The 144,179-nt window shown below is 39.5% G+C and overlaps 2 protein-coding genes across 8 annotated transcripts in view; one reads left to right on the top strand and one right to left on the bottom strand.

Moving 5' to 3' along the window:
- The window catches only part of SRPX (sushi repeat containing protein X-linked), a 46,496-nt gene extending 832 nt beyond the window's left edge, over window positions 1-45,664 (top strand). The window contains exons 2-10 of one of the 3 annotated variants that reach the window (XM_061988601.1): window positions 23,175-23,234; window positions 29,579-29,770; window positions 30,317-30,493; window positions 36,421-36,547; window positions 39,534-39,655; window positions 40,251-40,430; window positions 40,867-41,000; window positions 42,309-42,430; window positions 45,179-45,664. In XM_061988601.1, coding sequence (XP_061844585.1) covers window positions 23,175-23,234; window positions 29,579-29,770; window positions 30,317-30,493; window positions 36,421-36,547; window positions 39,534-39,655; window positions 40,251-40,430; window positions 40,867-41,000; window positions 42,309-42,430; window positions 45,179-45,359 — 1,295 coding nt within the window. In that variant the 3' untranslated portion in view covers window positions 45,360-45,664. The remainder of the gene's footprint in view (window positions 1-23,174; window positions 23,235-29,578; window positions 29,771-30,316; window positions 30,494-36,420; window positions 36,548-39,533; window positions 39,656-40,250; window positions 40,431-40,866; window positions 41,001-42,308; window positions 42,431-45,178) is intronic. The other 2 variants (XM_061988602.1, XM_061988603.1) reach the window with 2 other exon arrangements.
- Window positions 45,665-50,275: 4,611 nt separating this feature from the next.
- Window positions 50,276-133,004, bottom strand: SYTL5 (synaptotagmin like 5). 5 transcript variants are annotated; one of them, XM_061999990.1, is made up of 18 exons: window positions 132,689-133,004; window positions 107,262-107,766; window positions 98,803-99,018; window positions 88,619-88,734; window positions 87,552-87,687; window positions 84,431-84,550; window positions 79,953-80,109; window positions 77,969-78,101; window positions 76,125-76,231; window positions 71,561-71,653; window positions 67,445-67,510; window positions 66,310-66,488; window positions 65,359-65,461; window positions 63,048-63,209; window positions 59,205-59,313; window positions 57,683-57,818; window positions 56,846-57,054; window positions 50,276-56,247 (listed from the first exon to the last, which is right to left on the bottom strand). In XM_061999990.1, the coding sequence occupies exons 2-18, from the start codon at window positions 107,378-107,380 to the stop codon at window positions 56,105-56,107; spliced, it is 2,304 nt and encodes a 767-aa protein (XP_061855974.1). In that variant the 5' UTR covers window positions 107,381-107,766; window positions 132,689-133,004; the 3' UTR covers window positions 50,276-56,104. The 5 variants fall into 5 exon arrangements, with proteins under 5 accessions (XP_061855974.1, XP_061855993.1, XP_061855983.1 ...); XM_062000009.1 differs by having other exon boundaries at window positions 77,969-78,098; XM_061999999.1 differs by lacking the exon at window positions 132,689-133,004 and adding an exon at window positions 117,041-117,142.
- Between the last annotated feature and the right edge of the window lie 11,175 nt (window positions 133,005-144,179).

Raw genomic sequence — 144,179 nt, 5'->3', positions numbered from 1 at the left:
TGAGTACTCAAAAAAAAAAAGTTTCCTCATGCTATTTTATGTCGAATTATTTGCATTTGCTTTAGCAAACTTTGAAATTTGCTCATTTTTAGGCCTATTTCCATGGCAAACGGAAATCAGCATCTATGTCTGCCTGTTCTTTTCAAGCAACTGCATCTTGTCAGGTTAAATATTGCTGACTTTGTGGAAGCTGTAAGTAGTGCTGGTGTAAACTGACGTGCTGTGGTGGTTTAACAGGTGTAGTCAATGAAAATACCTACAAATGGTCAGAACAGAGCCTTCAAAGACAATGGGTATTGCTTCAAACTGAGGTGTCTTACAGTGGGTTGACTGTGAAGAGAGGCAATGAGCGGGTGAGAAAGATGGCTGATAGAATTCACAGCTCTGCATGCAGAGAACCTCTGTTGGTGATACATACTTTTTGTATCCAGGAGCTATCCCTACATAAGCTATAGTTCTGCCTACTGTCATAAAATGGCATAATGATGGTATTTGTAAGTTGAAGTTAGCTTTTCATGTTTTTGTTGGCCTGCTTTAAGTGGCTTCTTTCCAACACAAAAGATGCCGGAACACACGTTTATTCTTCTTCTTTACAAAACACTAAGGTATTGGACACATCAGTGGCTAAATCAACAAAAACAACAGAAGTTTCTGTCCTGGCATTTCTCTAAGGACTATTGTACTGCCAAATTCTCTGTATTTACTTAGAAAGATGACTGACCACTGTACTTTGAGGTTCATGCGAATGTTACTCTTCAGTTAGTTTGCAGAGGATGCTAATATCCTGTCCTTCTCTTCCTTCCTAAAAGGCCAAATTTAACTTCTGCAATCTGAAAAATACAATTTTTGCACATAATCTTCAAGTTGGCTGCACAATAGCCTGCTTGTTGCTGCTTTCACTTATTTGAAAGTACATTTTTTCTTTTGTTTGGTTGATTTTTAATAGAGAAAATGTGGTATCTTTTAAAATCTCAGCATGAAGTCTGTTGAAACTGTAAATTGATATCTTCTTTGGTGGTATTGTGTTGGTATGTAACTGTGCACATTAGGTACAGAATGCCATTAAGTAAACGAAAATAGACTTTTTATGTACTTTAGTGAACTGTTGTCAGGAAGTTGACACAACTATTTTGTAGACAAAGCAGAACAGTCTATTTTGGATTCATACAAAATGCTTATTTTCAGTAGTGAGTTGTTATCTAGATAACAGAAATAGTGTAAGTAGGTCTTTCGTTCATAATTTAATAACTCTGAACTTTTTAGTGTAGAACATTTGTGCTCCATAACCCAAAGACTATGGTGAACACCACTCTAAACAGAACTAATTTACATGCCGTAAAAATTCTGTGATCAATATTTGATGATGGGCAGTAAAAATCAAGACAATATTATCTCTGTGAAAACGTCATTGAATTTACTGTCTCCTTGGCATTTGGAAGGTGACTGAAAAATACTTGAATACTTGTTAAAATACTTGAAAGCATTTGAAGCAGGTGCTATATTACCTGTAACTGCAGTTTAAAAGCTTGAAAGGATGCCCATGGTCTTTTTACGTTGTTCTATTCAAAGCCCATGGTGTACTGCTGAAATCTCTCTGATGGCACTACTCAGAGAAAAGTCAGTTTGCTCTTCAAGAATATTTTAGAGATGCACCTTTTGGAAGTTAAAACAATATTGAAACATTTCTTTTTAGCTGTGAAAAAACACTCCAGTATACTGGGTGAGGGTACAGCTGTACACACACATATAAACATACAAAATTAACTTTTTTTGCGTTTTGGGTACATGGGAGCTGAAATCAAGTGGCACTACATGGTATAAGACTGTTGTACTCTTGCCTTTATACTTTTAGTAGATAGTGGAAAGGAAAGCTAGGCTGTGACAGAATTAATGGAAACTGGTTATACTGCATAAAAAAAGAAACTGTGTTGGAACCATGGTATTGGTGTGAAGGAACTGTGAACCTTGAGAGACATGCCATTACAATCACTTAAGGACTATGTAATACTGTACATAGTGTAGTAGTATGTAATAGTAAGGACTAAGTAATACTATAGAACTATTTTCAAAACCAGTATGAAAATTCATTAAATGAAAAACGATCTGTATGTTTAGTGTGCTTGGAAACATAGCCGTATGTTTGGATTAAATGTGAGTAGATGGAAGTGTGGCTGGTTGTGGAGAGGATAACCCTTGTCAAAGTTGCACTGTAGAGCAAGGAGTGCCTCTGCGGGTGAGACTTCTCAGTGCTCCAGCTGTTCAGAGAGAGGCAGTCCTTGCCTGATTGAGTTTATTGGGTAAATAGACAAAGGAGAGGGGGGCAAAACTGAAGGAAGTAAATATTTAAATAGAATTGCTTAGAGTCATGTGGTAGGCTTTAAGAAAATCTGGCCTTGCAACTGATAACTTCTTTTCCCTCTTAGTTCCTATCCATCAGACCAAGCTGCAACAGTCAAGAAACAGTCTCCAAGCCCCTAATCAGCTGGTGTTCCACACTGCCAAGGGTGGGGCCCCTTGTGTGAGCTCAGGACTTTTTGTTATTATTGTTAATTTGTTGTGGCTTTTTTTTTTTTTTGTAATACAGCTTGCTGTCTGTGTATTAATCTTGGGTGACAGTTTGTGCAAATGTACATATAGGATACATTTGTGTGCTTAGTTCTCTGTGCACTGATCCCCTAAAGCTGAGGGTGCTGACAAGGAGCTCATGGTGGACACAGACCTAGGTGCTGTGAATGCTGGCTAGGCACAGAACAGAAAGGCAATGGCTACCCTCAAATTGCTTGCAGTCTAAGTACAAGTGGAGCATATAACTTGGAATATCAAAAACATCAGTTCTTAAAACAATTTGGTAATGTTAACGTGTGTTTTACTGTAGTCTCCTCATTTCTCAGACAGTTGAGCCCAGACGTTGTAAATAAACAGGAGCATTACTGAGATACATTTGGTTTTGGTTTTCTCCCATTGTGGATAGGAGTGGGATGAGTATCAATGGGGTCAAATTTATTCCTGATGAAGATACAGGTAAGGAGATGGCTTGCTGTTGTATCAGCAGTCAGCTGAATAAGCCCCTGGGTTGAAAATTCAAACTCCTTACATGTATGATATGTATAACTGTAGGAGAGTTGCATGGACTTACATGCTCTTCGTTGCTTTTCTCCATTGGAGATGCCTCTGTAGAAAGTGTGCTGCCTAGATACTGCTGCCCACTGATTTACAGGATGAATGGATTTTGGAGGTAGGCACGGAGTTCAAACCACAGTGTCATTTGTCTTAATGCACTGTGAATAAACCATAATTGATGAAGACCAGAGTGTGTATGAAGAACACCATTTGCAAGAAATAAGAAATTATAATGTGTACTGTGTGATAATACAGACTGTAATTAAATATTGTCATTCTATGTGTCCTTCATGATACGTCTGTGAAGCTTCTGAAAGTTCAAATATTTTTTTACACAACTGGGGTAACAAAATACTTATTTCTCTAATAATTTTTCTGCTTCTGAAATGGCTGTGTTTGTTGGTTGGGAGTTTTTTGTTTGTTTTTATTTTAGTGATGTGAGGTTTTTTTTAATTTGCTGTTTCAAGTTATATGTTAAAATTATGGTGTACAGTTTTCACAAGGCATTCACTTGCATTTTTTTAGCACAGTAAACGAACAGTTCAGGACATGACTAGCTGGCTGACACTTCTCTGCCACTGTTTCTAAGTATTTATTATATTTAAAGGAGCACTGTTAAGGTTGTTCAAACTAAAAATTTATGCTGCAGTACCTTGAAAGTGGCTCCAAATTACAGGTTTTAAATATAACAATTCTGATCTTTCCTCTAACTTGAAATAGCCACTTGAGAGCTGTGCCAAAGTTTGAAACCACTTCAACTTGTCATTTGATGTATCTTTACATGAAGAGAGAAAGGATTTTTATATTTCTTGGGAGACATATGGAAAGAAATTAAATTTCCCCTAGTTAATACATATCCAATATCTTCCTTAGGTTTGCCTGAGCAATTTTGACAAGATTTTGTTGTGCTTGAGGAAATAAATGGTGATTTTGCCACGTACAGAATGTATAAAAATGTGGTAGTAGTAGTTACATGAACTGTAAATTTCCATCAAGTGCAACATCAAGATGATAAGAAATCCTTCCCCAGCCACCATTATCTCAATAACTAGTGTTTCTTGGCAACTGCAGGGATTTTCCCTAAGAGAAATATCTAAAACTACATCCCCCTTTTCAGCTCTGTGAAGATGGATGCAGAATGGGTTTAGCATGGGAGCATATTAAGAGTCTGCTACTGTCATCCCAAGGTAAATTTGTCAAAATACCTCAGTGTTGCACTACTGCTAAAATGAAACTTTTCTATTAAAAAGCTTGTTTGAGAAGAAAGTGTTGCTCATGGATTTTTACTTGTTTCCTATATAGAAGTTACTGGACCAGCTGTGTGACAGTTGCCTCGTTTGGCTGTCTGGCCTTCATCATCAACTCCTGATTTTTATTTTTAGTGCTATGTTTGTGCTTTCTTCTCTAGTGCTTAGCAGATTCAATGCTGCCTTGCAAAAGCAGCTACTTCATGTTCCTTCATATCCTTCCCAACAACATCTTTTCTTTGTTGTTGCTAGTTTTGGGAGTTGTGCTTTCCCCCCAGGAAACATTAGACAAATGTGGCCTCTTTTTGCCGATGGGATTGGACTCCCTAGCTGTCCTGGGCTTCCTTCTATCCATCCCTGCTGCCTGACTCTTGGCGTGTAAGACCTTGGGCAGGATCCCTTGCCTCTGTCCCTGTTTGTTCAGGTGCTAGCGCAGTAGGGCCCAGGTCTGAGGCCTGGCTGGGATTCCCAAGCGTTTCTGCAGTACAGGAGAGATTTCCAAAATGGCGTTCTCCCAAACCTACTCTCGTTCATGTTTTGCATTGCTGGAAACACCCTCTTCTCTCACCCAGGCAGCAGTTTTCAACTCTTTTCTACTCTCCTGCTTGAATTTTTTAACTTGTCTCTTGCCTTTCAGGCAAGGTGCCCATGTTTCCTGACTGCCCCTGGGTGCAAATAATATGGTGGCTTCTCGTGTGATCTCACAGCAAGCCGCTGCAAGCCTCTGGGGAGAGCGAAGCCTTCTGGCAAGGCCAAACCAGGGCATGGCTCACAGAAATGTATCTAGGATGTCTTCCTTCATCCTCTTGTGCCATTTGGTGTGAAATAAGCAATGAGGGTGGGACCCATTTTATTGCTATGTATGGTCCTGTCTCTTTTAGATGGCCTTCTGTAGGTCCGTACTGCCCTGGTTTCAGCTCTCTTAATATCAGCTCAGTAGTTGGGAGAGCTTCTGTCGCCTCATGGGAGCACGCAGGGCAAATTACAGGCTGAGAGAGGGAAACAGCCCCAGCTGTGCAGAAGCACTGAGCCTCTGCCAGTCCGTACAACTCAAGCTTAGGCATTTTTGGCAAGGGTTTTTGCCATTTGGGCAGATAACATTTTTATAACTTCACGTTTTTTGCTTACTCAATGAAACCACGTCTTTATCTGAGAAAAAATGACATCAGTGGAGTTTAGCTGCTGAGAGAAACCAAGTTTTGCACAGTATCTAGAGCTCAAAAAGAAATGAAAATGCTTGAAATGATGCCTGTTCTGGGTTTTTCTTGTGAAATGGGTCATTCTGAGCTATTTTAAAGGGACACCCCCCACCAAAGTATGCAAGATGTGTATCATAAAGATGCTTGATTGCATTTGGTTGACACTGGTGAATAAAAAATCTACATATTAAAATATAAAATACCTATATGTCTTTGATTTGTATGGTCTTTGAATTGTGCCATGCAACTGTGCCTTTCAGGGAGGCACAGAAGAAACTTCTGCAGCTTTGCAGGAAAATACATAACAATAGGTTTTATATTACTGCTATCTTTTGCTGCAGATCTTGCAGTGAGTAAAAACAGACATGTTTGAGAACAGTCCACATAAGCAATTTGGATGATTTAGAAGTTTGTGTTATAAGGAAAGTTGGTCTTGAAGATTGTGAAATTACTGTGGTGGTGTTAAAGAAGGAAGCCCTTTTTTTACCAGTTGTGTAAAATTTAAAACTTGTCATGACTCTAGATTGAGGTTTTCTTACAATTTGAGCAGTGTGATTGAAGATACCTGGTTTTGGTCTTCCCTACTTTTTGCCGCCGCCTTCTTCTTTTCAGGAAACGCCATTGCCATTTAGGGTATTGGATTTAGACATGTTGTATGTATATCTACTAAGAATAGCCTTGCAGTTTGAAAGCAGTCATGTATTCAGGCTTTTCCAGCATTGCCTTGTCATGCTGCATGGTTTACTCGAAGCCTACACTTAACCAGTGTGGGCTGGCAATGAGTCACTTAGCAAAGTCTGACTACTTTTAGGCTGTACCGTGAGAGTTTTAACCTGCTGGAGTCTGTGCTCCATCTTGCGCTCCTCAGAGGTCTTTTGTCAGGCTTCCTGATGCTGACTGGCCAGATGTGAGGAGATGCTGCTTCCAACTCCTGCCTCATAGATTCTAAGCCCGTGCCAATTACACTTTTCTTTAGAGCTGTCAACTTGAGGGCAATGCGCTTTTAAATAATGACTTGAAGTTGCCTGTCTTGAGTCCCATCCATTGTGGCTTTCTAGTTACGCTATATCACTGGTAAGTAAAATATGCCAAAATTAACATGCCTCTAACCAGCTATTCTTGAAGATTAAAAACATATTGGCTCATAGACATTCACTGTTCTAAGCTGGCCAGAGGCAGATACCAGAAACAATATGCCTGGTGCTGAGTTAGTGCTAGTGAAATGTTTAAATAAAAAGAACACCCCAACAAATAATAAAAAGGTCTTTCCCATACTTTTCTGGGAAAGGAATGGATGTGAGTGCCGCAGAAGGCTACTTGAAGCTCAAAGGAGGATCTTTCTCATTACTGTAGTAAGAAAAAGAGAGGGCTGACTTAATGCAGATGTTTGTTTGTGAAGGCATCCAACAGGTAATTTGCTTCTGCTCTGTACTGCTCATTTCTTTTAATGACATTAAAGCAGCTAGTTAGCCTGTGCCTGCATCCCCTTGGTAAAATGGTTTGTCTGGAGAGCCTTGACCAAAAACATTGATCTAAGGAGCAAGTACTATTATTGCCATTGCATCTATAATGCGTCATATTAAGGAAAACCTGTGTGGGTGTGGTTAGATGTGGCACTGCTGCAGGTTGTTCTTGGGTCTGTCTAAAGCTGAAAAAGGGGTGACATGTACCTGGTTGTGGTTCTGAGCGTACCCGTGTGCACTTTTCTGGCTAGTCTTTCTGTTGTCCTCGTTACTGCTTTAGTTAGAGCTGCTGGCTGTGTTTCCATTTCTGTAGGTATCAGGAGTTTGTCATTGCTTCTTGGCATTTGTAATAGTGAGATAGAAAATACGTTTCCAGGAGAAGCAGGAGATAACTGTAACTAAACTTGTTTTGACTTTAAGGAAATTTCCAGTTAAATGCATCAGATCCTGAGTAGTTCTGTAATAATGGAAGGCAACTTTTGTATAAATGCCAGCAGTGCTGTTGGTGTCTCTTGTTACCTTTTGTCCTTTCCACCAGCACACTAGATACTCACAGTGGATGACAACTTCTTATCTTTTCAGAAAATACAAACACCTAAATTGCTTTTTTGGCTCTGTTTTTCAGAGAAGTACTTCCAGTTGAGGATTCTATGCCTCTCTCCAGCTGAATGTCAAACCCAAGAATGTTAAACTGTAGCTTTAGATGGCTCCAAGGCATTTTGGACCTCTTAGATACCAGTAACAGCACAGGACATGCACTGCAGTCCTGGAAGTTCTTTTGTTTTATTCTCATCCAAAATTAGCCTTTAGCAATATTTTTATCTGCCAGTTTGTAGGGAAATCTCTAGTATGTGGCATGCTTATAAAATGCTTCAGACATTTTAGGTGTAACATACACTAAAAACCACATACATTGTGTAGGCAATAAAAGACAACTTATAACTCATCAAAAAGACAATATGGTTAATTTATAGATTATTTCCCTGCTGGAAGAGTAAACTGGTTTGCTAAAACAGATCTGTACAAAAGAATTGAAAATAAGTCCACCATCTGAGTTATAAAGTATTTCCCTGTTTGTAAGGCCCTCACAGGGAGAATGGGTTTTGTTTTATTTGCAGTGGATGAATGTCATTTCTCAAACACGACCCTGGTCTCTCTTTACTCTTCTGCCTTTAACAAAGCTGTTCTTTATCGCACAAAGACAATGAGAAAGTGGGAGGGGGGACTGAAAAAAAAATAATATTGTAGTACATGACACATAAGAATAAATTGGTGTATTTTTGTGGTGTAGAGCCTGATGATTCTCAGGGTTCCAGTTCATGGGAAGCTGTGCTTTCCAAAATGTTCTTGGTCCTTCTTGGATAAAGACACTGTGGTAAGTGAGACTAACAAATGGCAACAGAAACACTAAAAGGGAAGACATAAATCATGGCTGCATAGATTAGTTATTGCACAATTTACATAAACTTTAACTGGAAAGCCCTGTGCAGCAGTGCTGTTCAGCAAACTTTAAGCTCTTCTCCTCATCACCTTCCTCTCAAGTCCGTATGAGAGCTGGTACAGTAACTTATGTTTCGGTGAAACTGTTCTTTTAAAACTATCCTGTTTTCTTAGTCACTTCTAGTTTCCACTGCAGAAGGAGCTGTGAGGAATTCCTGCCATCGCAGTGAGATACTTGTGTGTGTGTGTGTGTGTGTGTGTGTGTGTGAGGAGGGAAGAGGAAGGCTCAGCAGGCTCCACGGTATACAGCAGCTGACAAGTTCACACAGAACTGCATTTCTCTTGGGCTTTTAGTAGTCAGTCACCTGTGATGACAGTGCTGTAGCAAGCTCCTGAAGATTTCTGAAGGCTGGAGTGAGCTTTACATTGGGGAACTGGCTGATGGACTGGTCCTGTTGACAGCTTCTTGCCCAGATGGCAGGTTGTTGAGGGACGGTTGGAACGACCTGTAATACAGTTGCTTTTTCCCAGAAAACTATTTCTGTTCTTGGAGAGAGAGCTGAGTGAGGGAACTGGAACCAGGGAGCTTATTGTGAGGCCTTGGAGGTTGCCCTTGGCCTAATTTCTTACTGGCAAATGCTGACTTGTCTCAGACTGCTGTTGAAGTGATGGTGCCTCTGCAAATAAGAGATGCCAAAGAGCCTGTCTGCTGCAGAAGGGCAGAGTGGTGAGAGGAAAGTGACTGGATAGCTACTGCATACAGCCTGTGTCACCTCTTGCCTTCTGCTTGGAGTTCATGCTAAATGTAGCATCAATTTTTCTTTGATGTACCAGGTCTATATATAAACAGTGGGAAAGTAGAGCTGGTTCTCTTTTGCACACAAGACGTAATACACTCTGGACCTGACCGTACAGTTGGTCTTGAATTTTGCATATCATAGGAAAACTTCAAAAGAAGGGAAACTTTAAATCATGAGAAAAAAATCTACAAAACTCAAAAGCACGTTAGTAGATAAGCAAGTGTGTGGATCCTTTGGTTGTTATTTGGTCTCTACACTGGAAAACCATGTAAAATCTGTCACCATTTTTAATGACAAGGGATTAGATTTGCAAATGGAAGGTTAGAACACTGAATCAGGGAACTTTATCTTTGATTTTATTTGTGTCTGGGTGGTCTAGATCATTAAGGTTTTCCAAACAACTCTGCATTTTCCCCAGATGAGGAGATTATTTTTTTTCAGTCAAACGTGCCTGGTTGAGAAACATAGAAAAATGTGGCATTGGTATTTTCCCATTATTAAAAATAAATAAATAAAAGGTGGAGGGTGAGGCTTTCAGATGTCTCATTTGTACACTGAAGACTTCAGGCTTAGGGCTGTCTCGTTGCCATGAGGGCTGGCAGAGAGACATGGACCTTCCCTTGCAGCCTGGAGACAGCAGGGGCCTGGCTGGTGAGTGAGAGGCTGGCAGTGTTAAAGTTGGTGTGAGCATTACATGTCTTACATGTTGGACCTGCAGCTGGGTTTGGGTTAAATTCCACATTATTTACAGTGTATTAATTCTTAGTAAAGATTTAGGCAATGGTTTCATTTTTCTGTGAGAAATATTGCTAGCTTAATACTGCTTGTGTGGATTATTTTTTTTCACAGTGTTTGACATGTTCCCTTTTTACATCTATGTCTCCAGTCCATATAACAGACTTGCGGGTTGTCAGTCTGCTTTTAATAGCAAAGCCCTGAAATCTCATGAGTCAGGATTTTCAGACTTCGCTTCTGTGAGGAGGAAATGATGAGAAATACAATGGCATCCCTATCCTGTCTTTATGAGATAAAACCAGCTTATCTTTGCTGTATCTCCACAGCATAGTATTTTGATACTTGCAAGAAACTTGATGTGACAAAATACAAATTCATAAACTTGTTATTTAAAAATGTCTGTTCTGTTGGGAATTTAGCTTGTTCTTGCTGAGAGCCTCTAGTTACCATCGTCAGGATGTTTCTGAAATGAGCAGTTTTTCAACACTGACCTGTCTATGTGGACAAGTAAAACTCATAGAACTGGCTATTAAAGGATTATATCCTCATTATGTTAAGTGAACCCTGACCTCAGAAATTTGCAGCTGTCTGCCAGCTTGCTTGCTGGAGCTGCTCTTTCCTGCCAGATGTTGTTCATCAAGGCAAGGCATCAGCCTTCCCCTAAGGAAAGGGACCCAGAGCACGGCTGTCTTATGTCCCTGCTTAGGCCTGAAACTTCCCAGCACGCTCTTTCCTGATGTCAGGAGGCTGAAGCTGGACCTGCTGCTGCATTTTCAGGAGCTGAAGGGGAACGGGGCATCATCCTTCTTGCTGAGGGCCATGGTGCTGGCCACAGCCTCTTGGTATCTGCTCTTGGCCTTGCAGGATGAGATGGGGAGAAGGAAAAGGGTGCTGCTGGATATTTGGTAATGACATGGTGCAGGTGGGAGAAGGAGAGACATAGGCACATGTAGTCACTGTCTGTGGTGCCCTGCACTAGCTTGGGATGCAATTCTGGTTTCTGCTCTCCTGAGTTGCTTGTTGCATGGCTGAGTGTTGCAGAGTCTCTATTGAAGCTGGGACCAGGTTACCAGGGCAGAAGCCCACAGTATTTACTACAAGGACTAGGAAAAAACATGTTTCCATCCTGTCTTCAAGCTCATACGTTTTGAAAAACCTACCGGTTGGCCACATACATGTTTCTCTTCTCTCCAAAAAGATTTCTTTTAGGGTCCCATTTTAGGTTGCTCCAGTCACCTCTGCAGGTTCTGGTAGTGGCAGTGGATTTTCACTGCTGTTTCCACCTCCTTAAGGAGCAGAGTATAATCCTGGAAACATGGCTTTTGTGCAGTGGGGTCATTAATTTTGTTGAAGTTGTTACAGTAGTATTGCTAGATTTCTCTTTGCCTTAAAACAACAATTAGGGTTGGAAGACTGAAGAAATTTAATTTTATGTTGACCTTTTTTTATTTACTTGCTAGTTAAGGACATTTGAAGTTTCTGAGCATTGTCTTTAGCAGTATAGCTGTATATAGAATTTTTTTTGAATGCAAAGCTAATGCTCCTCATGGATTGTGTAATTTCAGTAGCTGTAATTTAGAACAGTCACCAAAGGATCGAAGTCTGTTGTATCAGAAGCCATCAATACAGCATATGGGTTTTTATTGCTTTTGTGATAGGCACGTATCATTAGTGAAACCGAAACCTCTAAGGCAATATCCGTACAAATGACCTTGGTAACCATTCTTTCAAAAGGAAATTTGTTTGTCCTCTTTTTTCCAATGCAAGTGAGAACTTGGAGTTGCCACTGTCAATCAAGAATAGTAATGAAAAATGAGCAAGGATTTGGAGGGAGTATCTCAAATGTTCCTTTAAATTCTAATTGGCATTATTTTATGCTGGCTGTAAGCAAAAGAAATTTTGAATCTACCTTAGGATATGATTAACATTTATTATTTTAAACAAAATGAATAAGCCAGTTCTTATCAGTTGGTTTATACAACTGCTATGCCTTTGGCTGTGAACTTGTTATATACTGTTTGTTTTGAGGCTGTTTTTAATACTATTTTTCAGAAATGCATTAAATTCCTACCTCCTGAGGCTTCATAGCAGTTGTTTGCTTTTCCCTTGAGTTGATTATTTTGCTATTAAATTTTTAAGTTTCTCTGACCTCTTTTTTTTTTTTTTCTTTAAGTTCTAGCTGTTCTTCTGTTGTCCTTGCTGGTTTTGACCTGCTGACTGCCTTACATGGCAGTTGAGTTGTCTGAGTTGTTTCTTCAGCTCTTTCTGCCGAGTATAATGCCTGCTGCTTCTTTGTGCTACCCTTTCAAAGTGCTAGTGAAGTATGAGCAGTCCTTTGAAGTCTGTCTTCCAAGAAGAGCCTCCAATATTAATACCAACAGCTCTTAATGTTTTTGTCTGTTTGCAGGGTGTTTCTATTTGTCATGGATAAAATATCAAATTTTCTAGATCCAGGACTTTGTAAACCAGTTTTTGGGCTTCTAGTTTTTATAAAAGGAAGCTGCTCACATGGAAGTCAGACTTAAAGTGTGCTGTGACAGACATCTCCTGCACTGTAGTCACATTTATTCATTGAAAAATAACTACTGAAAAAATGCAAGCTTGAGGCTAAATGGGGAGAAGTCCTTCATGAGCCAGTTGAGGATAATGAGCCACAACAGAAGATTTTCTGTATTTATTTAAGTAGTGACTTAGAGAAGGTAAAGGAAAGTTGCACAGGTGAGAAGACCTCGATGGAGCTCACTGGAAGCATGTAGTGTTTACAGTAGTTGTGTATTGCTTCTGATACTCTGTGACTCCACTTACTGAAGAGCAAGGGGAGAGCACAGTTAGTAACTTTACATTTTTCCACTCTCCTTCTGTTTTCTAGGAACTTGTTGGAGAGTTTCCTATGGATTACAAACAGCCCTTGATGCAAGTTTTCAACTGTTGGTGTAGTGTCTGAAGCTTAAAGCTGAGTTTTTCCAAGGGAGCCTTCCTTTTAGTTTCCTCATAAAATCTGAAAAATATTTTGTAGATGGCAGAGCTTCAGAAATAACACATGACTCAAGGATAAAGAGAGGAAAGCAGTGTATCTGGTTCTGTACTATTAAAAGTTAGTTACTGGGATGTGCTAGTTTCCAGTGTCAGTGTTTAAAAAACGAAACAAAACCAAAACATTTCTTCTATTTGTCAGCAATTCAGAATAGCTTGGGATTAGTTTTCAGTCTCTTCATTTGGAAAGTTATCCCAAAGCCAACTGGAACCTGTAATTAAGGAGACTTTCAGCTTAAATGTGCTTTACTTAATTAATGAGTGGTTCTACCTTTTTTAGTTACCAGTAGTAATACCTCATTTTAGTCTCTTATTAGTCTTCTGTAGGTGGCCTCCCATTTTTCTGCTTTTTCAATCTGTTCCTAAAATGTAGGCCTGCATTAAAGGGCCTAAAATGTCATAATGTAAGGGAAAAAAACGCATATTGAAGTGTGCTCATAGGATTTATTACTCTGGATCTTAAATAATGTGGTAGCATTTGTTTACATCTTCAGAGTTCTAGTTTCCTTTTCATTCTGCAGCCTTCTAGTGCATCTAATGGTGCTCCTGCTGACAATTATAATCTGTCCTCCCACCCTTTCCCCATTGAAGAAGCTGCTGAAGCATCTTGTTTGTGTGAGTCGTCATGTGTAATTCAGGTTTGATTTATTATAAACTTAGTTTGATACATTTCATGTGAGGAGTCTTAAAAAAACCCCTCCAATTGCTTCTGTTTGCCTAGAAGGTAGGAATGGCTGTGAGAGCAATTTGTGCCACAAGAGTTTGTGCCACAGGTGGGACTGGCTCTCAGGATCTACTGTCCTGATGGAGGTACGCCGTGCCATCAGGGATGGAAACCACTGTGGCATCTGAGGGTGTCTGAACAGGAATTTATCCCAATGCCTGAGGTAGTCTTTCACCCTTTCAGATAGACTGGAGGCAGACTGCCTGGAACAGTCCATGTGTCTGTTGACTTCACCGGTACACAGCTTATCCAGTTTTATGGAGGGTTTCATCCATCCCAGCTCTTAGGGTACTCTAATGAGACCGAGTGTGCACAGCCAAACAATGCCATCCACAGACCTGTTGTTGCTTTCAGTGAGGTGAAAGCTCTCGAGGTCCCTACCAGCCCATTGTTTCCTCATGACTCCAAATGCATGTGTCAATTTGATTTTTAGGGTGTGTAAGATCGATCCATCAGCAAAGCAGCTTTGGAAATTCCTAACTGGGCTCAGGTCACACATATCTGTAGGTGGCCATGCAGTCTCCAGAGTCCTGGAGAGAATGGGCTTGCTAGCAGGATGCAGGTGAGCAGTTCTCAGCTCAGGCTGGAAGATCACTGCTGGAGAAGAGGGCCAAATATACATCCCTGTTAGAACTGTTGTGAGAAATTAGCCTACAAAACAGAGGGCAGGCAGAGATGTGCTGCAAGACAGTAAAACAGCTGGAATTTCTTTAGTTGCCTGGAACTTCATGCTTAGGTAGATTAGGCTATTGTAGTCCATTTGACTAGTGACAAAGCCATGAATAATTGAGATGAGCTGATGTCTGGTGGGTTGGAACACAGTTTGGGTTTTGCTGTAAACAAATATTACCTGTGGATGGTGGCTGTGTGAGAGCAGCAAAGAAACCAGTAACGCTTACAGGTGTCAAAACCACAGGCAACATGTGGACATCCTTTGCAGATCTGCTTGTAGTTTGTCAGGCACAGAGTGCAATTTGTTCTGTGTCAAGAGCTGTCTGTATTTCCATGCTGCTGTAAGTGAAGGCTTTGCTTTCCTGATATGGTTAACCTCAGGCTTAGACCATATATATGCTCAGAATAACAAATATAATAGTATGCAGCCTGCAGTGATGGCAACTGTGTTTTATGTACATGTAATGCGGTGTGTTTACCCTCCTCAAACCTATTGATTAAAGAATGTACATTTTTCTCAGCTGAATTGATTTACATTTTAGTGTTCATTACGCTTTCTTTTGTTACAGCCTGGTACTGCTGACCATGATCATAGAGAGATGCTGCTGTTAGGTTTTTTAGCATTGTTTATTGAAGAGTTCTTTAAACAAAAATGAAACTTGGAGTTCATCAAGGCCTGAGCAAGGAAAACATTTTTTTCAGCCTCCTCCTAGTAGGTCTTCTGCTGGCTTAACTAGCTGCCATTCCAAATATTCAAGGACTTAGTTTGTTAGCCTGTTTTTTAATCTTATTTTGCTGGATTTCAGTTCATTGCAAGATCCTTATCAGGTGGAGCCATTTAAAAGGGAGGGCAGGTGCTTCTGGACTTTCTCTTGCCAGCCTGAAAAATTACTGAAGCTAATTTCTTCCTTTTCCTCTGCACCTAGTTATTTAAATGTTCTATTTGTCAATGAGTCCAAACAAACAAAAAAACCCTCTCACTGGTCATGCTGAAAATCAGTATTTCATTAAGAGCACTGTTCATGTACATAATGTCTGGATTTCTCCCTCTGAGTCAAGCTTCCAGCTTGACCCGTGAAGCCCATCTACTTGATGAATCATTGTGGTGTCTGGTGGGTTCTACTGTTTGGAATGTGGCCTGTGCGGGAAATAAGGAACAACACAGGAGATAACTGATACTTTTCTTGAAGATGTACCAATGCCAGCTCCCAAGTATGTCTTTTTAGTCTCTGTTGAGACGCTTTGGGGTTTTTTTTTCCATTTTGATAGCAGAGGACTTTCATCCATATGCTTTACCTTTTTGTCTAGATTTTCTTTAAACTAATTTTCTGTTGGAAACCAGCAACATATGTGCATTTACAACTCTGAAACTGCATTTTAAGCAAAATTTGATGAAATCTTTACTTCCTGTTGAATCACACAAAATATCACATGACAAGCAAACCAGAACAAACCAGAATTCTCAGCATTAGGAATTTGGAAATGCATCATGTTTTTTTTGTTGTTGTTGAATATAAGGACACAATTTTCCTGGAGGATATTATTTTATTACAGCGTCAAGTGAATAGTATTTAAAAAAAATATTTTCCCAGGGCCTTTAGTTATTTTATGTGTGTATACATTTTATGTGTGTATACTTGAAGCAGTGTTTGACTATGCTGCTCATCCTAACACGAAACTCACAGTTTTAGTAAAAGCTAATAGATTTGCTGTGGAGCAAGATATCTGAGAGCAATGTAAAACTGCACTAAAATTCCTGGACTGTATGCATGTGTTGGCAAAGGTGTTTGTAGCTTCTTGTTAAGTCTGCCAGCTTTTCCCTTGACTGCTGCTGTATTACAGGACTTCTGCCTGAGTTGAGTCAGAGCCACTTGAACAACTTCCACGTTTACTGCCAGTCAAGAGAGGGAAAAATAAACCAAAATTGGTGGTGGAAAGTGCTTTGCTTTGGATTTGCTGTGTCTAAGATGTGTACATTGTGTACATAAAAGGAAGCAGAGTTGAATTGTACTTTATAGAGCATTTCTGGACTGACAGTAACTTTTGTGTCCCTGTGGTTTCCATCCCACCACTGATTTTCGGGACAGTAAACTACATGGGCATAGCTGCTTACTTGTCAGTATGTGACTTCATTGAAATGAAGGAGACACCTTATACCAGGAGTAGTGTTTTCTTTGCCAGCGCATGAAGTGAGTTTTGTTACCTGACTTCTGTGTAAAGCAACAGCTTTCTTAGCATGTATAATTAGTCTGTTTTGAAACACCTTCATGGCTTGGTGTCAGCTATAGAGTTTCTCCATAGTCACATTGGTCCAACAGATGGCAAGGAAGGAGGGAAGAGATTATATTTTGGGAAAACAACCTGTGTCTGTGTTTTCCTGATTTCTTTCTAATTGGACAGTTTTATTCTACAAAGCATAAGCTGCTGCTGGCATGCAAACTGCAGATATCTCTGACCTCTTTTGAACTTGCTAATAATTAGGCTTTCTGTACTGTGTTTCAGTTATGCTTTGATTATGACAACTTTGAAAGAACTGTTCTTTGATGGAGCCTTGCATGAGGCATCTCTCTTGAAGCAAGTTAAAACCTGTGCTTTAAAACATGGTGTTTGCATCTTAATCAATACTGAGACACAGTGCATTAACCTGTGTATAGCCCTGAGAGGATTTTCTTGGTGTGGAATTACTTTCTGTGCTTGAAAGACTTTATACTTGCAAGGAAGAGAAGCACAACAGTGGTGTGGAGCTTGCTGGGTGCTCATAGAAACTCAAATCTCTGCTATCAGCATTTGTAATTTCCATGAATACAGGCAGGGAAATTTCCAAACATTCCTGGAATTAATCATCTGGGCTACTAAACTCCACATGGTGTTATTAACTTGGTCTGGATAAGTGAGCTACATTTGGATTCAGGATCATGCTGTTACTATCTTCGTATCTTCCGTTTCTCAGTTCAGCATAGCTCTTGCTGAATACAAGATTGTCAGGTTTCTGTGCTTTAACTTGCTTTCCTGTGCATTGCAAAGACAGCTGAGACTACTGATTGAGTCAGTCAGGAGACTTAAGAGTGGTGTGGCCAGTGGGAACATCCTTTGAGTAGTAAGGGCAGATGATATCTTTTGAGTTACTAAGTGTGTTGAAAATTGCTTAATATGAACAGTTGCTATTAGATTCTCTACATTTAAACATCTTCATTAATAACAGTTGCATTTCTCTGTCAGCCCATCTGTAGGAAGGTTCAAGGCAAATCAGTATCTCTGGCTAGTTATTGATTTTGCTGACTTTTCCTCTGCTATTTGTTCTTTGATTTCTGTAACAAAATAAATGTTATATTTGGTGTGAGGTTTAAGCCTTTCAGACCAGATGAGTGAGCAGACAGTTTTTAAACAAATACTGAAATCCAGCCAAACCAAATGGCATCTAAGCATGAGCTTTGTAGGACTGGGGCATAATGTCCAATCAGTAAAGAATGAGATTAAAAACCTGGGTTTACATTTTCACTGCTGTCATAAAATGAGTGCAAGCATTTTTACACACATCTGTCTAATGTAAAAGATCATGACCATTTTTAATGCCTTTTCTGCCTCCTCATGTGCGTCTTGCAGACTTTTGAGGTCTTAGGGTGACCCAGCCATGCTGTATTGCAAGAAGCGCTACAGTCTGCACATGAAGATAAATTTAAAGATCTTTTATTTGATGTGGCCTCAGGTACTGTGGAATGTAAAACTCTGAGGCAAAACATTGGAGGAACTAAATTCAGATGTTAGACTCGCTGATGGAAACTGGTCATCCTCTTATTACACATGCTTAAACAGATCATCTATTTGAGCATGGAAGGAATTCCCAAGTGCTCTCTGTTTTGAAGGATAGATGGCGTCTGGAAGGAGCCTTTTCTCTCCTCCCAGTGTCAAAGAGTAGCCAGTGCCAGCAGACCAGAGATGATGCCATCAAAGCTCATTTAACTCATGTTGTTGCCCTGTGCATAACACACGGTATCTTTGCACACTTTTTTCCCCCCACTTTGTTTTCCTTTTGGTTATTTTGTGAAAGTTGCCATGCAGATGAGATTGGAAATTAGCACGGTATTATAAGGATTGTTTTTTTCTGTTGTCTATTTCCCATGATAAAAAATAGAAATGCAGTAATCTTTTCTGAAATATATATTCAGTTCCTGGATGATCCCTAAAGGTCCCTTTCAACCCCTACCATTCTATTCTAAGACTTACGTGTGGTAGCAGGCTTTAATGTTTTGGGTTTTTTTTAAAGAAACCTTTAAATCTTCTACCAGTACTGATTTTTCTTTTGTGTATTTCTGTTGTTGTTTTAAACCTTTCCTTGCTGCTGCCTGTCAGAATGAAGCGCTCTATTGAGAAAATGCCTGGTTTCAGGTCAGAGAAGGTGCAAAATTTTGTGTTGTTGTTTGTTAGGATCAAGATGGCTAAGCAACTATTGATAGCTCTGGACTTCTTTGAGTTCTGGAGACCTTTGAGGTGGTAAAGCAGAATGGAAAGATTGTTTTCCAAGTAAAGGTTAATACCATGTAATATCTAAAAGGTTGTACTGTGGAGGTGACCTATCCATTAGAGAAGTTTTGCCTGTAATGGTCTGAATTGCTATGCCCAGCAAATGTGGTGAAGTTTGAGATTTTCATGTCTGCAATAGTGTCTTTCTGTCTGCTCGGGGATCTGCAATGCACAAATGAGTAATGTAGTTAAGTCGGGTTTTGAATAGAACTGAGGGACAGCAGAAGTCCTCTTAAAACTTCCTCTGCAATCTGATAGCATTTGTCTCCTTCTCTGGCTCTGCAAACACTGGCAAATCAATTGCTGCAATCAAAGTACTCTCAAAGATTTTGCAGACTTTGCCAAAGGGCAGGACAATCAGATACTAGAAATATAGAAAGTATCTTTCTTAATGCCTGTCTGGCTTTGTGTATTTATCTATCTTGTATTGTGTGCAAACGTGAACTCGTAATTGCAATTTGTGCTTGTTCATGAATGCAGCTATGTTCTCCATTTCCTTCCCTTTCTTTTTCAGCTGACCAAGGCCCCTGGCCAGGAGAGCAAATGCTGGACTCTAAGTGTGGAAATGGAGCTGTAATGAGAAACTGAGAATAGCAGCCTCCACTGGGTATAGATTGTGTTACTAGAGCAGCAGAGTGCTTCACCAGATGCTTGAAGTTGAAAGTATACATCTGTAATCAATTTTGCTTGAGTTTAGGGTCAAACAAGTGGTCTTCTCGAGGCTGGTAAGATCACTTCAGGAGATAGTGAAGTGTTTTGCTGAACGAGAATTGGCTTGAAGGCTGGCATTGGGACACTTGGAGTGGATTTTTCAACCACAAAACAAAACTGATCCTGAAATGATCTGATTTAGGCTTTGCTCAAATGGGTAACTGTTGCATGTCTTAGTGTCCTATTAGCTTGCCAATTTGAACACTGAAAGTAAATGTGTCCTCTTAATGAATTCTTGTACAAGGATTTTTACTTTGTCAGAAGGCTTACTGACTTACTTTCATAGCTCCTACAGCCTTGTTGTATCCCTAGATTTATTCATTTTGCAGAGACTATTTGATTTGACAGACACAGCTATGTGTTTTCTACTAGATTGCCTGTAGTTTAATTAAAATGCTATGTCCCAATAAAATGGATGTAAAGAGAAAGCTTTCCTATGCATCCCTGGGTTATAAAAATGTAGTGGTTATTTTGTGAATAAGGATTTTTTTTTTTTCCTAACAAACAGAATTGTCTAAGTTCATAATTAATCTTAAAATGAAAGTGTTATTTCTTGCATTTTGCTTGTTGTCTGCCAGAACAAAATCCACGCTGGTTTTGGCAGGAATCTGCTATATACCCTGAACTGTGATGAGGGACATCTGTAAAGCAGCTTGTTGTTCTTGTCATTCTTTTCAAATACTCAGTTTTTGTATTGTGGTAATTTTAGCACCTCAGATGCAGGACAGGCCTTTGTCCTTATGTGGCTTGGTAGCTAATTTTGAATATGTGTGATGTAGAAATAGTTTGCTTTGTGGCTGAGAAAATGAAGATGAAACGGAAATTTGCTCAGAGTTGCTCACAGGGTGGTACCAGGGGAGACTTTGTGGCTCTCAGGACAGAAGCCATCTACCAAAGCTGAATTGCTTTGCTGATGGGCTGCTGTATAACACATATTTCTGTATGGCCCTGGGGCAGTAAGGATAGGTCTGCAGAGCAGAGTGGGTGGGTGAATGTGGTAGTGAGGCAGGGCCCAGGCACATGTGCGTGTGGAGGCCAGAAAAAATCCAGCACCTCTGGCTGAAGTGGTGCTGCAGTGCCCAGGGCAGTGACATGGTGGTGTAGATACATCCTTGCAGAGCCAGCCCAATTCTTCAGGGACAGCCCTCTGGAATGGGTCCATTGTCCATGGTGTGGCCCGAGGCCGGTGGGGGATGCCCAAACTGCCTTTGGTGCCTCCAGCTTGTGTAGGCTCTTCCAATCTTGCTGAGGCCTGGTGTTGGATGGTGGAATTGCTAGGAGATGAAGCCATGGAAAATTAAGGAACAAGAAACTCCTCCCTGGGTAGGGTCAGGATGACCTCTCCGGTGGTTCCCCAAGCCAGGCCTGTTGTGGTTAACAATTATAATGAAACGTTGCTTCTTAAGAGAGAAACATGACTTGCTTCTCCTATTGAGATAGAAAATGAGTGGGAAATGGGAGATTTCAAACCCCATGAGCAGAGCCTCGTTTCAGGGCAAGAGTACCAAATAACTCTTTAAGGCTAGTTTTTGTTAGAAGCCTTTCAAAAGTAGGTAACTGTTTATTGTCTAAGGAAAGATAAATATGTTAAGAGCTCGGGTAGCTCTAACATTTGCTGATTTTAAATGCTAAAGTCGCTGCACACTAAAATTTGCACAATTAGGAGTGATAATACTGAGATAATAGTTTTGCAACTCTCAAAATGAGTATTTCATTAAGAGGATCTTAATTTCTGACAGAATAATTGATGCTTTGAAAAGTGCTCATTTACATATCAAGGTCTTCACAAAGCCCTCAGGCATCCTAGCTTTTGCTTTATGTTACACAGTTAGACATCAGGTGAAACCAAGCTTAAGGTTTTTATGTTGAGAAGTTTCCCAGATGTCAGTGTTTACCCATCAAAAATTCAACCACAACAATAAATGTAAAGAACATAGAGATATGGATCCTAAGTGACAAGAAGCCTGTGCCAATTATCAAGCCCTCGATTTCAGGGGAGAAGTGAACTTCTGTTTGGAAGTTCACTTTGTCAGGTCCCAGCTCGAAACCTGAAAAATGATGGAAGGATTCCCAGTGATAACAGCAAGCTTTGAATTGGGCCCAAGGTGAATTGTGGGGTTTTGCTACTTTTATGGTACACATGAGCACACCTCTTGATTTTTCACGTGGAGGATTCTAAATGGCTCACATAGCTGCAGTATTGGTGCAAGATTTTGATCTGACGTGGAGCACATGCATCTACCACTTTTCTGTGGTTCCGAGAATGAACTGCTGAGCAGACCAGGCAAGTCACAGGTCCTGAGCACTAGCACCCAGTGCACAAGTACCACAGTGAGAGTCTCTTTTCTGTAGTGCCCAGTGTCAGAACAAGGGATAACTGACAAAGCTGGAACATGGGAAGTTCCACTGGAACATGAGGAAAAACGTTACTGTGAGGGTGCCCTGGCACAGGCTGCCCAGGGAGGGTGTCTAGTGTCCATCTCTGGAGGTTTTCAAAACCCGCCTGGATGTGTTCCTGTGTGACCTGATCAAGGGGAACCTGCTAATGCAGGGGGTTGGACAAAGGGATCTCTGGAGGTCCCTTCCAACCGCTACCATTCTGTGATTCTTTTTGATGCAGAGAGTTTCATCTGCAGGCAGTTTGAACATTGTGAGCAGTGCTGTGGCTAATGCTGTGGAGGGCACTGCCCTTCTGCAGACAGACTCTATGTACTCTCGTGGAGCAGCTGCAGATGTGTGAGCTGCATTTCTCCCCTGGATTTTCCTGAGTCTGGTAGAGTACAAAGTAAATTTTCACTGGTTTCTGATTAGTTGCTTGAACGGTGATACTTCAAATGGTTTCTGGTTTTTATAAAGCAGTTTTGACTTTCATTTTAAACGTTTTAGCTGTTGCACAGGTTCTTAAAAGTACAGAACCCTACCATCACTTTATTTTGAAAAGCCCAGAAGACTACTTCATACAAAACTGGTTTTGATTTGGGTGTAACTTGGATTTGCAGGTAATGCATCTCAGTGTTTTGTTCTTGGTACATAGGTCGTACAGGTTGTGAAAGAGAATCACTCCTATTTTATGCACATTTTACTTCTGCTGTTTGGCCTGACGGCTGTTAACAGCCACTGACACAATGGAATCACTTTATAGTGAAACCTTTGATGTTCCCCTTCACCTGTACCTCCTCTGTTCTCACTGCTCAATAGATCAACTTCAAGATAGGTGGACATTCTGTAACAGAGGAGCTGTAACTTGACATGTGCAACATGGCATTGCACAACATTGCTTTAGGAGCAGTGAGAGGGATTTACTGTTTTACTTGATAATCAAATTGATTTGGTCCTTTCAAATTCACTATAAAGTGAGTCTGCTATGAATATGAGCTTTAGAGAAGCCTGTGCTGATGGCATTGCGTAAATTATTGCATCCTAATCTTGCATGTCTTTTTGCAAAGCTTTCTTTTATTCTTAATTTATACTTCTTTTCTTGCTGCATTTTTTTCTCTTTTGTATTGTAGGATCCGGATATTCACCCCTTGAAGATGACGAAGATGTGTATGCACGCAGTAGATATAAAGGTGAATGCTTTGCTTGTGTGCTAAAGAGGATCAGCTAATTGTTGAGAGGAAGCTCTGTTCTTTTTCTTTTCATGGATTGTAATGTCTTGGAGATCCGGCTCCATGATTTTTCTCATGGATTTTTAGATCGAGATTTAATTTCTACCTTTTAACAGTGGAAATTAGACCAAGTACCGATCAGCGCTATTGTATGCATCTGAGTAAGTAACTTTGCACTGCCTCTGCTCTTGGAAGATCAGATTGTTGAATCATGAAAATCCAGGAAGAGCTTTTCTTTCTTCTGCTTACATGCTAACAAAACCATCAATGATAAGCTAACTCAAAACCTGGGCCTATTGATGGTAATGTATAGAAGTACATGCAAAAAAGAACTTGATTTTCATGACTTTTTTTTCTGCAAAAAATGTTTGCATTTGGAGTTAACCTGCTACCTGCAAAGTGTGTTTAACAAATGAACATGTTCAAAAACAAATTCTGTAGCTAAATGAATAAGTGAACTGACTTGGGTGTTTATAAAGCAAATTCAGGTTTTCTTCCCGATTCTAGAAGATTTTGCCATTCAGCAAGACTGAGAAGGTTTTTGACACTGTTGATAAGTCTTCTGTTTACTGTGTTTGTTTCCTTAAAGAGTTGGCTTCTGTCTCAGTATTTCTCTCCTCTGCCAAAATCCCTCAGAAGCCCAGACAGGAAAGGAATTTAGCATTTAATCCGTCTCTTTAAATGGTAACTGTGTTTCTTTTTAGCCAACTAATCTATGGACATGCTAGGATTGTAATTGTTTTGATTACTTGGAAGTACTGGCCACTGGTGGTGTGTTGTATGTTATTGATTCTCTGCAAAGAGTCAATGGGCCTTATAAAAGGTAAGCCATAAAGTAAATCAGACGTTTCTGAAAAACAAAGGGGAATGAACAGATGCTATCGGTATGTTGCTGTTTTCATGTGTTCCTCCCAGGAAAGTATTCAAGCACAAATTTTTTTCTTCAAACACATGCAGAAACATTTCTCTGAATTTTTATTTGGGTAAACTCATTTTTATTTGCCTTTTGACATGTAACCCTCTGTAAAAAGAATTCCAGAGGTCATGAAGAGAAATCAATACCAATTCCTGCCAGGGAGGGCAAGTAGTTAAAATGCAAATTCTGTATAAATTCCTTTTATATGGTGATGCAGCGTGGACTATACTCATGTCAGCCAAAATGTCACCAGGATAAGTGAAACATAATGACTCATTCACACAGATATTAAAAACTGCCCTGAGTTTGCAAGCACTACTGCCAAATGTTGAAGATCGGACAATGTGAATCTAAGAGTATAAAGTGCTGAGTAGAAAAGGCTCACTCTTCATTAGCATACTTATTTAAGTTGGTATTGGGGGGAAGGGGGTGGAGAAAGACAAAGCAAGGGAAAATGGACTGAGTAGCTATATTCAGAGGTTCTTCTATGTACAGTCCAGTATTTTGGGTATAGACCACTGCTCTGTAAATAAAACTTCCCAGTAACAAATAACTAAATGAATTTTCTTAACTGATGTTAACATACGTAAGCAGCACTAAACAGTGCAAGCGAGCACACAAATGCATCGTCTTTGCCATCTGCAAACACAGCTTTGCAGTTTATTGGGGAGGAGGAGAGTCAGCCTCCTACCAAACCCTTTTGTCTTCATCTGGATGTTTTTCAGCTTGCTTGGTTTTCCAGAGAAACGTTGCTGAGACTTTCAAAGAGTTTTTCCTTCTCTCCATGGTGAACCCTCAGCTCTGTTGGTTGGTGTACCAACAAGCAAGAGTACAGCCAGTCACTCTGTGTGCTGCTTGTGAAGGCTGACACTGGTATTTAAGCAGGGCTGAGGAGTTGGGGGAAATGGTGCTCTAGAAAATACTTTCCCTCCTGCCACTTGGCATGGCCATCTTGGATCATATTTGATGAGAAAGGGCTTTCCACGTACAGTAGTTCCTGTGCTTGTCAGAGCTCTACTGCCACTGCTTTGAGGATCCTCATTCCAAACACATTTTCTCAAACAGTAGGCCCTAGCCCATTAGAGGCAACATTGTGGCTTCAACTGTTTCTGTTTGCTGCCTGTTTTCCAGTGGTTTCAAACACAGGACTGAGTAGTAAAACATTGCAGAGGCCAAGTGATAATGCAGGGTGTTGTATTTCTGAGGAATAGTGTAAGCTTTCTATTAAACAAAAAAACAGTATATAAGTCCTCATACCTGAAAACTCCAGTTTCAGATGGGTGAACAAAACCCAGGACAGATGGTCAAGCTCCAAAACAGGTGCCTGGTAAACCTGTAGCTTTGCTTATTTCCAAAGACTTCAAAAAACATGACTGATCTTGTCTTGAGGCAGGTAACAGTTTGTGGGACCTGTCAAGGTCTCACACAGCCTTAATATTCCATTAAATACTCCATGTAGCTACTTAGCCTTTGAAAACAAGTATGCACCTTCACTTAAAAATAAACAAACTTTGATCTGAAACTTTGTTATGCCCTTTGATGTGCTTTCAGGCAGAGAAGCTTTTCAGGTTAGCTGTTTGGGTTTTTTTTTCAGTGATATCAGTTGGTCTAAACCCAGATATTTGCCCTTGTAAACCCTGCCTCGCCCACTTTCTTCTAATTGCATTCAGTTCTCGACTAAGCATAATAATGTTTTATATCAAACAGATGTTCCTCCGAAGCTCTTCAAGCTATCAGCATCCAAAAGCATGTCTGTTTTTGTTTTTCATTCTGATGGTATCATTTGGTCCAGTAAAAGATGTATTACCCCTCCCTTGCTTTGTTTCTCTCTGCAGACCACTGTGGCAGCAGTGACACTTACAGGAAGGGCTTTTTCGTTTTCAGTATTCTGTTTATGCATTAAAATGCTTTTATTAGCTGTTAGCCACTTTCAGATATGTATATCTATATCTATCTATCTATCTATATATATATATATGTGCAGCTGTTTGCACAAGGCAAGCATGCTTGTAAAGCCACAAAAAATTTCCAGAAAAATTCAGGCAGTTTGCAACACCTGAAACAGCTGCTTTGTCTGTCTGCATTTATTTATTTATTTTATCAGCTTCTTGTTCATGTTGCAAAGTGTGTTTGTCTTAACACCCTCTACAAAGTAAATCAGCCATATGTGTTTGCACCTTATGTATTTGGAAAGCCCAAGGCATAAATATCTTGAACTGATTTGCTGAAGGATTACGCAGCTGGCTGGGGCAAAAGCTCAGCCTACTGGAGTCTTCCTCTGCTCTGTTGTGCCTCTTCAGTCAGTGTTTTCCCAGTAACTTCAGGCTTAAAGCCTTCTGCAGAAAATCAGGGGCCTTCTCCTTAGTTGAGGACATCCTACAGCAGATGTGAAAAGCCTTTTTTTTTTTAATTTAAAAAATTAATAAGTTGAAATTTAGGGTGTCAGGGCAGGAGAAGAGTAAGTGGGACAAGAAAGTTGGAAGTTTTGGGGATGTGACCACTGAAGGGGAAATTAGGGCAAAGCTGTTGTTAGATCAGGAAGATGGGGATTTCTCAAGGAGGTGAATGAGATAGGGGCTGCCTCTGTGAATCCAACATGTGTGGCTTCTCTCAGAGTGGCTGGAGGTGGTGCTTGAGACTGCACTAGTGTCAGTGGGGTAGGCAGCTAAGGAAGCTGCAAAGATGGGATGCTGTCATCACTCATTACTTCAGTAGCAGCTGATTGACTTCTGTTTCTGTTAGCTCATACTCCTCACCTGCTCTCCCAATTTTAATTTGATTCACAGCAAGCCACTGTGATACAATCCCTCAACAAAGGGACCCAAGTCAGTTGATGTAGGGGATGGTTTTTAATGTCTTTTGCTAACTCTAAGATATGGATTAGGGTGATGGACAGGAAATAGTCCTAAAAACGAGAAACCACTCTCCAACAAACTGTTTTCTCGTAACTGGAAGGTAAGTAATGGATGATTTTTTTGACAGCACTTGCAAAACAGGAGCATTGGCAGAAGAAAACAAGAGATGGGATGATTGTGCGGCTAAGCCAAAAAAGCTCACCTGCACTCTGCCCCTGACCTGCTGCATGCTTTTAAACTGCTCTGCTCATTTCCCATGCCTTAGTTACTGACTAGTTGGTGGTGCTGAGAACAATGCCACTTACACATCTTTGTGTAGGGTTTCCACATGCACTGGTGAAATACAAAACCAAGCACGTCACAGTACAATAGGACTGCTTTCAGAAACAGACTAGTCTAAAGAAACATGCTCTTGGTCTAGTTGAAGGCTTGACAATTAGTGTCTGAGTTTCGTCTTTGGGTGCTATTTGTGTTGATTCAGGACCAGCAGAGCAAAATGTAGGTGTACAATGCAGTTTCTATTGGGAAAGTGTAAATATGTCCTAGAGACGTTACATGCTGCATATAAACATCCCATGTCTGAGAAGTAGAACAGACTATATCGGATTTTGTTTGTTTATGTGTGGGCATGGTCCACATCATGTAAAAAAAATGTACATAGTAACTTCAGAAATTAAGAGCTAGACTTGAACATCTGCCAAAAACGATCAATTTTTAAGTGTCTCTATTTTTAAATGTGACTTTGTAAGGATGAAGGCTGAAACTCTTTGTGTTTTGTTTGGGGTATTTTTTTTCCCTTATGTTTCTTGCGGACTTAAAAAGTTTTGTCGTGTACCTCCCACATGTCACAGTGTCGCACAGGATTTCAGGACCTGTCATCTTCCTCTTTTTGCCTTGCATTCCCTCCCTACTTTCCCTCTCTGTTGATAGGTCCTTTTCAAATCTCAGAGCTGAGAAGGAGCAGGCTTAGTCACTCTTTGCGTAGGAAACTCCTACTGAGAAGCTGCTGGCTGCGGTAAAAGCATGACTTTCTTGGTGCACCCTGTTGTCACAGCTAAACAAAGGTTTTGAAGGTTTGGCTGGAAAAGGGAAGTCTTGTGTCAGATCCTTAGAAAAAGATGGTACCCATATTCTGAGTTCTTTTAACGTGTAGCCCTGACCAATTATTAAAGATTTGGTTTTACATAGATAGGTTTTTATTTTTCCCCCGGGTTCAGTAGGAGCATTAGCCATAAAGTCTCAGCCAAATTCCAGCTTTCCTCTGACTTGACAGATCCATGCATGTCGCTGTCCTGCATCCAGGAGCAAAGAAGGTGGTTCTTGTACTTCAGAAGACTTCATTTTGACGATATTGAGGAAAAGTAGTTCTCCACCCATCTTCTGAGGTGAAGAGTGTAACACATTAAGTCATGGCCTTTGAATACATTTAGAACTGGATTTCAATTTCTGCAGCTTGGGTTCCTGTTTCTGAATATGTCGTGAAGTGACATCAGTGCCCTCTGAAGGATTTGACAGTAGGAAGTGCAGGGGTTAGAGCTGTCAAATAAATACATTGTGCCTGAAAACTTGTTGCACTTGAAAGCTACACGTTGCCATCAAAAGACAGGAATAAAGTCAGTTCTTTCTCAAAAGATCTTATCTCAGTCTGTTGCATTAGCCACTTGCCTTCAGATAGAATCATGGCAATGGTACCATGCCTGTTGGTTACTAGAGAGGCTATTGTTTTGGTGATATAAAGAGCATTTGATAAGTTCAGTGTAGCACTGCAGAACTGCCTGAGAACAGCAAAGGAGCTGCTGTTATCCATACTTCACAAAATCCGGTTCAGCCTTAATCCGGGTGCTAACTTGGAAAGTGACTTTGCAAAACTGGAGTCATACTTAAACCCTGAATGCTTGTTCTGAGACGTGGATCATGTGTACAGACAAGCTGGATGTGTTGGCAAGATGATTTATGTAAGTCACATCCTTTCGAACTGTGGAGGAGGATGAACTATCACAGAGTTCAGCCAAGGCAATAGCCTTTACTGAACAAACGGTTATGGAATGGTTTTGTATTTTAAATGGGCAGCGAGAGAGCTAAATGTTGTAGAGATTACAACTACAGCTAGACCAAAGGTGATCCTAATGCAAACTTTTGTTACCAAAGAGAAGTTAGACGTATCCATTTAAAAAGGAAGAAGGTGGGGGAGGAAGGTCCAGTTGTCATCAAACTGTCCACGTGGTGGCACACTCATTCCATGGACAAATAAAACACAGAACAAATCCCCCCTTCCCAGACAATCTAATGGCTGCAGTCTTTAGTGTTTGTACTGTAAAAGAGCTGCCAGTCTTTTGAAGGGCAGACCTTCTGCTGTGTAAGACTTTGTGCACCTTGCCGCAGTGCTGCATTTCCACTTTGAGGATTGGTGGCTTTTAAAACTCTTTTTTCCCCATTTCTTCCCTGTGACCTTGAATAAAGACAGTGATTTTATGTTCATGTCTGACCCTTTACATTTTGCAAAGTACTATGTATGGTTCTTCGTTCTCTGCCAGAAACGCCGTGGTGCTCCCCCATTAAGGTGAAACATGGTTATGCAAACTGCAGGACGCCTCAAGGGGAATATTACAAGAACGTATTGGGAACGAGATGTGATATTCGCTGTCAAAAAGGCTACGAGCTGCATGGCCCTCAGCAGCTAGTTTGTCAGTTAAGCAAACGCTGGTCTGGGAAAGTGCTGTGCAAACGTAAGTAGCTATGAAATCTGTGCATGTGGCTTGTGCCTCACATTCCGCAGACAATTCATTTTACTTGCCTTTGAAATGGTGATCTTGGAATTGTTCCTTGGATTTTAAACATTGATGGTTCACTTGGACATATATATTGGCTTGTTGCTGATGATCTTACAGCTGCACATGGTGTGGTGTCATGAGTGGTACGGATACTCTTAGCAAAGGATAAAGATAGGGAATGCTTAATGAGTGTGGGATTTTGATGGCCCTGCGCTGGGCTCTCTCCAGAACTTCCCTGTCCCTCTTGAGCTGAGGAGCCCAGAACTGGACACAGGACTCCAGACGAGGCCTCACCAGGGCAGAGTAGAGGGGAAGGAGAACTTCCCTCAAAGCCTTAATGAAATGCAGCTAATAAGAACTGTATGAAAAGCATAATGTGGAACATGACTTTCTCTCACTTGTCAGTTCCTAACTGCATCCTTATTTCTGTGTAAAGCCCCACGTTCACATTGCTTTAAAGGAGAGCAACAGGTTTCCAGAAATCCTTGTTTTCTCTTCCAGAAAAACGCTGCCCCACCCTGTCCATGCCAACCAATGGAGGCTTCAAGTGTTTAGATGGTGCCTACTTTGGCTCACGGTGTGAGTACTACTGCTCACCAGGCTACCAGCTGAAAGGTGACCGGATAGTAACATGCATGGACAACAAAGTCTGGAGCGGCCGGCCAGCATCCTGTATTGGTAAGTAGGATGGTTAAGTCTGCATCTTCGGAAGCCTACATTTTGAGGTACCTGCTGCTGCCTGAATCTTCAAAATGAATTCCAAAATACTCTTTTATCCGATTCTTGGGGGGCAAAAAAGCAACTGTCCCTCTAGAGGAAGCAGAGTAACAGTTTTCCAACAGATAACAGTGCTGTCACTTTGTGCTTTCAGTCTGGAGCCTTCCTTATGGGCTGTCAGGCCCAAGTGTTGTCACTTTAAAAAAGATGAGGCTGGTGTAAATGGTCCCTGCTTTACAGTGCTTTTAAAAGCCTTTGCTGATCTCCTGGGTGACTCAATAGTAATCTGTAATTACTGTGCTGATTTTCTAGCATGTTCTCTGTGCTGGAATCTGTCCTGTTCTCTGCAACTTAATGATAAAACGGGTTTGAAACAAATCCCTTTATCTGATCCACCTGTTGCTTTTGTTTCTTGGGATCATGGTTTCCAAATATAGCCAAGGAATAGAAATGGATTGGAGTTACCAGCATGGTTGCAGTGAGCTAAATTAAATTTCAGCCCAGTTCACATTAGTTATGCCAGCAATTTTCAATACATGGTCAGGTCCCAGGAACATTGGCTGGAATAATTGTTTTTCTATAAATAAATTGGAAGAGAGAGAAACAAATACTGAGATTTAACTTTCCTTCCTTCTAATGAGATTTCAACAGATAGTGAAGTCTCAGCTACTACTTTTGTTTCTGGGAAGTCTCTGATAAAAGGTTCAGTTCACCCACAAAGCAAAGTATATTTTGGCCATCTGAATTGTCTACCAGTAATTTAAGTTTGTGGGTGGTGGCATATTTGTGCTCAGTGTTTTCTGTGTATTTTCCTCGGAATTCCTGTGGCTCAGTCTAGTTAACAAATGGCTTTGGAGTCTCTCCACTGTGGCCTGATGTTTGTAGAATTTTGTTCAGGTTTCCTGTTACTTGGTGTTCTACAAATGTAGAAGTAAGCTTGCTGCTTAGGTTGTGACTGTGGTGTCCCTTGTCATTTCTTAAAGATACAGATGTTGTCCTGGTCAGTGTGGGCAGAGGAAGGAAAACAAGCCCTTTTAAGTTTGGGAATGATAAAACATCCTCTGTTTTCCCTGGCACTTTCAGAACCTCATCTGTTTGCAGTGATGAGGTGCTTACTACAGAGGATGTAATCTTGCAGAGTACATTAAGCAAGTATGTCTTAAGTAAAAAAAGAAACCAAACAAGCAGCTAAGTTAGTGCTAATGCTTCCTTTTTATTCCAGAAATGCAGGATAGTTGTTGCATAGGGTATGATTTCAAGTCCTAAGTAACCTAGTAAAAGTAATCCTATTATTTCAGTTTTGGTCATACCATCTAGTATGGAGAAGACCTTCAAACCTTGTGTGCACAATGTTCCTATACACAAATAGAGAGTTATGCAGCTAGCAAACAGTTTGATATGGTTATCTTCTGACCCTTTGACAGGTAGGATAGGGTCATGTCTGGTCATTAAATCCTCTTGATAGTATAATGCAGTTTGCAATTGAACATGTATCACTTACTGCAGTTCAGTAGTTAGGGAAAAGTCTGCAGTGAACTACAGCCTACAAAAGCTTACCAATGGCCAGGAGAGAACTGGCTAAAAAGCTCACTTTAAGCTGAAGAGTAAAATTAAGGTAAGGGGAGCAATGAAATACAAAGGCAAAGAGGCTAGTTTATTGCTTACTTTAGCATCAAAGCAATCAGTTGCACTGTGCACAGCTGGGTTGTTACAGGTGAGAATAGGCACGGGCTGATAAAGGTCATGGCCAGTGGGTAGGGAACCTACCTGGGGACACCACAGCTGCAGGCATCAGATATGGCAAAATTACTGCAGACCTAAATTTATAATCCTCTTGAAAAGAAGTGGCATTCCTCTACCCTTCTGTACTGCAGTTGCACAGCTTGGCATTTTTGGACAAAGCTACATGGGGTTCACAGTGCAATAGTGAAGAACCATGTAAGAAAGGCATAAGGCTAACGTCATTGCTGAAATGGGTATTCATTAAAAGGGGAGGGGGAGAAAGATGATTATTTTTTTATAAACAAAGAGAATTAGGTATGTTTTAGCAGTCACTGACAGAAGCCCTTACAGACAGCGAGTATTCTATCCTAATAAAGGAGATTGTTCCCTGTCCCCCTCCTATAAGAGGAAAGATACCTTTCATGATCCTGAAATAACTTTTGATTTTAAAAGGTTAACATACAGCTGCTTTTGGTTATCAGCTAGCTAAAAACACCAATACTCACTTGAGTAATATTTCCATTATGGCCTTAATGCACTGTAATATAGATTGAAATACGGATTTTTCCTGTAGAAGATTGAAAAATGTCACCATCCTCTATAAAGGTTTCATTTCCTGTGGATTGGTGTAACAGAGATTGTGGTAAATGCCTGTCACCATGCTAAGTCATCCTTTTGTCACATCCTAAGACTGTATTGATAAGTAGCTAGCTAACACCTTTCAACTAGGGATGTCTGAAACAAGCTCTGCACTCTGAGTCATTAATTATACAGGCCCTGATAATGGATGTTTTGAAATACAGAACAATGCCTTGTGGAGGGGGCTGGGGAGAGCAGGACAGTGTTTTTCATTCCCTCTTTTACAGTTAGCAGTCTCTTCATCTCTTTATGCTTTTGACATTAATGTTTTGAATTAACTTCCAGCCATCATTTAATGTCATCAGCCATTAGTAATAGCAGTGTGTTTGTGTAGCAGCAGACAGTTTACCTGTCCCATACAGACTCTTAAATAAACAAGTAGTGGGTATTCAGTACCGTCCCTCTGTTTATTTCCTCTTGTCATCCCAAATTCACCAGCAAATAAATACGAACCTTTAACAAACCACGAGGAAGGTAGTTAACAAGCTCTTCTGATTTTGTTGAAATTGTTAACATGGTCAGTCACAGAAGTATGTTGAAAAAAACCTCCAACAAATCTAAATCTTGTTGACAAACTTAGTAGTTTTTCTCTGCAAAGTTCAGAAGGATGCTTTAAAATTTGGTATCTCCTGACCTCCCAATGCCATGTCTGCAATGCCTGTTCTCACTGTGAAGCCAGAGCACCAGTTACTGCTGCCAAGTAGCCAAGAAAAGCGACAGCTTACAAGAATGTGGCTGAACAGGGCCAGTTTTTTAATGGAAACTCAGTTTCCCTGCCCATGCTCTAAACCTCGCAGGTGAGATTCACCCATTTACTGCGTAACCCTGCTAAACAGCTTAAAGAGATCTGCTTGGTCTTTCGGCTGTGATGCTGTAGTAAAAGCGTGAGACTAGTCGTATGGAGTCAGGCACCTTGCAGCGGGGCCTGGCTCCAATTCCAGCCAGGAATGCTCAGGAAGCAAGAGAGTCTGACATTCTGATGCTTCCAGGATGATTTTTCCCTCTAATAAAACCTTCCCAGCAGTCATCAGTCTTGTGGGTTCCTCCACCAGGCTTTGTTTTGGTACTAGATCAGTTTTCCGACCCGCAGATGGGCTCCTCGCTCATGTCAGGAGTTTTATTGAGGGCTTTTGCTGCAAGATGCGGGCGGGCAGTGTGTGTGTGTTTCAGTTTTATCATCTGTATGTTTGCCTGGATGTTCTCTGGTCACCTTCTCTACATTTTAATGGGCTGTGGGTTTTTTTTAGACCCATCTTTCTTCTGCCAGGCAGTCACCAAGGCGCTTAATATGCTGTGGACTTGTTACAGCTTTGTACAAGGGCATGACGAAAAAGACCCAAACATTGTTTGGTTTAACATGTCCCAGTGGCCACTGCAGTTAAAGAGTCTCTTTGGTAGACTGCTTTCTCTTGGTCCGTTTCAACGCTGAGTTATTCTGGTGAGGTTCACTGAGTGCCTGTTGAATGCAAACAGGCAGCTGAAATGACCAAAGAAAATATCTTTTCCAGGAATTTTTAAGTCAAGCTAAAAAGGCTGCTTGGCCACTGAGTGCTTGGTGAGTTGGTTCCCAAAGTAACAGTGTTATTTACCTTCACAATGAGAAAGTCCAAACCAGTTCATACCAACCATTCTTCTCCGTGCTAAGTAGCGTTCTGATTAATTAAGTGCTTAAAACACTGTGTCTTTAAATGCTCTTCTGTTTTTAAATGAATGTAAGGCTGGAATAAATGTACACTCTCCATAGCACAGTCGGTGATGAGCTGTTGCCACAGTAAACTAACCAGAGCCAGAAGCAGCCTTGGTGAGACTGGGTTATTTCCTACCCTAATTCTGTTACTGAGAGCTATGAGAGTTTTATAGAGGACAGAGCTTTCGCTGCCTGTGATGTGAGCACAATTCCACACCTAATGGGAAGGTACTCTAAAAATAAAGGAGTGAATAAGAAACATGAGGAAAGGAGACAAAGTGCTTCCTACACAGAGTGAATGCTTGAAAATTCTGCTTGCCTTGTACTGACAGCAGAAGGAAGTAGGAGTGAAAGAACTCAAAAAGTGAAAAAGTTAAACAAGCTTTAGAGAAGAACTAGGTGGCTTATGTATCTTCAGTGAAGGGAGCAAAGGGTTGTAAAGTACAGGAAGCTTCAAAAGCTGTGTAGAGGATTCTGCTGTTGGTGACTGTTCCTACTCTGTGCAGTGGGAACCCACTCTTGCTATCTTCACCATCTAGCAGACTCTACAATGAAATCAACAGTTATCCTCACAATACTGTAGGAAGTATTTATTTGTTTACAAAAAACCTCACACATTGCATTTTGCGATATTCCTTATGTTTTCTGAATAACTTTGGTACAATACGTGCCTGTTCCTTCCCCACTCCTGTGCAAACTTAAAGTCAGAAGCTCGTCCTGTGTAAGTGCCTCACAAGGCTGTGGCGTTAAGGATTGGAGGAAAACTCTTACAGAAGAATTTAGGAGAAGCCAGTTTCTGGGAGTCCCAGGTTCTGGGCATACCACTAGAAGTTTGAAGGGGCTACAGCAGGGCTGCAGCCCTGCTTAAACTGATAGAAAATATTGTGTGTTGCTTGTAGAATATGAGGGTCTATGAAATTATTTTGTGTGTTTGATAATTTATAGAGACCTAAACTACTTCCCATTGCTATTTTTTGAAAGAAATTCAGGTTATACTTTTTGTGTCTGCCCTGCAAAGACAAAATTTAAATTTAAACAGCGTTTTAGGGATTGTTTTCCATTTGCAGGCAAAGAGCAATCCTGTCTCTGTGTTCATTTTTAAAGCTGATATATAAGTCCATGGATTAGACTTCATTTTGGGTGTAACCCAAGTGATGGTAAATAAACCCTGAGACTAAGATCTTAAAGACAGTTTGGTTTTAATTCATTATTGTGATGGTGTTTACACTTGGTGTGTACATGTATTTTTGCTATGCTGGCAGGATTGGCAACAGAAGCGACTGAAGATGAGTAGCTGTACATTGTCCTTGTCCTCCGTCACGGTCTTTTATCATTGTCACTCTTTCTTTACTCCTGATTAATAGTCACAGTGTTCTGGTAGCGGTTAAGCAAGCTTTCAAAACTTACCCAGTCTACTTTTTGTTTGATATAACCTATAAGGCATTATTATAAGAATTACTTGAAAAAAAAAAATCAAGGGCAGCAGCAATTCCCTGCAAAATGTCAACTGCATCAGTCTTCCATTGTTTCTCTTTTTGCAGTGACTACAGGAAAAAATAACCATTTGACAGTAACGTGAAAAGTTGTCATATGGAAAGAGGTTTACGTTCAGTCTGCTTTACAAATGTTCTTAGTCCCAATACCCATCACACAGATGAAAGAAAGAGGCAGAGCAGATAAACAGAAAGGTCAGGCTCCTTGGGTGCAACCTTGGGTGCCCCTTTTTAAAAGTTCAAAGCTAAATACACTCATTTGCACTGACGAGGGCAAGAGCTGTGAAGAAAATGCATATCTATCAGACATGCCCACAAGCCCATTTCTGTGACATTTATTTTGACAGATACTGAACCTCCAAGAATCCAGTGCCCGAGCGTGAAGGAGAAAACCGCGGAGCCCAACAAGTTGACGGCCAGAGTGTTCTGGGACACTCCTGAGGGACGGGACACTGCTGATGGGATCCTGACAGAGTAGGTGCAAATCTGTAAATGTTTGCCTTCTCTCTTTTTTATTCGTAGGGGAGTCTTTAGGTAGTAATTCAGCTGGTGAGAATGGCCAGGTAATTAATCCAAGATGCATATTTATAATTGTCACATGATTAATTGAAAAATTAAAAGTTGAACACTTGAATCATTCAGGATCTGGCATGCAGAAGAGTAGCAGATCACTGTCGTTATTTTAGAGCTGATGAAATAAATGACAGTAGCATTTTGACTGCACCTGTGATACTTTGGAAAGCTGCTTTGTGGGTCTCTTCTCATAGATAACAAATTTTCTTAGAGTGAGTTAAATTTTGTACATAACAAGAGATAGTCACAGACTAGTAGGAGTTGGAAGGGACCTCTAAAGATCATCTAGTCCAACCCTCCTGCTCAAGCAGGTCTACCTAGATCAGGTCACACAGGAACGTGTCCAGGTGGCTCTTGAAAATCTCCAGAGAAGGAGACTCCACATCCTCCCTGGGCAGCCTGTGCCAGGGCTCCCTCACTCTCACAGCAAAGAAGTTTTTTCCTTAAGTGGAACTTTTTGTGTTCCAGCTTTTGTTCATTACCCCTAGTCCTATCACTGGACAGTACAGAAAAAAAAAGTGTTGTCCCGTCACCTTGACACACACCTTTCAAATACTTGTAGATATTTATGAGATTCCCCCGTCAGCCTACTCTTCTCCAGGTTGAACAGCCCCAGTTTCTGCAGCCTTTCCTCATAAGAAGATGTTCCAGTCCCTTGACCATCTTAGTGGCCTGTGCTGGACTTTCTCTAGAACTTCCCTGTATAATAGTGCACTGAAGGTAGCAGCAGAGGCAATTTTGGCTATCTTAAAAAAAAAAAAAAACAACAAAACCAAACAAGATGAATTGTGTCACAAAACAATATCTGCAGTCATCTTTAGACTTTTTCATGAAGTAGTGCTGAGTACTGATGTCACAGCATTCTGCAGAGGCTTTCCAAGTACAGTAATGCCTCTCATTTGGAACTCAGGGAGCTTTAAACTTGCTGCTTTCTTCAAAATTTCCTTGTCATTTTTTATGGTTTCGCAGTCACATTTTCCAGAAGAGCAAGGTGCACTTGTGATGATACCACTGTCTCTGATTTTCCCATTTTTATCATGCAGGATTTATGACAGTCTATCTACATGATAGTAATGGAAAGAGTATTGAAATTCTGCTTTTTTCATTAAGCAAGTTACATCTTTTAACTCTGTATTAGTGGAGTGGTTAAGTTTAAAATCTGAAAGTTGTAAGCTTTGATGGGTATGACCCCGTTCTAAGAAGCTGGAAGTTTTCTTGCACTCCACCAGCTCTGGGTTACGCAGCAGTTCTGACAGTGGATTGTTCATGGTAAAAAAGATCGTTGTGGTTTAGTCTTGGCTGGGTGCCTGACGCCCACCAAGTTGTAATATCACTTCCCCTCCTAAACTGGGCAGGGGAGAGAGAAATATAATGAGAGGTTTTTGAGTCAAAATAAGGACAGGGAGATCACTCAGCAATTAGTGTCACAGGCAAAACAGACTCAACTTGGGGAGAACAGGGTTTGATTTATTAATGAACCATCAGAAGAGAGCAGGGAGATGAAAAATAAAACTGAATCTTCCTAACACCTCCCCCCACCCTTCCTTCTTCTCAGGACTCTCCTTCCTTTCCCCCCAGCAATGCAGGGAATGGGTGTTGTGGTCAGTTCATTACAAATGGAGTTTGCTGCTGCTTCTTCTCAGGGGAAGGCCTCCTCATACTTCCCACTGTTACAGTGTGGAGTCCCTCCCATGGCAGACAGTCCTGCATGAACTTCTCTAATGTGGGTCCTTCCCATAGGCTACAGTTCTTCAGGAACTGCTCCAGCATGAGGCCTCTCATGGGGTCATCCATCCCAAGAACAGTCCTTCAGGTACCAAACTGCTCCAGCCTGAGTCCCTCATGGGATCACAAGTCCTGACAGCAAACCTGCTCGGGCTTGGGCTCCTCTCTCCCCACAGGCTCCCAGGTCCTGCCAGGAACTTGCTTCAGGGTGGACTTCCCACAGAGTCACAGCCTCCTTCAGACATCCACCCAATCCTGCCTGGGTCCTCCACAGGCTGTGAGTGGATTTTTGCTCCTTGGTGGACTCCATGGAGTGCAGGGGCACAGCTGCCTCACCATGGTCTTCACCACAAGTCACAGGGGAGTCTTTCTTCCAGTGCCTAGACAACTTCTCCACTGACCTTGGTGTCATAGAATCATAGAATGGTAGGGGTTGGAAGGGACCTTTAGAGATCATCTAGTCCAACCCCCTCTGCTGCAGGGGGGGATGTCTGCAGAGGTGTTCTCACAATCTCCTTTCTGCTGCTGCTGCAGTTTAGCAACTGCACAGTAACTTCTTCTCCTTCTCCAATACATTAATCACAAAGACATTACCTCAATCACTAATTGGCCAGGCCTGGGTCAGCTGTGGAGTCCATCTTAGAATTGACTGGCATTAGCCCTATCAGCTACAGGGGAAGCTTTTGGCAGCTCTTTGTTTAAAGAAACCATCTCTAAAGTTCCCTTCCAACCCCTACCATTCTATGATTCTGTGATCCCTGCAGCCTCCTCCACCACCCCAGCTACCAAAACCTGGTCCGGGCAAAACCGCTACAAGGGAGTATCTCCTTATGTAAGGAAAAGGAAGCTTGAGTTCCTTTGAGCACGGTGTGATGCTTGCCTACACTATGGATTGTCTTATAGGAAGCAAGTGGGCCCTGGCTACTCTGCCTCCCTTCTCTAAGCAGGTTTGGGGGACCCTTTTGCACAGCTCCAGGGTGAGCTGTTGGTAGCAAATCTAAAGATTCTGGTTGCTGCTGCACAGCTTCCTTTGCTTACTTTCAGTCTTTAGCCGTGCAGTGCAGCCAGATGGTCTTAGTATGCCACAAACATCACTCTTCAGGCTTTTACAGCAGTCAGTAGAAAAATACTGGTGAATTTATGGATGTCTGTCCTGTTGTAGTGTTATTTTGAAAGGCCTGCCACCAGGGTCACATTTTCCAGAAGGCGACCACAAAATCCAATACACTGTGTACGACAGAGCTGAAAACAAAGGCACTTGCAAATTTCTTGTTAAAGTCAGAGGTAAGAACAATGTTTTGCTCTGTACATACAGTTACTGTTTTGTATCTCTTAGTAGGCAATATGAGAAATGTCCTTATTTTCCACGTTTGGCTGCATATGTGTATTTAAACTGTATGTGGATGCTGAAAGGGAGAACACTGTCTTGCTCAAAACCCCTGGGGCCAGGCCTGCAGCAAGTTGCACACATTAGGGAAGAGCTGCACGCATCTGCCCTGCTTCCAGCTCTGTCCAGCTCTGCACCTCTTCCCTCCTGCTGCCTTCTCCCCAATACTTGGCATCTGAGCTGCTGAAACAAGTATACAGAGGAGTATTTTCAGCTGACTCACATATGTCAAGCACGGCTGGCCTTTCACAAATCCATATCTTGAAATCTGGAGTTGAATATACAGAGATGAAACCTGTAGGTGTAAGCTTCAGCTCTCTTTGTGCTCCATGATCTTTTACCACCATGCATTAACCTGGACATCTGTATCATTTTTGTTTATGTATGAGTTAAGAGGGGGTTTGTTTCTTAGCTGGTTGGAGTTATTAAGTACATGACCATAACAATAATGTCCCATCTCTCTTGGGGGTTTTTTTTGCCTCTTGCTTCCAGTCAGGCGCTGTGTGAAACTGAATGCCCCAGATAACGGCTACATCAAGTGTTCGGGTGATGGCAACAACTATGGTGCTACATGTGAATTTTCCTGCATTGGTGGCTATGAACTGCAGGGAAGCCCAGCTAGAGTATGCCAGTACAATTTGGGGTGGTCAGGAGTGGAGCCAACCTGTGCACGTGAGTATTGCACCACTTTTCCAGAAGGGCTGCCAGAACCATGGTTCTCACAGCAGTGAGAATTTGGGAAGGGTATGGGGAGTGGAATACAGCACCAAACTTTAATGCCCTAGAGGTAAGAAACTTAACAGGTTTGTCTCCTCTACCAATTTGCACTTATAGCTGAAGCTTGTCACTACTGGCTGCTCTTTCCTAGGATACCTCACAACTGATAGTCTGTTATAGCTCAAAGCTCTCTACAAAACTTCCCATGCTGGAGTCGGTCCATCTAGCAAGCCAGAACAGCTTAAGATAAAATTGTTGGCTTCGATGAGACCCATATTTCACTCGTTACCTTATTATTATTTCTTCTTCTTGTGCTTCTAACAGTTTGTTCTTTTAGAAGTAGATGTGTTTCCAGTGTGCTCTAAAACTTTTGTCTTCAATTTCATTCTAGCCATGAATATTAATGTGAATGTGAGGACTGCAGCTGCACTTCTGGATCAATTCTATGAGAAGCGGAGACTGCTCATTATTTCAACTCCTACTGCAGCCAACTTCTTCTACAGGATGCAGCTGGGAATGCTGCAGGTAAAGCACATTGCAAGTTTGTTTTGTTTTGTTTTTGTTTTTTTTTTAAAGAAAGATACAAGACAAGCTCCACTATTTGGTATAAATCTGCAAACTTAGCTGTTGCCTTGCAAGTGCATGACTTGACTGAAGCAGTAGTGCTTCTGGATTAATCCTTTTTACATGAGTTTTGAGTCGAAACATCTCCCCCAGTCCCTAATTCAGCTCCATTCTGGATTTTGCTGCCTCTGACCAGTCACTGAATCCCAGGCAGTTCTGAGCTTCTTCCATCCTCCCTAAATTAATTTAATATTACCTTCTGCTCAATAATCATTCCCTAACTCAGCTCCTACAGAAGCTGAAAAAAACCCAATCTATCCCACACTTCTGTGGTCACAGTTCACACAGACCAGGTTTACAGGCTTTGTAACTACAATGCAAGGAAGTGTGAGTGAGTAGCTTCAGAAACAACCATTGCACCAGCAACTAAGGGACTTGAAACTTGGGAAAGAAATCATCCAGAGTGCTGGAGACAGCACTGAAGTATTTTGTTCCAAAAAAACCTCCACAACTTCTGGTAATTGTCCTTCTGAAGTATTGTAAATGTAACGCTCTTGTTGGGTTCTTGCTAGACTTAGGGATGTATCTCAAAAATGTACTACCTGTATCCTCAGGGAAAGGAGCTAGTCCTGTATTCTTTCACAGTAGCAAGTGCTTCTATCTTCTTTCTTTTCGCACAACTGTAACAAAATTCAGTATAAAGTCTTTGGGCTATGAACATGATGAAGTTGTTAGATGCTGCCATAAGTTACAGTTGTATTAAGAAAAAATAAGTTTTTCTTTCCCCCCATTAGATTCACTTGGCAAGAAAATTCAATATATTGATCAAGCTGAAATAGTTTAAAATACTTGAAATTATTTGACTATAGTACTTTTAGTACTATGGTACTTGCCAGTGGTCAAACAAGTTGGCATAAAAGAAAGCTTTCTGCGGTCAACTTCTGTTCCACACACCTTTAGTTTGACTGCCAAATTAGTGGCACACTGCTTAAGACCCTGGCATCTTTTCATGGCACTACGAAGACAAGCTTTTATTTCCCCTAGGTGGTCCCTGACTGTTGTTTTTCTCGGAGTAGTTAAGAATCCATCATTTAACGTCCCATGGAGTGAGTTCTTTGTCATGAGAACTGGAGACTTTTCCAAGTATGCTCCCTCATTTCAGTTTAAGCCATCTCTCACTACTATAAGAAGGCTGTCTGCACACTCAGAGCAACCTGCTGTTCTGTCACTGATAACTAACACACCTCTTTCTTCTTCTAACCCTTCCAGCCAGCACAGTGTGGCTTGGACCTCCGACATGTTACCGTAGTGGAATTGGTCGGTGTCTTCCCAGCACAGATAGGAAGAATAGGTGTGAAGCTGCTGCCCCCATCTCTTGCCCTGCAACTCAGGTAAAGTAGGCTCTAGCTGCTCTTGTGTTTGTAGCTTAGCACACATGATGCATTGCTTTTGATTCCCTGCATCTTAGGGCTACAAAGATAATCAGAGGACTGGAACATCTTTTTTTTATGAGGAAAGGCTATGAGACTTGGGGCTCTTTAGCCTGGAAAAGAGATGACTGATGAGGGAACTCCTCAACACTTTTAAATACCTTGAGGATGGGGCAACACTTTTTTCTGTAGTTCATCATGACAGGACTAGGGGTAAGGTTCAAAAGCTGGAACACAGGAAGTTCTACTTAACCACAAGGACAATCTTCTTTCCTATGGGGGTGAGGGAGGCCTGGCACGGGCTGCCCAAGGAGGGTGTGGAGTCTCCTCCTCTGGAAGTTTCAAAACCCACCTGGACGCATTCCTGTGTGACCTGATGGAGGTGAACCTGCTTTAGCAAGGGTTTGGACTAGATGATCAAGAGGTCTCTTCCAACCCTTACCATTCTGTGACTCCTTAAAGACACATACTCTAAGGTACAATAGCTAGACACTGGAAGGTGGGTGATGATGAGTTAGTTTTAGGATGAATACGCTCACTGTCTGCGTAATAGCTCCTACAAATTCATGGACATTTGGTGTTTATAAAATCAAGAGCCCCTTTAAATGTGAAACAAGCCAAAGTCTATGCTGCTCTTTCAAGTGCCATGTCTTCCTTGTCCCTTTGCTCAAACTGAGTGAATGTCAGTTCATCTGAACTCTTTGCTTATCCCTCCAATCATGTTATAGGTTTGCATCTTCCTTTGATGCAGCCACTAGAACCACTCCATGCATGTGTGTGTTTGTGCTGGAGTGGGTCAGGTGCAGTTGGCCAGGCTACATTCACTTGTTCAAGGGCAGCCCTGGAGCAGCTGCCAGCACAGCGCCAGGTGACAGCGAGAGCTCCTCCTGTGTGTAGTGCTGCTGGTGGCTGTGGCCAGGCCAGAAGGAACCAGCAGCTGCTCTTTCAAGTCCCACATGGAGAAATTACACGGCCAGTATTTCAAAGGGGAAATTATCTCAGCCTCCCCAGGCTGATGACAGCACTCAGCAGTTTTGCTAAGGTGCCTAAACTGTTTTGACTTGGTTTTAGACTGACAGGGGGTTGGTTTTCACTTGAAAGAGAGACTTCAAGTGCCAGCATTCCCTAAGGACAGGAGGACAACAGGAGCCAAAAGCGAAGGCCTCTTTGGCAGGGAAAGCACTAGTTATTTAGGAAAAATTCAGGCAACATCTGTGATGTGCCTGAGGAAATGGAGCAAGTTTTAATGGGGGACCATAAAAAATGCTGACAAATCAGAGAGGGGGTTTTTTGATTGTAAAAAATAAAAAAACCCTGTCCTCTATAAAAGGAAGAAGACAGCACAAAGAGTTTCTCTTTTATAAAAAATGAAAGTACTTTTACTAAAGTTGAAATGGTTTTCTTGTGGCTCTGCAGAAAATAAAGAGCTCTGGTAACATCTCATTCCCTGCCCACCCCACACTCCCCCCACAACCTTTACTGGAGCTACATTTTGGAAAAGGGTATGGGGTATGATCTGCTCTGCTCTCAATGAAAGTTAATTTTATGTTTTATTAAAACTAACATTTCAGGATTTTTCTTTCTTTTTACTGCAGTGTATGAGTGACAGTATTCCAGTTCTGGAAGGCACTTAAATCAAGATGAAACATACCCTTAGATGTCTTGAATAAAGATGCTGTCTAGAACTGGCACTCAGAAAAATAATGAGCACAAGTACTCTAGTTAAAACTTTGGAAAGTTAGCATTTGAATTTGTAGAAGACATTTCTCCTGGGTAAGATGAGGCAGGAGTAGTGAGGACTGTAGATTAGCTTCAAACTTTGTTTTAGTTTGAATTTAATAGCCAAGCTCCCTAAATTTCAACAAGACACTCAGAGCACTCATACTTGTTAGAAAGCTGAAGAAGGTGAATTTCAGTGCTTCATACCTTACAAACGCCCCCCTGGGACCCATCTCTTCATGGCAGCTTTCCTGTCCTGACACCATTCTGGCACAGATGCCTGAATTTATTTCCTCACACGAATGATGTTGACTGACTGCATGTGTAAGGATCTTCTTCTGGTTCATTAACTCCTTCAAGCAAAAGATAAAAAGAACACCAAAGATGTACATTTGTTACTGCCACACTTCCCCAGGAGCTCAAATAACCTTTTTTATCACTTGTAAGGAAAGGACTCCACCATGATTAGCAGGGGCTTCGTTCTCCTGAATTTGAGTTAGCAGCAGGTAAATGGTTATTATTAGGAACCATGGAAAGCCACCTCTAATGATTTTGTCTCACTTGTCCATTTTCTCATGGTGAGTTTATTCCACGTGGCAGCCAAGAAAGGGAATAGTCTACTTTTAACTCTGGCTCCATCACAATGGTTTTGTTTAGGTGATTTATATAGTACTTCACCATTTTTTTTCCCCTCTTGCTATTGCAATAGGTAATGACATGTGCTGTATTAACAGTCAGAGCTCTGAGAAGAAAAGAGAGCTGAGTGCAGTTACCTTGATGCTTCCCTGATGCAGAGGCACAGCGTGCAGCATAGGCAGAAGTCCACTCCTGGTTCTTACAGCTGAAACAAAGCACACTCTGTAGAGCCCTATTCACTGTCCCCCTCTTCCTCTGCTTTTAGACCCAAGAGGCTGGTTCTGCCATTTACCAGTTGGAAGTGCCCAGGCAGTAGGTGACAGGCTTTAATAAAATGAGTCCCTTACTTTGCAGGTTGCTGCTGAGGATCCCTCACTACAATTTCAACATCGTGGTGATGGACAAGCATGGAATGGACAAGGAGCGCTATCCTTTCCCAGCCACACCAGCTGAGCTCTTCGCACTTATTGACAATTTTCCCTTGAGAAAAGAAGAGATGAAACTACAAGCAGAAATTGGCCAGTCATGTCCCTAGTTCAGGATTGCAGGGCTCGCAGTTGTCCACGTACTTCTCCCTTTGGTGCTACACAAAGCATGGCTTTTTTAATCACTGATGTACAGATTTTTTTTGTATTGTTAAGTCTGTCCAGGTGTGTAGCTACTCTGCACAGAAGTATGCATGATGCTTTTTCTTGTACTTCCAGCCATCTTTAGATGAGTACGTAGGATTACTACCTGAGGGAGTTTCTTGTACAGAGAATGAAGAACTGAGGCACGTTTTGGGAGTTTATTTTGGATTTTTCATTCAGTGTAAAATTTGAGGTTTCTTTCTTACTGTTTATAGACCTTTTTATTAATAAAATATTGTTTTGCAAACAGGTAATTGTCAAAAATTCCTCTTGGAGATGAAAGTTGTTTGGCTAATTTGAAAGTTGAACCAAAATAGCTCCCTGCAAACCATTTTAACAGAACCATTAGCCTCAGATCAAAGGCATAGAAACAACTGTGTTTCGGTTCCACTAACACTATGGTCAATCAGAGAGACACAAAGCATAAGCCAAAGGCAACTCAAGTACCTGTTTTCAGCAGCAGCAAAGAGAAAACAGCTCATAGTGGGAGTATGGAAGCCATTACCAGAAAGAATACCATAAAGGAACAGTGAACAGTGTAGAAGATGGGCAGTAATTACTGAAGACCACATACTAAAATGCTTGGTAGAAAAATATGCTCTTCCCTTGAGTGCTTCTCACTTTTTATGCCCATTAGAGTTGGACGAGCAGGTTTCTTTCCTCTCTTTGTCTTTGAGACAGACCAGGCTTTTGATTTGGTGGCTGGGAAATGTTACCCCCCAAGGGAAACTTTATCAAGGATTTGTCCTTTCCAGATCTGCAAAAATATTTGTTTGCAAGTTATCACTTAGTAACAAAAAAGTTCCCTGCTTAATAAAAAATGTTAGGAGGCAATTTAAAAAAGAGTTCTCTATTGTTTTATTACAGCCCACAGTCTTGCCAATCTACTGCAAAGAATATACATTGTTGAGTCTCCTTCCTTGGAGGTCTTCAAGACCCACCTGGACATGTTCCTATGGGACCTGATCTAGGTGAACCTGCTTCTGCAGGGGGGTTGGACTAGATCTCTAAAGGTCCCTTCCAATCCCTATCCTTCTATGATTCTATGATTATGCATGAAGAATGTAAGTGGCACTCCCATGTCTGTGCCATTCGAGAGCACAGCCTGGTTGTTTTTAGCCAAATACTTGTCTCCTTTTAAAAAGTTGCTCCTGCAAGTGAATTAATGAGGGAATGAATGTGAGGAGTGGGAAGTCAGCCCTGACCCTAGCTAACAAAAGCTCATTTGTGGACTGAAGTGCAAAAGCACCAAGGAAGGAGTGGGTGGCGGTAGGCCCTGTCTTTTGAACGGGGTAGATGCAGACGTCTGAGAGTGTTAGAAGACCATTACTAAGGACCCAAGGATAGTTGGGAAAGTCTAGCATGGCCCCAGTGAAGGCTCACAGTGTTAATGCCAAAGGCAAAGATCTGGATACACCCTGAACTCTGCAAATGGTTGTGGCACCGTTGCAAGGAAGCATGACCGGAGGGCCAGGAAGCTCTGACTAAGCATTGTGTCTTGCCATTAGCAATAAGATGCCGGGACAGGATTGGTGACAAAACTCACAGAAATAACATTTCTGTTTCACATCTGACCAAACCATTAAGTCCTGGAGCCATTATAAAGGAGTGAGGATAGGAGTTGGCGTGCTGATGGGCACAGCTGCACCCTAAGTTGCCTTTCCTCTGCTGCCTGACGCTAGTGGTTAAGAAAACTAGACATGACCAGGCACAACAAATCTCTCCATGCCTTTAGTTGTCACGTGTGGAAAAGAGACAGCCTGAGGACACATCCGTACACATCCTACCGTGGCCACAGTTCCCCAGCTCAGGTTCTTCATCATGCATATGCTTAGAGCCTGAATGCAGAGGTGGATGGGCGTTGTGTCCCCCTCTACTTCTGACTTTCCTCATTGAAAAAAAAGCACGTTGAAAAAATCAACCGATTTCCACTGATTTATTTGATTTTTTTTTAAAAGGTCTGCTTTTTTAACTGCATTGCTGCAATTCCAATCTTCTGCTGCTCCATTTTGATCTAGGTACAGAATCAATTCATCCAGTCATCTTTTGTGATTACTACAATCAGGAAAGTGATGGCAATCACTGGGCTGTTACAGGAAATTGAATTAAGTGGAGGAGAGTGCATGACTGATTGGATTACTAGATACAGTTCTGCACAGAACATCTATTAAAATCTTATGATTAAGAAAAGCTGTTCTTGATTAGTAATATAAGGTTTCTGGCATTTTCTGATGTACGTTTTTGTGGGGAGGAATGGAACAGTGAAAAACATCATGTGCCATCTCTCTGTTTTGGAGTCAAATCAGCATTGCGTGTACGTTATGCAGGGATGTGGCAGATTGGCCTTTTGGGAAAGGAGAGTTTGAACAAGGGACTTAGTATTCCTGTCTGTAAACCAGCATTTATCTATTCAAATATATTCCAGTAATTCATCCTGTAGACTTTCTGTCCCAGAAGAATAACCCTGCATAAACAAGGTGCAGTATCTACACTAGTGCACACTTTTATTTTAAACTTTAGCAGAAAATTCAGCTCCCTCAAAATCATCCAGAAGGGAGTCATACTACAACCTGCCTCTTCTTGCTATAGCTCTAATCCTACCACTGTTGTCAAAATGCAAATCCTGTTTAAAACATGAATTTTAGTTGGGATTAAAGGCTGTTTCCAGGATGAAAGACTTGCCGTGACTCCTCCCCTTTCCGTTCCCACCTGGAGGTTCCTACATCTGAAGATACTTTCGTGAACCAAACTACTTCAATCATTTTAGACCAGAAAAGAATTTGCATTTCTGTCATGCAGCATCTTTTGCAAACAGAACTGCTCGGATGAATTGTGGGAGGCAACCATTTCTCACGAGCACAAAACAATTTTGTAAATATCCTGATTTTCCCCAGATCCTACCCAAGAATCCACCTAATGTGATGAGAACAACCCCTGCCGTCACATACTTCCTTCTTGGCACGCAAAGGAAAATTTGAAGTTTGAACCATTCTCAATGGGACCGAGAGCATTGTGTTTTAATGAAAACATCAGTGACCCTCCCAGCTCTGCACCAAATGACTGCAACATGCAGTTTTGTTGCAGCTCAGTACTTACATAAGGGCGCATGAGTCAAATCTCATCACATAATTAATGAAAATACAGAGGCTAAAAAGTAATCTGAAGTACATTTAAATACTCTCATGATTGCAACTTGGTTTTTAAACTGAGGTGATGAAGGTGGTGAAATAATGGAGCTTGGACTGTGCAATCTCAGGTGCCAGATCACTTCCAGCCACTCACCTCTGTTAGTGCTGCACATCCACAGAAAGGTAAAAGCAAGTGTGTGCTTCACACCACTGGGATGTGGAATGGCTCTTCTCAGACATGTAGCTGCTGCCCATTTCTCTCTTCTGTGGCTGAAGGATGTTCTTGTGGCAGTTTGGTGAAGGGAAGAGTAGAAAAGCATTGACAGGCACTGGAAGGCAGAGAGCTGCCAGGCTGCCTGGGCTAAATGAGCCAGTGGCTCATTTAGGACACTGGCAGTTGTGCTCAGCACGTGCATTTCTCTGGCCTCTTTCAAATGGTGATCCAGCTGCTGCATGCTCTGTAAAATGCAAGGGAAACAGATGGGAAAGCCAATCTTGAAGTACAAATCTCTAAGTACAGTCCCAAGCAAAGGTACAAGGAACAGAGAAATGTCAGAAGGGTTCTTCCCCACCTGCAGCTGCCTTCCAGTTTAAGCTAGACAGGAGGGGTGTGAAGGCAAAGGAGCCAGCTGCTTGTGCCCAAATCACATCAGGAGAGCAGTGAACCCTGCTGAGGAGGTCTCCCCTTAACCTGGGCACAGGAACCCAACATACTTTCACATTACTGCAAAGCGAGTAGAGGCAAGCACGGGCCCAGGGCCATTAGTTGCCTCCTAGTTACTCAGTTGGGAAGGGACAGCAAAGCACAGAAACATGGGAAACTGGAGAACCAAAAGAAGATGCAAGAGAGCCCTCAACTCTGAGAACCAAGTTGAAGTGAACATGTCTCAGTGGAAAGTGTAAATCAAGTGATTGGTGAACCTTCTTCTGCAGGGGAGTTGGACTAGATGATCTCTAAAGGTCCCTTCCAACCCCTACCATTCTGTGGTTGCTTTTTGTTTCTTTTTCTTTAAAAAAAAAACAGTAATTACAGAAAAGCTGCATTTGGAACATACCTGGATTTTCAGGTGGGCAGGACCTTGAGCTGTGGAGAGGCAGCCGATTCATTGATAGAGGGAAGGACCTGCTGAATATGCAGGGTTAAGGCACATGTAAAATAATTCTCTATCAAGTGGGATGAGAACGCTGCATCTCTCTGAGGCTTAGAATGGCATGTTAAAACAGGTTTAATGCTTATGAAATTAAAAAGGAGCTTAAAAACTACTTTAAGTGTAAAAACTAAGACCAGAGGATGTTTAGATTAGCTATTAGCATAAAACTTCTTCACAGAGAGGGTTGTTAAGACACTGGCACAGGCTGCCCAGAGAGGTGGTGGAGTCACCATCCCTGGAGATATTCAAAAGATGTGCAGCTGAGGTGCTGAGGAACATGGTTTAGTGGTGGGCTTGGCAGTGTGAGGTTAGTGGTTGGACTTGATGTTCTTAAAGGTCTTTTAAAACCAAAATGATTCTATGATTCTATAAGAAAAAGAGAGATGCTGTCAATGCAATCCCACCTCCGAAGATGTGACATGCCTCTTGAATTATTTATTGTACGTGAGTGATGTCTTTACCTCGATGAAATGATATGGGATATCCCTGGGAGATGTGCTTATAGCTTGCTGTTACACATTTTAGGAGAGACAAAGACACAGCAAAGTTTCAATATTTTAATTTAAAAGAGGGAACAGTAATCTTGACAACAGCTGCAAAAGTATTACCAGCCACTTTTGTCCACAAAACTGAACAGCACGGTTTACAGCACAGAAACGTTCTGGGCAGGAATCGCTTTATCTAAATCTGAGCATAAGTTACATACTGCATTGCCATTTGCTGCTACTACTATTCATGTCCAGCAGAATAATTAAACAAATAGCTAGCAACAGATTTCAAGCAGAACAAAGGCAGAATGATGGATACATGATGTTCTCCAATTGCTGTAACAAATTACTACACTTGGCTTTAGGCAAACCTCGACAATTAGAACTATGCTCAAAGATATACACCGAGGTGTCAGGAGCAGCATCACACAGCCACACAGACATTATTGTCATAGAGCAGAATTGCTGAAAGAACTAATATAAATAAAGGGTCAACCTGCAGCACGGAAGAGTTTCAAAAGCAACCTAAAAAACACTGGAAAAGGAAGTAGAGATTCACTTTCCAGTGTCAGTGTCAATATACACAGTATAATTAACACTGCATTATTACCACCTATCAAACAGCATTTGCAAACACAAAATGGCTGGGCAGGAAATTCATGGGACACAGTGGTAAGGTTCTGCTATAGTGTGCTTCTCAGCATCCCCTGCCGAGTTATGGTAAAAGACATCATGCAAATAAAAGTCTGCATCCTATTTTGCAATTCAGCATATGTTCTACCACCATTCCTGTGGGATTCTCAGATGCCAACACTGTGTGGAAAAATAAATAATAATAATATTCTCTTAAAACTTTAAAAAAAAAAAAAGGAGTTTACAAAGTGCATGGACCAGCTCTCAGGAGATGGTTATTTCTGTCACTGTTGCAAAGTGCTAAAAATCAATACTGTATGTTAGGGAAGTAAAATTTGGGGTTTTACCTTGTATAGATGAAAAGAAGTGAGGCTATCACTTAACTGCAGCTTGCTGCAGAGTAATGTTCAGGTAGAATGTCTGGTAAGGGTGGCTGAACCAAAAGTAAGGACAAAGGGAAGAGAGAGCCCTGCAAAGATGTGGGTACAATCCTTACTGTCTTGCATGGATCCACCAACTAGACAGCTGTGGAAACAGGACTCATCTGTTTTTCGAAGGTGTAGGAGATCTGATCAGCCTTTCTCTTCATCAACTCTACAGAGCAGACCACAAACTTTACATACCTGAAGCTGGGCAATGTGCATACCCCTCAAGATGTCAAAATTATACCAGTCTAAATGCAACCCTCCTCTTACCTCTCCTTGTCAATTAGTACCAGTGGAAGCTCAATGACTGCTCTGCTGTTACAGTGTAGTTGGTATTTTGCAAATATAGCTTAGAATAATTGCACTTGGCAGGGCCTAACCAGGCAGGAAAAAGAAAAAATGTTTTAAAAAGCATAAAAATGCTTTTTTTCATGCTACCTGAGCATCATCTGCATTGGAAGAGGCACAGAAGAATAAGCTTACAGTCCAATGCACCATGATCAAAATATACTCAGCATCCCAGTGCCTTCTCTCTTAACCCGTCTGCTAAAGCATCCAGGTAGGAAAGGAAGATCAAAATGTGGCACCTAAAAGGCATTCAAGGAATGGAATGGCACTTGGATTAGTTCAGGAAGATGGCAACACAGTGTCTCTTCAGAATCTTTGCAGCTTTCCTCCTGTCCTCACTCAAATGTAATTATAGTGGAGGTGTGGGAGAGGCCACTTCAAATGTATTTTAGCCTGCTTTTGGCATCTAAACATGCAAGCAAGTACATTTAGAGCACTAAAGTCCTGGTAGAGCTGATAAACTGAGCAGAGAAACTTCCAGAGAACAGGTCAGGGTACCAATGTCTGATGGAAGAGCCTGAATGGCCCTCAGCCTCAGCTCTTTTTTTGATAGATACTGGCAATAACCACACTGCCTAAAGATGTATTTACTGGCCTCACTTGATGTTTTACAGCAGAAGCTGCACTTCTGTTCTTCTTTAAAAGGACAAACCCACAAAATCTAATCTAGAAGGGGGAAAAGATAGTGATGAAAACCCTACAGTTACCTTGCTAGAAAAACACAGAGTAAAATGCACCATGCAACATATTTTTTAAGAAGCACTGTAGAGAAGGTTTCTTCTCCACTGATGCATCTTCAGGTAAGGAAAGGAATACTTAAGATACATCAGCTCTGCTATGTCTATGCACTCATGGCAGGAGCTTATCAATCACTGTTAAAATTGTGGCTATTTTCTGCTAAGAACTAGGCCTGCATAAGCCATCATTCACCTGCAATACCACAAGCGTACATACAAAAGGAAAACTTTAGACTAATTTCTGGTTTTCTGTCTTTTTGCTCAGCCTGGTTAACACATAGTACATGATGACGCACAATTATAGGCAATTAATTCAAGTATCTGGGAAGAAAGAAACCACATCTGCAGTTAATCATCTTGTGCTTTTTCCAAACCATAAATCATTTTTGTAAAGGAAGAGAAAGAAGATACAAGAGATATAATTAAAAGTGACATTTTTCCACAAATCAAACGCTTCCTACAAATGTGCTGACTGCATCGTAGAACAGCAAAAGCTCTTCAAATTGCTTGATAGGATCTCACTCCCAGGCTCATGTGAGGCAGAGCGTGGTGCCTATTACATGCTACCACAATGCAGAATTGTCACTGCTAACCTAGGACGTGGTTTCACTGTACTACTTCAAATCCCATCAGTGGCAAACACCACTGCCTTAGCTGGAAGCTACTTCCCAGGTTACATTGTTCCTTTCATAGGCTGAACTGCAGTTGACACCTACAGCCTCTTCATAGACCTGTCAATAATTTCAGGTGCAGGCTCAGAGTGAAATTTTGGCCCTTTGGAAAGCAAAAGCAGAACTTAAGCCTGCATATGAGCTGAGTGACACGTCCTAAACAAGACCATTCACCACAAACTCTACCACAGTTCTGAAATGGGCAGGAGCTGAAGTAGTACAGCACAGACTTTTCTTCCTTTCAAAGCAAAACTTGATTTAGTTAAAAAATTCACGCTTAGAAGGTTAGAGAATATCATTCAAAGACAAAGTCTTGTACTCCACTTAAGAGAAAAAGGTTTAGTTCAGTACAAAATTATTCCAAAGTTTTTCAATTTGGCAAGAGAAAAAAAGCATCCATTTGGGGGTCCAACTTGGAGGATGTTTTGCGTTCCTCTTATTTTTCTCACTTTCATCATGAAACCAAACCAAAACTGCCCAATGTTCCTCTACAACTCTAGCTGGAATTTTACCCTGAAGAACCATTTTCTTTGGATTTAACAAGCTTTATCTTTTTGAATCAATTTTCAGCAAGAGAAAAATCAAGCTTGTGCCTCCATGTCAATATTCCCCAAATAAGCACAGGTTTGCAGTACAAAAAAAGCAAGACAACTCGGGCTGATCCTGTTAGAGATAGCTTAGGTGCCAAAAGTTAGGATTGGTTTCACTTTGGGGGATGCTGACATGAAAAAAACTCAATCCATCTAATACTTAAAGAAAGACCATCATGATAACAAAAAGGTCATAAAATGTGCTTGATATTTGTGCTCTAATTTATCAGCTCACAGCATCTGAGGCATAAAATGAAAAGCCAGCTAAAATTGGACTAGACTTGCTTCACTGCCAAATTTGAGCAGGACTTCAGGCTGAAGAACAGATGAAGAAGGAACATGAAGCCAGTTTTCTTGAGCAACTACTGATTTTTTGTTCCCAAACTGAGATTCTCTAAAGGAATTCTCTTTTCAAAGATGAAATGGTAGTTTCTGGAAATTGTGGTGCTCAAACTATGCAAGCAGTACCTGCAACAACTCTTTAAAATCATATCAGAATACTAACGGAAACTATTCATAATGAAACAAATTATTTTATAAAACTAAGATGCTATTCTTAACTTTTTGTTTGTTTTTTATCTAATAAGATTAGGATCTTAAAAGACTGTCAACTTCCCTGCAGCTTCAAGCAACATAAACCAAACCAGTGTAAAATATCTTTAAAAAAAGAAAGAAAGAAGCAATGGACATTAAATTTTAAGGTTTTGGATTCAGCTCTAAATACATGTACGTAATTTGACACTAGGACAGCTACAGATGTCAAAGTCTCCACTTGTAGTTAATGAAGTTATCAGTTCACCATCTGTTGTTAAATCTATATTTCCTGCAGTTTCTGGATTGTGAAGAACAACATTTGTGTAGATTTTATGGTCTTTATACTTCACAGAAATCTGTGAATATTGCTGTTTTGGTCTACATTCTTTGAAAGTTTGGGCTTTTTTCCAGTAACTCATGTAAGGATTATGTTTCCATATATTTAAATTTGTTTTCTTAGTATTAATACAACGTTGCTTCCAAAAATAAAAGACTGGGGTGGGGAGGGGAAGCTAAAAAATAGCTATAGGTGATTGTACCAGTTCAAAAAGGAAGCTGTGTTCTAATTCTGAAAAACTCAGAAGGAATGGATCTTCCTTTGTCTTATATCCCGAGCAATCACATCCCATACATAAATACTAATATCCAATCTTGCAAGAAGACATGTGCTATCCTTGACAAAAAGATAATAATCCTATCTCATTATGTTGAAGACAGCATGCTCTTCACATATGACCTGCCTAAGTCCCTAAAGGATCAGGGATCTAAGCAGGTGTAAAATCCCTTTGGGAAACCAAATGACAAAATTACTGTTGAGCAGTTGTCATGGTTAATAAGATTACCGATTGAGTTGGCTAAAACACAATCTTATCACTAAATCCACTGTTAACTCACAGGGGGATATTCAGGAGGAAAAAATCCTACCCTGGTTAATAATTAACATGTATGGGCATGCCTGAATGGGATTCCAGCCCACTCACAGAAAATTCTACAGTTGTGCAAATCATTCTGGCATGTGCTTTAATCACGATACTTTACTACACAATCTGCTGAATCAAGGTGCAACTATGATATATAATCAACTATGTGCAAACCCAGTATGTGTGTCATCTCAGCATCTCATCGAATGGTGTCAGGCATCTGAACATATTCCCTGTTCTATGACATCAGAAGATCTTGGCTAGAGCTGTCAACTGAGTGAAAAACACATCAAAATCATGTAGTTCTGGAAACTGGGGATTTGTTACAATTTATTTTCATTAGAGGCTCTCTGATTTTGTTGAACCAAGTCTGCCTTTTATACAGTGCATTAAAATAACCCAGAGAATGCCAGAACACCCACACTGTATATCAGCTCACCTGCTCCCTGCTTCAGGTGTGCAACATAGTGCATTGGCCTTCCTTGGTGGGCTGGTTGTTCCCAAGCCTGCCATCCTGCACATTGCACGTGATAAAAACCATGATAAAGCAAACATGATAAAGAAACTATGTCTGTTATCCTTCACAGCATTATGGCTTTTTAATCTTTCAAATACCAAAGCTCAGACTCTGAATCTGGTGGCACTGTATCACTGCAGTCTCCTAGGCCTTCTTTGACCCAGGAGGAGATACATAAAGCGAGCATTGTGTACTAAATGGCTAACTAGAGAATTTGCTCACTTCATGCCCCTCACGGGAGGTATTGGCCTGCCATCCACCACTCACCAGAAGGGACAGAGAAAGCCACTCCCATCTCTGTACAAGGCCAAATTTTCACTGGCTTCAGGGGAAACAACCCATAAAGAAGCTTGGGTTAAAAACGTGCGCATGAAAGTGCAGAATGCATTAAAATCCCACTCAGAGCCTTAATATCCAAGGCAGAGTATAATCCTTCCCCACGTTCAAATGGGCAAAGTGACGAGAGTCTGAACATCACTGAAGTCAGGAATCCCTCAGCAGTTAGTCTTTCAGAGTCTGCGTTTTCCCATGCTGGATCTCAGCATTAGTATACCCTCCACAGGAGCTCCCGGACTGTCAATCATCTTCTGCCAAAGGTGCTGCTCTTCCCCTTGAGAATCCATCCAGTCAACCTCTTTGCCATTACTGACACCTGGCAGTTACAAAAACATGAGGCATGTTGGCATGTTAGTAAGCAGTTACTTATATCCTTGCTCATTTGGTCCAACAGCATATAACAAAGATGATACTTTATCACCTGTACAGGGAGTTATACTGGAAAAAGGTAGCTCCTATAAAGCACTAGTTTGCCATTAAACTCCTTCATGGCACACAGATAGACACACATAAACCACCCCCAACTCTGCAGCACAAGCAACTTTCTCCTCACAGAGAAGGAACGTGAACTTCTTCCAGATAATACCATTGTCAGTAGAAAGGCTACTGCTGGACAAAAGTAGTCTCTTCCTATTCAGTGGATGCTAAAAACAGGTTCCAAGATATTAGCAGTCATTCCAGCCTGTGCAGAAGTACAATTGGGCACCAAAATGTTGTGTCTTGCTCAGTGAATGAAAGAACTAAAATGTCTACGAATGACCTGCTATTTTACCTCCCTTCTCAATTTCCTTGAGTTCCCAGTTAATTTTCATACACTTGGTGACATTCCTATCTCTCATATACATGAATCACATGGGGTGAGGGGAAAGGAGAGCAGAAGAAGAAAAGCAATCATGAGTCACATAGGACATTACCATTTCCAGTGCTCAAACGGACACCTCCCAAAAAAATATTACTGGAGAGAGACTCCTTGTCCCACACAGTCAGTTCTAGGCAGACATTGCGTATATCCCTTGAATTCAAGCCACTGAAAGCAAAAGTATGATTCCACTGGGGGTTCACACTCTTTTTTATGATGGGAGTTTTGTGTTTTGTAGCTTTGCTGTCATCTGGGAGCAGGTATCTGGGAGATACAGAAAAGGAAAACTGAATATGTGCATGGGTTGTCACATAATATTAACAATTTCAACCATGCAGAGGCTCAAATGGGATCCCATCTCCCCACTCTTACTAAGTTTTGCATATCTCTAAAGTGCATATTTTGCATTTGTGCTCCAATTGTTCTTATGGTAACAATGTCAGTTATCACCAGCAGAAACTGGAATTAGGTCTTCTTGCCCCAAGTCTTGGGTCTTAACCACAAACTTTTTCTTTCAGTGAGGCTAAATCTAGATAGAACCATAAAAATGTTGACTAGAAGAGGCCTCTAGAGCCACCTCGTCCACAGTGTTTTCTTTTACCAAACGTATTCTATAACAGCATCCACATTCATACACTGGACACTAATGTACAAACGCTTCTGTTTCTTGACCGAGTGGTATTTGAATAGGATTGTATTTAACCACTGAGACGAGTTGTACCTCTCTGCCCTTATTCCACAGCATGCTTCCCTTTAGCATCCCATTCTGAGGTATCAGTTGCTTTTCATGACTGACACTCTGTGCACATAGATATACTGAAATAACGTGAGCCAGGCAAAATATGATTCAATGCAGCCATTAAAAAAAACGGGAAGGAAAACAAACACAGACCCTTTCACAAAAGTATCAGATGTGCCTCCTGATTTCACTGCTGTTAAATTCTTTGCTTCTTTGATGAGGACTTCTAATATACCTCCAGATGGCATGTGAGAGTTTTCCTTTTTTCCTTTTTTAAAGCTCTTCTTCCCTATACATAGAACAGAGTTGTAACATCATCGACAGAAATTACATCTGCAGTGCAAGACTTTAAAGGTCTTGGCTAGGTATTTTTTTTAAAGTCATTTACTGCAATGGGATTAAAGTATTCCTTGTGAGGAGACTGATTCTCTATGGCTAGAGAAACTAATAAGGCAGCAACAGGCAGAAAAATCACTCTATATTTCATAAAGAACTTGGCCATGTAAATAGCTAGTCCTTGCTGTACATAACACAGTGCCCTATCTGAAGTCCTGTCCAAATAAAAGCATTGGTGGATTACCATGCTGAACACGAAGAACTCTAAGTCCTACTCTCTCTCAGAATCCATTTCCACCACTGACGCCAAAGCAGTCCTACATCACAAGCAAGGTATGAACGCAAAGCTGAAAATGCAGAAATAGACTGTATGTATTCCACGTGTCCTCAGAGACCGTGACAAAGGATGTGGTGCTCGCTGATGTGCTTTTGAAGAGCAGCATGAGGACATGTATACTTGCTGCTGCCAAAAGGCTTATCAGCAGGGATAATAGACACTGTTTCAGGCTGAAAACACCAGGAAAAAAGATCAAGAGTGATTTTTAAAATGTACTATTAAAAAAAAAAATGTAAGTAGCAAATATCTGGACTTTTCAGACAACTACTAGATTTTAAGAGAGAAAACCTTAGAATTACTGCTAGCAGAGGGAGCGTAATCTGTCAACAACAAAAAAGAAATAAAAATTTAGAGGCTAATACATCTATCAAATCCTAATGCTAACAAGCAATATTGTCAGTGATATACCTGTGTCAAGTGCTACCCAGAGATTGCTTTCATTTCAGGTGATTGCTGATCCTCATGCTGCTACAATCCAAAAGTAACTATTTTCCCCTGTTTATTGCTGATGAAAATAATGTCCTACCCTAAAGAATTCAAACAGTGTTTTACAGGACTGAATTACAGCATCATACAGTAAAACTGTGCAGAGGTAAAGCAGTGTGGACGGGAGAAAATAGGTAAGCTTAAGGATAAGCATGAAGAATTAAGTGGTCTATTACTTTGAACAGCTGTGTATAACTAGCTGAACAAAGAACCCACAGACTATGATGCAGACAATTTATTTATGTGTGGCTGTCCTTGATCCTGTTATCTAATGTCTGAATTATTTTTAATTAGGTCACAGCTATACATCAGCACTTGACTGCACACTCCTGTTCCCTCTCCTTCAGTTCAACGTAAAAGAACGGGATGGAGCAGGAGAAACATGGTTCATAATTTGCACTAATCAAGACAGCTAGTATATTTAATTACTATTTTAATCTTCACTTAATACCATTATTTCACTCCCTACGTAAAGATTTTTAATACATCATATGCTGACGTTAATGTTTCCTTTACCTTGAAATTGCCCCAGAGGAAGCATTAGGTTTCTGTCTGGGGGAATGTAACGTAAAACAACTGTCAGTTCTCCTTTATATTGAAGTCCCACATCTGTCACAACCTCCACCTGAAAAGAAGAAAATAAACAAACAAAGAAACTGACCAGAAGTACCTCTGAAGTTAATCACTCACCCTGCTTTTTATTTTAATGTTGTTGTATCAATATCGCTATTGAAACACTTCTTAAACATATCAAGACATACCAGCCCACTTTCAGATAATTAGACATTCCAGAACAAAAGCAACCATGTTTCAGAAAACTTTATGAGCTAGGAAACACAAGTTCTCAGAAGAATAAAGTCATGTGGCATTAGGCACTGTTCAGTGAACATACAGAGGAGAGGGACATCTTGCATGAATAAGTGAAGCAAACAAATGGAAAAAAAATCCTCAACCTTATTTCTGGACATTTAAACTGTAGCTAAATTAAAATGACATTCAGTCCTCATTTTCCCTAATCAGGACTCTAAACCACAATTGGTTTCATGTACTTTAGAGCAGTCAGCCCTGAGTCATGCTTGGAATGGATGTGTGGGGAACCAAGGAAAAGGAAGAAAGCATAGTCCAGCTCCGAAACAGAAAATCTTCTTGAAAACTGTTATTCCCAGTGTCCTCCTCCTTTTCCACACAGCTACTATTTCTGCACCTTCTTATTTTATAAATATTTGAACCGTGTTCAGAAAGAATGCTTTCAGTGCTCCTCAGAGCATCTGTGTTAAAATGACATCAGGCTTCACTGGCACATGCAGAGCTTCATTTGATTTGTAAGAAGTCAGAAACTACATTTTAAAAACAAGAGATGCAACACAGAGGGAACATGTTATGCCAGTTCAAATGGACTTCTAGAAAAATTAGTGCCAAAAGAAGTTTTATACATTTATGTTAGAGATCAGGTTGGTAAAAAAATGAGGAAACTGCAAACTTTAGTGATGTCCACTAATGGAGATGGGTCTACTCTGATGCCCTCATGTCTGTGAATGTTGCAGGGTTTAACTTTGGGTACAAATCAAACAAATCTTCTTGATCTCTCAACAGGGATAAAGCACATATATAAGGAGAGAGGAGTCTTGAGTGCCAAGAGGCACACATCAAGCCTTCAAAGAACTGCTTATAGACGAATGTCTGGTCAGTGGCAGTATTTCTCTGAAGTGCATTCAGCTTGTTTCCTGACTCCCTAGAAAGCTCATAATTCTATCATCAAGAGAAAACAGAAGGAAAGAAGACCCCACAAAAAACACATACAGTGGCACGCACGGAGTCAGCAATGCCTTCATATCATAGACTCCAGGCTAAGGCATTAACCACATTTTAACGGGGCTAAGTCTGTACCCAAGGCTGGGGACAGGGAACAAAGCAATTTTTTTGTTGACTAGATGGCCCTTTTTAGCTTTTGAATCACTTTTACAGCAACACAGGCATCTCTGCACTGACACTAAGAAAAATAGTTCCATCTCCACCACTGTCTAGTGCCAGTTGCTAAGACAGAAGACAAAAGAAAACCTGTACCAAATAGTTGTGGAATAATCTGCACATCTAAATCTTGCCAATCAGGCAGCTCACTTACAGTTCACATCATGCAAATTTAGGATCAAGTTTCCCATACAGGCAGCAAGGATTATTTTTTCTGTTCTACTGGTGGACAAGTAATGGTATGAGTTCTTACGTCAGGAACAATTTGTCAATCTTCCCCTCAAAACCATGTATAACATGGCTCTAGACTCTAGCCCCTCTTTAACCACACAACTATTTTCTCTTTCTGATTTAACCACACTCTTCTTGAACAGAGACATTCAATGCTTGCAGAAGAAACAAGCTCTTAAAGACGTCAACCTTTTTAACTGAAGCAGATAAATGTTTCATGATAGAACAAATAAAGCACTGTAACAAAATCTGGGAAATATTTTATTGTCATTCCTATCTCCATCAGGCAGATTATATGGGAGAACAGCGTGTAATTCACGTGCATATTAACCTGTGCTCTGTTTAAAATTCAAAATGCGGTAATTAATATTAAAAAAATATATATCTTTGCTGATCCTAGTAGTGTTTTAAGTTTAGAAACATCACTTACCACAACTTTGGAGGCAGACAAGACCAACTCTGTGTTTGCTTTCTTTGGTCAAAAAGAACTCCTTTAAATATTCTTTTAATGGGTTTGGAAATAAACAGATACTTTCCAGCTAGAATGGTTGAAATGCTTAGTACCTCATTACTTTATTTCCTGAGCAGAGCTTCATAGCTGTCTTTTTTATTCACCGCCACACCCCCCCCCCATTGGAGTTACAAGAAGCCACCCCTACAAACACAAATCCTCAAAGACTGAAATGATACAACAAAGAGACTACTACACAACAAGAAGCTCAATTTCAGATCAATATTGCATACAAACTGCAAGCAAAACAAATACCAGATGTGTGTCTTCTTGCAGACCAGTGGGTACTAAATAAGAGCAACATTTAACACCTGCCTGAGGTATGACAGAGAGGTAGTATAAATTTCTTCAAGAGCAGACTCAACTAAAATAACTTACATGAAGCAAGCTTGCAAGGAGGACAGTATAAAGTTGACCTGGACAAAGTGCTGACTGAAACATGTTTGCCATCATTAGCCACTTTCTTGCCCTGATCTCAACTTGTCTGGATGATGAAGGAAGAGCTGCCGGTCACCCTTATTATAGGAAACTGGGAATGATCTTCCTTGCCACTTAGAAAGCGTGAGGTGTGTAAGTGTTTAAAGAAGAGACAAATTTCCTTACCTATCTTGCAGCAAATTATTTAATAAAGTATGAATTTATGACAGTTTAAGCCTCACAAGGGGATATACCTAGAAATTAATTACACAGCAATCAACTCCATCTTCCACCTGAAAGGCACAAATCAAACACTTCCGCCTAAAACCATGAATGTAAAACTATTTCCTTAAAAATAATGGACACAGGACAAACAAGTCATCTACCTTCACATCACTTGCAGTAAAACATTCAATTTTACTGCAGCAAGAAAACACTTTCTGAAATGACCATCTAAACCACTGGAATTTCTGTGGATTCTGGTTGCTGAAGGAGCAAGCAAGGCAGAAGCCTTTAATCCTCTAGTTTACAATAGACCTTTGAATCTCTTCCAAAGATAAACACCTTTGCCAAAGCAAGGGGCGCTCTAGAGACAGAAGTCATCCTGACTCAGTCAAGTACAATGCAAATTCTGTTTCACAGACCTAGGTGGACCTGCTTTAGCTAGGGGGTTGGACTACATGATCTTTAAAGGTCCCTTCCAACCCTACCATTCCGTGAGTCTGTGTGACCAATAGAGTTGCCTGCTGAGAAGCCTTATCTTGTACCTTCCTATTTACTGAGAATAAGAGAATAAAAAGTTATTTTGTCCCAGCTGAAAAGTTTGAAGCACTTTGAACTGATACAAGAGATCTATTTCTTTAATAAACTGTTAAGGGTTGAGTAGAGAGGAGTGGTAAAAAAGTCTTTTGGTTCACGTGCTGTTTTTCAAAAGTAATAAATTTTTTTCCTAGGGAATTTCTGCACTGCTGTTTATTACAAGATGAACTTATATCTTATTCAAAAGGTGAGGAGTTCTTTTTTTGTCTGTTTTTAAGTAGCCAATCACATATACAGTTTTCATAAAGACTTTCAAACCAGTATGTTTTGACCGAATAAAGAACAAATTTATTATTTTTAATGCTAATTTAGACACTCAAAGTCATCATTTTACAAAGATGTTTGAAAGGAAAAATAACTAAGCCTTGCTAACTTGTTCCTCAAGACTTTCACCAGCCCCTGGAAACCCTTACCTTGGGCTGGAGCACAAACCACTCATCATCCTGATTTTCAAAGTTCCAGGAATCAAATGGAATTTCCACCTCCCCAAGAAAGCTGTTGTGTCCAAATCTGTCATAGTGCCAGACAGAAAGCTGCAGGGTCCTGGTTTCTAGCTGTGTGTGACTGATGACATACTACCAACAGAAAAAGAGAAAAAGAAACTCTCAGAATAAGCATAAATAATAGTTTCGATGGAGCCTTTTACAGCTCTAACTCAATTTCACAAAGCTCATAGCAGTTAACAAATGAAGCACGAGAGATCTGTTTCCTTTGCAAACAAGACTGATCTAGCTAGAAAGCTCATAATGTTAATCTAACTCTTTTCTCTGCAGTATGCATACAATGGCAATTAATTTTACTATTGTGATTGTGTTTTTTCTGTATTATTTACTGGGCATTTATGACAACAAGTAAATGATGATGCTTAAAACTATGATCCTGTTAATTCCTTATAAGTTTATGTAAAAGTGGCACATCAACATCAATGTTTAGTTTGTAAGAAGAAACCCTACGGGTTCTTTCATCATTAAAGAGAGTCTGCTGTACACTTACTTTCTAGAAATAGTGTCCTCCTCTCCTTTTCAGTTATGTCTTTGTAACTTATGAAAAACTGTTCTGAACACAAGTAAAACTACATCTGCAAAGCATTCACCAAGTATTTCAGTTTTAGCAGGCATTGTTGGTTTTGAAAGCTATTAATAAACTCCTTTGAAGAAGCACCATATTCTAGCAAATACACATAAAATTATAAACATCTGGGATTCTAGTTCTGCACACTCTGCTTTTAGCAAAAGGCTCATTAATTCCCTGAAATTCACCCTTTTCCTAGTGTTAGTTGAGGAGACTCAGACGTCTTCTTTTTTTTTTTGCATCAAGAAAAATGTCTGGTCACAGACACATTCTCCAAAAGCTGAAACAGTCAAGTTGGTTGGCGAGCCACACAAGCAGGCTGTACACGTGTGGATATGTCTACAGTGCTGAATCTTAGATGCCAACAGTTCCACTGAGATGTCATATTTAGCAACAATGGAACAAAAGTCAAAGAGGGAAGATATAGATAGATTTAATCATTTATCTCTTCTAACAGTACAAGCAGTTGGGATGAACAGATTTAGCTCTTGCTTACTTTCCCACAATTTGAGTACGCTTTCTTTGTAATAATTCACATTTTGAGCAAGTTGCTAGGTCCTATCCTCACAGAAATCCCTAGCAAACATGGTTAGTGGTATGTTCCTTGCTAGAGTCTAATGTCTTCTTTTTCCCCAATTCAGGCAAGTCTTAACTTCACTATAAACCATTAAAAAATGAGGCCATAAAAGAGATTCTCCTTTGGCAAGCAGTCTGGCAAGACCAAATGTGTGTTAAGTCTGCAAAACAGTTTTGTAGCCAGATTAAGCCAAGTATACTGTCCAGGGAACATCTATTAGCTTCTATTATAAGAAACTTACATAAAACATGACTGAAATTACAAAAACACACAAAAAAAGAGAATAAAAATTAGGAGAAATTAAAAGAGTTTCTGGCCTCATGACATCTGCCTGGGATAACTCTCATGAGTCGACAAGGAAAGGGAATCATCAGGAGCCTTGTGGTTCAGGTGCCAGCTGGGAAGAAACTTCTATTCCCACCTGCACAAGGAGGTTAATAAGCAGCTTGTGAGGAGCTCAAAAGAATTCAGCCTCTGTTGTGGATGTGAGTAAAAGGCAAGGAAGGAAGAGCCTGGTTGCTCTGCTCCACCAGCCTACAGGGTAGTAATCTCTCACTGTCTTGTAACAAAAAATGAACTTCACTCCAGCTTTTTTTAGGAAGGCAGGTGGTGAAGTCTTTGTCAGCATTTTCTTATCAAAGCCAGTTCTGCTTTAAAAATAAATTAAAGCCTCTAGAGAAATTCAGGTTTTAACAGGAAAAAGGTTATTTTATATTCAAAATCACTTAGATGGGAAGTTTTAATCGAGCTCTATTCCAGCATCAGTTGCTAAGTTAGGGCTTAGAAAATCTTTAAGCTGCTTTTGATATCTCTGAGCTCAGCTTAGACAGGAACATCAGTAGTTTTCAAAGAGATCTATGAAAGATCTCTACAAAAGCAAGAATCAAATAAACACAGTTCTCCAATGCTGAACGACAAAAATCACAACATACGATTACTAGACAATTTTGCTTAAATACATTCCTTTTAAAGCACCTCTTCCAAATTCTACACCCCATGCTGGAACACTTAAAGAAAACGCCTGTGAGCACAAGCAGAACATTCATCAAAGCCTGAGAGAGAGACAGTGTCCTCACCTTCAGTGTTTCATTAAATTCTGGATTGGTGCTATTACTTTTAATTTTGGTCTTGCGTTTACTTTGGCGGGATTTGTCAGGCAGAAGGTATGCTTTGACGTATCTGCAGATCAAGTAGTAAATTATTAGAAAGCAATACAAATGACCAGTTTGAGCCAGGATCTGACATTGCTGCACCAGAAACATGAAGAAACGAATTTTTGCAGTCTAAACAACATAAACACATAACAGAGACAATATGAAACATGGAAAAGCATGGTCCTTATCTACAGATATAGCAATGCTATCCAGATAGTTATCAGGAAAACAAAAAGCAGAGCTAAAAAGATTTACTTGCAGAAAGCTTTTCTAACACTTTCCCTTTTGTAACATACAATTACTTTTACATATGAAAACACATACACTGAAAATACAATAGAATGAAAAACTTCATACCTAACATAGAGAAGGATTATACATGATTAGGGACACTAATTGTACTTCCTGGTGAGAGAACTTACGCATCCTGAAAACTGTAATGAGAAAGCTCAGAAAACATGGTCCTTCCAAAGTGAATCTGGATGTGTGAAGTGAAAGTTATCTCTGTCCCTCCCTCCCTCCAAATATCAGTCCCCTCATATACTTTAGTTTTGAATCTGGAAGTAAAAATTCAATTCATCCTCCCTATTTGTTCATATTTTTCGCCCTTATGTAGAGACTGCTGTCAAACTAGTTGACACTTCAACTAATCTTATTGCTACCGCAGAAAAGGCACATGTTGCCCTGAGAGACATATTGAAAACCCGATTCCCACATGGAATCCAAAACCAACCACCACGAAAACACTGGCTTGTAGCAGCTGGATCCTATGAGTTCTCAGGGTCATATCACAACCCCAGGCTACATCGCTGTGTGTGATGTAGGTGAGGACACCCCAGCAGAGCCTAACAGGAAATTCTTCACTGTGCTTACGGATCGGTCCTTTGCTTCCTCTCATCCGCAACGGCCAGGTTTCTGCAACTTTTTACCAAGATGTTGAGGGCACCTGTTTTGTAGCTGTAGTTGATGCTGAGAAGGATTTCACCACTGACCTTCACGTTGCCATAGTCACCGGTTTCACTGTATACACTCAGCATGCTGTTAATGCTAGTCTGGAGGGGGAGAGAAACAAATTGAGAGGCTTCAACAAATCACTCATTTCCAGAATCTGCTTTTTTTCATACAGTCACAGCCTTGCAATATTGTCACACTTGTTAGGACTTGCTATGAAAACAGATATATCATAGAACAGAAATCTCACTTGCTTCTGTTTGATGTAAAAGGGAATAAGAGCTTATGATTAATAATAACTTAAATGTCTAGACAGTTGATGTTTTTCCATGCAGGACTCAAACCTTTTTATAAACATGACTAAATCTAAATTACCATTATTTAATTCATGCATGAACTGAAGAGCAGACAGGCTACATAAATTGCAATCTCGGGTAAGTTCCAAGAGGAGGGGGGAGATTTTTTTTTTAATTTAAATCACCTTTCTGGCCCAGCTGTCCACTTGATTTTTATTGAGTCTCACAAAAAAAACTGTTGATAGAACTATTAGAAAAAGTTATAAGCCTGCTTCCCATAATGGAGATGATATAAAAGCATGTTTATTTAAAATGCCATCCATCTCTCATTAGTAATTCTAAAATGAGCCAAATTCCATGCCCACCATTCCAGCAGTTTTCCTAAAGCCAAAACAGTTTAGCAGAAATCCAACAAAATTTTCCTCTGCAGTGTAATATATGACCCCGATCTCTTTTTTCTTTTCACTCATACCATACAAAGCATTGCTATGAGGATTTCCTCTTCCAAAAGATCAAAATTGGGAAAGAACTAAATATATTTATAGAAAACCGAGACAACAAACAAGCTGCCAGAACCAAAAGAATTTGAGAATTTGAGGGGTTTTTTTTGGAGTCATTGAGCAAGAGTGTTCAAAAACATACGTAACCATCTAAATCCTAACACAAAGGAACTTTGCAAGACACAAAGGTACAGTCAATAGGAAGGGAGAAAAGAGAGAAACCTTAAAAGTAAACTAAGCAAAGGATTCAAGAGAACTCACAGTATCACCATCTCTTTCAGGCACATTTAAATATGTCCATTTTCTGTCAGGGATTTCTGGGGAGTTCTTTAGAGAAGGCAGTGCAAAAGATCAGAGAAAAGAACATTAGATAGCTGCAGTAAGAAAGAATAAGGACAACGATAATTGTTTTTATCTATATAGGCAGATAAAGAAAGTTTGTATTGCAAAGGTATAGCAAGCAAGAAAGAAAAGGGTATCACCAAACTAAGAAAAGCTACGTGGCTTCCATATACTTCAAATATTGAAGGACACATGCTTCAAGGTAAATAAACAGAAATGAAGTATCTGCTGCATCAAAATAAACAAACTACATTTTAGAAAACCAACTTGGCAGATTTGGATTTGTATTAAATTGTATTTGTCCTCATGTACGTCTGCACCAAGCCAATTCTCATTTAAGCTAGTCAAAAGCTAATCATCTGTGGCTATTTGAAGGATTGGCACTGAACAGGCAAAAATGCACACAAATGTTTAAACATATCACTCTTTTGGGAAAAAAAAGTACAGTAATAGAAAACTGGGGCAAAAATTCCCCCCCCTCTGCTTGCTGGAGCAGTATCTGGAAATCTCACCAATGAGTTGAAGGGAAATTACGCCTTGATCTACCTTTTTCCTTAGCTTCAGGGAGGAAGGAATAACACAGTTAAGGGGAAGAACCACACAAAAATAATCAGTCTAGGGCAAAAACTCAACTCTCCAAGCATGTTTCTTAAAGGCTCTGCAGCAAAGAAAGCTGGAGGGATAAGCAGGCCTGTGTCACTACAGTAAATAACAACAGAACGTGAAAAACCAGAACTAGCAATCATCATCTGTAAAGGTAATTTTATATGTCATGTAGGCATAATAAATGGGAAGAAAGAGTGGTTTGTGGTTTTTTTCTTTTAATTTCTGCTGACTTTTTTTTTTTTTAAAAAAAAAGAAGAATAAAGAAGAATGCTTTTCCTTTTATTCCTTTGTACAATTCCATGAATAGGACTGGTTAGAATTACTGGAGAATTAGCAACACACATCAACAGATGTGTCATATTCCTTCCTATTTCTAACATACCTTGAGCTAAATTCCAGCCTCTACTATTTATGCACTTCCAGCTCTAGCATTCAGGAAAACAGGTATCCTTAAGACACTATTAGCATAAATTATCCCTGTAACAGGAAGGTAACAATTTACATGCCCACTTCAAAAACCAAACAAGGTTACAACAACACAAGAAGGTAGATGAGTTGTTCTCTATGATGTTAAAGGTCTTTTCCAGCCATAATCAAACAAGCTTAAGGAAGGGACCTCAAAAGATCATCTAGTCCAATCCCCCTCTACCAGAGCAGGACCTCCTAGAGTAGGTCACACAGGAACTCATCCAGGTTAGTTTTGAATGTCTCCAGAGAGGAGACTCAGCAACCCATCTGGGCAGCCTGTTCCAGTGCTCCCTCATCCTCACAGTGAAGAAGTTTTTCCTTATGTTTCTTTGGAAACTCTTGTGTTCCAGCTTGTACCCATTGCCCCTTGTCCTACCATTGGACATCACTGAGAAGACCCTGGCCCCATCCTCCTGACACCCATCCTTTACATATTTGCAAACATTAATGAGGTCACCCCCCTCAGTCTCCTCTACTTTTTCTTCATCTTTAGGTAAGTGGGAAGTTAAGGACAAATGACGGGGGGGGGGGGGGGGGGAACCTAAACAAATAGATGACCTCTGACCTTAGAATTTATGCAAACACAATTTCTGAATTCCTTACAAACCACAAGCAAAATAACAGAAATTTATTGTATTTGATATACTTGACTTTTCTCCTACAGACTGCCATGGCATTTATACTGGATACTACATATGCTAAATGTCCTTAAGAAATCTACAAATTTTCCAGTTTTACAAGCATCAAGCAACCAGCCCCTATGGAGGATGTAGAGCCTCATTTTAGTACCTCAGTAAGAACTCTAACTTTTTGCATCGTATCTTATCATTTCAGGAAGGCAATGGGACAATTTAGTCTTACTGGTGTGATGAATCTTAACAACATATTAATATGTTTAGGTGGTGAGTCAATGAAGGAGGCAGGGAAAAACTAAATACACAGTTCATATATTAGACTTGGGAAAACACAAAGAAAACTGCTTTAAGGCTGAGATACAGTTCCTGTTCAATGTCACTTTCCATTTTTGCTCACTCATGTAACAGGTAAGTTTCAAGTACATTTACCACTTAAGATATTTCTTCATTTAGCTCCAAAGATCATTGTCAAGAGTACTCATATCATACTTTAAATTCTCATATTCAAAAAAAGAAATGGGGGAAAAAAAGCATTTAGACTCTACTGTTCATTAACAACATTGTTTCAAAAGGACTTGAGTACAAAGTAATTTGACAGGTAACAAACATGGAAAAAAAATCCATATGGAGCAGAAGGCTCACAACGACCAGAATAAAAGCAAAAATAAGAGAGAGTGGGAATATCAGTAATCAGTAAGACACAAAAGAGGAATAAAGAAAAAAAAAGAACCTGCAAAATCCATCTGTTTTTTCCAGGGAGATGCAGCTTGCCATTCTCAATTCTGCCATTAACATAGCATGCAGTGACATTCGAAATCATGTCATTGTGAATACAGAGAAACAAGAGCATTGAGATGTGAGATTATCTCAGACCTACAGAGCTGGAAAAGTTGTGCTTTACCTAGGAAAAAGGTCAAATGGAAATCTACAGTGAAGGACAAAACACAAGGCACAGGCAGAATGCTGCCTACAGCACACAGAGAGAAGGCTTCCCAAATGCAGTTCCTCTATTAGTGGCCTAAACTTCGAAAGCACTTAAGCACCATAAGCCCTCATATCAATACATTCAGAGGACATAAAAAAATCATGCTGTGTATAAAATCAATGGGATCAGAAAACGTTAGAGACAATGAGTCACAGTCAACCTCAGGTAAGTGGGTCTAATTACACCAGTCTCAACAGCTTACATTTGCCCAAGTCTGATTTGGTGTGAAGTGCCACATATCTCTTTTAGCATAGAGACTTCTCATCTCTCTTCATCCCCTTCAACTCTCTCATCTCCTGACTGGAGCTTGTTGCAGCTTTCTGATACACTATATGCTGATCAGAGATATTCTTAGGCCCGAGTCACGAAGAACGGTGGCCAGAGAAGGCTCCATGACTTTTCTCAAGATGCTTTTCAGTTGTCCACGTCCTAAGTGTCAGATCCTCAGAATGAGGTACACTGGAGATAGTCATAAGCCAGACACATTAAAGGCTACTTTTATAATCCTTTTTCTTTCCCAGTGAGTAACGGGCTGCATAATGAATTGCTTAAGATTTGTTATACCAGTTTTGTTGCATTTCAAGCACCTGTTACAACCTGAAAATGCAGCTATCCTTTTAAAATCATCAAAGTTGGAACAGTTAGACATCTGCAAGACTCAGGCAGTTGATTTGCAGAATATGGTTTGTGGGTATGGCAAGAAACAGAAAGAGAAAACAGGGAAATACTACTATTAGTGCAGAAGGTAGATAAGCTGTCACCAACCAAAAATCTCCAACTATCTCCCTCTTAACTGCAAAGAGAAGTACTTTTTAGATGTGAACGGCACAGCTATCCTGTCATGAATAACAGAGATACTGAGCTGGGAGACGGAAAAGGATGCCACAGAAATGGTATGTATGCAAACACACAGCTGAGTATTTGTGTCCCAAGAACCTGAACAATCAGAAGGTGATTTGAGAGAAAAGATCCCACCACAACTTCATTCTCTTCATTTTAAGTAAATTAAGTGCTCTTCTGCAAAGCTGAGCATTCACATACTGCAAACACTTATGTTTTGCCTTTGCTGTATGTCAGCTTGGTAGAAAACTGAGCCATGGGAGGAAATCTGCTGATGAGTATGTAAAATGGTCTGCTCCTCCCATATGCTCCAGAGAACAGTATTTTAGCTTTAAGCAGCATTAAAAATATAATAGAAAAAAAAAAAGTAAATATTAAAGGATGTTTCTCAAGTACAGGATGAAAGATGACATGCTGTTAAAGTAGTATGAATTTAAACTTTCTGGAGGAAAAGTGGTCTTCTGTGGAAGGAAAACATATGTTTTCTACTCAAGATCTTACTGTTGATAATCCACTTGTCAAATGTCCATGTTTCCTTGAATAACGAGAGGCCACTATGTCATCAATATCTTCTTCTGTTTCATCCAGATAATCCTAAATGACAAACAGGCATTTTAGTCCTCATGTTCTGCTTTGTTTTGGTCAGTCTCTGTTGCTTAGTTTTGGTTCATCTATTTTCCATATTAAGAAGATGATGCAGGATGCATTTGAAATTCTAATCTCTACAGGAATTTTGATTTAGATTTTCCACAGAGCATAAAGGGAAAAGATGCTGTTACAGTTTCAGACATGCTTCTTGTCTTATTCTGGAGGTGCATACCTTAGCCAGCCAACAAATGTGCATGTAAACAACTTCCATGCCTAATAACAATCTCATGTAAATTAATTTGACTTACTACTATTTGCATGCAGGAGTTCAGGTTTTGAAACCTTAGAGGGACACAGTGAGAATTTTTTAGATCTTAACAAGACAAGAAAAAAATTAATTCAAGTCCAACACCAGGATAGCAGGAGATCATTGGTACTGGTTTACCTGAGGACATTTGCAGCCAAAAGCCTGATGACTGGTTTCTTGGTTACAATTCAAGTTCCATGTCTTTATAGGATGTGTATTTTACAATGCAGCAATACAGTTTTCCAATTATTATCCACATTTATATCAGTCACACATACATAAATGGATGAGCACACAGTTTGGTTTACACTCACACCCTTTCACCCTGTCCTTGGTGGGAGGTGACAATTTCTTGAACAAGGACATTAATACAGGCATATTTTCCAACAGGCAGTGCTGAAAGCCTCAAGTTATTGACAAACCACAGGGGAAGAAACTTGTCCTACCATGATACATACTGAATATATTTGAGGGGTAAACAAAAAACCCACTTGACGTGCATGTGTTCAAAATAAATTCCTGTATTGTTTTGATTTTTATTTTAAAGGGAAGAAAAAAAATCAGTAATGGCTTCATATATATGCTTCAGTTTAATAAGCAAGAATGAACTGTAACATCTTCAGTTCATATAAAGAAAAAGAAATATTTTTTTAATCACAGTATTAAATTAAGTCTAAAAATAAGCTTCAAATCTGGTTGACGGTCCTAATACAACTGTTATCTCTTATAAGTCACTGGAAAAAAACCCCAACAGACAGCTATCATCCTATTAACTGTACCTTGGACATTTCAAGTGTTTCCCTAAACCTTATGGCAGGTATTTTGAAACACTCTGCTTTTAGTTTTAATGGAAATTTTATGTTCGACTTCCTTACAGCTGCTTTGCAGCAATAAAAATCTCATGTGGTAACCCACCTCACTCCCAGTTGCTTAGTTGATCTCGTTCTCTTAAACAGAGAACTCAGGAGTATCAAAGACTTCTGTGCTAATCAGAAAAGTAGAGCAGGGAAGCAATGCTGATGGAGCACTATCTGTCGCAGTTTATGTAAAGATCTGCAGAGCATTTGTCATTAGCATGCATAAAACTATTACATCTCTTCTCCTTTGTTCCAGTGACTGAACTGAAATAAAATCAGCTGAAAGCAATGCAGAATTTTCCATTACTGCTTTCCAATTGTGACTACATATTTAATACTGTGCAGAAGGAAATCAGGACAAGCCATCACTCCATTTAGGACCACAATTTACATACTGAAGCAAACATTCCTTTTAGCTTCATGTTCTTACAATAAGCTTCCTCTGCTGGTCTCTTATTTCTAACCTATTCAGGGCACTCTTATTTTTCCCCGTGGGATGGTAAAAGAAGAAAAAAGAAGCCATAGATATTTTATACTTTAAGGAAAAAGTCTATGGGGACCTAGGTACCACGGAGCAAGCTATTTCAAGCTATTTACTTCTGAATCCTTCAAAAGTAAAAACAAACAAACAAAAACCCTAAAAGAAAAACAAAAACCTCCAGTCTTCACTTATACTCTTCTTATGGATTTCAGGATTAAGTTTAAAGCCTGTCAGAAGAATGCACAATTTTCTTTTTTGCCCATAGGAACAAGCCTAGTAACATGTGCAAAACTTTCCTTTGCACTGTTGTATACATATGGGTGAACTTTAAAATAAACAATGCTACATTTTTAATGCTGAATAATTAAATAAAAGACAAAAAAAGGGGTCTAGGGTGTTTCAGGTCTAGACATTCAAATATTAAAAATGCTTCACAAAGAATCCTAACAACAGCTAGCTAGTTACCACTTTTTGTCTGCAAGCAGATAACTAAAACTAAGAAACGAACAAACAAAAAAAGGTTAACGTTTAACTTATGTTCTTAATTCATTTTGCACCACAATGATTATGTTCCTCAGGAGGTGATACAGAACTGCAACTACATAATTGGTTAGTGTTATTAGCTTATTACAGTTAGACCTAGGAAATTACAGTTACAGTTAGGAAATTAAACTCATGGTCTCCAGTGTGGGTTATAAAATGCAAATTATCAAATTGCTTCTAATAAAGCAGATGAGCATGTAATGAACACTACTTCATCAGGAATGCAACACACAGCACTCTAGGTAAGGTTGAACACAACACTACATTTAACTGGTTCCCCATACTCGTTGATACTACTTGTACTACAGTGTGCAGGTTTCTGGGGGTTGTCCCTTTCCGCTATCAAGAGCACTGTTAAGATAGAGAAGCAAAAGACTCATCCATCCTTCCTACCAATCTCTCTGGATATGTAACAGGTTTTCCTGCTAAAGCTCAGAGCAAAGCAGCTAAAAGCCTTTTCGCACCCCTTCAGCTGATAAAATTCCTGCAATCTGCGTATGCTGTTGACATGTGGCATCTCCCACGCCACTGCTGTCAGCTCCCATTACCGAGGAACGAGACTGGATGACCTCAGCAGGTTCGACCAGCCAGCCAGGAGAAAAGGAAGTATAACTTTTGTCATGCTGTCATTATCTTCATCATATCTCTGTCTTTTTGCCTCTTATACTGAACACCAAATAAACTCAACGGCAGGAATATAACTTTCATAACTGCATCATAATGAATACAAGACAAGACTCTGAAGGGCTCCTGTGAGTCAAACTGCCTAAAAAATTATGGTAACTCGTATTGATCAATGCAATCAAATGATTCTGTAGAGCAAGCAACAACATGGGTAGAATCAGAGAAATCTATGAACACCATTATGAATGAAATCCAAAGGAGAATCAGTACTCTCACAGACCCCAGCACAATTAAATCAACGGTACAAGAGAGGTCTCCTATGTTAGCAAAGAAGCTAGAGAATTGCTGAGATGGAATCTGAAATTTCATTCAGTCAGCTTAAAAGGAAAAAAAAAAAAAAAAACCACACCACAAAACCAAAATGAAACTATCTGAATAAGAGGAAAACAAAAATCAAAGAACAGAAAGCCACTCTGGATTTGGCATCTCTGCTACCTGTCTCAGAGAAATCCTTAGCGTTAAGTACTGCACTCTGTACAATTAGAGCAGAAACTGATACAAAGATATTTGAATTTTTCTTTTCTTATTTTATGCTTTTATTCTGTAATATTTTCCAGCTTCTTCCTCGGGAATGCATGATTTTTCTTTACTACAATTTAAAAATTCTTATTTTTCAAGTTTTTCTTCCATGGAAATATGACACAAGGGAGGGGCTTTTTGTATATCCCTAAAGACTAACCCAAACAAAGCAATGCTTCAGGCAAATCCTCTGAGTGTTTATAATCCAAGAAACAGATGGGAATCCCACCAAGCCACAAATATCAAATGCTATCAGAAATGGAAACATTTCCCATGGCAAATGCTCTTCTGAGAATAGCAGATGGTAGGGAAAGACTATGAATACAGACAAAACGTATAAACCATAATTCAGAGGGTTATAGGTTTGGGGATTTTTAAGCTGCAAATGCACATTTGGAAACTTCAGGATACACTATGATTAGATGAAGACCTCTTTGAATATCGCTTCCTTTCCCCCTCCCCCCTCCACCATTTTTAACAAGCTTGGGAATTCTTTTATAGCACCGATGCCCTCTGCAACTTGTATGTCTTGGATATGTGTATAAGAGGAGAGGAAAGTTGTAAGTCACGTCAGGAAAAGCAGCCCACAGAATATATAGAAAAAGGCATGGAGATGTTTGGGAAAACATAGTGAATAAGGAACAAGAAGAGGAGGTAAACAACAGTGACAGAATAGAAAGTTGGGGCCTCATTTGCTCAAAATATATAGTAGAGGAAAACTGTAATCAGATAAGGATTAAAGCCCTTCCAGTGTTTCTCAGTATCAAAATTAAAATCTACGAAAGTATGAAGTAACAGAACTTTAGAGCATGGGTAATATAATGGCTGAAATTTATCTTCAGGACAGATTTCTTCCACCTATAAACCTGAAAAAAAAGCAAATCAATAACAAATTGTATCTGCGACTATTTGTTGAAATCATTCTGTAGCAAACATACTTGGAAGATGACACTGTTTAAAAACTCACTAAATATCCCTGAAATACTGCTCTACATTACTTCTGTTTTACATAGATATAGTGTTGATTTCACAAGTCTGAAGAAACATGTTTTCCACTAGATAAACATTTACGTATTTATAACTCACCAGCTCCTGATCTAAGGCACTAGGTACAGATTTGCTTCTTATGCTCAGAGTATCCTCATTTTCTTCAGAGAAAGATTCACTCAAATCTATCTCAGATCGACTACGATCTAGAAAATAAAGACAATTGAAATGTTTGCTATAATTTGTACAAAACCATTCCATTTTATCTTTATCTCATATCCAATTAGTTTTATATCTGTCACAAAATCTTTAACAACTGAAAATCAATATGGTAAGTGAAAAAATACGCATTCTGATGCTGTTCAGTCTTCAGGACGATATTTTTTCCCCCTGCACTATTTATCTGCTGTACTTTCCTCTTGTGGATGATACTACACATCAAGCTCTTGAATTCCTCTGGTAGGCCTTTCAGCCTGGAATATTGCAAAACTTGCTGTTCAGATGTTCAGAGTGAACCACATCTCCCACTTCCAGCAAACACTCCCCAGCACCTGCTTCAGAATTAAGCAACTAGTGATACAGGTGGGCATAGAAAGCATTACTAGTGTTCCCTGTGCAGAAAGGAGGAAGTGAACAAGTCTCAAGACCTGCACAAGCTTCTTTCAGTCCTACAGGTCTCTCATCCACTCTCATAAGATGCCTAGATGGTTAGATGTTAGATGTCTTGGAGAAAGGTTTTCTTAGTTCTCCCTATATAAATCTTTTGTGTGACTGCTCTACACAAAGAAAGAAAGAGGGCGATGAGAACACTTTAAGAACCTGCAGGTAGCAATTTGGAAATTCTTTAACTGTTCATTTTTTACGTGGGCTGTAGCTGATGTGACATGAAAGGTCACTCCCCTGAGCTTTATGTCCCTTCAGATCCTCCAAAAAGGAGGCAATGAAGAGTCTGATGCCCATTCCCAGGTTGCCTGCAATTTTGCTCAGCATCCATCTGCTTTGGTAACATGAGGCCAGTTCTTTTCTACTAGGAAAATTTTTATTATATAAGGTAGCAAAAACAGGAAAATTTTCACTTCATAAAGTAGTAGAGTGCAACATCTCTTCCTGGAGTTGCACTGTGCAATATTCTCAAAGCTCTGATGAAAAATCAAAGGTGAGGTATGTTATCTCCTTTGATTAGCTCTGTGGGATATGCCACTAGGCTTCTGCTCTGGGCTAAATTCATAGCTGCCATAGAGTGAGCCTCTGATACATTTCAGAGAGAAACATGTAAATCTCAACCCAGTCTGTTAGCCCTGTAGGAAGCTGACTGAGTGTCTGAGAGGAGAAGAATAGTTCAGGGCGCTCCAGTCTTCTACTTTGGATGGAAAAAGGGAGGATCTCCATCCACTGTTACATAGTGACTCTGACAGCTCCTATGCAAGCCTCATTTACCTAACAGCCTCCACTGAAATGAGGTAATTTAGAGATTAATCAACTGGTTCAGTGCATCATGTACAAAAATGAAATGACGCGAAGTCTGTAAGGGACTTGTTCTCACTGCCCATTCATTGTTTCCCAAATATGTTTCTGGGCAAAGTGAGTGCGAAATCTAACAGCAGTAGCAGAGTAGTATTTTATACAGACTGCAGAGAGGTAGCACTCTATACAGTTTACCACACAGAATGATTTAACAATGTGTGATCATGAAAGAAATCTTGTAACAATCCTATGAGCATGTGATTTACCTAATGCTAATGTTATACAAACATTACTGAAACTTGTGAAGTGATATAAACTTTTTTAGTAAAAGGGAAGAAACTTCAGCATGAATATGACGAAATTTATGAGACATTTGGTCTTTCAGTGTGCTTTAAAAACAAAAGGAGTAGAGTCAAAAGAATAGAATAATCCTCTGATAAAAAAGGCTGGCAGAAAGAAGGATAGAACTTAATACTTGCCTGATGACAAAGATACCCTAGAAACTGCAATGGAAGGTGTTCCAGATGCTTTCCTACAGTGCTTCTTTACTAAATCTTCAGGAACGCTTTCACTTGCTGGAATAGCCATGCCGTTTTGAAAGCCAGTGTCCTGCTGAAAAATGCACATCCCATAAATACAAAAAGTGAGTTTATTCACTATCAGTCTCCAAAAGCATCATTTCAACTAGCTCTCAGAACTCCAAAGCTCCTTTAGCATGCAGTCTATTACTGAATACATTTAGATTACCATCTAACCTGATTTGCTTAGTATATACATAATGCATAAAATTCGTACAAAGATGCATACATTCTGGGTTTGCAACTGAAGGATCAGAGCAATGAATCAAGAGGGAGAAGAGGGAAGTGAAACACTCAAATCTCTTAAAGTTCACTTAGCTTGGGAATTTAAGGAAAAAAAAGAGAAAAAAAGAAAGGCTAAACTCTATTGTTTTTATACCAGCATAATCGTTTCAATCAGGGTAAAACCAAATGGAATTGAACTAATTAAATTATGCCAGTAAAATCCCTTAAATAATGTCAATGTATTTGATATCATTGTGTCTTCCTGTAAAGGAATAGCTAATGACACAACTTCATAGAATCTTAAGGGTTAGAAAGGGTTAGTCCAATCTCCCTACTAGAGCAGGACCTCCTAGAGTAGGTCACACAGGAACTCATCCAGGTTGTTTTTGAATGTCCCCGAAAGGAGACTCCACAAGTAATCTGGGCAGCCTGTGCCAGTGCTCCCTCACTCTCACAGTGTATAAGTTTTTCCTTATGTTTCTTTGGAACCTCTTATGCTCCTGCTTGCCCCTTGTCCTATCATTGGATATCACTGAGAACAGCCTGGTTCCATTCTCCTGACACCCACTTCTACGTATTTGCAAACATTAATGAGATCACCCCTCAGTGTCCTCCAAGCTGAAGAGCCCCAGCTCCCTCAGCCTTTCATCATAAGGGAGATGCTCTACTCCACCATCTTTGTGGCCCTACGCTGAACTCTCTCTAGCAGCTCCCTGTCCTTCTTGAACTGAGGGGTCCAGAACTGGACACTATTCCAGATGCAGTCTCTCATAAATTTGTCTTTTTAAATAAAATCTAATGAACTTGAAATCAATTCAGTCTGTGTGCCAACAACAAATAAAACGATTATTAATTTAATTTACAGCTCCTGAAACTGTCCTTCATAGAAACTATCTTGCTTTCTATTAGGAAAGATATTGTATTAGACCAAATATTTGGTGATTTGATGGTGAGGACTCTGTTCTCAAATGCTCATCTACTTTTTTCCAAACATTAATTAAGAGGCATTATCTCTGACTATAAATTTTACTTTCCTAGTATATTCAAGTCGTGACAACTTAGAATAACTTGGAAGTACAATCCTGAGTTTATAAAAAGGGTTAGTGAAACAAATTCAGGATGGGCATCTTAGTGCACGGCCAGGAAGAACTGGTTAACAAACAGGCAGCCTGTCTGGGAACAAAGACGGTGCCTGTTTCTAGCTAGATGAGCCATATCCTTTTACTTATTGCAGAAGAGACAAAGTGGCTAACTCAGCCATAGCCACTTACATCCCAACAGGCCTAACAGCAGCTAAGAAGAATACGACCTTTCATTTTGATAAAGTAGCACACATTTTGTGTTGTGCCCTAATTTATGTAGACCCCAAGAGCCCAAATCCAGAAAAAATCCCTAAAATCAATAGGGCCTGGTATTCTGTAAAAGCGTGGAGCTTGCAAATTTTCCCTTAGAAGTCAGCGGGAACATGCTGGACCCTGCACGCTTCAAAACCCACCTGGACATGTTCCTATGCAACCTGATCTAGATGAACCGGCTTCTGCAGGAGGGTTGGACTAGATGATCTCTAAAGGTCCCTTCCAACCCCTACCATTCTATGATTCTGTGATAGATACTGTCCAAGTCATCTTGTTTGGTGTCAGCTCTGCATCACTGTACTTACCCTGCCATAGTCTGCAGTCATGCTGCGGGTGCTGAGTGCTGGAGACCTAGGGAGGGAAGGTGTGGAAACATTGCTTCTGTTCACAGGACCCACAGCCCCCTTCAGATAGCCTGCAGCATGCTCTGCTTCACTGCTGTTCAGAGAAAGAGTACTCCCTCTAGGAAGAAGAGTATTAAAGTGTTATTGCTTTAAGCAAACCAAAGTAACCCATTTAGCAAGCCGTTGCAATAAAACAACCATGGTAACAGCTTAATGGAACAACACTGTCCTTGAACAAGCTGTGGGATCCACTGCGAGGAAATGGTCACCCAGAAAGAAAAATACTGGCAAAGGTGAATTACAGCAACTTTACACGTGTAAGTAACACAAGTATTTTGCTTCACATACAAGTAACACAAGCATTCCTATCAGAACTGTGAATAGCCCAAGTGGGCAGTTCTTGTCTAGGTTGCAGAAGTCACATTCATTCATCTTCATCTCACACAACATTCACATCCCAACAGTAGGAGGGGACAACTCGTGTAAGACTTCCTATCAGGTTGTTTCTTGGTTTGAAGGAAAACTATGGTGACAAGGCAATTCCAGCCACCTCTGCAGCCAATGTTAATGTCAGTACTATCTCCAGAAAGTCTAAGGTCCTCACCTATCTGCTCTTCAGCTTCTACAGAAAAGTAACAGTAACTTGTTTACAGTCCTATTTATATTGCAGTAATGACTCTTGACCCAAACCGGTTGATTCTTTCAACTAGTACGGAAAGCTGGACGAGCTTTTCTGCCAAATTTCATGTTAGGAAAAGTGACAAAAAAGCATCTGTGATTGGCATTGTAGAATCCTATGTCTATCTAGTACTACAACAGGTAGAAGGTTTTCCATCAGGCAATTCGTATTAGAAAATATTGAGTAGCCTGAGTGAATACTAGGGTTTAGAAAGGGTAATCTGTTCCAGTTTTCTGACCTTTTGAAACAATGCCAACTATTTTAAAATGTATTACCAAGAAAAGTTTTATTTTCCTTTGCAATTTCATTTGCAGTAAGAATAAAATCTAATCTGTTCTTCTTTCTCCACAACTATCTGTTCAAGCTCTTTACTTCACAATTCGGAGAAATCTCAAGATGCCTTGCAGGACAGTAGCAGTTCTGCATACATTCCTACTTACTATTTAAAAAAAAGTTACTGGTGAATAGGAGTTGATGAAGAATTGCCCCCTTTTCATATGGAAAATACAGCGTTAATGAAATGATACAATTCTTGTATCTTATAGCATATTTTCAGCCAAAAGAGACTTATTTTAATAAATATTTCAGATTCACAGGCATCTTAATTGTGCTGGACAACAGCTGAATTTTAACCTTCACTTGGTTTAGGCTGTCATATTATGTTTAGAGTAACTGCAGTAAAAATCTTCTGCACCAGGTTGGAAAATTTTATCAGAACTATGGCTGAACTGAGAAAAAACATCCTCTGGAACATAACAGCTCCTGTCTCATCACTAGATTAAGCAGTAAGAGCACAGGCTCACATGAATCCACATCAGGGGAGCTGTTGAAAACAAGGAATACAAAGGAAATCCTGAAACACCAGGGTTGTGCAAATGGGTCCACAAATGTTGTGCAACCATGTTTTTGTCTTTTAGTGAGCATATGGTAACCTTTTAAACACTTACTATCCAATTTCATATATTGACATCAGTAGATAATACGTATTAAACACGCTCTTATGCATGTGCACTTCACATACACTCACTGCTACTTTTTTATTTGGTGAGCTAGTGATCAACAAATCCTGTTACATGTGCTATGGTTGAATTCTAGTCCTATCTGTTCACATAAAGATGCATCTTCGGTGCTGCAAAGTCAGAAAGGTCAAGGTTTCTGTCTGTCAACTGTACTTTATCAAAGCTGTTGGACTTCGAGTCACACACCTTAATTTCCAAACCAGCCACTGTGTAAAAAAATAACTAAAATGCTGAAAATATGAGTTTTATTGCATGTCACACTAGTTAATGGACTATTGTGACCTCATTACAAAAATTATTGTTACAGATGGTTTTTTTCTTCACTGTGTAAACTAACATAAATCAAGAGTAGTGTTTAGAAGAAATAGTGAGTTGGGAGAAAAGATTTAAAAACACATTGCAAGGGGTTCTGCAAGAGCCATCAGTCAAACTGAGCACTTGGCATATCCGACCTGTTGAACAGACCTCTTCCGTACTTTGCTATTATTTTAGTCTGCTATTAGAGAGAAGTTCTGCACATTTTATACACTTATTAAGTAGACAACAAAATAAAAATGTTGACTATGCCAGACACTTCCATGAGGTAGACAAGACCTCAGTACAATAAAGCAGTGTGCCTGTGTAGATGAGTCTGAAATTCCTAAACTATTTCTCCTAGATGCATCCCACTGCAGCCTCCCAGTTCATTCAGTTGCAAAAAAAATCAGTAAACATTTTTTTCTGGAGTAAAAATAAAACAATGGAAGCAATTAACTCATGGCCTGCACCCCCTGCTCCCAGCTCAGTATATCTGCTCTTAAACAGAAATGTTTATGAAGAATAAAAATTCTCTCTGTTTCCCTGCTGGTAGGTGAAATATTACCCATATTAGCAATGCAGCTAAAGAGATGAGGGCAATTACAAAAATCAGAAATATGCAGGAAAATCTAGGGCAACTACAGTGTCACAAGATGTTGTTATATTCTTTTAATTTAAAACTCAAACTGGTTATGGAGGGTAGCCTGAGAAGCTCTGCTATTATTTTTTATAATTATTACACAGTTCTATAGATTAACAATACATGAACTAAAGCAAAGCATCCTCAGATATCTAATTAAGTATTTAATTTATAAGAAATAAGTTGCTTCTCAATCCATCCACAAACTAATATTTAGAAAGTGCCATATCTTCCACAGACAATAAAATAATTCACCCCTCCTACCAAAAGCATATTCTGGCAGCACAGCTGGGTTACTTTGATACCGGACACTGGTTTGGCCAGATGGAGATGATAGAGAAGGAAGTTGCCATAATGACTCAATATCTCTATAATTTAATAAATCCTGCACCCTGGCTCTGGGCAAAAGCTACAAATTGATTCTTTATGTGACAGGCAAGGCAATAAAATCCAAAAGCTATTTTGAAAAACAACATCACTCTATTTATCCTTCTAAGTCTGAACACAAAGCTCGTTAGGTGCTGAATACTACAACCTCAAAAAGAAAAGGTTTTGCTTCATTTATGGTTAACTGCATGGTAACTTTCTTGCAGTATGGCATATTAAAACAACTGTACAGATTTCTCTCATAAGTATCCCTTTGTCTTTTGCTCAATTCTTAGAGAAAGACAATATTGCATAATCTCACTTTTAAACAGCACAGACACCAGATTCCTGTAGGGTTTTTTTTCCCCTTAGATCCTTCACTTGTGTCTATTCAATGAAATGCAAAATAAATCCAGAAAAACGACAAAAATGCTAACACTGGTCTCATAAAAGTCAGGTGTAAATTTGGTTAAATACAGAAGGCGTGCTTGGTAAACTCCATATGGATTAAAGAAGAAAACTAACTTAAATGCTGATTTTGCAAGTAAGCGCTGCAGCATCCAATGGGAGGGGAAAAAAAATTATCAACTTTCAAGAAGACTGTCATCATCAACTTAAGGCATGTTGCAGAATATTCAGGAATTAGTCTTTTGAATTGTGGGTAACACAGGGAAGCAACTCTTGCTTAAACAAGAAGGCTCATCTGTGGGTGACTTAAACTTCCTTATATTTCTTTTACCCGATATCTTGTGTTTCTGTCTACCTGTTTGGAGTCTCTCAGGAACACTGTTTTAGCACTAAACAAATCTATTGAATTTTACAGCAAATTATTATTATTCTTCAATCCAGATTGTAAAATTTCTAGATGTGTGCACCTGAGTAAAGAATTTGGATGCTACATCCAATATACACTACCCAACTGCACAAGAAAAGTAAGCCATTTTTTAGCTTCATTTCAGAGATGAGACATGAGAGGAATGTTGCATCTCGCACTTTATAATGCTATCAGAGGCCATTAATACAGATCTCTTAAGCTCAGAAGAATGATAAATTGAATTCTATGACAAATATCTGGGACAGTAATCTTGGAAAGAGAAGGGCAAATAGAGTCTTTGAAGAAGAAAATATAATCAATTAATATGTCATTACTGAAGAAAAATTTTGGATCAAAGGGTCCAATTTCTGTAATATGAACATAGCTCATCAACTTAAAGGCAGAAAACAAAAAACAACGTACTGACAGCAATCACCAGTCGAACACAAGAAGAGAAAAGGAAGATGTACTAACATAATTTTTATTTTCTTTTTTCTTTTCATAAGCTCTGCCTCTCAGATAGTATTATATGTTGAACATCCAAGGTCACAATGCAACACAGAGGACTAGCACACATCCATAGGACAATCCTAGCATGAGCTGTATTCGATTTTTGCTGCTCACCTCTCAGAGCAAGGTGTTGACTTGCCACTGCGTAGACTTTGAGTTTCAGCTTCTGTGATCCTTTCATCTTCATCTTTTGCCTTGGTAATTTCTCCTTTGGTAACTGACCTAATTACTTTCCTGATGAAAAAGGAGATTAAGTGTTCAAAAGTTGTAAGCTTTTTCCCAGGAAACAGCAGCATGATTAAAATACCATGATGTGCACATTCTATTAATTTCATCTGTCTAACTATGGACAACTCCGGTTTTATGGGTCAATAGAGCACCAAACCTGGTTATCAAACTGAATTCCATTAATAAAAACAAAAAAAAAGCATTATATTTTCTATAATTGCTTTTTAAGAGATAAAACATTAAGACATCCCTCCTACTCAACAAGGCTATCTCAAGTTTTGACTCACAAGTGCCCTCTATGAAAATTCCTCTCAAGTTTTTTTTTTTCAGTTTATACACTACAAAGTATTTTTGACTAAACATGTGTATTTTCCTCTTGCAAATTCCACTACACATATTTTCTCTTAAAGTTTTCTTTGCAATTTCTACGATTATATGCATGAAATCCCCAAACATGTTATTTTCTGAAAACATAACATCACCCTCTTACCCTGCAGCATGTAACCTAATAAGACAGAAACTAAAGAAATGAAGTTTTGAAAAGCAACAGCATTCTTCATAGACTTACAAACAACAAAGTCAGTCATCTCACAACACTAACTGTCAGTACAGGGTGTCCCTGAAATGGCTTTGCTATAACAAACCCACTCATGACATATATGAAGATGGAACCTGAGAGAGAAAGAAGGAGCAAAGAAAGAAGACGAGGAATCATGAAATGCTTCTAAGAGAGGCTGCAATATATACTAGAGAAAGTAAGCCTAATTCTTGCAGATTAAATTTCCTTTATGGGGGATGTCACCACCAGAAAACATTTCAGGCCACAAACTGAAAAAGGCTGAAAATCAACCACTAAAAAAAAAAAATCTACAGACAATTATAAAAATCAAATTGTTTCTCATAAGGGAATATGGCTGATGAATTTCCACAAAGAACGAAAACAGGATTACGAAAGTAAACTTTAATGGCCTCTTACAATAGCTACCGATTAGAATGGTTTAGAGTAACATGTAGGTCATACTGTAACAGATTCCCTAAGCTGGTTCTCTCTTCACCAAGAGAACGCAGAGGCGTGCTGATGCTCTTTACCTCCAATATTAAGAGAGAGATAAATCACTCATGTTAATTTCTGGAGTCACTGGAACAAGTAATTCCATATTCAGCTCTCCTCAGGAGTAAAAAACTGTAGAAAGCTACCTACCTACCTACTCACCCTATATTTAGGATCCATAACAAAATGTGTTTTTTCTTCCAAGAGAAACAAAGCTTCCCAACTACCAGTCCACAGATCTCCAGACAAGATACAAATGATCATCAAATCTTTCTTTCCATTCACACAACAGCCTCAAGTTACATCCAGACACTACTCATACAACCTTATATTCAATGCATCTGTCCACATCCCCTGAGAGCTCCTCTAAGAACATAGTCAAACTGGGATTACACACATCACTCAGACTGCAAGACGGTCAATCATATATCTGTTATTCACTGTTACATGTGCAAAAAACAGACGCTGCTAGACTGCATTTAGACATTTGGAAGCTGTCATGGTTTGACAGTAAGGGGGAAGGGGCTGTAAAGATGGCTCCTGTAAGAAGTCGCTGGAAAATCTGCCCAGGGCTGAGCCAATTAGATGCCTCCGTGATCACTTTTTAAGAAGAAGCCAGAAGACGAGGCTTCTTCCTATTTCTTCTTTCTCCTGTCCCTTCTTCTTCTCTGGCTGGTGGTGGTGCATGGAGCGGGAAGAGTGAGAAAAACAACCATGTGGACTCCAGGGTCAGTGAGGAAAGAGAGAAGGTGGTGTGCTGGAGCAGAGACTCACCTGCATTCTACAGAGAGGACTGGTGAGGCAGTGATTTCTTTGCATTTTGCTAAAGACCCCGCATCAGGGGCAGTGATTCACTTCATTAAAGACCCCAAGCCAGGGGCAGTGACTATGGCCAGAGGAGGCTGTCCCCCGTGTGAGGGATCCCATATTCACAGAAGCTGTAACTGTGGGGAAGAACCCACGCCAAAGAAGCTCATTAAAATGATGCCCAGAAGAGGCCGTGTCCTGTGTGAGGGACTTCGTATCTGCACAAGCTGCAACTGTGGAGAAGATCCCACATCAGAGTTCATTAAGGACTGTGTCCTGGGGTAGGGATCCCATATCAGAGCAGGGGAAGAATGCCAGGAGTCATCCTCATCAGAGCAGAGAGGCGCAGCAGGGCCCATCTGTGAGAGACTGACCACATCCCCCATTCCCTGCTCCCCTGAACCATTGAGGGGGGAGGAGGTAGAGATATCGGGAGCAGTGAGCTGGGCCTGGGAAGAAAGGAGGGATGGGGGAGGGAGACCTTAAAGTGCTGGTTGTAATTTTCTCATCATCCTGTTCTCTTTTTGCTTTTTGTTCAGTTCTGTTCCTTGTAGGTAGTAGAATAAACCTTCCTACTTTCCTCTACTGCAGTCTGTTTTGCCCAGAACCATAATTGGCAACGAGCCCTCCCTGCCCTTGTCTCAATCCACAACAACCTTGCTTATCTTTTTACTCCCATTTTGCTGGAGCCTCTGCCATCCTAATGAAGGTGGGGGTGGAATAGGGGTCACCAAGTGAGAGACTGTCATGGTGCTTCTGTGCGAGCTGGGCCAAACAACGACAAAAGCTAAAGGAAAACTTGTGGGCAGAATCAAGCAATTAACATAAAAAATAGGGCTATTTTTTGCATTTGCTTCTTCAGCAAACACACCTCCAGGGAGGCTCTGCTACTTCTGAGTATAAACACAGAAACCAACAGGAGATAAATTGCCCTTTTTTTCTGATACCTTTATAGCTGAAGAGTAATTACTGCTGCATTTCCTAGGAAACAGCTGTCTAATTATAGTAAGTATGCTTTTAAACGAAGGCTGTTTCTAGCACTGGGTAGTTTGAGGTTGATATGGAACGCTGGAGAAAGTCAAAACAAAATCCATCCAACCATACACAGCTGTTATCCAGTTTACCAGTTTCTGAAAGAAAATGCTTTACCCTATCTTTCTAGGTCCGCTGAAGAATGATTTATGCCCGTTTGTGGAGGAGACTGACACATCTGGCCTCTTTTCTTCATTCTCTTGGGGCTGATCTTTAACTGTCCTTCCTTCATCCTTGCTCAAAATGGTATCTTCTGTAAAGAGGAAAAAACCCAGAGTGAGTGTTCGTAGAGAAGAGGCATGTACTAAAAAACAGATTTTCCCTTTTTCAATATTAACTAAAACCACACGATAAAATATCATTTAAAAAAACCCTTGGAGTCTGGTTTTTTATCTATTTTTCTTTTAATTAAAGAAAATAAAACTTCAAGTTACTTGAATTTTTTCTTTTTGTTAACTCTTGTCTTGAGCTATGCTTATGAATTTATCACTGAAAATATTTAAAAGGACCTGAAATAGAATTTTTTGGCATACAGTAATTTTTTTCTGTTAAATGAAAGAATGTTTCCCTAATTAAAATGTTTGTGCAACTAGGAGTACTTGCTGTGCTTGTTTACTGTACCTAAAACTGCAGCTACAATTTATTTATTTGAGAAAAAGCAAAATCAAGTGTGAACGAGCACCAAGTAGTCTGGATATAGACCATGTTCCAGCATATAGCACAAGAGTTAACATTTATCTTTCTTATTCAGAGTAGAAATAGAAAAAAGGTACATTTTTTTACATACCACCAGCACTAGTAAGAGAAGCAAAGTAAAACAATGTCTGAATTTAGATCTCTGTATACAGCTAAACTTCCTGAGTTCCTGAGGCAAGAACTGAGAATGAACTTTCAGAAGCTCTGCTGTTGGCTTTGCAGCCAAATAATACTGTCCACCTATTTGGACAATGAGATTTTTAGCAGATCTCTGTCTTCACAGAGATACTTCTTCACTCATCTTTACCTTACCTTTTCTAGACATTAATGATTCACAAATCACTGCATAGTAATTCACAAATATGAGATTAAGATTGAAATACTGATTATACTTAAACCTTTGACAGTGAAGAATGAAATACAAGTCATACACTCTAGAAACAAGGTTTCAATGTATTAAGCACAAGCAAATCTCTCGTGGTCCCTACCTGGGAATTTGCGTAGGATAGATTGTCTGACAACATCAGTTCCAAGAAGATTTGATTGTTTGAAGCGCTTTGCTCTCTCTTCAAAAAACCATTCTCCCGTCACTATCCGTAGCTGTCTATACGGTGAAAACAAAAAAAGCCAGACATACATGTACATTAACAAATATCAACCATCCACACAAACTCTGGACAACAAAGTTCAAAATAGAAAGTAAAAAGACTGATTGCAAAGCTTAGGATAGTGGGACGTGTAGCAGAAGACCAACATCAACATGCTTTGTGAATGAAAAGTAATTCTCAGCATCTGGCAATGTACTTGCCAAAAAAGTGCTTCAAACACTTTTACCCTGTTTCTGTAGAAAACACATTAACACATCTTCTTTGAAGTACTTTGAAAGTAAGCTACTCAACCTCACAGTTTCAGTATCTCCAAAGTAACAAGAGATGTAGCAGAAACAACAGTAGACGGAAGGAGAAAAACCATCACCAAAGCTCCTGACAACCAAGTCAGCAGTTATATACAGGTTACTGTGAGTCTATACATGTTTTTCTATCTGTAAGTTTCATATGCTGTCACTATATGTAGTTTCTTCATATGATAGTGCTGTTATGAATTTGCCATGTGTCAAAGATTCAGAGCAATAAACTTTTTGCCTTTACATTATCCAGAAGAGTTCTGGATAATGCTGCTTTTTCTGGTTTCAAATTCTCTTCCTATAAGAGCAACAAATAAATCCTGTACTGGCATTGCTGTTTTCTGTAGGTATGTTTTTATGATGACTGTTAGCTTTTTCCCAAATTAGTTTCATTACATTAAAGCCACAGCATTTCCACTGCCTCACTACATATAGTTGATGGCAAAAAGCTGATAAACATAAATACTCAAATAAAAAGCAAATAAACAAACTGAAAAATCCCATACATTAAAATATCACTTAAATCCAGACATATTCCTATTTACCTTATGCTCAATAAAAAAACCTTATTTTCAAACTTATACCAGAAAGGAAATAATCTAGTCTCTTGGGCATGAAAATTATTACAGATGGATTTAGAGCACTGATCAATATCTTTGCAATTACTTTTGAGTCATGCCTGAACGGAGAGTCTTACTTGGGGAAACATTAAAAATTACAGGATAGGATCCTGCCATTGGTAAAAAGACTTTAACATCACCAGTTCTTCCTAATCTATTAATGAATCATGCATTTTTGCATGAGTCACTAAAAAAACCCTTAAATATTGAAATGCAAAACATGTGCCCACAAGCATAGAAATAGAAGATTATTGCCTTATCTTCTTGTTGCAGGTCCGTAGTGAAAAAATCCCCTGCAGTACATCATCATAATCAGTTACGCATTATAAAAGGCATTATATAAAATCTCTACATTTCCACTCAGAATTTTTTAATTACTTTTGTTAGACACAAACTCTGGAAAGGATTCATTGCATTACAAACTATGTAAGGCCTAGCTAGTATGAAAAACAGTTTGAATGTGTATTTTCATCATTCATTCACAGCATGCACTTCTCTGTGCATTTCCTTTTATACCAAGGTTTACAGCAACTTCAATGCATTATATCAAACCATAAACCTTTCAAACCTTTGACTACACTATCATATCCCATTGCTATATAAATGACATATTATATTGGAGTACAAACTACATGGTTCATTCATTTTTTCCTTCAGTTACTCCCACATTTGACCACAAAGCTCCACAAGTGTCATTTTCTACCCTGAATACAGATATTATTCATCCTTAACTTGACCAAGGACACTCCCCACCCCCCATTTACACAACCACCTTTACCTTTCTTGAAGCGTAACAACCTGAAGAAGAATGTAGCCTAAGCCCAGAGTTTCAGAAGCATGAGAGGCTGCTCCACACAAAGCCACAGGCTTTTACAAATAAAAACTTGTACTTATTTCCATGCATAACCCTTAATTCTGCTACCCACCCTGGGCTGCTGTGGTTCAGAGAGGGGTAGCTCTCTGTCACAGGGTCCTTGGAGAGCCATCTCCTACATTTTTTGGCCAAATATGATGACAGAAAGAAAAACTTTCTGGTATGTCTTGCATCACAAGTTCTCAAGAGGATCTCAGCCTGATCAGAATAGGGGCTGATATCGGTGTGTCTGCTTGTTTTACTATAAGTTAGTCTTATCTCATGGGGAGATTCAGTCTTGCCAAGGTCTCATGTAGGGTCGTGAGGGCTGAAGAGATTGAAGGAGCTGCAGCCAAGGGAAAGATGGTTGGGGTGGCTGTGAAAAGAGGCCAGAAAGGAAGAGGATGTAGTGTTGTTGGGCTATTAGAAGAGGGGTCTGGCTAACGATGTTAAACTGAGTTGCTCATCTTCTTCATTGGCCTGAACTTATTCAGCAGTAATAAGACTCACTTTTTAAACTGAGGTGTCAACTCCATGGCAGGAGTACTTTGAGAAAGCCCACACTTATTGTACTCTAATTGCACCAAGAGAACCAGGTCTGAGGGAAAACACAGACAACTCCCTTAACGGACGTATGATACACAGCAAACAAAGGGTGTATTGCCCCGTTTTAGTCAAGTGACATCAACCACATCTTGTCATCCACAATGAAAAAGAAAAAAACAACAGCCATCAACAGACAGTCACTGTGAGCTTAAAATAGAGAATGAAGCAAGTCTAGAGGCCTCAACATACACTTCGGTTTTTTGTCCTTATTGTTATGAACCTCACTGTAAATTTTGGGATCCCAATTTCAACTGGCAGTCCTGTTTTGCAAAAATGTCCTTTCCCTACAGATCACCTCGACAAAAATACCACATTCTAATGAAATAAGGGAGAAAACCCTAAGCTTTTCAGCTTTGGATTTCCAGTGCACTAATATTAGATGTGTTTTTCAAGCATACTGAAAAATTCACAGAAAGATTTTGTGTTATCTTAATCATTCATACATGTCAGGATTATCTATTGAATCAACTTTTGTTCTACGCAGAAATGAATTCAGGCTAAATGATTGCCTAAGTCTCTGACTTGAAGTTTGAATTTCATAATTGCATTTGACAGTCTGAATCAAAAATTGAAGAACAAGACCTAAACAGTCTTATAATAATGTTATTTCCATCCATTTATAATTACGACAAAGAGAAACTGTCTTTCCTGAGATATTGCATCCTTCTTCTGTTTCTGATACGGGACTTAAATGAACATTTCACATCTAAATAATTGTTTAAATAGGAAAAGAACAAGAGTGTTTACTCAACAGTTCATCAAATCAGTCTATACTGACTGTAAATCACGGAATGCACATGCACGTCCTTTACTCTCCTTTCTCAGTTAACATGTAGCATACAAAGTAAAAAATATGTATGTGTTCTACTAAAATAATGTTTAAACTGGCTTTCCAAGGTGTTTAACAGATGCTGAAAACAGTAGCTTTAGAAAGAAGGAAAACATACCAAAATATACACATCCATCTTTGTATAGTTCAATTCTACTGGGTCTATAACATAAATTAATTCCAAATAATTTGTAATGTTACTGTGAGCCTATTAAAGAGATTGTTTGGACACTATTAAAAGAAGGCAAACCTGATTAGAAGCTAATAAACTAAAAAGAAATTATAAGAAATCTGAAAAACATTTGCATACTCAAACATTTGAAATGCCTCTATTTTTAGGCTCCTAATGGGAATAAATGTTACTAAGATACTGATGAAGTTTCATGACAACTAAGGTAACGTAATTATTTCAAAGATGAAGATAAATTTGCCATTACTGCTTTGTTCTGCTGTAATTACTAATAACTTGGGCCACCTAGACGTTTTCTCTTTCTGAAGAACTCAATCAAAACAAAGGCATTGTTTGCAGATATTGAGACATGTTTGTAATGAGAAATGCAAACAGCATCAAGTTGCAAAATCAGCTTGTTAGCCGATTGCTTGAAGAACCTCGTTTCCCTTAGCCTACTGATCACTTTAGATGCAAAAGTTAAAACACAAGCTGATCACATTATAACATGATGTAGGTGAAAAAAATGACCTTAATGGAATTTTTTTTTAGCACCTATGTCTGAAGGCTCTTGATGACCTCAGTTCCTTCCATGCAAGGAATGGAGCAGAAAGTTTCCTCTTTTATCAAGTGTGTCGCTACATAAGGGCTCAATTTACCTCATTAAATACTAGAACAATGTAACAATCAAATATACAATCACATAAAGACCATCTTGTTCTCTGTAGAATTAAGAATTTGGCAGAAGACTTAGGTCTAACCCTGCTTGACCTTTAAATGCTTTATCTTGCAGCTTTATATTCTGGCTGGTAATAACTCTATAGATACTGAAAGGGAGTATCCTTTTCAAGTGTAAATGTTAAGACAATTTATATATAAACTTCCACTTGTTATACATAAAAATACTCACGAACATCTCTCACTATACATTAAAATGTCTCTCCTTGAATTCACTAAATCTCTTTTTGAAACTGTTTAAGAATGTAATTAATGTGTTGTAATGAGCTTCTCCATCAATATATGCTATTTATCAGGCAAGTCTAACTTTAAAGAAATGGCAGATAGAATGTTTTAATGATTATTTTGGAGGAGAGAAGTCAGATTCATTTACTGACAGATAAAGATGTTCTGGTAGACAGAAAGATTGCATTAAAAAAACTGATATCTCACCCCTAGAGCTATCATCATGCTACTGTGTTGGGGTTTTTAAAACTTGTTCAGGAATTAATAGTGTATTTTGTCATATACTTAAAAAAATGAGCATCTTTAAATTACTTGGTCCTCCAGTCAAAATTAGTATACTTGCAGTTTGCTGCCATCTTTTCATTTATTTTTGGTAGCTGGACACAAACTTACCATAAACATTAAAGCAGTGATAACATCTGATCCTGAGCTATGTGACAAAACATCCTTTTGCTGTACTACAGACATCCCAAATTTCGGCACTATGGAATGGATAGGCAGGATCCCATGTTGTTCAGAATGAAAGGTTAAAATCTATTAAATGAACTAACAGGCTGATGTTAGCTGATCCTGTCTGCATTTTCTTCTATTTCCCTAAGGTGCTCTTTGTTTCTACAAGCATTTTGAATTTGCTGTGTAATTCAAGAGATTTCTGCAGTAATTTCTGTAGTACTTGTCAACTTTTCTTTGAATGAAGACCATGCAACACCCAGTATAAGACACTCTTCACTAATGCAATAGGCTTTCCAATAGTTCTGGAAAATTTCCTTCTGCAGATATAAGTGATGAGCAAGACTTTTACAAGTTACTGCTACCTCTATCACCTGAAATAGCACTTAATAGACATTCTTGAGTACAATTTTGGCAGAGCAGATAAGAAATTGTATAGCACTAAAATGCAAAGAGTTCACAAAGGCCACGAATCCTTCCCCTGCCTTTTACAGGTCTCACAGTATGTAAGACTGGGATATGAGTGCACATATCCATTATAACAACTGTATAACCTGGCTCTGCAAATGCAACAGAACAGCAGGTACTACAGTCTATACTGTTATCAACGTTTATCCAGTCTCAGTCATCAAAGCTGCTAAAAGAACAGGACATGAGCAAAAAAAAAGTTTCCTAACACTTTTTGCAAAATCATTAGCATGGTAAACCAAACCAATTTGACAGACACAAACACTGTATGCAGATCAATGCTACAGAACTAAAAGGGTTTTTTTCCCTTCTCTTGCCTTTTTTTTGCCACTCATACAGCATAACTGTCTCAACACTGAATTTAGGGTAAGAAGAAATGGTCTCAAGTTGTCCTAGAGGAGATTTAGATTGGCTGTTAGGAAAAATGGCTTAACTATAAGGGTTGCCAAGCATTGGAACAGGCTGCTCAGGGAAGTGGTTGAGGCACTGTCCCTGGAGGTATTCAGGAGATGGGTAGATGAGGTGCTTAGGGGCATGGTTTAGTTTTGAACCTAGTAGTGCTAGGTTAAGGTTTGGACTTGATGATGTTGAAGGTCTTTTCCAAACAAAATGATTCTACAATCTATGATTCCTATTTTCTTTATCTTGCTCTCTGCCTTTTAATCTTAACAGAGGCCCTATTTGTACTAATCAGCTCCTCTAAAATGTAGTTAAAGAAGACTAAAAATCCTGATTCTACCTGCATTTCTCACTTCAGTGAGAGGAAAGCAGAACTGATTGAATTTAAACTAGAACTATGCACAATATTTTAACTGAAATACCTGTCTCAAACGTTAATCTCTACACTGCCCACACAGAAGATAATCTCTCTATGTGCTCCTAGCAATGTAAAAGGCATTTTACAGATCATTAACTGTCACTATAGTCTTGCAAAAACACTCTATATGATTTCCATTTAATAAAGATACCCATCACCAACATAAATTTAGCATTTTGCAAGCAGATTACACCCTTGTTTGTAACAATTTGAAGACAGGCTTTAGAAAGAAATCATTTTCAAGATGATTGCTAACATCACAGAATTGCAGCACAACCACAAGAAGCAGAGGTGGCTTATGTTTTGAGAAGTTACCTCCTCTTTCAGCCCCAAAACTGGAACCATCTTTACTGATGTCATTATTCCTGAGAGAAGTTTATCTGATCTGGTTTTAAAACAATATTCATATCACCTAACCTAAATTCTTCCACTGTAATCTAAGTATCACATTACTTTTCTTATCCAACCTCAACACAGTTGACTGTTGGAGATTTAAAACCCCGTTTTCTCTTCTCCAGGTCAAATATGTCTGACTCCTTCCATTACTCTGGACATCTCATGTGCTACACTTGTGACCACACTTTTCTGCTGAGCTTTCTCCAACTGGCCATCATCAAGTGGGCTACACAAAACTGGGAAGGTTTGCATCATGTATTTTACAGTCTATAATTCTGTTTGTACATTCCTGTGTGATGCTGGACAGAAAAGACTGTTGATTCATGTTCTGTTTTTCATTCAGTACAATACCCATATCCTTGCCTAAGGAACAGGTGCATAACCTATTTTCATCCTCCTTCTATACTTCTGCAGCTTTGTTTATGTCCACTTGTAGTACTTCCACATGCCCATAAGGAGCCACCACTTGCTTTTTCTTCAAATCACTTCTTCAAATTGTAAGCATTGCTGAATCCTAATCCTGTCCTTCAGAATGCCTCTCAGTTTTGTTACCTGCACGTGTAACTGGCAACCTCATCTGCTGTATTGTTATATCCCTTTAATGAAAATACTTAAGAGTAAAAAGCCTGCTCTATAATTGCTGCTTTTTTTTTTAATTTGACAGTGAAATGTCCATAACTTCTCCGATAATAGAGTTTTATAATTTTCCAGGCAAGTCTGCAGTCAAACTGACAGAGTTTATTCCAGAGTATACCTCCCCTTGTTGATTAGCTTATTAGTACAGCGTGAGAAAAAGATGGACAGGTTCACATAACCACAGAATGGTAGGGGTTGGAAGGGAGCTATAAAGATCACCTAGTCCAACCCTTCTTCTAAAACAGGTCCACCTAAATCAGGTCACTCAGCAACATGTATAAGCAGGTTTTTGAAAACCTCCAGAGAAGGAGACTCCACACTCTCCCTGGGCCTCCTGTGCCAGGGCTCCCTCATCCTCACAGCAAAGAAGTTCTTCCTTAAGTGGAACTTTTTGTGTTCCAGCTTTTGTCCATTACTCCTAGTCCTATTAGGTTTGCTTAAATCAAGTTATAAGACATCAACAGATCCACCTTTACTCACCAGGTCTGTCACCCTGTCAAAGGACAAAATTAAATTGGTTTCGACATTATTTGTTCTTGAGTCAGCTCTTAGTCATTGTTTTGTTATCTTCTTTCACCTTTCAAGCAGCATGACAATCATTTGTTTTGTAATTTTTAGAGAAATAAAAGGTAATCTGACAGAGCCAACAAATCCCTTGATCTTCCTTTCTTCATTTTTAAGGAGTAGTATTGTGTTTGCTGTTCTCCATGCTCACCTGCATTTCTTCATTTCTCAAAGGCACAGCAGTGAGCTCATGTCAGGAACTCGTTGAAGCAACCTACAAGAAGCTGAGACAAGTCTCTACCAATTTAAAATAATTTCAAAAAATCAAGCACTTGAACATGCTTCATCTTAAGAGGTAAGATGGGTGTCCTCTGGTTGTGCCCCACTGGCTCAAGGTTAAAGCATCTAGCTAAAAACAGATGTTAATCTGCTAAAGTTAAAGTTAGAAGACACAAACCCTAAACTCCATGTTCTGGTGTATTAATTTTTCACTGTGTAGGTAGCCAAAGACTGACATAACTAGCAATTTGGGTTCACTCTGATATAATTAACAAGCCTGATCTTCCTGATCTCATTAGTTTAACAGCCTGTAAAAAAAAAAAACAAAACTCTGATTCTTTCCCTCTTTAATGCAATTATTTTATCACATCTTTATCTTGTACCACCCAGTTCCTACATCAAGCTGTATAACTGAGTTCTGTTGCCCAATACATGTCTCCTTTCCTTCATGGTTGTGTTACTGAGTCAAGATACAAAATCCCGTACTACGATATCAATCAAGTGATTATTCTTCTAAGTATACAACAAGTAAATATCTTTGAACATATAACATCTCTTTTTGTTTCTTCACTTGATACCCTGGTAGAAAACCGATTCTCTGTTTTCAGCACTGTGATCCGCTTGCCTTCTCCTCCACTCCCCATGCTCAATATTCCAACTGTGAGAAATGCGATAATCCATTTTGTTTTGCCTCCCACCACAGCACAATTTCCTTTGGAATGCTCACTAATAGTGTCATTAGCAAGACAGCCCTCTCTCTTCGTGCAGAGATGTTCAATTGCTATAAACAGAAAAAAAGGAAGGATAGAAACAAGGACTGAAGTGCTTGGGCTCACAATTTTTACACCTGTCTTACAGATCCACATACCACGTCTGTCAGAACATACAGATCTCACTTGTTCTCAATTCTGTTTTGTTGATTTTGAATTACTCAGCTCTTACATTTCTCTCCCCGTAATGCGAACAGATTGCAACTGGCTCGTAACTGATTTCTGTCAGAGTACTTCCCACCAACAACTTAATATCTGTGATGCTTGCAGCTTTCCGTAGAAAACAAAGTAATTGAAACTGGATTGCAACTGGAAAAAAGATACTCCAAAACAGTGCAGCAAATAAAATCATCAGATAAGCCTCTTCCCTTACGGCTGTGCTATGCATATGCTTCTGTGCTAGACTAAAAATGCCATGTACCATAGTACTTTGTCTCAGACAAATTCACACTGTTGAGAGGAGTGACAGTAAATCAATAAGCATTTTGTGAATGTTTGACGTGCTTCCATTCAGCAGGACCTCGACCAGCTTGAGAGTTGGGCAGAGAGGAACCTCATGAGGTTCAACAAGGACAAGTGCAGAGTCCTGCATCTGGGGAGGAACAACCCCATGCACCAGCACAGGCTGGGGGTTGACCTGCTGGAGAGCAGCTCTGCAGAGAGACCTGGGTGTTCTAGTTGATAATAAACTGAACATGAGCCAGCAGTTTGCCCTCATGGCCAAGAAGGCCAATGGCATCCTGAGATGCATCAAGAAGAGTATGGCCAGCAGGTCAAGGCATGTTCTCCTCTCTCTCTGCTCTGCCCTAGTTAGGCCTCATCTGGAGTCCTGTGTCCAGTTTTGGGCTCCCCAGATCTAGAGGGATAGAGAACTTCTGGAGAGAGTCCAGCACAGGGCCACCAAGATGACCAGGGGAATGGAACATCTTTCATACGAGGAAAGGGTGCAGGAACTGGGACTGTTTAGTCTAGAGAAGAGGAGACTAAAGGGGGAATCTCATTAATATTTACAAGTATAAACAGTGGTTGTCAGGAGGTTGGGACATCCCTTTTTTATATTGTATCTAGCAACAGGACAAGGGGTAATGGGATGAAGCTGGAACACAAAAAGTTCCATATAAACATAAGAAAGAACTATTTCATTGTGAGGGTGACAGAATCCTGGCACGGCTTGCCCAGGGAGGGTGTAGAGTCTCCTTCCTTGGCGGTCTTCAAGACCCACCTGGACACATTCCTATGCAACTTGATGTAGGTGGACCTTGTTCTGCAGAGCAGTTGGACTAGATGATCTCTAAAGGTCCCTTCCAAACCCTACCATTCTATGATTCTACGAAAACAGTGCTGCCAGCACAAAATCACTTATACATGGGTAATCACTGAATGTATTTAAGAAAGCTGCACAACTTACGCAATCTTGGCACACACTGAGCACTTCCACTGCCCATCAGTTCCCACAACACGACACTTATTGCACACTCGAAGCTTGCAGGTTTGGCACAGATCTCCTCTGTCAAAGATTAAGCCCAGACTTTTCTGACAGCGAAGACAGACTCTGCTGTTTTCCTGTTGACAATGATGGTTTCCACCTTTTCTTCTCACTTCCAGAAGCTCATTTTTTAATTTCCTAAAAGTAAGAAAATAAAATCTTTTAATTGGGAAATACAACTCATTGATCTGTAAGAACTTTTTAACTGACTAAAATTTAGTGCTAAAAGCTACAAGATACAAATAAGTACAATACTTTTTTTTTCATGTTTGCTGTATTTTTTGACACATATATGACAAAGAAGAAAAAAATCTATCCTTCACCTCTCAGACATGCTTTCACAAGAGGAAAATCTTGTCGTAGATCAGTACAAGTAGCTGCAGACAGATAAAAAGTTCTGGACAACTGGTAAAACATCTTTGCTTTTCCCTCATCAATACTTCGAGGTATGCTAAGCCCCGGTTGATAGCACCTCAAAAAACAGGACTATCTTGTGCATCCACAGAAGGAGAAGAAAATCTTTCACTGTGCATTTAATACTATGCCGATGTAGAGTGTAGCTAGGAATGTATATGCAAGCCTGCAGTGGCTATGCGAAATCTGAAAAAAAAACCAAATCAAAACATGTAAAGGATGACAGGAGTGGAATTTTTCTACGGCTGTCTTCCCAAACCAGGGACTCAAGCAGGATCCCATCATAAAACAAACCTCTAACTAATGTATCTTTGTACCTTGACTCCCAATCTCAATTCCAGAGCTTTTCATCCCATACCACAGCCTCTAGATCAGACTTTATTTCACCCCTCCCCCTAACCCCCCATTCCCTTCTACCTTGAGTCCCTCTATCCTTTCAAACCCTTCCTGAACTCCACTCTACATCAGAATACCTCCTCCTCAGGGCCCCAGCTCAGCAGCTGCCAAGATCTTTCAGCACTACATGCATGAGTGTTGCTGTGTCCTCATTCCTTTATCCCTCCCCTGCACTCTCATGCACTGCCATTCAAGAACCTCCAGAGTCATATCATGAAGCACTTCAGCTCACTGAAATCACAATCTCTGCATACACACAGATGCACTAAGAGGAATTTTAAAAGCCTGACTAGTGGCTTCACCTAAAGATCAGCAGAAGGTGTCAGATAAAAGCAATAAAAGATCACAGGTTGCAGACCGGCGAAGCAGGCTGGGAACATTAAGTCACTAGGGACTAAGCTCTGACAGAATGAGGTCATTTGTGGATACACTGCCTTGCTAAAAGCTTGCCTAGTATTTTGCTTCCCACTAGGGAAGCACATTTGAGGTCCACCTGTGTTCAGGCGAGTTTTGAAAACCTCCAGAAAAGGAGACTCCACACTCTCCCTGTGCAGCCTGTGCCCAGGGCACTGTCACTCTTGCAGTAAAGTGGTTTTCCCTTACATTTAATTGGAACTTTTCGTGTTCCAGTTTTTGTCTATTACCCCAAGTCCTATCACTGGACACTGCAGGAAAAAAAAGTGCTGTCCCATCCTCTTGACATGCACTTTTTACATACTTGTAAATATTAATGAGGTCTTCCCTCAGTCTCCTCTTCTCCAGCTTGAACGGTTTCAGGTCTCACAGTTTTTCCTCATAAGAAAGATGTTCTAATTCTCTGATCATCTTTGTAGTCCTCTGCTGGACTCTCTCTAGAAGTTCCCTGTCCCTCTTGAGCTGGGGAGCCCAGAACTGGACACAGGACTCCAGATGAGGCCTAACTGGGGCAGAGCAGAGAGAGAGGAGAACATGCCTTGACTCTTCTTGATGCATCCCAGGATGCCATTGGCCTTCTTGGCCACGAGGGCACATTGCTGTCTCATATTTAGTTTGTTCTCAATCAGAACTCCCAGGTCTCTCTCTGCAGAGCTGCTCTCCAGGAGGTGACCCCCAGCCTGTACTGGTACACGGGGTTGTTCCTCCCCAGATGCAGGACTCTGCACTTGCCCTTGTTGAACCTCATGAGGTTCCTCTCTGCCCAACTCTCAAACTGGTCGAGATCCCACTGAATGGCTGCACAGCCTTCTAGGGAATCAGACAGTCCTCCCAGTTTGGTGTCACCGGCCAACTTACTGAGGGTACACTCTGTCCCCTCATCCAGGTCACTGATGAAATTTTGAATAAGACTGGCTTGATTTTGAATCAATCCCTGTGGAACCCCACTGGCCACAGACGTCTAACTTGGCTCCATCACCACACTAAACCATCTATAACAACAATGTTTGATAGAAGATAGCTATTAAAAAGAAATTTATTACTACCAAGGATAGCAGAATATTTAGTCATTCTTCTAACTGTGAATTTATATTAAGATCCCTCTACTGTCTGAGAAAATATGTTAATTGCATTGGAGAAGAGTTCTATTGTAATTAGTGTCCCAGGTAACAATGAACGATTTAATCTAACCCTATCCAAGTGGGGCCTAAAAGGCTCCTATCAAAGTAAGAAACAGATTTAGCCAAATCTAATCGGAGAAATGACTCAGGTCCATTTAACAGGTAAATATGAAAACCTGATGCCTTGAAAAGATGAGGAAAAAAATGCAGTCAGCAAGGACTACAATTCTACAAAACTCAAATAAGCAGCAAGCAGCCACAGTTCTTTGCACAGATGCCCACCACCTGCAAGAGGCATAAAAAGCGGACTTAAAAGAGCAACTCTTCTCTGCTGATGTTAAAAGTCCCAAGGTAGACAAAAGTATCCTTTCCTCATAAATGCAGTCTCCAGAGATGGAATATTCCCAAACCCTTATAATCTTGCAAAGAGGAAGAAACAATGAGAAGCTTGAACACATCATTTTTTTTCTTAATACTATGCTTGTAGAAAACATTTATTCCCCAAATAAAGAGAAGCAGAATAGCTATACTGCTGCAAGAGGCAAGATATTCACAGTTCAAGCCATTCACTCTAAAAAATGACGTTATTTCCTTCACGTCTGTAAGCATGATCCACTTGCTTTGAGTCAGGTAATCTTTTTTTTTAAATACCAAATAGATTTATTTTGCAAACATTATATACCTCACCTCTTGTCCTTTTTTTGAAAACATGCTGTTGTAAGCAATGTCACACATTGCCCCTCAGTCTGATTTTCAAATTTCTCACGCATCTTCATTCTCTCCATTTCAAAAATATTTTTCATCTTAAGATGCAGGGCAGAATTCAAGTATTCCTCATTTTATTTTGCCATTTTAAATTCCAAAATTCAAAGAGTCACAGAAAATCACAGAAAAACCACCCCAAAACCTGTCCTCAACCAATTACAAATAAAGACTTCAGCAGGAAAAATCTTTAAATACGGGAAATTGCTCCATTCTTCCATTTGTTCTTCACAAAGTTCTGTTTCCTGCACAGAGGAGTTGACACATCCTCCTTCTGAAACTCTACAGATATTAACTTATACACTAGAGATTTTTTTCTGTTCACTAACCAGTACCAACATATTTCTGGAGGCTGAGAAATGAAATTTCCTCCCTAGACTGATTCACAGTACCTTCTCCAAATTCATCTAGATTCCCTCCACTGTCTGACTCAATATGTGGAAAGTAACCGTAAATATTATTAACAATTCCCAAAAGGATAGGTTGCTAACAATTTCCACTGAGATCTCCTTGCATTGTAAAATCTAGCCAGTTGAGTACTTTAAGTATTTTCTAGGTCCTTATTTTATAAGCACAGGTTTTCACCTTTTGCTTATGTAACATCTGTATGATAAAAACTGTCCTAAAAATATCCAAGTATGGAGGTATATTGGTGGTAACAAGTGAAAACAGAGAGAGGCAACGAATTAATTGGCAAAGGAAAAGAGAACTAGTGTAATGAATGGCAGAATGAAGCTCAATGATAGAACAAAGGGAGATAGGGGAATTGGAATTATATTGGATACTGCAATGATGACAAACTTCTACAGGTGAATCTTTTTCTGATTAACTCCCTCATCCTCTCAACTAAAAAACTATTACTAGTATGAAAAAATAAAATGCAAATTGCTTGTTTCTTACTAGTCTTTGATAGAACAAATTGTACTCAGAATATAAGAACGAATCACCATCAGAAATTCTTTCACCTATGGATGATTTTTGTTCTCAAAGAACACTGGAGAGCAAAACAGACCTCTCTCTCTTATACTACTGGCAATCGTAACTACTTGTGATGGAAAACTTTCTGATTTAAAACATAACAATGTGTTAAATTCACTTGAAAAAAATGAGATATGTGCCAGATGAGCAATCTTCTAACTTCCCATACATGTATGGATGAGCAATATGCTTTAACATAAGGTCTCTTTAATATTTATAGTCAGTTTTGCATAAACACAGACCATATATCGCACTATATACTACCTTGCAATTTTTTGTGCTTACAAAAATGTCCAATTGTATACTCAGCAGAAAAGTCAGTTCCCATCTCCATTATTCAAACTATGTTTTTTTCAAAATAAAGTACTAGCTTTTAGCATGGGTACCACCATGTGGTAACTAAACATTTGTTCTATACAGCAATAAAGTTAATACTCTAAGTTGCTTTTGTGGGTCACTCCCAACTAATAAGGAGATGCCATTTTTGTTAACTGAAAAGACAGGAATGCCACCTTTCCTTATCAATGCTCTTCTGGGGCTGATGCAATACCTATGCAACTTCTCACAGCCTAGATGCCGAGGAAATAATTCAATAACCCAATAAAACCTTATCCTTGGAAGAAATTGGCATATTACACCTTTGTTTTCTCAGTTCACCAATTATGACACTGGTGTCTCCTCTTCTAAAAGTGTGGTATTGATAGCTTTGCTTCATAAAGAAATGAAAAGAACCTATTCAATCCTGTCTATAAATATAGTCAAGGTGAGAAAGCAATGTCCATTAGCAGTGAGTGTCATGCATGTTTTGTCTGTGGTAGAATAAAAATATTGAGATGATGGGCTAGCTCCACATGCAAAATGCAGTGGACATCAGTTTACTAGTAATACCAGAGCTGAGGAGTATGCATTAGGGCTGCTATTGGAAGAGAAACAAAACAACCACAGTTAGATGAAACACACCTAATACATGGTACACTCCCCTTTTGGCAAACACATGCTTTTGATTCATGACTTGTGACACTACACTTTTAAATGTGGAAAGGGTTTTCACAAAAAACCTTTTAAGATCCATAAAGAAAGTCTTAAAAGAACAAAGAAATACAAGGAAGAACTTCACTGTGAGGGTGATAGAGCACTGGAACAGGCTGCCCAGATGGGTTATTGAGTCTCCTTCTCTGGAGACATTCAAAATCCACCTGGACGAGTTCCTGTGTGACCTACTCCAGGAGGTCCTGCTCTGGCAGGGGGGGTTTGACCTAGATGATCTTTCAAGATCCCTTCCAACCCTTGAGATTCTGGGATTCTGATAAAATTATTGGGTAAATAAAGAAAAATACATATTTCAGTCCAAAGCATTCCATTCAGAATGTCCTGATTGAATTACCTGGATGCACATTTCTCCCAGTAATAAACAGGTTAAAAAACACCCTACATTTTCACCCTCAGTATGGTCAAGTTCACTATTTTTAGTTTCTTTAGCTCTATGTAATTCAATTATTTCACCCAAATAATCTGAGCATTTGAAAACAATCACGATAGTCACTCAACTGACGTCAAAAGTACCACAGAGCAACGTTTAGAACACTGGTAGTTATTTGCACAGGTAATCTACTAACAGCTCTAAATCAATATTCAAGAAAATTTCCAGTCACACGAGATGTACATTTAAAGTTAAGAACATAAACTCTAATATTTATTAAGCAGGTTGCTAATTTTTATTATCAAAACCAGACCATAGCAAGAGTTACTTGCTGCCTCCTGTGTTTCTTGCATGTCGGTGAAAGGCCACTTGCACTCCAGAACACAAGTATGAGGAATAACAGTGAAAATTAATTAAATTATTAAATTAATTTAAATTCATTATTAGGATATCCTTAAATTCATTATTAGGATATCCTCCTACACTTACCGTTGTTCTCAAGTTGAACAGAAAGATCCTTTCAAGTTACTATGGATTTTGAAAACCAATAGGGACAAAAAAAAAACCAATTACAAGACAATCTCAGAAATAGTGGAACAGACTAATAAACGTACAGACACAGTACAATGTACAAGTAAACATCTTGCTAGAACGAAAAATGCTTTGAAAATAAATACAAAGGGACTGGTTCTTCTGCAAAGTACTTCAATAAAATATATAACAGATTGTATCAAACAGAATTCCAAAGACAACAAATGTTCTTCTGAAGTATACATACATAATTAAATGTATCCTTGCCAAGCTGTACTGAGAAAGAAAAAACATGAAGTCTCCAAAGAAGCAGCTACCCACCCAGTTCTTTATAGTCTTGGAAGTATTTTACAGATGATGTTCTACCATGCACAGTATGGTGTCGTAACAATTCTTCAAACATACTCTGAATTCGAAACCAATTGGTTCGCACACAGGTGCTAGAAGTATGCACAAGCATAACACTGCATCATTAGTTATCCTAATCATCATTGTATTTCAGATTAACTTCATTGTCAATCTTTTCTTAGGATGCCTCTTTTTTATTTTGGTACCAAAAATGCAGATAAACGAATACCACCTTCCACTTTACTGAACTGCATTCCTCAGACATGCCTGAGGTTCTCAAACTCAGTAGGTTTGGCAGAGCATCTTCCATTAGTGCCAAAAAAGAAGAAACTTTCAGCTTTTAAGACATCGTATTAAAAAAAAAAACAACAAAAAAAACCCAAACCACGTAGTAACCAAAACCCAGACCAACCAACCAACAAACCTACAAAACAATTTCAGCTTTCCACTTGAGACCGGGAAATTACAGTAGTATGAAAGAAAGCTTTCTGGGGGTTTCAGAAGCTAGTGAACTGACATGCTGCTGCACTTCATCTTAATGCATCTGACTGATGACTACTAGTATATCACGCATTTCCAAGGCCATCACCTTAGAAAACTGAAATACTTACTTGGAAGTGTTTATCCTATTACAGAAAAGAGTACAATGTCTGGAACAAACAGTGCTCCATCTGTTTTCTTGTGTTCTGTTTTCCTTTTCATCTGACAAATCATGAAGGAGATGAAAGGATTCATTTCCCCACACGACCATAAAGAAACATCTTTCCCTCCAGTTTTGCAGCAGCAACCAGTTTTATCCCACTCCATTTAAGTTGGATTAGTCACTACATTTCCCTTGCTAAACAGACTGCACACCAATAGGGGCATTTCACTTAGACTTTATTCTCTCAAGGCAGAAAGACTTCCAAAACCTGTGGCTAACTCTGTATGGATTTCCAAATAACAGTTTTACCTAAAAGAAACCTCAGCAGGTACTGAAAGTACATCTTTGCAACACACAATGTCTAAAATGCTTTTTAGCAAATCAAAGGGAAGAACAAAGCAGCCCAGCCTTGGAATACACGGACAGAAACCAGTAAAGGCTGTAAATCTTCCCTGTGTCATCCACTATACTCAGCAGCCTTGCCATCAAGTGCTGCATTCATACACACTAAGCTTATTTCTTTGAACCAACACTGTATAAAAGTTTAAAAGGGCAACAGGGAGAATTGAAAGGGAGCAGTAACAACATACTGGAAAAGCATGTGTGCCTTTGCAGAACCAATACTTAGCTGAACTAACTCAATTTGAGTAATCTACAATAGCTGAGACTCAGCCTGCCTCCACACATTGTTCTCCTAAGATTTTTTTACCTTTTCTCCTTAGAAAAGAACACACAGATTTTATTCATATCCTGAGTTTACACTTCTCCCATCAGTGACTTTGGAGATCCGTATCTGAGATTTCCAGTTTCCTGTATTTATTAGGAAATTTAAGTAATTTGAAAAAGCAAGTGTCCCTCTTTATCTCTATTCTGTCAGTACTGCAACAGAAAGAAAAGTGTCACTACCTTGCATTTGTATGGATTCCTGTTCAGAGGCAATTGCTTTCTCTCCCTGTGACACCTTCCAAATTTCTCCTCATGCAGTCAGTTCTGAAGGCACAAAGCACTCCTACTCTCATAGGAAGAAAGTCCAAGAGTCTTAATAAAATCTCCATACACAGGGAGAAAATTTGGCCAAACTCGGCAAAATCTACAGAGTCTGAAATTTAAAAAACACTGCTATGTACTTTTTCACTTGTTATCTTTCTTACTATTTTTTGTAATGAACACAAGTTTTGTTTGGACTGCCATGTTAGCAAGTAATTTTCTTTTTAACACAACTTGATTTACAATTAACTGCAACACCTCCCAACACTTATCCTTCTCTTGTGGCATCTAGAAAACCTTTACTGGGTACTACAAAAATATCTAAACTATGGATTGTATTTTTAAGAACAATAATAAAAAAGGTTACCTTATCCTTTTATCTTCAACTTTTTTCAGATACTCGTCTCTCTTCAGTACTCCCAATATTGTTTCCCTTTCATGTTCCAACAAAAACGACAAATTGATGATCTCCAAGTGCTTTGACATGATTCTTGAATAGTGACTCTTCCCTCAGTGACTGCTTTGCCCAATCAATTCTTCCGATGATTTATTTACACAAGTCCAAAGGCACGTTTTCGTCAGAGTTACAAGATCCACACAATCAAGAAGTCAATGCTTCTTTACACTAAACAGGTGGCGAGATTGCATTGCTTTGCCTTCCAACTACACAAGAAATAAAGGTTGTTTCTCTGTTTCTTCCTCAAGAAAGTCAGTCATTTTCCCAGTTACTGTATGTCCTTGTGCCCTGGTCAACACTCACTGGCACACTTCAGGCCTTCAGACAGGAATTCACAAGCAGATGCGGAATCAGTCTCTTGTCATAATTATAGTCTGGAGTCACAAAATAGCTGGGTGTATTTATTTCAAACTACCTGAAAGTCAAAACAAACAAGTGTAGGTGATTTTGACATTATCATCATGTCTAATTTGAGAAAGCCTTAATCTAGCAATACTTCGAAAGCCACCACAGAAAAACTTGCAGACTATCAGGTTATCTCAAGGGCTATTTATATGTCATGTTTTCTATGTTGTTGTTTATTTACTTGTTAATGTTTGATTATTATGCTCTCACAAGGCTGTGCAATTATCTTCCTACTGCAATACCTTTAAATGACTATATTCACTTTGTAATACTTCCATCCTGACAATAATAAGCATGGGAGTTGGTGGGGGAAGGAATGATTCTACTCACAGCACTAAAGGTAAGACATCTCAAAACAAATATCCACCTGCATCTCAGCAAGTCATCCATTACACTTGCTTCACAGTAAATTCAGAGAAACAGAAACTTTAAAGAAACGATTTATCCACGTAATGCAGACATTTAATTAAGGATGACATGTTCTCTAAAGGTCCCTTCCAACCCCTACCATTCTATGATTCCCTGTTTGTAGTGTAATCCGTTCTTATGGAAAGACTATCATTAACTGGAGTTTTATTCTGTTCACAATGGCTTTTGTTGATTGCATTCGATTATTTACTGAACGTATCTGGGAACAGATCCTTCAGCCTCATTTATGAAAAAAAAAATCTGGTGGGTTTTACCTGTCTTTATCATGTAACAGTGGGATTTGGTAACTCTGAGAAAACACAACTTTCTTTGTTTGTGTGTTCAAATCAACTCTATGTAGGCTAAAATATCTTGTGAATTGGCAAAAATATATTCCTAAAGAGCTGGTGTGGCAGTCATACTCAGTATTACCAAGACCCAAACCACACCAACAATGGTCTTAAAAAACAGCATCCTCAAATTTCACTTATTGCTTTGGTGGGAGAACAGAGTCTCCAGCACAACACTGAGCATGTCAAAATAACAACTTTTGTGTTCAGGGCTGCAGTAACATATCTAATGATGAAAAAGTCCAATTTTTCTCTCTGACAGCTATCTATACATGTAACAACCAGCTAACTGACATTAAGATTTGGACTCAGCTTACCTTCCAGATTTTCTTCTGCACTATGAAATTGCTACTCAAATACAATACCAGTAACATCTCAAGAGAAACTCGTATTTGCTTATACAGGGCTTCTTATAAACACATTTGACCTCTAAGGGATGTTCTCTATCCCAAGCCAGTTGGAGTACTAGCAGCAGTTAACTTTGAATAAGCCCAGTTTTCCCAGTTATTGGATAACGTTACTCTTGCAAGGCTATTATTTTAGAACCGAAACAGTGCATGTATCTTTACCCTACACGAAGTAGATCTAATAAATCCTTGGTGCTTGCATCCTACTTCACTCTGATAACATTGCCTTCATCCTGCCATATGCTGGTACGAGAGGTACCAAAACATCCTCTGCCTCACAGCAGACGATCATCTGGTTTAGCTCCCGTATCTTTTATGGTAAACAGTGGGATTTCTGTGGTACACATAAGTGTATAATAAACTACTTTATCGTGTTTGTTTTGTAAACAAAAAGAATGGCAAATGAAAAACAAGCAAGAACACTTGCTCTATGGAAAAGGAGGGCAATTAATAATGTGATCCTGGTTTTAATGATCTATCACTTATAACTTCCTTGCTTTAGATAACACATGATTAGAGACTAGGTGTGTATTTCACATTAAGAGTTAATATGGAAAATTGTGCTTCTCTTCTTCTGCACTACTTTTGGTCTCTCTTTTCTAAATAGTCTAGAAAAAAAAGTCAGCTGAAAAAGGCTGAATAATGAATCAACTTAGGGTTTAAAACCAAAAAAAAAAGCCAGCCAGCTTTTAGAAAGTGACAACAATCCTTTTAATAGACTTTTGATGTTTTATTAAGCAGCCCTGTGCCTGGTTAGGAAATTTAGTGGTTTTCATCCTAAAATGAGCAAAGATTTCACACAACAGAGGATTTGGGGAACACTAAAATGCAAATTAGGACATGTGGAAAACTGTCAAGTGCCTAATAGGGTGGTGTTAATTCTAATCTATATTCAACATGTATATGGAGCATTAATGTCAGAGTAATGCAAGAATCTAACATTCTATTTGCAAAGGAACTAGTGAAGGAGGAACGAAGTGGCACAATGGCAAGGCAGTATGTAAATTAGCTTCTGGAACATGTGGCTGTTTGCCTCATGGAAAAGAGTAGAACAATTGTGCATTGGGACTATCTGCATGCTTTCTCCACTTCTCTTATCCCTGTGGAAAGGGATTTCTAGAATGGAATCTTCCTCTCTGAAGCTATTGTTGAGGGAAAGATATGTTACAAATGACAGACTTGTTAGCACCTGATAGCTCTTGCAAAATTAGAACTGAATAGTAAGGTGCATCTTATCCTGCAGGCTGCCCAGGGAGGTTCCTTCCTGGAATCTCCTTCCCCGGAGGTCTTCAAGACCTGCCTAGACTCGTTCATGCATGACCTGAGCTAGGTTTCTGCAGGGGGGTTGGACTAGATGATCCCTAAAGGTCCCTTCCAACCCCTACCATTCTATGATTCTATGTCTTCACGTACTCTAAGTATGTAACCGTGACTATCCAGAGAGCTCATCCTCCTAAGACAAAATCACTTAGGTTTAATAAAAAAAAAAAAAAGAGAGGGAGAGCAAAAGTATTGCAGTGGAGAACATGTCTTTTATTTCTTTTATTTTTGCTAACTGCTTATGTCAATTGGAAATGCAGCAGTCCCAAAACTGAATTCTTGTGAGAGATGCTAGTTAAGAGCCACAGGAATTACCAGGAATCCACTGCAATCAGCTACATTTGTCGTTACCACAGGTGCAGTGACCTCTGTTGTCACTGTCATGCGTATCCTCCCCAACCCAGCAAATCATCTAAAATGCTTTCCTCTAATCTCTCCCCCATTTCCTCGAGAAGGAAGAGAAGCATCGTGCCCTGAAGAGACTGCAGCAGAGCTGAAAGGAAGCAAGAGGAATTATCCTCTTTTCTTCAGTAGCGCTATTATCAAATTGCTTGATACAAGAAATTGCTCCACCGCCAAGTCTTTATGTTTACTTAGCCAGAAACCAGTATGTGGAATAATTTAGTGACTCAGCAACAGAGGTACCATTTTCCACATGCAGTGACTGCAGTGGTGCAGGATCACTTCACCTAGTGACAGACCCTTCACCTACTGCTGGTGGAAACTTCTTGCCAGCAGAGAAACGTGGTCTGCACCAGCATGGATGTAGCTGTAACAGGCACAAACGATATTTTCATCCCCAAAGATATTCCTATCAACAGTAGCCAAACATAGGTGGTGATGTGGACTGTAATTTACTTTTGACACATGAGAAGACAAAATATGGCATCTTTCAAAAAGGGACCAGCCACTGCCCAAACCAAAGCTGCATGAGGAACAAAGGCAATGTTTGAAACTTAGCAGGTGCAGGACCAATGGCACGGCTGCCTCTGACACATGCTTCAGAAGGAAATAGTTCACACCTTCCAGCTCAAAGCTGGCACTCTGTATCACAACATACTGAATCTGAATCCAATGCACTCAGCTTTTATACTTAAACGGAAAGAGACACATTTCACTTATGCAATGCTTAAAACCCACCAGTGCTATGTGTCCGAAGTGCACTCACGTCAGGGTCTGAAATAAAATCCAAAACTTATATGGCATCACTAGGTAGTCACCAAAACATGCTCTGTTGTCGTCCATTTTTTTTTTCCCCTGAGGCCCACAACTACATATAAGACTATAATGGGGGATGGAACAGAAGGACTGTCAACATTAAGTCTAATAAAAAGGCAGACAGATTTAAAAAGGTTCTTACCATACTAAGAACCCTTAACAAATGTAAATGCTTACCATATTGAGGGTGTAAAGACACATCTCTCTTCCTGTTTTAACTAAACCATACCACTTGTAGAATGTCACATTACAGGAGCAAGAAAAACCAGCTTCATTTCTCAATGAAGTGTTTGCAGAGTGCACACACCCAGGAAAGCAAATCCATTGCCAGCAGGTATGGAAGCACCAGGAAATGCTTGTTGCACAAAACCAATACATTTACAAGGTAAGGAAGAGGGATTCAAGGCACTGAGGTGAAGCAGCAAGAAAACCAAATTTGTTGAATGGGATGGCACTTGGATTCAACTGAGAGCTGTAGCCAGTATACAATGCACATAGTAAGAAGTTTCTTGCCCTAAGAACAAATTTCAAATCTAATAAATTTCTGTCTTCAGATAGAACAACTGTAAGATTTATGAACTGGCAATTCATATATTGCATTAACCAAAGAGCAAGGAATGAGTGACAGCAATATTGTTTGAAGAGACATTAAAAGCACACAATACCATCATACAAACTTGCACCAGTATATTGGAATTAATATAAGTTGAGAGAAAGGCTGAAATTCTAATTTTTAAAGTCTAAACCTCTGTAAGCTGAAAGTCATATCATGTGGGTTTGACTTCCTAGCAGTAAGAAACTCAGATTCATTAAGCAAAAACAATGGATTCAGCAGCAGTCCATTTTTTAGGTCAGGCACGACTCCAGCTTTCTGATAATGTCTTGGCAAAGCTGTTGTACATGTACAGGACTGCAGATATCTCTCAAACCACAGTAAGTGCCTTCAAGCTATGTCTCATTTGGCACTGGTGTAATAACATTTCAAAATTATAAGTGTTTAAAGACGAAAGCATTTATGTTAAAACTTAATAAGTCTATGAAGTATCCCATCTTACTGTGTAAGAAAACAGTATAAAGATGCTTGTTTGGTATAATAAGAGAGCTAAGATGCCAGTTTGAACCTTCATTAAACCTACTACAGGTCTTTCTGCTTGTTTTTCAGTACTCAAAAATCTTCAACTAACACGGTAAAGCGGTTTCTTTAAAAATATAAGATGATGGTTTGTGTTTCCTTGCTGTAGAATTCTAGGCTCACAATGCTGTTCAGTCAGGTTACAGACCACATGCAACAGGGAACAGCTCTGCCCAGTGTAAGCTCCCTACAGAGTACACCACTTTGCTGCCATTTTTCAAGTGTGCTATGCTGGGAGAGAGGCAGCATGCATGCAGTAAAGGGAGAAAGTGCAGAACAGACCAGAGTTAGAGAGTACACCAGAAGGCATTCGCTTGTGAACATGAACCCACGCACCTCAGAGATCCTACCAAAGACTGAAATGTGATACTTTAACCCTTTTGGTGATGCTTTGGACAAACAAATATCTAATAATCTTCTCTGTATTACATTGCTTTAGCTAATGGACTTGCAAACAGGAGGCAGCGAGTGGGAAGAATGACACGACAGGGTGGCAACCTTTTGCTTTTGTTTTGCTCATCGCTGCGTAAACATGGTTCACTTTCTTGGATTAACATTTAACCAGAAAAATTACACCTCCCAGGGTAAGAATGGAAATAAAACTCAATGCGTCAGCTTCCAATATTAAACAGACCAAACAGACTCAAATTAACAAATGAAGGAAGGAAAAATATTTTTGCTATTGTTAAGCAAAAAACATCTGCACAATGTTAAATCATCCACAAAAAAAACATAAGTTAGGGCTTGAGTCATCTCAATGCTTAGTCATGGGGTGTATGAAGACAGTATTCATTCAGTACTGAACTTTAATACATTTTAGTTATTCCCTATGCCTCTAGACTGGGGTCTAGAATAGAACCAAATTTGACACGGTTGTAAACCAAGTTCTAATATGCACCTTATACACATTTTGTTTGACAGCTGGATAAATTATAAATTTAACCAAAACTTAGTTATGAAATCTAACTACGGCAAGTTGAAGAAAGTTTATCAACTGTGTACTTATAAAAATTTGTAGCACCTCTTCCCCCCCATTTTAAAAGAGGAATAGCATTTAGGAGCAAGAAATCACTTCTTGACATTGAGTTCTCTTAAAAATATGAAATACAATGCCAGAAAGTTTCTTAACTCTTCTTTCCAACCACTAGCACTTCTTACAACTACCAACACAGTGAGTTTAGAAGTTAATAATTTCATAATATAATGGGTATTAATTTAAAACTGACACCAGGATGCATGGGATAGGAATGAACTCAGACACCTAGAACACCTGAAAGCCTCTATCATCTCTCTCACTGGTCAGCAGCTGCTGCTCTATGATCTGGTCATGACCTATCTCCAGCTTTCAAGGGGACTTGAGGCTCCTTTGGGCAGGAATCATCATGTGTTACAGTGTCCAAGATTGCTGGGGCAGTAGTCTGTGCTGCAATACTATCACAGGAAGCTTCATCTGACTTGAAGTAGAAAATGCATGGTAAAACAGGAGAATTATTTTCATTAGTTAACTAGATGCTCTCAGAAAGAAAAGTATCTGTTTCTTTTAGCTGCAGCAAGTGATCGCCTGTAATATCAGTAGGTTTGTTTGATTCCTTTTTTTACCTCCAAATTAAGTTTTTCATCAGAAAACACCAGCACCTATATTCCACAGAAATTGATGAGAATTCTTCTAGCATTTCAATATAAACCTGTTTGTAAGTCTTGAAGTTCAAATGTTTTTACTGATCTGCTGAATTAAAAGCACTCCAAAGAAAGTGGCTTGACTTTATCAAACGTTTCATTCTCAAAAAAAAAAAACCAAAAAAACCCATAACTACCAATTTGAGGTTTGGTCCACTTAATAAAATTCTGTAATTGCCTTTGCTTTCTTCATGAATCAAGAAAAACAAATTTATCTCTGAGTTTTGCAGGCAGATTGTTGAAGGACTGCAGACAATCTGCAGAGTCAGAGAATGAACTATCATTTAGAAGAGCAGCCACTTGGAATAGCAGCCACCAAGCTAGTGAAACCCCCTCTGGGTTTGGAGAGAGGGGAATCTGGACCATGTATGTGAGCGCTTTGAATGATGAAATGTGTGAGTAGCCTGTATGTGTGTAGGTGAGGAATCCAGCCCTCCATTATTTCAGCCTGTTAAATGGTAAGTGCTCTTTTACCTTTCTGCAAGAATGTTATGGTGTGGCAACACTCATTATCCACTACACGATAATAACTTTCTATTTCATTTAGCAAAGCAACTGTGTTCAGGTTTTAATTAAAAGAAACTTGTTTTCAAGCACACCAAAAGTGTATAATAATACATTATATGACTTATCTCTATAGAATTGTGAAAAATCTTCAGGAGATTCATTTCCACAAATAGGGGTGGGGGTGGCTGTTGGACTAGATGATCTTTAAAGGTCCCTTCCAACCCAGACCATTCTATTATTCTATTGAGTGATCTCATGCATTTATTCTGATCTAGTCATTCCAGCCATACTCTATAAGCAGAGACAAATAGGCATTTCTAGGGCATGACTCACATCATCTTCATGAGAACATTTTTAAAAGGTCAGAGGAAGCCTTGTCTAGTAGCATCCATTTCTCTCTAGTGACTGTGAAGTATATGCAGCATGGCTGCCTCAAATGCAGGTGTATAAAACATGCAAGCAAATGCATCTTGCTTCTCATTTGCAGTATAAAACACGTTGTTCATATGGATACCTGACCAGAAACCTACCAGAGGATATAAAGAGTTTAATCAGAGATGAGCTTGGAGTGTTGTCTTGTTTTGGTTTTTATGAAATACAATGTTACAGTGTTTTTCTCTTCAAACAGCAAACAAAGCTAACAGGTCACTTAAATCTTGCCATGAAACGCATCAGTGCATTGTTCCGGTGTGTTTACCTCAAAATGAGCATGGTTGGGAAATCTGCATTTGTAAACGTATCAATTTATAAAATTCTTCTGAAAGGCAGGAAAAAAAAAAGGACACAAAAACCTAGGTAGAAAATGTAATCCCACTTTCACCGGTTACTCCTCTCTGTCTTAAGACTGGGTTGTGCCTTAGCTATCAGTCATGAAGACCATTTTCAGCAGGACAGAGGAGGTAGTGGAGTATGTGGAGGTTTCTCTCTGCTTCCCAAGGTGAGACTTGTAACATAAATGTCTAAGGCAGCTCAAAGTAACAGCACAAGATCTGTGGGGAGCAACCATGAATACCATCTATGACTAAGGACCTGAACTTAGACTAGTGAGAAAAGAACTGCATGCTACTGTCTGATCTTCTAGAACTCCAATGAATCCAATGAGCAACTTCAGCAAAAGATGACTACCTGATAGCAGCAGACACAGGACTGCCATCATTTTTCATACACTGTGTAACAAGCAAAAAGTGACAGATACATTCAAATATAACGTTCCTCAAACAAAGGGAACATCTGGGATGGTTTTCTTTGCCATTCCAAAACTCTTTTCTCTCTCAGCACAACCTCCCTAGTGCCTCCGATGTATCTCTCCTGAGAAAAGGGTATGTAGCTGAAGCTGCCAGTGCTGAACAGACTGGCTTCAGATGAGATTGCAGAAAAAACAACAGCAGAGATATGGGAGCAGAGTCTTCAACAGTGGCTAGTAAGAAGCAGTCAGGCACAGAGGTGAAGGATTGCAAAGGTGCACAAGGGATCACCATGTGGACAGAGCTCCAAACTAGAAGTAAGCAGATGTAACTGCTAAAGGTGGCTTCACAGGACATGACAGAAGCTACAGATATCAGTTGCAGAAATACCTTGAGACCTGAAGCCTCAACTAGTCTTTGCTAGCATTCTGAATTTTTCACACATGAAGGACACCTAATGTGCACTATACTATAATACTTTATACTAACTATAAGAAAAGCATCACAAGCTTTTTCATCTATCCTTTTGGCTATGACCTGTGAAGGCAATTCCATAATACAATACAGCACGAAGACACAGGAAGACATATCACCTCAAGAAGCAGCATCTACTCCAACACAGACAAACTGTTAATCGTTTCTCTTCACTTCAGATTCTCTTTGTTAGCATACTTGATACCCCTCTCCCTAGCTGTAAGTGTAATTCCAGTAGCACTAGAAGCAAAAGAGTAAGAATGTAGAGGTGGGCTTACAGACTTTCTACTCATTTTAGAGCTACTCTTCCAAACCTTGGAAAGATCAGGTAGTAGGCACAGGCAATATATTACTGGGACACTTATTTTTAGGTGAAATGGCAAAAGAGAAATTATTCAGGAAAATAATTGTGCAGAGCTGCACTCATAGGATATCAATTATAGCTTGACCTTTCTGTAACAGCTTTCTACCTCCTTTTGGCCAAGATTTACTCCAACAATCTGCATAGCAAATGTTTTGGCCTTTTGCTTGCATTTGCAATTCAGACAGCTTATGTCACTTGAAACAAAAAACAAAACATATTGTTATGTAGGGTCAAACTACTCACTGGGATGGTGGCTTCATGTCCTCACTGGAGAGCACATCTATCCACAATGATGGGGACGTAGTCAAGAGATGCTAATATCTCTTGATACTGCTGCTTCCTCTTGCTAACTTACAGTAATCAGTCCATAACAACCTGACCTGTAAAACCAAGTTCCTCATTTACCAAAACTGATTCAGAAGCTAAGGATACATTTATGGAAGTCTGGTTAAGAATTTATCAGTGTAAATATAGCTAGAATTTTTCCAGTTATAAAATGCTGGATACCCAAGTTCTACAGCTGAGCATTTCTCCTTACATATCATGTGCACCAACTGTAGTTTAATAGATGCCCCCAGGGAATATATAGGAATGATAAGGATAGTTTTAGCTTGGGACTAGCAAAACATTAATAAGATTTATCTTTTCAATCAGTGACTCAGAACACAGAGATTCAGGGTGGGTTTTTGTTACTCACATCTATTAGCATATCAGCTTGTTGCACATAGCTCATGCACTTCAGCCTAGCAGGCCCCTCGCAAAAGAATTCATGCATGCACCTTGTCTGGGCCAGACTATCATCCAAGAAAATCTGACAAGAAAAATGTCTCACCATATGATAAATCCAGATGGTTGAGGAAAAGGTCAGAAATTTTTCTGCATCCTCTTCCAACATTAGATCAAGTGATCTTCTCCCATTGGTATTGAAGTACCACTCAATAGCAAATACTGCCACGTGTTTTCGCATGTAAACTGAGTACAGATAACCATTTGAGCCCTCTCAGAAATTGCAGAGAAAGAACTTGTCAGGACTGCAAGTCTGTTGTTTCATGACAGAAAAACAGGCCTCTTCAGTTTAAAAAAGTGCATTATTTTTACTTGATCTACATATTTTCTGCTTCCATTATTATTGCTGAAATTCAGCAAGCTCAAACACAATTTTCCTATTTTACTTAAAGCCACAAAAAGTAATGTTTCCAGGAACCAGAATAAATAAATTCAAACAAAAGAGAGATCTTGACAAAAACACTCTCTGATCATCACAAATTAGGATTCTGTAATAACTCCTGCCTTTAACACTTACAAACATCAGTACTATTCCAACACTCAAGCTTGCGAACATCACACAAAACCCTTAAGCAGCTGTGGCTATACTGTGAATGCTATTTCTGGAATTCTTCAACAAACAAAACAAAAACCCCTAAGTCATCAAGTCCAAGGGACAGCCTTCAATATATCAGAGACTTCCAACTGCTCAACACCCTGAAAACGTGTCAATTTTTATATCTCTCACTTGGCAATATGAGACAGTTATAAAAATACACAACCACAAACGTTATTTTTCCACTGGACTCCTGTTACATTCAAGACACGGGAATGAAAACGGCATGGCGGCTGCCCAGCATTTCTTCCAAATTTTACCATTCAGATTATAGCCCATGTCTCATTTGTGGCACATTTTCTTATTCTTGAATAAAGAATTAATAGAAGACTTGACTTTTTCTATCACACTTGTACACATCACAGAATGGTACAGGTTGGAAGAGACCTCTAAAGACCATTCTGTCCAACCCAGCTGCTCAAGCAGATCTGCCTAGATCAGGTTGCACAGAAAGGTGTCCAGATGGGTTTTGAAAACCTCCAGAGAAGGAGACTCCACAGCCTCCTTGGGCAGCCTGTGCCAAGGCTCCGTCATTCATGCAGTAAAGTGGTTTTCCTTTACATTGAAGTGGAATTTTTTGTGTTCCAGTTTTTGTCTATTACCTCTAGCACTACTTTTTTCGACTATGGTCGAAAAACGTGCTGCCCCATCCTCTCGACGTATACCTTTAAAATACTTGTAAATATTAATGAGGTCTCCCCTCAGTCTCCTCTTCTATAGGTTGAACAGTCTCAGGTCTCACAGCCTTTCCTCATACATATCCAAACATCTTGCAAACACTGATATCATATATATCTATATTATCTTAAGTTTTAGATAGAAAAGCAAAATCTTTTACGATAAGGACAGGAAGGGAAATACTTTGGTAATTTAATGTATCTTGATGGCTGGACACTCCAGTTACAGTTACAATACACTTGATTTTTCAAGTGTATTGAGTGTTCATAATTCCATATGATTTTGAAGAAACCTATGGGCTTCCAGCACCTTTGAGTGTCAGACCCTTAAGTACATTTACCTTGTTATAAAGAACCAGAACCCTTCACTCATCCTCTTCTTTACCTGCAAAGGCTTCCCTATGTCCTCCAAAAAGCCACAAAACATCTTTTTCATGGGAAAGCCCTTCCATTTAACCACTTTATGTATATGAACATATACAGACATAACTGCAGAACAGTAGAGTAATTCAGCATTAAATACTTGTTATAAATAACATCTGAAGACAACATTGTCTTTAGCAATTTATCACTAAAACTGCAAGATTTAACTGAAATAGTAGATTAGATTACCCTTGGAAAGGGAAGGTACTTCCCCTCTTAAATGATGAGCCTTAGAAAATCTAAATTATTTTTTAGCAGGTATGTTTAGATTCATGGGCTTCCTTCACCTCTTAAATTTATAAACAAGCTACCTGTAGCAATACTGAATAGTCTGTCAAAAACAGAAGCATGGTTCATTTCAAAACAATACAGATTATCGGATGGAAGAACTTTCTAATTTGATTCAGTATAGTTTAGAAGCCTCTTTGATCGTGCAACTCTGCAGTGCAGTTGTGCCAGTCCATAGGTCAAACACAGTATGAATTCAAGCATTTGCAGAGAGACCACAGGATGCAGAGCTGTTTGCATATAACATCCTCAGTAAGGTTTCCTGCCATAAGGAAACATGGGGTGTTCAAGCAGGGATCATGACTCCATTAGACAACAATTAGAAAAGTTTGAGCTTTCCTTGAATTAGGTTGAATCTTGGGCACTTTCTTTGACTCATGGCATGCAGAAAGGAAATGAAAAGGATTAATCTTTAGAGTACTGAATTTTATGACCAAGACATGATAAACTAACTTCAGTTTGGTTTGGCTAGGTCACCTGGTAGGATTTAGTAAACTAATAAACAGATACACTTCAAGTTTAATTACACCACAGTAATGATCACTAATAAATGGAAATGAGTGTACATTCTCTCTCTACTATAGATGTTGCTACAATGTTGCTAGCAGTACACCAAAAGACTGAGTATACATGCTGAAGTTCAACCTGCTTCAAAAATAACCTGAGAGGACTGGTGTGCAGACAGAATGATTGTGAAATATTTTTACTTCTTTCATGCTACGGTAGGATTCAAATGTCTCACCACTGCTATGGGCATTTCAGAACACCTTAGGGAAATAAATTTTTACATGCATCAGTACAAAAACTTATGCTAAGATGCAGACTACTATGTTGGTAAAAATCCAAACCACAGTTAAGCCTCTTAAAACAAAGCTCAGTTACTCACAATTCTTCCAGTGTCACCTGAAAAAAAAAAAAACAAAACACATTTTCTGTATGCAGCTTGAATGCAGTAGCAACATCAATTCCCACAGAAAGGAATTAAGGTACTTTTTTGTAGCCATGATGTAATTTCTCAACAGCAGTAACCTTTTTTGAGGGGAATTTTACCATCAGAGATGCAGACCTGTCAAATCTTATCTTTTATATTCATTCAATTCCCATCTTAAGATCCTTTATAGCAACCTAAGTGCCTTCCCCTAGTATGTCAGCCTCCATGAACAAATGCAGCTGGTCAGTTCATCACACACCTGCCAGATGAGATAATAAAGGAGGATAAAAATCTATAATGCTACACCATAACCTAGTATCTGCCCTGGTCATAACCCTATAGGAAGCACAGTCCCCTAGTATAGTTTCCTTGTGTATATCCAGTCTTTCCAAATGACCTGCTGCGCACAACAAGCATCCATCCCACAGCTCAAGGCAGAGTGGTATGTTCCCATGACATGACAATAGATAACAAGCCTGCATATCAGATGATGAGAAAACAGAGGTCTGAAGATGACCTGGCACAAGGACAGCTTGTAAGTACAATCTGATTTGTTCTGCCAGGCCAAACTAGAGTCTCCCTGGGTCTGTAAGCAGATCGAGGAGAAGCTGTCTCTGGCTAATCACTCAGGAACTGGATGAGAGATGATCTCATCCATGGGATGTTTTTTATTGTTTGTGAAGGGAGTAAGCCAGGATACTGAAAACTGTTGTATAAATAAAATTCTTTTAAAAAGCTTAATTGTTTATTCATAGTCCAAACATTTGGAAATAGGGAAGTCCTCGCCACAAAGGAGAATGGAGAGGCACGGATATATTTCCAGGTCTCTAGGTGTGGACTAAAATTGGTTAAACAAATGAATTCCCTGATCCTAGATGTATTGAGCACAGGCCTTATTGCTCTTACAAACCACCTGACAAGAAGATTACACACAACCTATTGTGGAGACAAAGGGAATGGAAGCACTTGAATGCTTTTAAAAACAGGGACGTACCTTCCAGCCTACAGAAGCAGATGAGAAATGAGGATTGAGTGACCACATAGATTATATTTTTTTCATGCTGTTGCATAATTGGTAAGTAGGACTCAGACTCTCAAATTCACCAGAATGCTGAGGAATACATAATACTCATATATGTTTACATATATAATAACACATCAAACTACTCTCAAAAATCCAGCAACTTACCTCATTTGACATCTTACTTGTACTGAGTTCTCTGACATTTTCATCAGCTTTTCAAATATTCTCTTCTCCTGTAGTCACAGGCAAAACTTACTGCAATTTGTTTAAAGGTACTTAAAGATAAGAGAGGTTTAATATCAGTTGTCTCTAACTCTTCCATCAGATTGTATCTCCTCAGTAATTTATTATAGAAACTTCTAAAATAAAAGTTTTATCTGTATAAGTAATTTCTATGTACATTGTTGTAAAATCCCCAAACTTTCTCCAAGTTCCTTAAACACTTTTGTTCTGTCATATATTGTCATGTAAATCATCACTTCACCACTGCTCATGAGAATCTCTATCACCACATAAAGACACAAAAAGTGATAATCCTCAGAGAGGAACAGCAGACTGCTACTAAAAAAAAAATTTCACCATATGTTAACTGCAGCAAATCACTTCTCCATACTTGGCTACCCAGCCTAAACAAGGAGAATACCTTCTCTTGCCTCAAGAGTTTCTCTCGAGGAACAAGAGGGCCACTGATACCATGGGTATACCAAATATTTCACTAAAGTGCACACATTATGTCAAATTACTGATGTCCCCCCTTGGAAAATAGGGTCCTTCTTTTCTGCTTTGCATATAACATTAGGTGGGCCAGGAAGTCTCTCTATTGAAAACTAACCAATAATTTTTTTTACATTATAAAAGGTTATTTTCTTAACAACTTTGCCAAATTACTTACTGGAGATGAAGTTTTCCATGCTACTCACACTGATGTTTTGAAACATATTTTAGCTAAAGTTTCTGAAAGAGCAAGGAAAAAAAACCCCAAACCACCACACTGGTACATCTGTGACAAAGTTAAGAGAAATTCCCATTTTCATAAATTGATATACAAGTTGTAGGACAGGGACTTGAAACTTAATAACTGGGATGGGAATAATGTTCTGTCAGGGAATATCTTTTTTTCAGTTGTTAAGTTTTCTCAGGCTAAAACCATATTTGAAGCTTGCAAAGGAAAGTATAGATGTACAAGCTTGATAAAGACTTGCCAGAGCTATTTGTAAAATTTGTATTTTACAAATACACAAAGAAAGAAATTTCTGAAAGGTAAAATCTGGGCTGACTTCAGGAGAATGGGAAGGAAAAAAACCACAACATCACAACAATAGTCCAAATCACAAAATAAAACAAATAGAAAATTAAAAATAGCCTAAGTGCAAGATATAGTGAGCAACCTGGTCTACAATAATTGCTGGTTATGCCACTTATAAGACATCCAAATGAACTAATTCCATCCGTTCTCACCCTTATTAGAACGGAGGGTCTTTAAAGACTTTTCCATAAATATCCAAGTTATCCCTTAAGCAATGAAATTTAAGCTTCTGGAACAACAGAAATTACTTGCTTAGAAAAAAGAAGGAACATTACACACTAAAATAATTCATTTGATGACTTTCTTGTCTATGTCAATGCTATAAATGGTTTAAAAGTTAATTAAAAGGGTAGATTGAGAGAGGAAGGCATGGAAAGCTAAGACTAATCTTGAAGAATCAACACAGAAACAACTCCAGGAGATTCCACAAAATTTAGAAATATTACTTTGAGTTTTAGACTTCCATCAGATCTATTAATTGCAATAGTCCAGATACAAACTTAACTAAGGAAGAACAAGGGCAATGGTCTCAGTTAGTTATGGAGAGTTGTGGGGAAGAAAATGAAGGTAGTAATCAGTACTTGCCCTTATATTCTTTCATGGTCAGAAACACCAGCCTCGCTGGACATTTCTGACCTAATGTGAATGCTTTTATGCTTTGCTCTCAGAAAATATGAAAAACTGCACTGGCACAGGTCATGAAACCTCACTGCAAAATATCACGGCTAATAGTTGTAAGCCTTAAATACCATTCTGTTATTTTCAGCTTTGCTGCCTGCTCTCCTTCAGCAAGTGGGTAACCTGCCCTCTCTAGTGACAGCTTTCTAAAAATTATCTCCTCCCTATCCCACTTTCCCTTCTTGCCCTGAGATCTCCAGACACATACACACTTGCAATCTTTTACAGTGCAGAAGGCTTAGCAGTATTTTGCTAAAGTAGTCACTCTGTTCTTAATACTCTACTGGAATATAAGAGTGAAGAAATATTATACTGGGCATGCAAAAGGGACACTTGAGAGTGAAATATTTAGAGCTGTAAGAAAAATACCTAGTTTTACTAGAGTTTGAGGTAATTATTTTCTTTGTGTTTCAGCTATCATGACTGCAACTTGAATTCTGTTCAAACTCACTCTAGAATAAAACCTACTCAAATTCATTCAGTATAGATTTCATTCCAGTCCAGAACTATCACGAACTTTGGAAAGTCTACTTTGATTTTCAAGTTCGTCATTAAAATCTGCTCCCATGAAGACGTGTATATCTCAGTTTCACATTATTTGAGTTTTCATAGAAGATCGAGTACTATAAACTTTCAGTTCTGCTACCAGCTTCCAGCAGATTTCCAGATCTAGAATTACAGCAGAAGGGAAAAAAAAGCTCTCAGGTAGCCAGGGAGTTGCAATAAACCAGTAAAGACCCTGAGCACATTAAAGCATACTCTTTCTGTGCTAGAATGTCTTCAGCCAAAGTCCACTGAAAAGCAGAATGGCTAAAATTTATGTTTATTTTGAAAGAATCCTGCACATCTCAAATACTGCACAGTATTTCATTACGATGCTCTCATGATCATTACTGCTCAACTGTTTCTATACATTGTCTCATGCTGATCTTCCATTTACATTTCAAAACATAGTTGGAGAAGTCAGCCTCTACTACTGAAGATCATACCACTGCAGTGTAAGGAAACCCACAGGCAGAAAGTCAAAATTATGCTTTACTATTCTGTGTATTTATGCATGAATATCCTCAAATCCTAGTAGGTATTAACTGGAGGTGCAGCAGTAACATCAGGTAGATCAATGCTGTGGGATTCCTTAAATAACAGAAAAGTTGGAATGTATTAACAGTCAATGCAATAATATGGTCATGGTCCCTTAATTTAAGGATGCAAAAATTTTAAAATACAAAAATAATTTTCATATGGCTAGTTCAGAAATATTTGCTTGAATGCTGATTCTGACCAACTGAAAGATACTTCTTATTTTTAGGGAGCCATGGACTCAGCCCATTGTTTTTTTGCACCATCCATATTCACCAGTAAGCAAAGCATATCATACCACAGAGAGTAAACTTAAATATTACAGGTATTTTCCACTGCTATTTTAAAATATTATTTCAAAACAGCAAGTTTCTGTCTACACTTTGTAGTTTTAAAAATTAACCACAAGCTGCTTAGGTATAATAGGTCCTTCAGAACTAAACAGAGAAACCCACTGGGAGCCAAAAATTAATTCTTTCTAAACCAAAAAACACAGACTGCTAATTGTCATTGGCCTCCTGCTCATTCCCTCCTGCCTCTTGAGATATGATATTGCATAATCCTTCTGCTGCTTCTCTTCTGCCTAAAAACTGCTATTTGGGTACACATGTTAGAATGACAATAAAGGAAAACACCTTATAATACTGTAAAAAAGATGCCAGAATTATTTATCCCAAAGAACCCAAACATAACACAGTTTTAAGACTTCAGATATATACTTTTAGTTTGTTCCTTCCCAAAATCTTGTTCAATTTTCTGTTTACAATCCTGAAAAAAGAACGTCTTGTTATGTATTTTATCCTTTATGATTTTCCTTTCCAAAACAATAACAATAAGTGGAAAGATAACAATGGGGAGACCTTACATTGACAGCAGGGCTCAAAAATACTTGCAGTAATGAAAAGAAAGCTTCCAGCCTTCTCTCACATAATCTATACATTAATAACTAAGTATTACTTATGCCTGAGGACTGCAATGAACTGTCTGTAGACATTTGCATAGTTACCTAACAAAAAATTGTGTTTGCTACTCTGTTTGAGAGAGTTTTCTATAAGAATATATACATATTCAGTCTTCCTGAATATAGCCACAGCTTTTATACTTTACAGACTACAGTTAAACTCAAATATTGAACTCCTGACTGTCTTTTACTGTCTTGACGCACATCATGCTTATGTTCTCCTCCCTCTGAAGTCTAAGTGAAACGGGTCAGCCACCTTGGGGCATGCAATAGACTCCAGTAGGTCCTCTGCCCACTATCACTGCATCTTTACCTGATGCAATGAGATGACAGAAGACACAGAGAACTCTGAAGCCAGAAGGGGAAAACCAGTCCGTAGCTTTTCCTCTGGCTTCACTTTATGTAAGTGAAAAGTATCTCCACTGTAAACAAAGTGAGCGCAGTAAGACAAGCAGCTCCACTCATCTTCATGATCCCTGCCTTGTTGCCAGTTATCATTTGAATACCCTATAAAGAAACATAAATTCACATCCCTGCTATGTGAGGCTGCCATGTACCAACACTATATTCTGTCCCTCTTGCCATTTCTCTGGTACTCAAGTGTCACAATAAAAAATTTCAGCCTGGTCTCATTCCTTCACCATTAACAAGGACCAGAAGGTCAAAAGGACATTTTTGAGAAGATAAAAAATAAAGGTAGTTTCAAAAAAGTGTAAATTTATAGATCTCAGGTGTGGTCTACTGCCAAGCAGAATCAGAAGGATTGTATTAAGTCAAAAGACAACAGCACCAAATGAAACTGATTAATTCTAGCTTTTGAGTATGGGGCAATGAAAAAACCATATATTAGACAGAGTGCTTACAATAAACTATTCCACCATGAACAGGTCATGCAATTAAAGTTCCCTCTCTTTTTTAATTAATTTATGGGAATTTAAAAATTTACATCAGCTGTTCGTGTGCTAGTGATATAAATTAAAACGTTTCCACTCCACCAACCAATCAACCAAACTTGCAACCCATGCTATGTTGTCTGATGGCTACGTTTGTGGTATCAAATGAAGTATGATGGATGTTGCCCAAACTTAAGGTTAAGAAACAGTTACTGCTTTTATAACATTACTTTTTTTTTGATTAAAGGGAGAAAGACCAGGCTAAGAAAACATTGCTTGTAATATTGCTATGCATTTTAAGGGGGCATGTTACCAACATGGCAAGTCTCTGAACTGAGATGCAGTATGTTTAGAATTAAGTTAATTAAATAAATGTCTCTCTAGTAACAGCTCTGACTTGAATCAATATTATCAGAAGCCAACATGAATGTAAAGGTTTAATGAATGAAAGTCAGAACTTTTATGATGGGAGCAGTAATAGGCCAGAAGACAGACATTTTCAGAAAGGGGACTTTCATCTAGGTAATTTCAGTAAAGCTGAATAAGTTAGACTTTTAAAGCAAGACAAAAGAAACCCCAGAACTATTTTTTTTTCTCTTTTACCCAGGAGCAAGTCCTCCAATATTGAGTCTGGGAGATAGAGAGCAATCTTCAGAAAGTGGCAAGCTGTTGTAAAAACAATTCTGTATTACTATTTTTGAACCAAAGGTCTTACTCTTAAGTGTAAAATCACCAAACATTTAGAGTGTTGCTAAACAAGCCCAAGGCTAAACACTGTTCTGGAAAATGATGAACTTAAAACATTACCTTGTGACTCTATTTACAAGTTTTATTACTGGATGTTGTGCATCCTTGATTCATGCAGAGAGGTAGACAGTAAACGATTTTTTTTTCCCTTCACACAAGAGATACATTGCTAGTGGAACACCATTCAAACCTGACGGATCAGAAGTCTCCTGCTTTGTCCAGGTGATCATTAACAGTCATTGTAGATGGCCAATTAAAACCACATATCTTACTGAAAGCAGAAGGATGTGGACAATGAACATGAATCCTTGAGAATGTTTCTTTTCCCTTGTTCTCCTCAAAACCCAACTTTACTCTGAAAACCAACATTAGAAATGCCTGTAGCATTTCTAATCATCAGCATTATCCTCACTGAATTACTGAGAGGGCTTTTGCAGGTTCATGTCTTCTGTCAAGCCTAAAGTCAAATGCTTAATTGCTTTTTCTTCCAAACACAGTCATTTCATATTTGGAAACATGGTGTGGCAAACATTAAAACGGTTGCACAAAATTAATCAGAAGTGAGCTCAACTCACATATAAACATTACCTTCATTACTAAACACTTAATACAGAATATGCACTCTCAAAGCTCATGTCCTACAAATGATTTTAACATTTTTCTGTTCCCTTCTCTTGTCATCAGCAAAGTCATGGTTCAAAGTTACTTCAGGGCATACTGCAATTTCCTGCCAAAACAGAGGTTGTGTCTGACAATCACAAGACAAATATCTTAAGAAAAGGTTTGATCAAGAGGGACTTGTACCTTACCATGCATGACACTGTTTAAACAGTTTCCTTTAAGATTTTCACAGTCATAACTGAAACAAACTCCTGCCTAAAGACAGTCATAAAAATAGGATATCAAATATTACTCCTAGAGTGAAACGCTGATAGCCCAGATACTGGGAGAATGCACAATAAATCTCCCCCAAATGACCTCCATCCAGGCTCTGCACTTAGAAAAGCCAAAGACAAACACATACTAATGAAAGCACGGGCTTTACAAATATACCAGCAGCACCATGGCATACAGAATTCCTCACACCCTAGTCTTTCAGGGCACTCCTTATTCACCCCAGCATCAGACAGATGGCACATGTGTTTGCACAGGTTACTCATACTTCTCCACCTTTCTTTGCTGCCATAATCATTTCACAGCAGAAATAGAAAATAGTAAGGAGGTATAATCTTCTCCCTTTTTAGTTTTCTGTCTTACCTAATAAATCATCATTCTTTAATGCATTACTATTTTTTTTCTCTTCCTGACTGCATCCCACTTATCCATTTTGTTCTGACAGTAAGGGTTTAAAACTAGACAGGATTAAAAACAACAGTCACATTAAAAACTTAGCTATGGCTTCAGTATGTTTTCCCCTCTAAAACTTAACACTGGTAATAAGAATGGAGAGGGCTGCCAACAGTTAATGGACATTTTCACTACTATATCATCACAGCCTACTTAAAATATATCTGTAGACCAAAAAGACAGAGATACTCCTGTACAGAATTCTACACTTCTACTTTAACACCAGAGCATGACAAAAGTCAAATCAGCTGTTTTATAGTTACCAGCTATGAAAAACGTTACGGAAACAACAGCTAGCATAGTAAACGCTATTAGAAAGAGTGCCTTTGGCAATGCAACCTAATACTGCAGGCATTCATATTGCAATTTTGTACTATTAATCTCCAACGTGAAACCCAAACACATTTCAAATCTAGAGGTTTCAAGAATACTCACTTTCATCATATTCCACTCTTCAGGATTACTTCATGCAAGAGTAAGATTATTCATTCTCAATACAAATCTTACGTTCTCACCTGTCCATCTTAACACACTCTATAATGAAGTTAATACTAATGCCTACAGTGAATGGATAGCAATTCCTACACAGGTCTTTATTTAATCTATGAGTTATGCTTCTCTTAGCCTTCTGAAGTCACATGTGTATAAGCATCTTGCACCCTCAGCATCATTAGCCTATTTATTATTAATATTGCAAGAATGGAAATTTAGTTACTTATTTCCTCCATTTTTCCCCTACCCAACCCAATAGACACTAGAGATTTTGTACAAAGACTCAGGAAGAGGAATGAGATTTTAGAAGTGATATTAATTACAACTCTTCCCATGTCTGACCTTTTTGACAGTTCTGCAATGCTGAACTCCCCAGAAGTAAGAAGACAAGCTCAGATTTGACTCGTACCATTGCTCAAAAAGCCATCAACTGTGCAATGTAGCAACTGCAAACGAAAAATATTATCTCCAAATGACAAATGACTTGTTTTCAAACAGTGTTTTCTCCCAGAAAAGTGTCTAATAGCAGAATCCTTGGAAACTGTTCCCATGGTCATGGACAATTGCTTCCATGGTATTCAGACAATACCCTGCAAGTTCTGTACCATACATACATATAAAAAAAAAAATCATTTCCTTCAAGCTCCCTTCTCCTGTTCAACCCTTGGGAACACATTGGTGCTGTATACAACCCCTGCATTGTTACCATTCCTGTAATACATTATATAAAAACTTTTGAGACATTCATACTGTCAAAGTGTTTTCTTCCCCTCTGCTGACACACAGCTATTTCCACAGTTTGCCAGGCTATACAGGTCAAAGGTACTAGTGTGATCCAAAAGTTACCAAAATCCTAGTGGACAGACACGACTAAGTTCAGTTGTGTTCAGATCACTAGCTATCCTAACACATAATGCAATCACACCTAAAAGTATTTTTCCTCACATGAAATGGCTGTAGTTAAAGGTAATTTCTCACAACGATTCTATGATTCTATGACTAATCCATCCGGAACCAAGTCATGGAGCAACTGAAAAGAGAACTTACATGTGAAGGAGGGATGCCCTAGAGAAACGTTTCATTTTTTAATATCCATTTATGTTTCTAAGCAATATAAAAAGCACATCCAGCAAAAAGTTACAGTGAAAATAAAAAAGGTACAGATTCGAGTAATTGAATTATGAAGAAATTTCAGTGCAGGCCGAGGTAAAGAAAAACACACCAGAAAAATCCAGTTCCTGATTTACTTATTCTTCTCTGAAGCTGTGCCTCAGCATATGGAAAAGCACAGAGAATGAGGTTGTTTGGAACAACTAGAACACAGAAAGCTTTGTTGGTATTTATTATGTGTATATGTTATGTTCATTGGTATACACGGTATACATTTTTTGCATTTGTTTTTACAGTCCTCTTACATAAATAGATGAGAAAAACTACTCTAAAGGTCCAAAAAGAAACACACACATACCAGTTTCCTATGCCCACCATAGACACACCTCCTACTTAACTGTCCTCAGGCTCTGTTCTTCAAGGTCTACTTTTCCAGCTGTTCTATGAGTAGTCTACTTTCCTAAGTTTCCAGGCTCTGGGACAACACTGCAGTGTTCATCCCTGGTATGAAGGAAGATTGATTAGAAGGCAGAATAAAAGTGGGCAAGGCAACATCAGTAAAGAACTGAGAAACAAAACACTCTGTCACAGAATAATCCTGCATTGCAGCTGCCTTCAGCTGTTGCTCTATCAAACAGATTACCCCCCACCCTTCACCCTGCAAGACCACATGTCCTACTAATAGACAGCAGTTAATCATCAGATATGAAACTCATCTCCCTTGATAAGGAGACTTAGAGCAAAAAACATGCAATACAAACATGTTTTATAGACTAGCAAACAACTGGATGACTGCAACATCACACTGAAAATTGCTTAGTAAGATCCTTCATACCTAGTGGTTTTCCACTCTAAAAAATACAGCTACAATCCAAAGTTCTGACAGATTTTTAGTTAAATACTAATTTCTCGACCACAAAACAACTTAAGATTTCAAGTACCGTGAAAAGCCAAAACATGCTAATAAGTATTTCTTAAACTGAAGACAGCTTAGAAATGTTAACATGTTAAATCACTTCAAGGGTTTAAACTTGATGTTGTCATACCCACATGTCCAAACTTACAAACCACATTCTGCAAACCATACTTAGATCTATGAATAGCAACTCCCATCACAACTCTCACCTTCTAGAGATTCCCTATAATCACTTAGATGCAAAACAGAAGCACGGAGACCTCTGGATCTAATTGCATTTGAGGAATAGCTCAGATAGGGTTACAGAGGAAAGCATATAGCTAAAGGCTAACTAGTGGTATTATTGAAGCCTTTTACATCAGGAAGGAAGAACACAGTATATGGAGAGAGTACTCTTGCAAGAAGAGCCTTCCTGATTATGCACCTAACAAAGTCAATAGGGGTTCATTATGATCAGCTGTTCCAACCACCCTTACATATGGCCCATAAGATTCCTCCACACCAAGTCATGACTAAAACAGGCCTGCTTTAGAAAAAAAAAAATCCTAGGTTTAAAGTTTCTTAACAATAAAAAACTTTAAGAACATGTTATTCTAATGAGTGCTGTTATTTTTTAAAAAACTTGACCCTCCATCTAGTCTTGGCAAGCCCAGCTTCAAATTTCTACCACTGGATGTTTGCTATTAAACCTTTTCTGGCTTGAGTTAAGAGCCCGCTATTCCTCACCTTGGAATTTCTAGGAAGTAATCCAAGCACTTCTTTCCTTCTTTTGGATCCATTTAAGACAACATATGCTCTGAGCAGCTTTACAGCAAAGGGCTTTTAAATGTTTTATGTCCTGCAGTGGGCTGTACCTTGCAAATAAATCTCTCACATGAAGTGCATTCAGTGCAACTGTAGCACTTGGGCACCTCACTGCTGTTTTTCCCACCTGCTCCTCTGTTTTCTCACGTTCTCATAAAAGACTACTCCCTGTCTGACTGCTCACCAAGACTTTCCAAAAATCACTAACTCTAGTACACAGCATCTCCTAACTCGCTATTCATCGAGGTGGATACGTTGAAATGTATATTCTCTAGCTACCGAGTAACCAAAAGCACTTTATTTCTCCACTCTCCCTCATCTACTCTGATATTTGTACAGTCATATAATAAAACACATTGAGTAGACCGTTTTTCAAAGAAAAACCCTGGAAGAAAACTTTACGTAGCTCACAATCCTGATCTCCACCTGAGAGCCGCTGAGCCACACTCACTTGCTCGGTGGACAATGAGGACAATGAAGCACCCGTTCCCGACCACCCCTTCCCTCGCGCAAAACCACGCACGGCAGCACCTGCGGGCAAGATCCACCACCTTCCATTTTCATAGTAGCGCGTATGACAGAAAACACCAAAATATAACCCCCAAGTAAAGATGACAGAGACTCTCGACAAGTTACTAACGCCAGCAACACCCGCTTTCGGCCGGGGGAGAACCGGGCTGCCGCAGCCGCCGCTCCCGGGGCCGGGCGAGTGGTACCCGCTCTCGGCCGGGACCGCGCAGCGGGCTCCCTCCTCCTCCTCTGCTCCCTCCAGTTCTTTTCTTGGAGAAACAAAGGTGCCCCTGACAGCTTCTTATCAAGAAAGATGGGCTTACCAGGAATCTTGTCAGGAGAAGAAAACACATAGAGCGAGCAGCACCCCTGCCAACGAGGCAGCTGAGGGCTGCTGATGTCAACTCGGCGACTCGATGGAGCTGGGAGGTGAAGTCCCGCTCCCACCGCCGCGGGGTTCGGTGTGCCTCCCGGCTGAAGCACGAAGCGCACACGCCACGCTGAGCCTGCAACAGCCCCACACTCACTCGCTCGCTCACGCCCTCACACACACAGGCACGCTTGGGGTTCAGGCAGACTCTCACTGGTGCCCGCAGGTGCAGCCCTGCGTCAGACAGCCTCGCCCCTTCCTTCCCCGCCCGCAGCTCCGCTCTCCTCCCACGGCCGAGGGCACCCGCCGCGCCCAGGGAGGGCTCCCCGCCGGGAGCGGAGCCGCCTCCGCCACCCCGCGGCCGGGCTTCCCCGCACCTCTCCGGCAGCGGCGGCGGCTGCTGCTGCTGGGCAAAGCCCGGCGGCCGCTCCTCCAGCAGCCTCCCCGCGCCGCCACTCACCGGCGGGGAGCGGCGGGCACGGGGCCGGGCAGCGGGGCGGGAGCCAGGGCCGCCGGACGGGGAACGGGGTGGAGCGACTCCGCGGTAGCCCCGCTACCTGCGGCTCCCTCTTGGTGCACTGGGTCCCGATGTGGGTCGGCGCAGGTCTCCCCTTCCGACGGGGCCAGGGAAGGATGTGCGTCTCGCCCGGGGGAAGGGAGCGCAGCGCTCCTGGCTGCACTTCCCCTGACCGTCATCTCCCCAGCGGTGGTTTAGTTGCGAGGGTCCAGCAGCTCAGGAAGCGAGGCAGTGATTTTTCAGAAAGGGCTTGGAAGAGGGGAAGAAAAAAGTGTTTACTTTACATGTTTTAGATTTTTCAATAATTAATAAACAATACCTGTATCTCTTCTGTGCAGTGGGTGAAGGAAGTGTCCAAAAGGTGAAAGAGTATTTAACCATGCACTAAAAGGCGCTTCTTGTTATAGCTATATACAATAGTTCTTAAGCTTTATGCCCATCACTTTTATAGTTCAACTGAGCTAGATTGATCAAACAACTGCAAGTATCAGAAAATATTCCAAATGGTAAAAGTAACCAAGCAAAACAGCATCTTGATTCATTCAGATGAATTGAATGATTCATTCATGCTCATAGGCATCTCCGGGCACCTGAAGAGCTCTCATGGCACACACATCTAAAAAAGACAAGGAAACTAATTTAGCATTTATGAGTATTTTCCAACATATTAAAATATGAGTTTGAAACTAGTGCAGTAAACAGAGAGAGGCCACATGAAAATACTTAAAAGCTTTTCTGTTTCACAGCTGTAACTGACTTAAAAACTGACCTAATTGTACCACTTTCAGAAAATTCTGATTCATGCAACGAAAATCTCTTGCTCTGCTTTCACACAGAAAATTTTAGCATAAAAATTGCAGTTTACGCACAATAGCATACTTGTTACTTTCTCATTCCCAGTGTTGCATTTTTTACAAGCTACAGTGTTTGTATTATTCCAAAGGATGCATACATTGGGAAGTCTATACTTAGGAGGTACAATGTTTACTTGGTTGGTATAGAAATACAACCCTTTTGAAGGCTAATTTCACATTGCTACTTGTTATACTCACACTATTGCTCTTTGCATTGTCCAGGAAAAGCTACTGAAGGGATTTGTTCTACGTGAAGTGCTCAAATATATCTTTTGCCTGTAATTAACAGAATAACATGTTGATCTCTATTACAGTGTGAATCGTTAGCAAAAAAAGACACATAGGTGAATATATTCTATAATGCACGGTTTAATATTAAGTGCTAAAACAACAGCTTCAGATTGATGTGGGTTTTTTACAGTTTCACCTTAGAGATGCTTGGGGAGCTGGTGAAAGGAAGGGCTAATATCCCTTTGCACAGCAGCCAGAGAGCTCAGATAGAGCGTTACCAACCAGGATACCCATGTACAAGGAGAATTTCTGAGAAACATCACAGATGTTGGGATAGAAAGCAGCCACTCTTAGAAACTAGGCCTCCATGTTATTTTAGCACCACTGTCCCATAGCTGCCCCATATTTATTAAGCACCTTTTGTGATCCATAACAGGCCACATGGAACAAAGGCTTTATAAATCAGAATTACAGAAATTTATGACCTGTTTAGAACAAAGTTTGCTATTATTGCTATTATTTCTTTGCTAATTTCAATCTCCATCAGGAACACTTGCCTCACTGTAAAGAATTACCCCTCTATCGGCTCAGGATGCGGCTTTATTAGGAATGACTCATAGTACTCACGGCCCTTTTCAGAGTGCTATGGCATTGCTCTTGTCCTCTGGGACACAGTTTTTCCAGTTTAGTTTCTTCTTTCGATAAAGAACTGCTAACTCCACACGCTGGAAATCAAGGAACTTAAACATTTATTGATACACTGGTTCACACAACCATAACATCTGCTGAATGTGGAGAATTTGCACAAATTAAACAGACCTCAGTTCAATGATGTTAATAAACAAAACCTAGGTTGCTTTCATTTCAGGTAGCATTACAGAGTGCTTTTCACGATTTTATTTCTCCTCACCTTAGTGTAATCTACCAATAAATGCCAGAAAACTAGGTTATTGATGCAGATTGCTAAACTAAAAGGTTTTGATTAAGAAGTCATGCAGCATGAAATAGAAGAGGGGTTTTTTTTATAATAAACACCCAGAGATGTTAAAAGTGAAAAATGCTGTGGGATAATTATTGATATTTTACTCGTAAATTACATGGTGCTAGAAGCAGAATTTGAGAACAAAAGTTTAAAAGAGATCTTTGTCAAGGAAGCTTAGATATGCAAGTATGTATTTTCAAAAAGTATTATTGCAGCAATTATGGAGAGAGAGGAGTGTGCAAACTCTACTAACTCTCAGTACTCAAGGTTTTGAGCTGTCATTTGATGGAGGTCTTCATTAAAAAAAATGAGACTTCATCAATATCTTCCATTGGTCAGAAAGTAATGGAAGCTACTTCTATTGAAGCGTCCTATTTCTGTGTAATTTTTTTTAGTGGTTTGAGTTCCTGTATGTTCTGCATTTTAAATGAAGAAATTTTTGGCAGTTCTTTAAAAAGGCTCCCTGTTCAAATTTTAATGTGGCTTGTGATGCTGATGTGCTTCTCTCCACTGCCAGTTAAAAGGGGAAAAAAGTCAAATTTATGTTTTAGAAAAAAAGACTGTTTTAATGCATACTGAATAATAAGGCAAAATAACATTTCAAGAAGCAATATAGTAACTGCTGCAGAAGTGATATCATCACAACGTTTCTTTAAAGTATTCATCACCTCATTCAGCTTCCCTTCTTGAAAGAAGAGAGATTTGTTCAACCAATGTTATTATGCCTGCTGTTTTAATTTTATTAAAACTTAATTAATTTCACTTCCTTCACAATTCCTGCTTGCTGAGTGTGTGACATACAGGGTTCACTGGAATTTGACATAACTCTGTCAAATATGGTTTTTTTCAGTGTGTGCTATAAATGTTCACGAGCTCAGTGCAACCAAGTAGCCATGGGACCAGGGCCCACTTGCATCTCTTAGGACTTGCTTTCTGTATTTATAACGATACTATAGGGCTGTGAGTCAGAGGTTCTTGTTCCCAAGCTTGCTTACTTGCCCCACCATTTTTACTTATGTGAAAATAAGAGGTTTTCTTTTTATAAAGCCAAGAAACTTACCTCTGAGAGAATATTAATATTTTTCAAGCTTCATTCCAGTTATTTACTGTCATCTTAGAATTCTCTCCCTCTCTATACTGAACAAGTGTCAAAAGAAGAATGAAGATGAAGAAAATGTTATACAAGAAGAAAGAAGCCTTCTCTTGTACAAGAGGACAACATTTTGAAAAGGCAATTATTTAAGGGACATTTTAACGCCACTTGCTACATGAACAGGAAAATTCTGTCACAAGCTTAGAAATGAAAACTGGGAAATGTTCTGAGACAAAGCCATTTCTGTTTCAGCCAGTGAAAAGATTTAGAAAAGCAGGTAATTACAAAAGGTTTTCAGAGTAACTACAGTGTCTGCTGTTCTTTTTAAAGAAGTTAAAAGCAGACTTAGAGATATAGCAAATGAAGCAATATATTTGTACCTCTTTTTCTCGCATCATAAACCAAGAAATCTATTTACTTGCTCCTGTTTTTTCTTTCACACATTTAAACTAAAAAGAATAAGAGGATGCTCTTATTGACACCCCACTGTGCTACATCAAGCCAATATTTGAATCACTGCCTAGAATGCAAGCAAAGGGAATACTCTTACAGCTCCCATTACAGTGTGTACTATTTACTTAGACAATTATTTTGGTGTCAGCTATGGCGTTCTTTGCACAAGAGAGAGCTATGCATAGTGCGTAAGAACTGTAGAATGAAATGCTGCATAAAGAAATGTTCAGTTAACACCCCAGTGTCTTGTGTTCCACAGTAGGACGTTGAGAAGTGTTCCTTGAGGCAATACTGAAGAAACCATTAAAAGAACTTGCACATGTATGATGCACCTGCAAAGCATAAGCTGAGAACACAGTATAAAATTTCATCCTAAATGTACTAAGGTACCTTTTAGAATTACTGTTTTACTTCAGTTCTATCTTTACTACAGTTCCATCAATTAGAAATCCATCAGTAAAATACCTGTATTTTACACAAATGTTTTATTGCAAAGAATTTCAATGGCTTCTACAAAGTGCGGAAACATTTCATGGAAACAGTTGATTTGCTATATATAAATTTGTGAGGTTCATCAAGAAGCTAGCTCAAGTATCCTAAATGTTAGTGTTTGTCTAGCATTGTCAACTGACAAGATTTAGGACATTTTAGAAGATGCAAAGGAAAAAACAAACACACTCCTAAAATTCCACATAATAGAGAATGAGCAGAAACTGTCTTCTCCTAGTTCATTATTTTTTTTCTCACACTTAACTTTTGCTGGAGCTGTGAAGAGTTATGCCATTTCTTCTAACCGAACTCCATAAAACTCTACAAGATAACTATAGTTACTTTGGCTAAAAATGCGTGACCCTTAGAGCCTGTCAATAATATGTAGCATGCAAAAATTGACAGGGTTTCAAGCAAAACTCTTCCTCCTCTTCCATTTGTTGTCACTGAACTACTCTAGGGACAAGATATTTCACCAATGTCTTTGCATCATCTTGACTCACTGTATCACTTTGATATATGCCAACCAGAATATGAGTCTATAAAACCACAAGGTTCATGCACTGAATTTACATAGTACACCAACTCATTGATCCTCAAATTTTCTTTAATCTGTGGAAGTATTCTGCTGCAAGAAAAAATATTTATTAACACAAATACCAACCATTTAAAGCAAGCTTTATACACCAAAGCTTTCCATTCCGGTCAGAAACTGAAAGGGCATTTTAGCTCAAATAAATTGGTTCAACTTGTCCTTGACAAGAAAAAATGCTTAGGAAGTGAGAAGCAGCATTCTGCATTTGAAAAAGGGTTTGGGAAAATAACTAAACCAGCAACCCTAGATGTTCACAACAAAAAATTCTTCCATTTATTTTCTAAAAGAATTTTTCACCCTTTGGAAAACTCAGTGACATGGCAAGAGTGACTAACTTGTCTGTCTTTCATTTGCATTCTGTTTTGCTCAAAGCACTTGTGCACAGTTGTAGCCTTATGAGGTAATTTTTGCTGGGAGAAAAGCTGTCATCTTGAATTAAGTGTTTCTTCAACATGGTTTAACTGACTTACAGCACTGCTGTGTTTCCTTGAACACTACAGAAAGATTGTACTTCCTATAGGCACTTTCTATGCAGACATCAAGTTTTCTCTTTGTAGAAAACACATTTTCCAGAATAACCTCTGCTTCTTAGAGTTCTTAGGGCAAAATCACATCTCTTTTCTGCCTATTCCTCCCTAGTAGACGACTGCTAGTCTCTGTATCTCCCATTCAGAGAAACCCTTATGAGTTTATTTTCATGCTTTTCTGTTGGATAGTACTCTGGACAATATTTTTTTATTGTTTCAGCCAGAATGATGAAAAGGGATGTTCAATGTCTCTTCCCTTTTAGCTGGAATAAATGTTCATTGCCTTAAACCAGGACTGTGACAGAGAATTTCTTGCTGCCTATGAGTAGCTCAGCCTAGTACAGGTATAGATAACCAATTACTATATAAAAGAGATTATTTTAAAAAATCTTTTGATACTTGGGGAAAGTGACTTCGTGTTTGGTTAGAAAGCTACATTTGTCTAATTCTGCAGGCACTCAAAGATGAAATCCGCTGTTTACTACTTTTTTCTCTATTACTCAATTATGTCCTACCCTCTCTGTTGCTGTGCTACCTGTTCAACCTCTTAGCAAACCTGTGCAGGAAACTAGCAGAAAGTTACTCAGTAGAGGCTGGACCACTCCATATGCTGGCACTAGGTCTTCACGTCAGTTCAGCTGTGTTGTGGTCTCTCCACCTTAACAGTAATAGGTGTTTGGGCTTTCTTTTTTTTTTTTTTTCCAAACAAGCGAAAAAGGTAAGATCACCAAAGTGTAAATGCATCTGTGTAACAGTCTTGCCAGTTTTTAATTCATCATCTAGTGGTATGGCGTTTTATATCAGGTGTATTGGGAACGTCAGGAGCACATCCCAGTCCCATAATGGTTATTTTCATCTCAGTAAAGCAAATAATAGCTTGAAAGATAAGTGGTCTTGTCATGGTAAAGAACCACATGTTTTATTTAACTTTCATGCAATTAAGGTCTTGCATTCAGGACAGCAGTGTGTCTGCTTTTAGCAGTGATACCGCACCATTTCTAAACTATAAAAGGCTGAGATTAAAAGGTTTTTGGGCATAGTACACAATAATAAAATTCATGGACTAGATGGTTTTAAGCAAATATTTTTTTAAACAGTTCTTATTTTTACTTAAATGTTTATACATCACAAAACCTGGCGTCTTCAAGCATGCATGTTGTAGGAGTTTTTGGACACAAGCTCTCATAATTTATAATCTTACAGCAGCATTGTGATGACTGCCTGAATAATATTTGAAACAACACCATATTACATGCATTTTATGGTATTATTTAATGTCATTTAACATGAACAAGTGAAGAGTTGGAAACGTGACCAGGCAGCCTTGGTACACTCTGATGTTTACCCAATAAGCTCTCTGGAGGGCATTTTCTTTACCACCCATTACCATTTTCAGCAATCTCAACAAATAAAATAGTCGTCTCAGAATTCATTCAGATTTATGAGCCCTCATAGGAAGAGCTGTACTAATTCTTTATTTCTAGTTCTCTGACTTTGAGGGTTATCCATGTACCTAAGTAAATGAAATTGCAGTAGAGAATTTCAATATAGAGATCACATATTGTTCATGAACCATCTGTGGTGAATTTTGATTTGTAGGAGGAAGTGTTAGAAACAATTTTTAATAAACAGACCTGGAACCATACTAAACTGAATCCAGCCATTTTCTGTTTGTTAAAAAAAAAAAAAAGGTGAATAAACTCTTGTAACTAATTTGCTTTAAAGTATTTCTTTATAAATTTTAATCACTAGCAGTTCAGATCAAATTGCCTTGCACATTGTTTTGCTAACATTTCTATAATGATCCTTTGACCTACTTGGTCCACTCACACACAACTATATATTGAATTTCTAAATTCAAGGTTTCAGCTATAATTGTTCCACACTACATTAATTCAGAATAATGTTTTATAATAGATGTAAAAAATTAGTAATATGTCCTAAATATAGTGTCCCTCGCCTTTGACTGGTTAGATACAGTATCATTTCCTTATCTCACTGTAACAAAGGCATCACTTTCAGAAGAAGGGAAAACAGACATAGGATGGAGAATACCCAGCCATATCATCTGTGCTACATCTTTGCTTCATCATTCTGCTCTTCTGCTATTCCTGCTGTTCCTGTTTTGTGTTTATCAAATAATGAGAAAAATTACTTAAGTGGAACAATGGTAAACAGCACATGTATCTTTCTCTCCTGCTCTAAGAAAGACAATACTCAAATTATACCTTCCACATTCCTGCCTTTGTTGTGTCTCTAATTGCCGAGTATCACTGAATAAAACCATGCTGACAGTTGTTCTGTAGCACTTACAAAGTACAGCCAGTGGCTCAGAGAAATGTGTCACTTTGAGATGTATGTAAGGAGTCCTGACTTCCATAATCTGTGGCTGATAGGTGTGCTGGGCTGACCCTGGCTGGCTGCTGGACTGCTATCCAGTCTCTCCATCACTCCCCCTCCCCAGGGCAGGGAGGGGAATTTATATGGAAAAGCTCTCCAGTCTAGACAGGATGATAAAGACAGGATGATCCCTCACCAACTACTGTCATGGGAAAAACAGATTCAACTTGAGGAATATTAATCTATTGCCAGTTAAAAATAGAGTAGGATGATGAGAAACAAGGACAAAACTAAAACTACCTTTCCTCTAACCCTCTGTTCTTTCCAGACTTCACTTCTGTGTTCCCAACTCTTCTACATCCTCCCCACTGAGCACTGCAGGAGGGTGAGGAACAGGGGCTTCAGTCAGTCCGTAACAGTTCCTCTATGCTGCTTCCTCCCTTACTCCAGTGTGGGATCCCTTCCACGGGGTACAATTCTTCATGAACTTCTTCAACATAGGTCCCTCCCAGAGGCTCCAGTTTCTTAACTGCTCTAGGGTGGGTCCTTTTCCAGGGAGTGCAGCCTTTTTTTTCTCCACTAACCACAGCTCCTGCCGGGAGCTTGCTGCTGCATGGACTCTCCATGAACTGCAGCTTTCACCAGGGCATTCCCACCTTCTCCGGCATAGGGTCCTCCCCAGGCTCCAGGTGGATCTATGCTCACCCATTGCCTCCACGGCTGCAGGGACAGGGCCTCACCAAGGGCTGCAGCACAGGCTGCAGGGGAATCTCTGCTGTGGTGCCTGGGGCACCTCCTCCCCTCCTTCTTCACTGACATTGGTGTCTGTAGGGCTGTTTCTCTCACATTTTTTCTCAGTCCTCTCTCTCACAGCTGCTGCACAGTGTTTTCTACCCTTCTTAAATATGTTAGAAACACCACTAGCTTGGCTGATGGGCTCAGCTGTGTGAAGTGTCATATCTGTTTTGGAGCAAACTGGAACCAGCTGTATCTTGCATGGGGACAGCTCTTGGTGTCTTCTCACAGAGGCTACTCCTGCAGCTCTGCAACCACTGCCAGCACCTTGCCACGTAAACCCACTATAGAATATTTGTACCATTATTTTGAACCTCTCTGCCAGTGTGGGAGGAAACAAAATGGGAAGTCAGCTGTGTCAGCTGTGTGTTGTTCTTTCCCTAGCACCAGTTGTTCTTTCCCTAGCGCCAGTTACTAATCCTCTAAAAATATTAAACATGAAGCAACAAATGACATAGTTCTTGACCAAATAGCTGAAGTTTGGAAACATTCTCAGTGATTATTAAACTGAGTCTTGCAATTGAAACTCCTAAGCAACTAGCAGCAGTACTATCAAATGATATATAAAAATTAGAACATTTTTCATATCAATACATTAAGAAAGGAATTCATTGTTATTCCTTCTACAGCTCATTCTAGTGTACTTTCACAGACAAACAGCACATAAAGCATCACTTAGTGCATAGTGCAAGCAAGCATGTACTTTTAGTTTGTTCCTTTGAAGAAATTTTTTTAGATAATTTCTTTAACAAATTGTAGTTTTATTGTGCATTTTAAAAATCAAAGAATTATTTATAGTCAGAAAATAAATCTAATGTGAGTAAGTAATAAAATATTGTTGCTTCAGTCTCATTTCAAACACACTATGTAAGCTATGCTTACAGAAAATAATATTATAAAATTCCAAAATGTTGTGAAACAGAAGTAATGCTTCCTATGTATTCATTTAGCAGATGTCATAACACTAACGTTAACGTTTTGGATCATTTAAGTGAGTAAACCACTACAGTGGGTGCTATGGAAATTTACTAGCACTGGAAAATTATTCTGCCTTGATGTAATTTTTAAATAAATACTGAATGTAGACAATAAATATTTGGGGCATTTAATAGTGGCAGCAGGTCAAGGTTAATCCTAAAATCAGCTGTGTTTGTTGTTGTATCGCAAAGCTCATCTGACAAATCAAATCAGTCTTTAAGTAATCACAGACTCACAGAATGGTCAGGGTTGGAAGGGACCTCTAGATAATCATCCAGTCCAACCCCCATGCTAAAGCAAGTTCACCTCGATCAGGTCACACAGGAACGTGTCCAGGTGGGTCTGAAAACCTCCAGAGAAGGAGACTCCACACCCTCCCTGAGCAGCCTGTGCTAGGGCTTCCTCACCCTCACAACAGTTTTCCCTCATGTTCAAGCAGAACTACCTGTATTCCAGCTTGCGTCTGTTACCTCTGGACCTGTTGCTGGACACTAGAGAAAAAAGATTCACCCCATCCTCTTGACATTTGCCCTTTAGGTATTTAGAAGTACTGATAAGGTCCCCCCCTCAGTCTTCTCTTCTCCAGGCTAAACTTTTCCTCCTAAGAGAAATGCTCCAGTCCCCTGATCACCTTGGTAGCCCTCTGCTGGACTCTCCAGAAGCTTCCTGTCTCCCTTGAGCTGGGGAGCCCAGAACTGGACACAGTTCTACAGATGTGGCCTCACGAGGGGAGAGTAGAGGGGGACTTGCAATGCATCCACTCCTGTTCAGGATTGAGAAAGCACCCTGCTCTAAGCAGATGAACGGACTGAAGGCAGCACCATGTGGATGCAGTGGCAGCAATTCCAGTTCCATGCTTTGTTCCCTGGAGCTAGGCTTAGCTTCTTGCACCAGCTCAGTGATGTACTCCTGTTCCCACTGATGATCCCAATGGGATTTTCCAGTACCCTCACAGATTCAAAAAAATACAGAATCTGCTTTGGCAGACCATTAGCTATGGAAATAGCAATGTCTCTGACAATTCACTGAGATCTTTTAAACAATTGTTGAGTGGGCATTCAGCTCTTCAAAGTTCTAGCAAGTCACTGCAGTTAACATTAAAACAACACAGAAAAAAACCCAAAAAGCAAATCATTAAACCTCTGCTGGGGTTAAAGATCCCTGATCTATCCAACACAAAACCTGCTATATAGATTAGCCCCAGAACCTGTCTAATCCACCTCTCCATTCCCCATGGTACCCAGCGATGAGTGTGTAGGAAGAGAGCAAGAACAAGAACAGCACATGCTGATCCTTCCTCCAGCATCATATAACATGTAGCTTAGGAACTAAGTCAGAAAAATTAAGTACCAGAATTCCACTGATTTTACATTCAACAATTTAAGGTAGATGTCAAGGTTTAAAATGTTTACAAAAGTTTAAAGGGAAAAGTAAGAGAGGAGGTACACTGTTTTAGCTGCATTGCTATTCACAAATTGTACTGCCTCTGCTCAAACAGTGGAGGATCTGCACAGCCTGAACAGTCTGTCACCTCTCCCGTATTCTAAATCCTCTTCAAATACTTGCTTTCTAATCAACAAATGATTTGAA

Source organism: Colius striatus, chromosome 1 (genome assembly GCF_028858725.1).
Source record: "Colius striatus isolate bColStr4 chromosome 1, bColStr4.1.hap1, whole genome shotgun sequence".
Classification (NCBI taxonomy): Eukaryota; Metazoa; Chordata; class Aves; order Coliiformes; family Coliidae; genus Colius; species Colius striatus.
This window is presented reverse-complemented; position numbering and strand designations above follow the sequence as displayed.

Coding starts and splice junctions, on each gene's coding strand:
- SYTL5 (XM_061999990.1), bottom strand. CDS start 107,380: ATGTCAAAGCACTTGGAGATCATCAATTTGTCGTTTTTGTTGGAACAT. Junction 87,688..88,618: donor TATCCTACGCAAATTCCCAG/GTAGGGACCACG, acceptor TCCTCTTTACAG/AAGATACCATTTTGAGCAAG. Junction 57,819..59,204: donor TCCTCTGGGGCAATTTCAAG/GTAAAGGAAACA, acceptor TTCTATGTATAG/GGAAGAAGAGCTTTAAAAAA.